Source organism: Kogia breviceps, chromosome 13, assembly GCF_026419965.1.
Source record: "Kogia breviceps isolate mKogBre1 chromosome 13, mKogBre1 haplotype 1, whole genome shotgun sequence".
NCBI classification, from domain to species: Eukaryota; Metazoa; Chordata; class Mammalia; order Artiodactyla; family Physeteridae; genus Kogia; species Kogia breviceps.
Window position 1 is genome coordinate 18,851,248 of NC_081322.1, and position 144,179 is coordinate 18,995,426.

The following is a 144,179-nucleotide window of genomic DNA, read 5'->3' on the forward strand; positions in this document are numbered from 1 at the left end:
TAAACCTAAACTGTACCCGAATGATAATACTTTCCCTAACTTGTTACAGTCACTGTAACCTGTAGCTATATGCTAATCTTTATGCTACTCCTAACGCATTTCCTAACCCTAACACTAACACTAACCCTTAAACCTAACCCTAACCTGTACCCTAATCTTAACCAGTACCCTAATCTTTACCCTAATCCTAACCCATGCTCCAACACTTATCGTAACCATAAATTTAACCCTTAACCCTAACCCTAAACCGTACCCTTTCTAACCAATACCCTAATGATAACATTTTCCCTAGCCAGTACAAAACAGTAATCCGTAGCCATACCCTAAGCTTTACCCCAATCCTAACCCATACCCTAAACATAAGCCTAACCCGTAGCATAACCCTAAACTGTAACCTAACGATAACCCATATCCTAAAATATAAACTAAACCTAACATGTAGGCATACCGCAATCTTTACCCTAATCCTAACCCGTGCCTTAACCCTAACCCTAACGCTAACCCTAACCCATACACTAAGCCTAAACCGTACCCTAATGATAAACCGTACCCTAATGAGTACACTAACCCTAACACGTACCTGTACCATAATATTTACACTACTCCTAACCCGTTCCCTAAATCATACACTAACTGTCACCAGAAGCCATACCCTAATCTTTTCCCTAATACTAACCAGTGACCTAAACCTAACCCTAACAGGAACCCTTCAACCTAACCCTAAACCGTACGCTAATATTAACCCGTATCCTAACAATAACCCTTTCTCTAACCCGTACTCTAACCGCAACCCATAGCAATACTCTAATCTTTACCCTAATCCTAAACTCTGCCCTAACCCTAACCTTAACCCAAACACATAGCCATACCCTAATCTTTAACCTAATCCTAACACGTGTGCCAACCATAACCCTAACCCCTAACACGTAAACCTAACCCGAACCCTAATTCTAAACCATACACTAACGATAAAACATACCCAAACACGTACACTAACCCTAACCTGTAGCCATACCCTAATCCTAACCAGTGCCTTAACCCTAAACCTAACCCGAACCCATACCCTATTCATAACCAGTACGCTAATGATAACAGATACAGTAATCCAAACACATAGCCATACACTCATCTTTACCCTAAATTTAACAAGTGCCCTAAACCTAACCCTAACTTTAAACCTTAAACCTAACCCTAAAACTAACCCTAATCATAATCCGTACCCTAACGATAAACCTTTCCCTACCCCGTACACTAACTGTAACTGGTAAAAGTACTGTACTCTTTAATCTAATTCTAACCAGTGCCCTAAACCTAACCCTAACCCTAACACGAACCCTAACCCTAACAATAACAATAACCCTTATACCTATCCCTAAATGGTACCCTAATCCTAAAACGTAACCTAACGATAACCTGTTACGTAACCCGTACACTAACCGTTACCCATACCCATGCACGAATCTTTACCTTACTCCTAACGCATTCCCTGACCTTAATCCTTACATTAGCCCTTAAGCCTAACTCTAACATGTGCCCTAATTCAAACCCCTAACCTCACAATAATGCTTTCTCTAACCAGTACAGTAATTGTAACTCATAACCATATCCTAATATTTAGTGTAATCCTAAACCATGCCCTAACCCTAACCCTAACCCATACCATAAGGATAACACATAGCCTAACCGATACTCTAAACCTAACATGTAACCATATCCCAATCTTTACTCTAAACCTAACCCGTACCCTAAACCTAACTCCAACACTTAACCCTTATCTGTCCCATTATCTGAACCAGTACCCTAATGGAAATCCCAAACGTAACCCATACGCTAACGCGTAGCCATTCCCTAATCTATACCCGCATTGTAACCCATTCGCTTACCCTAACTCTAACCGTAACCTTTAAACTTAACTCTAAACCATACCCAACTCCTAATTGGTACACTAACGATAACCCGTTCCCTAACCCGTACACTAACCATAAGCCATAGCCCTACCCCATTCTTTAAACTAATCCTAACCCATGCCCTAAAACAACACTAAACATTAAACCTAACCTTAACCGTAAACGAATCATAACCCATACCCTAACGATAACCCATACCCCAACCTGTATACTAAATGTAAAATGTAGCCATACCCAAATGTTTAACCTAATCCTAACCTGTGCCTTAACACTAAACCTATCCCTAAACCTAACCCTAACCATTAACCTAACAGTAACCCGTTACCTAATCCTAACCCGTGCACCAATGAAAACCCATACCCTAACACGTACACTGACCCTAACACATGGCCGTACCCCAATCTCTACCCTACTCCTAACCGGTGCCCTACCCCTATCCCTAAACCTTAAACCTAACCCTAAACCGTACCCTAATCCTAACCCATACCCTAACGATAACCCTTTCCAAACCCGTACACTAAGCTTAAGCCGTAGGTATTCCCTAATCTTTACCCTAATCCTAAACCATGCCCAAACCCATACCTTTTACCCTTTTTCTAACCTGTACCTTAATACTAATCTGTACCATAATGATAACGTTTTCCCTAACCCGTAACTCGGAGCCGTACCCTAAACTTTACCGTAAACCTAACACCTGTGAGAACCATAAACCTAACCCTTAACACTTAAACCTAACCCGAACCCTAATCCTAACCCATACGCTAATGATAAAACATTCCCAAACAAGTACAATATCCCTAACACATAGCCATACCCTAATCTCTACCCTAATCCTAACCAATGCCCTAACACTAACCCAAAACCCTAACCGTACTAATTAACACTAACCCTAACCCATAGCCTAATCGTAAACTGTACCCAAATGATAACACATAAACTAACCCAAAAACGTAGCCATACACTCATCTTTAACCTAAACTTAACCGGTGCCATAACCCTAACCCTAACTTTAACACTTAAACCTAACCCTAAACCTAATCTGAACCCTAATGATAACCATTTGCCTAACCCATGCACAAACTGTAAATGGTAGGAATACCTTAATTTTTACCCTAATAATAACTAGTGCCCTAACCCTAACCCTAACTGTAACCATAACCGTAACCCTAACCCTAACCTAACACTGACCCTAAACCTTAAACGTAACGCTAACCCATACCATAATTCTAACCTGTACAATAACGATAACCGTACCCTAACGCATACAATAACGCTAACACACAGCCACACCCCGATGTTTACCATAATCCTAATCCATGACCTAATCCTAACCCTATCCTGACCCTAACCCTTAATCCTAACTCTATACCATACCCTATACCTAATCCGTACTTTAATGATAACCTGTTCCCTAACCCGTACACTGAACGTAACCCGTAACCATACTGTAATCTTTACCCTAATCCTAACACGTGCCCTAACCCTAACCCTAACCTTAACACTGGACCTTGACCGAAACCCTAATCCGTATACTAATCCTAACCCATACCCTGAAAATAACACGTACCCTAACATGTACACGAACTCTAACATGTCGCCATACGTCAATATTTACCCTAATCCTATCCTATGCCCTACCCTTAACCTTAAGCTTTATACCCAAACCTAACCGGTACCCTAATCATAACCCTAACCCGAACGATAACCTGTACGTTAACACGGGAACTAACCCTAACAAGTAACCATACACCATTCATTAGCCTACTCCTAATGCATGCCATAACACTACCCTAACCCTAACCCTAAGCGTAACAATGAACACTAACACTAACCCATAGCCTAATCTGAAACCGTACCCTAACGATAACACGTATACTAACCCAAACACGTAGCCATACACTAATCCTTACCTTAAACTTAACTGGTACCCTAGCCATAACCCTAAATTTAACACTTAAACCTAACCCTAAACCATACCCTAATCCTAATCCGTACCTTAATGATAACCCTTTCACTAAATTGTACACTAACTGTAACCCGTAGGAATGCTCTAATCTTTACCCTAATACTAAGCAGTGCCCTAACCCTAACCCTAACCCTAACCCTTAAAGCTAACCCTAACACGTACCATAAACCTAAACTGTACCCGAATGATAATACTTTCCCTAACTTGTTACAGTCACTGTGACCTGTAGCTATATGCTAATCTTTATGCTACTCCTAACGCATTTCCTAACCCTAACACTAACACTAACCCTTAAACCTAACCCTAACCTGTACCCTAATCTTAACCAGTACCCTAACCCATACACTAACCCTGACACATAACCATACCCCAATGTTTACCATAATCCTAAGCCGTGCCCTAAGCCTAACCCTAGACCTGACCATAATCCTTAAACATAACCCTAATTCGTACGCTTATGCTAACCCATACTTTAACGACAAACTTTTCCCTAACCCGTACACTGACCGTAACCATACCCTAATCTTTACCCTAATCCTAACCCATGCTCCAACACTTATCGTAACCATAAATTTAACCCTTAACCCTAACCCTAAACCGTGCCCTTTCTAACCAATACCCTAATGATAACATTTTCCCTGGCCAGTACAAAACAGTAATCCGTAGCCATACCCAAAGCTTTACCCTACTCCTAACCCATACCCTAAACATAAGCCTAACCCGTAGCATAACCCTAACCTGTAACCTAACGATAACCCATATCCTAAAATATAAACTAAACCTACCATGTAGGCATACCGCAATCTTTACCCTAATCCTAACCCGTGCCTTAACCCTAACCCTAACGCTAACCCTAACCCATACACTAAGCCTAAACCGTACCCTAATGATAAACCGTACCCTAATGAGTACACTAACCCTAACACGTACCTGTACCATAATATTTACACTACTCCTAACCCGTTCCCTAAATCGTACACTAACTGTCACCAGAAGCCATACCCTAATCTTTTCCCTAATACTAACCAGTGACCTAAACCTAACCCTAACAGGAACCCTTCAACCTAACCCTAAACCGTACGCTAATATTAACCCGTATCCTAACAATAACCCTTTCTCTAACCCGTACTCTAACCGCAACCCATAGCAATACTCTAATCTTTACCCTAATCCTAAACTCTGCCCTAACCCTAACCTTAACCCAAACACATAGCCATACCCTAATCTTTAACCTAATCCTAACACGTGTGCCAACCATAACCCTAACCCCTAACACCTAAACCTAACCCGAACCCTAATTCTAAACCATACACTAACGATAAAACATACCCAAACACGTACACTAAACCTAACCTGTAGCCATACCCTAATCCTAACCAGTGCCTTAACCCTAAACCTAACCCGAACCCATACCCTATTCGTAACCAGTACGCTAATGATAACAGATACAGTAATCCAAACACATAGCCATACACTCATCTTTACCCTAAATTTAACAAGTGCCCTAAACCTAACCCTAACTTTAAACCTTAAACCTAACCCTAAAACTAACCCTAATCATAATCCGTACCCTAACGATAAACCTTTCCCTACCCCGTACACTAACTGTAACTGGTAAAAGTACTGTACTCTTTAATCTAATTCTAACCAGTGCCCTAAACCTAACCCTAACCCTAACACGAACCCTAACCCTAACCCTAACAATAACCCTTATACCTATCCCTAAATCGTACCCTAATCCTAAAACGTAACCTAACGATAACCTGTTACGTAACCCGTACACTAACCGTTACCCATACCCATGCACGAATCTTTACCTTACTCCTAACGCATTCCCTGACCTTAATCCTTACATTAGCCCTTAAGCCTAACTCTAACATGTGCCCTAATTCAAACCCCTAACCTCACAATAACGCTTTCTCTAACCAGTACAGTAATTGTAACTCATAACCATATCCTAATATTTAGTGTAATCCTAAACCATGCCCTAACCCTAACCCTAACCCATACCATAAGGATAACACATAGCCTAACCGATACTCTAAACCTAACATGTAACCATATCCCAATCTTTACTCTAAACCTAACCCGTACCCTAAACCTAACTCCAACACTTAACCCTTATCTGTCCCATTATCTGAACCAGTACCCTAATGGAAATCCCTAACGTAACCCATACGCTAACGCGTAGCCATTCCCTAATCTATACCCGCATTGTAACCCATTCGCTTACCCTAACTCTAACCGTAACCTTTAAACTTAACTCTAAACCATACCCAACTCCTAATTGGTACACTAACGATAACCCGTTCCCTAACCCGTACACTAACCATAAGCCATAGCCCTACCCCATTCTTTAAACTAATCCTAACCCATGCCCTAAAACAACACTAAACATTAAACCTAACCTTAACCGTAAACGAATCATAACCCATACCCTAACGATAACCCATACCCCAACCTGTATACGAAATGTAAAATGTAGCCATACCCCAATGTTTAACCTAATACTAACCTGTGCCTTAACACTAAACCTATCCCTAAACCTAACCCTAACCATTAACCTAACAGTAACCCGTTACCTAATCCTAACCCGTGCACCAATGAAAACCCATACCCTAACAGGTACACGGACCCTAACACATGGCCGTACCCCAATCTCTACCCTACTCCTAACCAGTGCCCTACCCCTATCCCTAAACCTTAAACCTAACACTAAACCGTACCCTAATCCTAACCCATACCCTAACGATAACCCTTTCCAAACCCGTACACTAAGCTTAAGCCGTAGGTATTCCCTAATCTTTACCCTAATCCTAAACCATGCCCTAACCCATACCTTTTACCCTTTTTCTAACCCGTATCTTAATACTAATCTGTACCATAACTATAACGTTTTCCTTAACCCGTAACTCAGAGCCGTACCCTAAACTTTACCCTAAACCTAACACGTGTGCCAACCAACCTAACCCTTAACACTTAAACCTATCCCGAACCCTAATCCTAACCCATACGCTAATGATAAAACAGACCCAAACACGTACAATATCCCTAACACATAGCCATACCCTAATCTCTACCCTAATCCTAACCAGTGCCCTAACACTAACCCTAAACCTTACCGTAATAATTAACACTAACCCTAACCCATAGCCTAATCGTATACTGTACCCTAATGATAACACGTAAAGTAACCCAAACACGTAGCCATACACTCAGCTTTACCCTAAACTTAACCGGTGCTGTAACCCTAACCCTAACTTTAACACTTAAACCTAACCCTAAACCTAATCTGAACCCTAATGATAACCATTTCCCTAACCCATGCACAAACTGTAAATGGTAGGAATACCTTAATTTCTACCCTAATAATAATTAGTGCCCTAACCCTAACCCTAACTGTAACCATAACCGTAACCCTAACCCTAACCTAACACTGACCCTAAACCTTAAACGTAACGCTAACCCATACCATAATTCTAACCTGTACAATAACGATAACCGTACCCTAACGCATACACTAACGCTAACACACAGCCACACCCCGATGTTTACCATAATCCTAATCCATGACCTAATCCTAACCCTATCCTGACCCTAACCCTTAATCCTAACTCTATACCGTACCCTATACCTAATCCGTACTTTAATGATAACCTGTTCCCTAACCCGTACACTGAACGTAACCCGTAACCATACTGTAATCTTTACCCTAATCCTAACACGTGCCCTAACCCTAACCCTAACACTGGACCTTGACCGCAACCCTAATCCGTATACTAATCCTAACCCATAACCTGAAAATAACACGTACCCTAACATGTACACTAACTCTAACATGTCGCCATACGCCAATATTTACCCTAATCCTATCCTATGCCCTAACCTTAACCTTAAGCTTTATACCCAAACCTAACCGGTACCCTAATCGTAACCCTAACCCTAACGATAACCTGTACGTTAACACGGGAACTAACCCTAACAAGTAACCATACACCATTCATTAGCCTACTCCTAATGCATGCCATAACACTACCCTAACTCTAACCCTAAGCGTAACAATGAACACTAACACTAACCCATAGCCAAATTGTAAACCATACCCTAACGATAACATGTACACTAACCCAAACACGTAGCCATACACTAATCTATACCTTAAACTTAACCGGTACCCTAACCATAACACTAATTTTAACACTTAAACCTAACCCTAAACCATACCTTAATCCTAATCCGTACCTTAATGATAACCCTTTCACTAACCTGTACACTAACTGTAACCCGTAGGAATGCCCTAATCTTTACCCTAATACTAAGCAGTGCCCTAACCCTAACCCTTAAAGCTAACCCTAACACGTACCATAAACCTAAAGTGTACCCGAACGATAATACTTTCCCTAACTTGTACAGTCACTGTAACCTGTAGCTATATGCTAATGTTTATGCTACTCCTAATGCGTTTCCTAACCCTAACACTAACACTAACCCTTAAACCTAACTCTAACCCGTACCCTTATCCTAACCTGTACCCTAACCCATACACTAACCCTGGCACGTAACCATACCCCAATGTTTAACATAATCCTAACCCATGCCCTAACCCTAACCCTAGACCTGACCATAATCCTTAAACATAACCCTAATTCGTACACTAATGCTAACCCGTACTTTAATGACAACCTTTTCCCTAACCCGTACACTGACCGTAACCATACCCTAATCTTTACCCTAATCCTAACCCATGCTCTAACCCTACTCGTAACCATAACGTTAACCCTTAACCCTAATCCTAAACCGTGCCCTTTGTAACCAATACCCTAATGATAACATTTTCCCTAGCCAGTACAAAACAGTAATCCGTAGCCATACCCTAAGCTTTACCCTACTCCTAACCCATACCCTAAACATAAGCCTAACCCGCAGCATAACCCTAACCTGTAACCTAACGATAACCCATATCCTAAAATATAAACTAAACCTAACATGTAGGCATACCGCAATCTTTACCCTAATCCTAACCCGTGCCTTAACCCTAACCCTAACCCTAACCCTAACCCGTACACTAAGCCTAAACCGTACCCTAATGATAAACCGTACCCTAATGCGTACACTAACCCTAACACGTACCTGTACCATAATATTTACACTACTCCTAACCCGTTCCCTAAATCGTACACTAACTGTCACCAGAAGCCATACCCTAATCTTTTCCCTAATACTAACCAGTGACCTAAACCTAACCCTAACAGGAACCCTTCAACCTAACCCTAAACCGTACGCTAATATTAACCCGTATCCTAACAATGACCCTTTCTCTAACCCGTACTCTAACCGCAACCCATAGCAATACTCTAATCTTTACCCTAATCCTAAACTCTGCCCTAACCCTAACCTTAACCCAAACACATAGCCATACCCTAATCTTTAACCTAATCCTAACACGTGTGCCAACCATAACCCTAACCCCTAACACGTAAAACTAACCCGAACCCTAATTCTAAACCATATACTAACGATAAAACATACCCAAACACGTACACTAACCCTAACCTGTAGCCATAACCTAATCCTAACCAGTGCCATAACCCTCACCCTAAGCCTTAAATATAACCCGAACCCATACCCTAATCCTAAACAGTATGCTAATGATAACAGATACAGTAATCCAAACACATAGCCATACAGTCATCTTTACCCTAAATTTAACCAGTGCCCTAAACCTAACCCTAACTTTAAAACCTTAAACCTAACCCTAAACCTAACCCTAATCATAATCCGTACCCTAACAATAAACATTTCCCTACCCCGTACAGTAACTGTAACTGGTAAAATACCATAGTCTTTAATTTAATTCTAACCAGTGCCCTAACCCTAAACCTAACCCTAACCCTAACCCTAACAATAACGCTTATACCTATCCCTAAACCGTACCCTAAACCTAAAACGGAAACTAACGCTAACCTGTTACGTACACTAACCGCTACCCATACCCATGCACGAATCTTTACCCTACTCCTAACGTGTTCCCTGACCTTAATCCTTACATTAGCCCTTAAGCCTAACTCTAACATGTGCCCTAATTCAAACCCCTAACCTCACAATAACGCTTTCTCTAACCAGTACAGTAATTGTAACTCATAGCCATATCCTAATATTTACCCTAATCCTAAACCATGCCCTAACCCTAACCCTAACCCATACCATAATGATAACACATACCCTAACCCATACTCTAAACCTAACATGTAACCATATCCCAATCTTTACTCTAACCCTAACCCGTACCCTAAACCTAACCCCAACACTTAACCCTTATCTGTCCCATAATCTGAACCAGTACCCTAATGGAAATCCCTAACGTAACCCATATGCTAATGCGTAGCCATACCCTAATATTTACCAGCATTGTAACCCATTCGCTTACCCTAACTCTAACCCTAACCTTTAAACTTAACTCTAAACAATACCCGAATCCTAATTGGTACACTAACGATAGCCCGTTCCCTAACCCGTACACTAACCATAAGCCGTAGCCCTTCCCAATTCTTTAACCTAATCCTAACCCGTGCCCGAAACCAACACTAACCATTAAACCTAACCTTAACCGTAAACGAATCATAACCCATACCCTAACGATAACCCATACCCCAACCTGTATACTAAACGTAAAATATAGCCATACCCAAATGTTTAAACTAATCCTAACCTGTGCCTTAACACTAAACCTATCCCTAAACCTAACCCTAACCATTAACCTAACAGTAACCCGTTACCTAATCCTAACCCGAGCACCAATGAAAACCCATACCCTAACACGTACACTGACCCTAACACATGGCCGTACCCCAATCTCTACCCTACTCCTCACCGGTGCCCTACCCCTATCCCTAAACCTTAAACCTAACCCTAAACCGTACCCTAATCCTAACCCATACCCTAACGATAACCCTTTCCAAACGGGTACACTAACCTTAAGCCATAGGTATTCCCTAATCTTTACCCTAATCCTAAACCATGCCCTAACCCTTACCTTTTACCCTTTCTCTAACCCGTATCGTAATACGAATCTCTACCATAATGATAACGTTTTCCCTAACCTGTACACTAACCATAACCCGTAGCCGTACACTAAACTTTACCCTAAACCTAACACGTGTGCCAACCATAAACCTAACCCTTAACACTTAAACCTAACCCAAACCCTAATCCTAACCCATACGCTAATGATAAAACATACCCAAACACGTACACTATCCGTAACACATAGCCATTCCCTAATATCTACCCTAATCCTAAGCAGTGCCCTAACCCTAAACCTAATGCTAACTGTAACAGTTAATGCTAACCCTAACCCATAGCCTAATCGTAAACTGTACCCTAATGATAACACGTAAAGTAACCCAAACACGTAGACATACACTCATCTTTACTCTAAACTTAACTGGTGCCATAACCCGAACCCTAACTTTAACACTTAAACCTAACCCTAATCCTAATCCGTACCCTAACGATAACCATTTCCCTAACCCATGCACAAACTGTAAATGGTAGGAATACCTTAATTGTTACCCTAATAATAACTAGTGCCCTAACCCTAACCCTAACTGTAACCATAACGTAACCCTAACGCTAACCCTTAAACGTGACGCTAACCCGTACCCTAATTCTAAACTGTACACTAACGATAACCCGTATGCTAATGCATACACTAACGCTAACACATAGCCACACCGCGATGTTTACCATAATCCTAATCCATGACCTAATCCTAACCCTATTCTGACCCTAACCCTTAATCCTAACTCTATACCACACCCTATAACAAATCCGTACTTTAATGATAACCTGTTCCCGAACCCGTACACTGAACGTAAACCGTAGCCATACTGTAATCTTTACCCTAATCCTAACATGTGCCCTAACCCCAACCCTAACACTGGACCTTGACCGTAACCCTAATCCGTATCCTAATCCTAACCCATAACCTGAAAATAACACGTACCCTAACATGTGCACTAACTCTAACATGTAGCCATACGCCAATATTTACCCTAATCCTATCCTTTGCCCAAACCTTAACCCTAACTTTTATCCCCAAACCTAACCTGTACCCTAATCGTAACCCTAACCCTAAAGATAACCTGGACGTTAACACGGGAACTAACCCTAACAAGTAACCATACACCATTCATTAGCCTACTCCTAATGCATGCCATAACACTACCCTAACCCTAACCCAAAGCGTAACAATGAACACTAACACTAACCCATAGCCTAATCTGAAACCGTACGCTAACGATAACACGTATACTAACCCAAACACGTAGCCATACACTAATCCTTACCTTAAACTTAACTGGTACCCTAGCCATAACCCTAAATTTAACACTTAAACCTAACCCTAAACCATACCCTAATCCTAATCCATACCTTAATGATAACGCTTTCACTAAATTGTACACTAACTGTAACCCGTAGGAATGCTCTAATCTTTACCCTAATACTAAGCAGTGCCCTAACCCTAACCCTAACCCTAACCCTTAAAGCTAACCCTAACAGGTACCATAAACCTAAACTGTACCCGAATGATAATACTTTCCCTAACTTGTTACAGTCACTGTAACCTGTAGCTATATGCTAATCTTTATGCTACTCCTAACGCATTTCCTAACCCTAACACTAACACTAACCCTTAAACCTAACCCTAACCTGTACCCTAATCTTAACCAGTACCCTAATCTTTACCCTAATCCTAACCCATGCTCCAACACTTATCGTAACCATAAATTTAACCCTTAACCCTAACCCTAAACCGTACCCTTTCTAACCAATACCCTAATGATAACATTTTCCCTAGCCAGTACAAAACAGTAATCCGTAGCCATACCCTAAGCTTTACCCCAATCCTAACCCATACCCTAAACATAAGCCTAACCCGTAGCATAACCCTAACCTGTAACCTAACGATAACCCATATCCTAAAATATAAACTAAACCTAACATGTAGGCATACCGCAATCTTTACTGTAATCCTAACCCGTGCCTTAACCCTAACCCTAACCCTAACCCTAACCCCTACACTAAGCTTAAACCGTACCCTAATTATAAACTGTACCCTACTGCGTATACTAAACCTAACACCTACCTATACAATAATATTTACACTACTCCTAACGCGTTCCCTAAATCGTACACTAACTGTCACCCGAAGCCATACCCTAATCTTTCCCCTAATACTAACCAGTGACCTAAACCTAACAGTAACTGGAACCCTTCAACCGAACCCTACACCGTACACTAATATTAACCCATATCCTAACGATAACCCTTTCTCTAACCCGTACACTAACCGCAACCCATAGCAATACTCTAATCTTTACCCTAATCCTAAACTCTGCCCTAACCCTAACCTTAACCCAAACACATAGCCATACCCTAATCTTTACCCTAATCCTAACACGTGTGCCAAGCATAACCCTAACCCCTAACACGTAAACCTAACCTGAACCCTAATTCTAAACCATACACTAACGATAAAACATACCCAAACACGTACACTAACCCGAACCTGTAGCCATACCCTAATCCTAAACAGTGCCTTAACCCTAACCCTAACCCTTAAATCTAACCCGAAACCATACCCTAATCCTAACCAGTACGCTAATCATAGAATACATTAATCCAAACACGTAGCCATACACTCATCTTTACCCTAAATTTAACCAGTGCCCTAAACCTAACCCTAACTTTCAACCTTAAACCTAATCCTAATCCGTAACCTAACGATAAACATTTCCCTACCCCGTACACTAACTGTAACTGGTAAAAGTACCATAGTCTTTAATCTAATTCTAACCAGTGCCCTAAACCTATCCCTAACCCTAACCCTAACCCTAACCCTAACCCTAACAATAACCCTTATACCTATCCCTAAACCGTACCCTAAACCTAAAACGTAACCTAACGATAACCTGTTACGTAACCTGTACACTAACCGTTACCCATACCCATGCACGAATCTTTACCCTACTCCTAACTCGTTCCCTGACCTTAATCCTTACATTAGCCCTTAAGCCTAACTCTAACATGTGCCCTAATTCAAACCCCTAACCTCACAATAACGCTTTCTCTAACCAGTACAGTAATTGTAACTCATAGCCATATCCTAATATTTACCCTAATCCTAAACCATGCCCTAACCCTAACCCTAACCCATACCATAATGATAACACATACCCTAACCCATACTCTAAACCTAACATGTAACCATATCCCAATCTTTACTCTAACCCTAACCCGTACCCTAAACCTAACCCCAACACTTAACCCTTATCTGTCCCATAATCTGAACCAGTACCCTAATGGAAATCCCTAACGTAACCCATATGCTAATGCGTAGCCATACCCTAATATTTACCAGCATTGTAACCCATTCGCTTACCCTAACTCTAACCCTAACCTTTAAACTTAACTCTAAACAATACCCGAATCCTAATTGGTACACTAACGATAGCCCGTTCCCTAACCCGTACACTAACCATAAGCCGTAGCCCTTCCCAATTCTTTAACCTAATCCTAACCCGTGCCCGAAACCAACACTAACCATTAAACCTAACCTTAACCGTAAACGAATCATAACCCATACCCTAACGATAACCCATACCCCAACCTGTATACTAAACGTAAAATATAGCCATACCCAAATGTTTAAACTAATCCTAACCTGTGCCTTAACACTAAACCTATCCCTAAACCTAACCCTAACCATTAACCTAACAGTAACCCGTTACCTAATCCTAACCCGAGCACCAATGAAAACCCATACCCTAACACGTACACTGACCCTAACACATGGCCGTACCCCAATCTCTACCCTACTCCTCACCGGTGCCCTACCCCTATCCCTAAACCTTAAACCTAACCCTAAACCGTACCCTAATCCTAACCCATACCCTAACGATAACCCTTTCCAAACGGGTACACTAACCTTAAGCCATAGGTATTCCCTAATCTTTACCCTAATCCTAAACCATGCCCTAACCCTTACCTTTTACCCTTTCTCTAACCCGTATCGTAATACGAATCTCTACCATAATGATAACGTTTTCCCTAACCTGTACACTAACCATAACCCGTAGCCGTACACTAAACTTTACCCTAAACCTAACACGTGTGCCAACCATAAACCTAACCCTTAACACTTAAACCTAACCCAAACCCTAATCCTAACCCATACGCTAATGATAAAACATACCCAAACACGTACACTATCCGTAACACATAGCCATTCCCTAATATCTACCCTAATCCTAAGCAGTGCCCTAACCCTAAACCTAATGCTAACTGTAACAGTTAATGCTAACCCTAACCCATAGCCTAATCGTAAACTGTACCCTAATGATAACACGTAAAGTAACCCAAACACGTAGACATACACTCATCTTTACTCTAAACTTAACTGGTGCCATAACCCGAACCCTAACTTTAACACTTAAACCTAACCCTAATCCTAATCCGTACCCTAACGATAACCATTTCCCTAACCCATGCACAAACTGTAAATGGTAGGAATACCTTAATTGTTACCCTAATAATAACTAGTGCCCTAACCCTAACCCTAACTGTAACCATAACGTAACCCTAACGCTAACCCTTAAACGTGACGCTAACCCGTACCCTAATTCTAAACTGTACACTAACGATAACCCGTATGCTAATGCATACACTAACGCTAACACATAGCCACACCGCGATGTTTACCATAATCCTAATCCATGACCTAATCCTAACCCTATTCTGACCCTAACCCTTAATCCTAACTCTATACCACACCCTATAACAAATCCGTACTTTAATGATAACCTGTTCCCGAACCCGTACACTGAACGTAAACCGTAGCCATACTGTAATCTTTACCCTAATCCTAACATGTGCCCTAACCCCAACCCTAACACTGGACCTTGACCGTAACCCTAATCCGTATCCTAATCCTAACCCATAACCTGAAAATAACACGTACCCTAACATGTGCACTAACTCTAACATGTAGCCATACGCCAATATTTACCCTAATCCTATCCTTTGCCCAAACCTTAACCCTAACTTTTATCCCCAAACCTAACCTGTACCCTAATCGTAACCCTAACCCTAAAGATAACCTGGACGTTAACACGGGAACTAACCCTAACAAGTAACCATACACCATTCATTAGCCTACTCCTAATGCATGCCATAACACTACCCTAACCCTAACCCAAAGCGTAACAATGAACACTAACACTAACCCATAGCCTAATCTGAAACCGTACCCTAACGATAACACGTATACTAACCCAAACACGTAGCCATACACTAATCCTTACCTTAAACTTAACTGGTACCCTAGCCATAACCCTAAATTTAACACTTAAACCTAACCCTAAACCATACCCTAATCCTAATCCGTACCTTAATGATAACCCTTTCACTAAATTGTACACTAACTGTAACCCGTAGGAATGCTCTAATCTTTACCCTAATACTAAGCAGTGCCCTAACCCTAACCCTAACCCTAACCCTTAAAGCTAACCCTAACACGTACCATAAACCTAAACTGTACCCGAATGATAATACTTTCCCTAACTTGTTACAGTCACTGTAACCTGTAGCTATATGCTAATCTTTATGCTACTCCTAACGCATTTCCTAACCCTAACACTAACACTAACCCTTAAACCTAACCCTAACCTGTACCCTAATCTTAACCAGTACCCTAATCTTTACCCTAATCCTAACCCATGCTCCAACACTTATCGTAACCATAAATTTAACCCTTAACCCTAACCCTAAACCGTACCCTTTCTAACCAATACCCTAATGATAACATTTTCCCTAGCCAGTACAAAACAGTAATCCGTAGCCATACCCTAAGCTTTACCCCAATCCTAACCCATACCCTAAACATAAGCCTAACCCGTAGCATAACCCTAACCTGTAACCTAACGATAACCCATATCCTAAAATATAAACTAAACCTAACATGTAGGCATACCGCAATCTTTACTGTAATCCTAACCCGTGCCTTAACCCTAACCCTAACCCTAACCCTAACCCCTACACTAAGCTTAAACCGTACCCTAATTATAAACTGTACCCTACTGCGTATACTAAACCTAACACCTACCTATACAATAATATTTACACTACTCCTAACGCGTTCCCTAAATCGTACACTAACTGTCACCCGAAGCCATACCCTAATCTTTCCCCTAATACTAACCAGTGACCTAAACCTAACAGTAACTGGAACCCTTCAACCGAACCCTACACCGTACACTAATATTAACCCATATCCTAACGATAACCCTTTCTCTAACCCGTACACTAACCGCAACCCATAGCAATACTCTAATCTTTACCCTAATCCTAAACTCTGCCCTAACCCTAACCTTAACCCAAACACATAGCCATACCCTAATCTTTACCCTAATCCTAACACGTGTGCCAAGCATAACCCTAACCCCTAACACGTAAACCTAACCTGAACCCTAATTCTAAACCATACACTAACGATAAAACATACCCAAACACGTACACTAACCCGAACCTGTAGCCATACCCTAATCCTAAACAGTGCCTTAACCCTAACCCTAACCCTTAAATCTAACCCGAAACCATACCCTAATCCTAACCAGTACGCTAATCATAGAATACATTAATCCAAACACGTAGCCATACACTCATCTTTACCCTAAATTTAACCAGTGCCCTAAACCTAACCCTAACTTTCAACCTTAAACCTAATCCTAATCCGTAACCTAACGATAAACATTTCCCTACCCCGTACACTAACTGTAACTGGTAAAAGTACCATAGTCTTTAATCTAATTCTAACCAGTGCCCTAAACCTATCCCTAACCCTAACCCTAACCCTAACCCTAACCCTAACAATAACCCTTATACCTATCCCTAAACCGTACCCTAAACCTAAAACGTAACCTAACGATAACCTGTTACGTAACCTGTACACTAACCGTTACCCATACCCATGCACGAATCTTTACCCTACTCCTAACTCGTTCCCTGACCTTAATCCTTACATTAGCCCTTAAGCCTAACTCTAACATGTGCCCTAATTCAAACCCCTAACCTCACAATAACGCTTTCTCTAACCAGTACAGTAATTGTAACTCATAGCCATATCCTAATATTTACCCTAATCCTAAACCATGCCCTAACCCTAACCCTAACCCATACCATAATGATAACACATACCCTAACCCATACTCTAAACCTAACATGTAACCATATCCCAATCTTTACTCTAACCCTAACCCGTACCCTAAACCTAACCCCAACACTTAACCCTTATCTGTCCCATAATCTGAACCAGTACCCTAATGGAAATCCCTAACGTAACCCATATGCTAATGCGTAGCCATACCCTAATATTTACCAGCATTGTAACCCATTCGCTTACCCTAACTCTAACCCTAACCTTTAAACTTAACTCTAAACAATACCCGAATCCTAATTGGTACACTAACGATAGCCCGTTCCCTAACCCGTACACTAACCATAAGCCGTAGCCCTTCCCAATTCTTTAACCTAATCCTAACCCGTGCCCGAAACCAACACTAACCATTAAACCTAACCTTAACCGTAAACGAATCATAACCCATACCCTAACGATAACCCATACCCCAACCTGTATACTAAACGTAAAATATAGCCATACCCAAATGTTTAAACTAATCCTAACCTGTGCCTTAACACTAAACCTATCCCTAAACCTAACCCTAACCATTAACCTAACAGTAACCCGTTACCTAATCCTAACCCGAGCACCAATGAAAACCCATACCCTAACACGTACACTGACCCTAACACATGGCCGTACCCCAATCTCTACCCTACTCCTCACCGGTGCCCTACCCCTATCCCTAAACCTTAAACCTAACCCTAAACCGTACCCTAATCCTAACCCATACCCTAACGATAACCCTTTCCAAACGGGTACACTAACCTTAAGCCATAGGTATTCCCTAATCTTTACCCTAATCCTAAACCATGCCCTAACCCTTACCTTTTACCCTTTCTCTAACCCGTATCGTAATACGAATCTCTACCATAATGATAACGTTTTCCCTAACCTGTACACTAACCATAACCCGTAGCTGTACACTAAACTTTACCCTAAACCTAACACGTGTGCCAACCATAAACCTAACCCTTAACACTTAAACCTAACCCAAACCCTAATCCTAACCCATACGCTAATGATAAAACATACCCAAACACGTACACTATCCGTAACACATAGCCATTCCCTAATATCTACCCTAATCCTAAGCAGTGCCCTAACCCTAAACCTAATGCTAACTGTAACAGTTAATGCTAACCCTAACCCATAGCCTAATCGTAAACTGTACCCTAATGATAACACGTAAAGTAACCCAAACACGTAGACATACACTCATCTTTACTCTAAACTTAACTGGTGCCATAACCCGAACCCTAACTTTAACACTTAAACCTAACCCTAATCCTAATCCGTACCCTAACGATAACCATTTCCCTAACCCATGCACAAACTGTAAATGGTAGGAATACCTTAATTGTTACCCTAATAATAACTAGTGCCCTAACCCTAACCCTAACTGTAACCATAACGTAACCCTAACGCTAACCCTTAAACGTGACGCTAACCCGTACCCTAATTCTAAACTGTACACTAACGATAACCCGTATGCTAATGCATACACTAACGCTAACACATAGCCACACCGCGATGTTTACCATAATCCTAATCCATGACCTAATCCTAACCCTATTCTGACCCTAACCCTTAATCCTAACTCTATACCACACCCTATAACAAATCCGTACTTTAATGATAACCTGTTCCCGAACCCGTACACTGAACGTAAACCGTAGCCATACTGTAATCTTTACCCTAATCCTAACATGTGCCCTAACCCCAACCCTAACACTGGACCTTGACCGTAACCCTAATCCGTATCCTAATCCTAACCCATAACCTGAAAATAACACGTACCCTAACATGTGCACTAACTCTAACATGTAGCCATACGCCAATATTTACCCTAATCCTATCCTTTGCCCAAACCTTAACCCTAACTTTTATCCCCAAACCTAACCTGTACCCTAATCGTAACCCTAACCCTAAAGATAACCTGGACGTTAACACGGGAACTAACCCTAACAAGTAACCATACACCATTCATTAGCCTACTCCTAATGCATGCCATAACACTACCCTAACCCTAACCCAAAGCGTAACAATGAACACTAACACTAACCCATAGCCTAATCTGAAACCGTACGCTAACGATAACACGTATACTAACCCAAACACGTAGCCATACACTAATCCTTACCTTAAACTTAACTGGTACCCTAGCCATAACCCTAAATTTAACACTTAAACCTAACCCTAAACCATACCCTAATCCTAATCCATACCTTAATGATAACGCTTTCACTAAATTGTACACTAACTGTAACCCGTAGGAATGCTCTAATCTTTACCCTAATACTAAGCAGTGCCCTAACCCTAACCCTAACCCTAACCCTTAAAGCTAACCCTAACAGGTACCATAAACCTAAACTGTACCCGAATGATAATACTTTCCCTAACTTGTTACAGTCACTGTAACCTGTAGCTATATGCTAATCTTTATGCTACTCCTAACGCATTTCCTAACCCTAACACTAACACTAACCCTTAAACCTAACCCTAACCTGTACCCTAATCTTAACCAGTACCCTAATCTTTACCCTAATCCTAACCCATGCTCCAACACTTATCGTAACCATAAATTTAACCCTTAACCCTAACCCTAAACCGTACCCTTTCTAACCAATACCCTAATGATAACATTTTCCCTAGCCAGTACAAAACAGTAATCCGTAGCCATACCCTAAGCTTTACCCCAATCCTAACCCATACCCTAAACATAAGCCTAACCCGTAGCATAACCCTAACCTGTAACCTAACGATAACCCATATCCTAAAATATAAACTAAACCTAACATGTAGGCATACCGCAATCTTTACTGTAATCCTAACCCGTGCCTTAACCCTAACCCTAACCCTAACCCTAACCCCTACACTAAGCTTAAACCGTACCCTAATTATAAACTGTACCCTACTGCGTATACTAAACCTAACACCTACCTATACAATAATATTTACACTACTCCTAACGCGTTCCCTAAATCGTACACTAACTGTCACCCGAAGCCATACCCTAATCTTTCCCCTAATACTAACCAGTGACCTAAACCTAACAGTAACTGGAACCCTTCAACCGAACCCTACACCGTACACTAATATTAACCCATATCCTAACGATAACCCTTTCTCTAACCCGTACACTAACCGCAACCCATAGCAATACTCTAATCTTTACCCTAATCCTAAACTCTGCCCTAACCCTAACCTTAACCCAAACACATAGCCATACCCTAATCTTTACCCTAATCCTAACACGTGTGCCAAGCATAACCCTAACCCCTAACACGTAAACCTAACCTGAACCCTAATTCTAAACCATACACTAACGATAAAACATACCCAAACACGTACACTAACCCGAACCTGTAGCCATACCCTAATCCTAAACAGTGCCTTAACCCTAACCCTAACCCTTAAATCTAACCCGAAACCATACCCTAATCCTAACCAGTACGCTAATCATAGAATACATTAATCCAAACACGTAGCCATACACTCATCTTTACCCTAAATTTAACCAGTGCCCTAAACCTAACCCTAACTTTCAACCTTAAACCTAATCCTAATCCGTAACCTAACGATAAACATTTCCCTACCCCGTACACTAACTGTAACTGGTAAAAGTACCATAGTCTTTAATCTAATTCTAACCAGTGCCCTAAACCTATCCCTAACCCTAACCCTAACCCTAACCCTAACCCTAACAATAACCCTTATACCTATCCCTAAACCGTACCCTAAACCTAAAACGTAACCTAACGATAACCTGTTACGTAACCTGTACACTAACCGTTACCCATACCCATGCACGAATCTTTACCCTACTCCTAACTCGTTCCCTGACCTTAATCCTTACATTAGCCCTTAAGCCTAACTCTAACATGTGCCCTAATTCAAACCCCTAACCTCACAATAACGCTTTCTCTAACCAGTACAGTAATTGTAACTCATAGCCATATCCTAATATTTACCCTAATCCTAAACCATGCCCTAACCCTAACCCTAACCCATACCATAATGATAACACATACCCTAACCCATACTCTAAACCTAACATGTAACCATATCCCAATCTTTACTCTAACCCTAACCCGTACCCTAAACCTAACCCCAACACTTAACCCTTATCTGTCCCATAATCTGAACCAGTACCCTAATGGAAATCCCTAACGTAACCCATATGCTAATGCGTAGCCATACCCTAATATTTACCAGCATTGTAACCCATTCGCTTACCCTAACTCTAACCCTAACCTTTAAACTTAACTCTAAACAATACCCGAATCCTAATTGGTACACTAACGATAGCCCGTTCCCTAACCCGTACACTAACCATAAGCCGTAGCCCTTCCCAATTCTTTAACCTAATCCTAACCCGTGCCCGAAACCAACACTAACCATTAAACCTAACCTTAACCGTAAACGAATCATAACCCATACCCTAACGATAACCCATACCCCAACCTGTATACTAAACGTAAAATATAGCCATACCCAAATGTTTAAACTAATCCTAACCTGTGCCTTAACACTAAACCTATCCCTAAACCTAACCCTAACCATTAACCTAACAGTAACCCGTTACCTAATCCTAACCCGAGCACCAATGAAAACCCATACCCTAACACGTACACTGACCCTAACACATGGCCGTACCCCAATCTCTACCCTACTCCTCACCGGTGCCCTACCCCTATCCCTAAACCTTAAACCTAACCCTAAACCGTACCCTAATCCTAACCCATACCCTAACGATAACCCTTTCCAAACGGGTACACTAACCTTAAGCCATAGGTATTCCCTAATCTTTACCCTAATCCTAAACCATGCCCTAACCCTTACCTTTTACCCTTTCTCTAACCCGTATCGTAATACGAATCTCTACCATAATGATAACGTTTTCCCTAACCTGTACACTAACCATAACCCGTAGCCGTACACTAAACTTTACCCTAAACCTAACACGTGTGCCAACCATAAACCTAACCCTTAACACTTAAACCTAACCCAAACCCTAATCCTAACCCATACGCTAATGATAAAACATACCCAAACACGTACACTATCCGTAACACATAGCCATTCCCTAATATCTACCCTAATCCTAAGCAGTGCCCTAACCCTAAACCTAATGCTAACTGTAACAGTTAATGCTAACCCTAACCCATAGCCTAATCGTAAACTGTACCCTAATGATAACACGTAAAGTAACCCAAACACGTAGACATACACTCATCTTTACTCTAAACTTAACTGGTGCCATAACCCGAACCCTAACTTTAACACTTAAACCTAACCCTAATCCTAATCCGTACCCTAACGATAACCATTTCCCTAACCCATGCACAAACTGTAAATGGTAGGAATACCTTAATTGTTACCCTAATAATAACTAGTGCCCTAACCCTAACCCTAACTGTAACCATAACGTAACCCTAACGCTAACCCTTAAACGTGACGCTAACCCGTACCCTAATTCTAAACTGTACACTAACGATAACCCGTATGCTAATGCATACACTAACGCTAACACATAGCCACACCGCGATGTTTACCATAATCCTAATCCATGACCTAATCCTAACCCTATTCTGACCCTAACCCTTAATCCTAACTCTATACCATACCCTATAACAAATCCGTACTTTAATGATAACCTGTTCCCGAACCCGTACACTGAACGTAAACCGTAGCCATACTGTAATCTTTACCCTAATCCTAACATGTGCCCTAACCCCAACCCTAACACTGGACCTTGACCGTAACCCTAATCCGTATCCTAATCCTAACCCATAACCTGAAAATAACACGTACCCTAACATGTGCACTAACTCTAACATGTAGCCATACGCCAATATTTACCCTAATCCTATCCTTTGCCCAAACCTTAACCCTAACTTTTATCCCCAAACCTAACCTGTACCCTAATCGTAACCCTAACCCTAAAGATAACCTGGACGTTAACACGGGAACTAACCCTAACAAGTAACCATACACCATTCATTAGCCTACTCCTAATGCATGCCATAACACTACCCTAACCCTAACCCAAAGCGTAACAATGAACACTAACACTAACCCATAGCCTAATCTGAAACCGTACGCTAACGATAACACGTATACTAACCCAAACACGTAGCCATACACTAATCCTTACCTTAAACTTAACTGGTACCCTAGCCATAACCCTAAATTTAACACTTAAACCTAACCCTAAACCATACCCTAATCCTAATCCGTACCTTAATGATAACGCTTTCACTAAATTGTACACTAACTGTAACCCGTAGGAATGTTCTAATCTTTACCCTAATACTAAGCAGTGCCCTAACCCTAACCCTAACCCTAACCCTTAAAGCTAACCCTAACAGGTACCATAAACCTAAACTGTACCCGAATGATAATACTTTCCCTAACTTGTTACAGTCACTGTAACCTGTAGCTATATGCTAATCTTTATGCTACTCCTAACGCATTTCCTAACCCTAACACTAACACTAACCCTTAAACCTAACCCTAACCTGTACCCTAATCTTAACCAGTACCCTAATCTTTACCCTAATCCTAACCCATGCTCCAACACTTATCGTAACCATAAATTTAACCCTTAACCCTAACCCTAAACCGTACCCTTTCTAACCAATACCCTAATGATAACATTTTCCCTAGCCAGTACAAAACAGTAATCCGTAGCCATACCCTAAGCTTTACCCCAATCCTAACCCATACCCTAAACATAAGCCTAACCCGTAGCATAACCCTAAACTGTAACCTAACGATAACCCATATCCTAAAATATAAACTAAACCTAACATGTAGGCATACCGCAATCTTTACCCTAATCCTAACCCGTGCCTTAACCCTAACCCTAACGCTAACCCTAACCCATACACTAAGCCTAAACCGTACCCTAATGATAAACCGTACCCTAATGAGTACACTAACCCTAACACGTACCTGTACCATAATATTTACACTACTCCTAACCCGTTCCCTAAATCATACACTAACTGTCACCAGAAGCCATACCCTAATCTTTTCCCTAATACTAACCAGTGACCTAAACCTAACCCTAACAGGAACCCTTCAACCTAACCCTAAACCGTACGCTAATATTAACCCGTATCCTAACAATAACCCTTTCTCTAACCCGTACTCTAACCGCAACCCATAGCAATACTCTAATCTTTACCCTAATCCTAAACTCTGCCCTAACCCTAACCTTAACCCAAACACATAGCCATACCCTAATCTTTAACCTAATCCTAACACGTGTGCCAACCATAACCCTAACCCCTAACACGTAAACCTAACCCGAACCCTAATTCTAAACCATACACTAACGATAAAACATACCCAAACACGTACACTAACCCTAACCTGTAGCCATACCCTAATCCTAACCAGTGCCTTAACCCTAAACCTAACCCGAACCCATACCCTATTCATAACCAGTACGCTAATGATAACAGATACAGTAATCCAAACACATAGCCATACACTCATCTTTACCCTAAATTTAACAAGTGCCCTAAACCTAACCCTAACTTTAAACCTTAAACCTAACCCTAAAACTAACCCTAATCATAATCCGTACCCTAACGATAAACCTTTCCCTACCCCGTACACTAACTGTAACTGGTAAAAGTACTGTACTCTTTAATCTAATTCTAACCAGTGCCCTAAACCTAACCCTAACCCTAACACGAACCCTAACCCTAACAATAACAATAACCCTTATACCTATCCCTAAATGGTACCCTAATCCTAAAACGTAACCTAACGATAACCTGTTACGTAACCCGTACACTAACCGTTACCCATACCCATGCACGAATCTTTACCTTACTCCTAACGCATTCCCTGACCTTAATCCTTACATTAGCCCTTAAGCCTAACTCTAACATGTGCCCTAATTCAAACCCCTAACCTCACAATAATGCTTTCTCTAACCAGTACAGTAATTGTAACTCATAACCATATCCTAATATTTAGTGTAATCCTAAACCATGCCCTAACCCTAACCCTAACCCATACCATAAGGATAACACATAGCCTAACCGATACTCTAAACCTAACATGTAACCATATCCCAATCTTTACTCTAAACCTAACCCGTACCCTAAACCTAACTCCAACACTTAACCCTTATCTGTCCCATTATCTGAACCAGTACCCTAATGGAAATCCCAAACGTAACCCATACGCTAACGCGTAGCCATTCCCTAATCTATACCCGCATTGTAACCCATTCGCTTACCCTAACTCTAACCGTAACCTTTAAACTTAACTCTAAACCATACCCAACTCCTAATTGGTACACTAACGATAACCCGTTCCCTAACCCGTACACTAACCATAAGCCATAGCCCTACCCCATTCTTTAAACTAATCCTAACCCATGCCCTAAAACAACACTAAACATTAAACCTAACCTTAACCGTAAACGAATCATAACCCATACCCTAACGATAACCCATACCCCAACCTGTATACTAAATGTAAAATGTAGCCATACCCAAATGTTTAACCTAATCCTAACCTGTGCCTTAACACTAAACCTATCCCTAAACCTAACCCTAACCATTAACCTAACAGTAACCCGTTACCTAATCCTAACCCGTGCACCAATGAAAACCCATACCCTAACACGTACACTGACCCTAACACATGGCCGTACCCCAATCTCTACCCTACTCCTAACCGGTGCCCTACCCCTATCCCTAAACCTTAAACCTAACCCTAAGCCGTACCCTAATCCTAACCCATACCCTAACGATAACCCTTTCCAAACCCGTACACTAAGCTTAAGCCGTAGGTATTCCCTAATCTTTACCCTAATCCTAAACCATGCCCAAACCCATACCTTTTACCCTTTTTCTAACCTGTACCTTAATACTAATCTGTACCATAATGATAACGTTTTCCCTAACCCGTAACTCGGAGCCGTACCCTAAACTTTACCGTAAACCTAACACCTGTGAGAACCATAAACCTAACCCTTAACACTTAAACCTAACCCGAACCCTAATCCTAACCCATACGCTAATGATAAAACATTCCCAAACAAGTACAATATCCCTAACACATAGCCATACCCTAATCTCTACCCTAATCCTAACCAATGCCCTAACACTAACCCAAAACCCTAACCGTACTAATTAACACTAACCCTAACCCATAGCCTAATCGTAAACTGTACCCAAATGATAACACATAAACTAACCCAAAAACGTAGCCATACACTCATCTTTAACCTAAACTTAACCGGTGCCATAACCCTAACCCTAACTTTAACACTTAAACCTAACCCTAAACCTAATCTGAACCCTAATGATAACCATTTGCCTAACCCATGCACAAACTGTAAATGGTAGGAATACCTTAATTTTTACCCTAATAATAACTAGTGCCCTAACCCTAACCCTAACTGTAACCATAACCGTAACCCTAACCCTAACCTAACACTGACCCTAAACCTTAAACGTAACGCTAACCCATACCATAATTCTAACCTGTACAATAACGATAACCGTACCCTAACGCATACAATAACGCTAACACACAGCCACACCCCGATGTTTACCATAATCCTAATCCATGACCTAATCCTAACCCTATCCTGACCCTAACCCTTAATCCTAACTCTATACCATACCCTATACCTAATCCGTACTTTAATGATAACCTGTTCCCTAACCCGTACACTGAACGTAACCCGTAACCATACTGTAATCTTTACCCTAATCCTAACACGTGCCCTAACCCTAACCCTAACCTTAACACTGGACCTTGACCGAAACCCTAATCCGTATACTAATCCTAACCCATACCCTGAAAATAACACGTACCCTAACATGTACACGAACTCTAACATGTCGCCATACGTCAATATTTACCCTAATCCTATCCTATGCCCTACCCTTAACCTTAAGCTTTATACCCAAACCTAACCGGTACCCTAATCATAACCCTAACCCGAACGATAACCTGTACGTTAACACGGGAACTAACCCTAACAAGTAACCATACACCATTCATTAGCCTACTCCTAATGCATGCCATAACACTACCCTAACCCTAACCCTAAGCGTAACAATGAACACTAACACTAACCCATAGCCTAATCTGAAACCGTACCCTAACGATAACACGTATACTAACCCAAACACGTAGCCATACACTAATCCTTACCTTAAACTTAACTGGTACCCTAGCCATAACCCTAAATTTAACACTTAAACCTAACCCTAAACCATACCCTAATCCTAATCCGTACCTTAATGATAACCCTTTCACTAAATTGTACACTAACTGTAACCCGTAGGAATGCTCTAATCTTTACCCTAATACTAAGCAGTGCCCTAACCCTAACCCTAACCCTAACCCTTAAAGCTAACCCTAACACGTACCATAAACCTAAACTGTACCCGAATGATAATACTTTCCCTAACTTGTTACAGTCACTGTGACCTGTAGCTATATGCTAATCTTTATGCTACTCCTAACGCATTTCCTAACCCTAACACTAACACTAACCCTTAAACCTAACCCTAACCTGTACCCTAATCTTAACCAGTACCCTAACCCATACACTAACCCTGACACATAACCATACCCCAATGTTTACCATAATCCTAAGCCGTGCCCTAAGCCTAACCCTAGACCTGACCATAATCCTTAAACATAACCCTAATTCGTACGCTTATGCTAACCCATACTTTAACGACAAACTTTTCCCTAACCCGTACACTGACCGTAACCATACCCTAATCTTTACCCTAATCCTAACCCATGCTCCAACACTTATCGTAACCATAAATTTAACCCTTAACCCTAACCCTAAACCGTGCCCTTTCTAACCAATACCCTAATGATAACATTTTCCCTGGCCAGTACAAAACAGTAATCCGTAGCCATACCCAAAGCTTTACCCTACTCCTAACCCATACCCTAAACATAAGCCTAACCCGTAGCATAACCCTAACCTGTAACCTAACGATAACCCATATCCTAAAATATAAACTAAACCTACCATGTAGGCATACCGCAATCTTTACCCTAATCCTAACCCGTGCCTTAACCCTAACCCTAACGCTAACCCTAACCCATACACTAAGCCTAAACCGTACCCTAATGATAAACCGTACCCTAATGAGTACACTAACCCTAACACGTACCTGTACCATAATATTTACACTACTCCTAACCCGTTCCCTAAATCGTACACTAACTGTCACCAGAAGCCATACCCTAATCTTTTCCCTAATACTAACCAGTGACCTAAACCTAACCCTAACAGGAACCCTTCAACCTAACCCTAAACCGTACGCTAATATTAACCCGTATCCTAACAATAACCCTTTCTCTAACCCGTACTCTAACCGCAACCCATAGCAATACTCTAATCTTTACCCTAATCCTAAACTCTGCCCTAACCCTAACCTTAACCCAAACACATAGCCATACCCTAATCTTTAACCTAATCCTAACACGTGTGCCAACCATAACCCTAACCCCTAACACCTAAACCTAACCCGAACCCTAATTCTAAACCATACACTAACGATAAAACATACCCAAACACGTACACTAAACCTAACCTGTAGCCATACCCTAATCCTAACCAGTGCCTTAACCCTAAACCTAACCCGAACCCATACCCTATTCGTAACCAGTACGCTAATGATAACAGATACAGTAATCCAAACACATAGCCATACACTCATCTTTACCCTAAATTTAACAAGTGCCCTAAACCTAACCCTAACTTTAAACCTTAAACCTAACCCTAAAACTAACCCTAATCATAATCCGTACCCTAACGATAAACCTTTCCCTACCCTGTACACTAACTGTAACTGGTAAAAGTACTGTACTCTTTAATCTAATTCTAACCAGTGCCCTAAACCTAACCCTAACCCTAACACGAACCCTAACCCTAACCCTAACAATAACCCTTATACCTATCCCTAAATCGTACCCTAATCCTAAAACGTAACCTAACGATAACCTGTTACGTAACCCGTACACTAACCGTTACCCATACCCATGCACGAATCTTTACCTTACTCCTAACGCATTCCCTGACCTTAATCCTTACATTAGCCCTTAAGCCTAACTCTAACATGTGCCCTAATTCAAACCCCTAACCTCACAATAACGCTTTCTCTAACCAGTACAGTAATTGTAACTCATAACCATATCCTAATATTTAGTGTAATCCTAAACCATGCCCTAACCCTAACCCTAACCCATACCATAAGGATAACACATAGCCTAACCGATACTCTAAACCTAACATGTAACCATATCCCAATCTTTACTCTAAACCTAACCCGTACCCTAAACCTAACTCCAACACTTAACCCTTATCTGTCCCATTATCTGAACCAGTACCCTAATGGAAATCCCTAACGTAACCCATACGCTAACGCGTAGCCATTCCCTAATCTATACCCGCATTGTAACCCATTCGCTTACCCTAACTCTAACCGTAACCTTTAAACTTAACTCTAAACCATACCCAACTCCTAATTGGTACACTAACGATAACCCGTTCCCTAACCCGTACACTAACCATAAGCCATAGCCCTACCCCATTCTTTAAACTAATCCTAACCCATGCCCTAAAACAACACTAAACATTAAACCTAACCTTAACCGTAAACGAATCATAACCCATACCCTAACGATAACCCATACCCCAACCTGTATACGAAATGTAAAATGTAGCCATACCCCAATGTTTAACCTAATACTAACCTGTGCCTTAACACTAAACCTATCCCTAAACCTAACCCTAACCATTAACCTAACAGTAACCCGTTACCTAATCCTAACCCGTGCACCAATGAAAACCCATACCCTAACAGGTACACGGACCCTAACACATGGCCGTACCCCAATCTCTACCCTACTCCTAACCAGTGCCCTACCCCTATCCCTAAACCTTAAACCTAACACTAAACCGTACCCTAATCCTAACCCATACCCTAACGATAACCCTTTCCAAACCCGTACACTAAGCTTAAGCCGTAGGTATTCCCTAATCTTTACCCTAATCCTAAACCATGCCCTAACCCATACCTTTTACCCTTTTTCTAACCCGTATCTTAATACTAATCTGTACCATAACTATAACGTTTTCCTTAACCCGTAACTCAGAGCCGTACCCTAAACTTTACCCTAAACCTAACACGTGTGCCAACCAACCTAACCCTTAACACTTAAACCTATCCCGAACCCTAATCCTAACCCATACGCTAATGATAAAACAGACCCAAACACGTACAATATCCCTAACACATAGCCATACCCTAATCTCTACCCTAATCCTAACCAGTGCCCTAACACTAACCCTAAACCTTACCGTAATAATTAACACTAACCCTAACCCATAGCCTAATCGTATACTGTACCCTAATGATAACACGTAAAGTAACCCAAACACGTAGCCATACACTCAGCTTTACCCTAAACTTAACCGGTGCTGTAACCCTAACCCTAACTTTAACACTTAAACCTAACCCTAAACCTAATCTGAACCCTAATGATAACCATTTCCCTAACCCATGCACAAACTGTAAATGGTAGGAATACCTTAATTTCTACCCTAATAATAATTAGTGCCCTAACCCTAACCCTAACTGTAACCATAACCGTAACCCTAACCCTAACCTAACACTGACCCTAAACCTTAAACGTAACGCTAACCCATACCATAATTCTAACCTGTACAATAACGATAACCGTACCCTAACGCATACACTAACGCTAACACACAGCCACACCCCGATGTTTACCATAATCCTAATCCATGACCTAATCCTAACCCTATCCTGACCCTAACCCTTAATCCTAACTCTATACCGTACCCTATACCTAATCCGTACTTTAATGATAACCTGTTCCCTAACCCGTACACTGAACGTAACCCGTAACCATACTGTAATCTTTACCCTAATCCTAACACGTGCCCTAACCCTAACCCTAACACTGGACCTTGACCGCAACCCTAATCCGTATACTAATCCTAACCCATAACCTGAAAATAACACGTACCCTAACATGTACACTAACTCTAACATGTCGCCATACGCCAATATTTACCCTAATCCTATCCTATGCCCTAACCTTAACCTTAAGCTTTATACCCAAACCTAACCGGTACCCTAATCGTAACCCTAACCCTAACGATAACCTGTACGTTAACACGGGAACTAACCCTAACAAGTAACCATACACCATTCATTAGCCTACTCCTAATGCATGCCATAACACTACCCTAACTCTAACCCTAAGCGTAACAATGAACACTAACACTAACCCATAGCCAAATTGTAAACCATACCCTAACGATAACATGTACACTAACCCAAACACGTAGCCATACACTAATCTATACCTTAAACTTAACCGGTACCCTAACCATAACACTAATTTTAACACTTAAACCTAACCCTAAACCATACCTTAATCCTAATCCGTACCTTAATGATAACCCTTTCACTAACCTGTACACTAACTGTAACCCGTAGGAATGCCCTAATCTTTACCCTAATACTAAGCAGTGCCCTAACCCTAACCCTTAAAGCTAACCCTAACACGTACCATAAACCTAAAGTGTACCCGAACGATAATACTTTCCCTAACTTGTACAGTCACTGTAACCTGTAGCTATATGCTAATGTTTATGCTACTCCTAATGCGTTTCCTAACCCTAACACTAACACTAACCCTTAAACCTAACTCTAACCCGTACCCTTATCCTAACCTGTACCCTAACCCATACACTAACCCTGGCACGTAACCATACCCCAATGTTTAACATAATCCTAACCCATGCCCTAACCCTAACCCTAGACCTGACCATAATCCTTAAACATAACCCTAATTCGTACACTAATGCTAACCCGTACTTTAATGACAACCTTTTCCCTAACCCGTACACTGACCGTAACCATACCCTAATCTTTACCCTAATCCTAACCCATGCTCTAACCCTACTCGTAACCATAACGTTAACCCTTAACCCTAATCCTAAACCGTGCCCTTTGTAACCAATACCCTAATGATAACATTTTCCCTAGCCAGTACAAAACAGTAATCCGTAGCCATACCCTAAGCTTTACCCTACTCCTAACCCATACCCTAAACATAAGCCTAACCCGCAGCATAACCCTAACCTGTAACCTAACGATAACCCATATCCTAAAATATAAACTAAACCTAACATGTAGGCATACCGCAATCTTTACCCTAATCCTAACCCGTGCCTTAACCCTAACCCTAACCCTAACCCTAACCCGTACACTAAGCCTAAACCGTACCCTAATGATAAACCGTACCCTAATGCGTACACTAACCCTAACACGTACCTGTACCATAATATTTACACTACTCCTAACCCGTTCCCTAAATCGTACACTAACTGTCACCAGAAGCCATACCCTAATCTTTTCCCTAATACTAACCAGTGACCTAAACCTAACCCTAACAGGAACCCTTCAACCTAACCCTAAACCGTACGCTAATATTAACCCGTATCCTAACAATGACCCTTTCTCTAACCCGTACTCTAACCGCAACCCATAGCAATACTCTAATCTTTACCCTAATCCTAAACTCTGCCCTAACCCTAACCTTAACCCAAACACATAGCCATACCCTAATCTTTAACCTAATCCTAACACGTGTGCCAACCATAACCCTAACCCCTAACACGTAAAACTAACCCGAACCCTAATTCTAAACCATATACTAACGATAAAACATACCCAAACACGTACACTAACCCTAACCTGTAGCCATAACCTAATCCTAACCAGTGCCATAACCCTCACCCTAAGCCTTAAATATAACCCGAACCCATACCCTAATCCTAAACAGTATGCTAATGATAACAGATACAGTAATCCAAACACATAGCCATACAGTCATCTTTACCCTAAATTTAACCAGTGCCCTAAACCTAACCCTAACTTTAAAACCTTAAACCTAACCCTAAACCTAACCCTAATCATAATCCGTACCCTAACAATAAACATTTCCCTACCCCGTACAGTAACTGTAACTGGTAAAATACCATAGTCTTTAATTTAATTCTAACCAGTGCCCTAACCCTAAACCTAACCCTAACCCTAACCCTAACAATAACGCTTATACCTATCCCTAAACCGTACCCTAAACCTAAAACGGAAACTAACGCTAACCTGTTACGTACACTAACCGCTACCCATACCCATGCACGAATCTTTACCCTACTCCTAACGTGTTCCCTGACCTTAATCCTTACATTAGCCCTTAAGCCTAACTCTAACATGTGCCCTAATTCAAACCCCTAACCTCACAATAACGCTTTCTCTAACCAGTACAGTAATTGTAACTCATAGCCATATCCTAATATTTACCCTAATCCTAAACCATGCCCTAACCCTAACCCTAACCCATACCATAATGATAACACATACCCTAACCCATACTCTAAACCTAACATGTAACCATATCCCAATCTTTACTCTAACCCTAACCCGTACCCTAAACCTAACCCCAACACTTAACCCTTATCTGTCCCATAATCTGAACCAGTACCCTAATGGAAATCCCTAACGTAACCCATATGCTAATGCGTAGCCATACCCTAATATTTACCAGCATTGTAACCCATTCGCTTACCCTAACTCTAACCCTAACCTTTAAACTTAACTCTAAACAATACCCGAATCCTAATTGGTACACTAACGATAGCCCGTTCCCTAACCCGTACACTAACCATAAGCCGTAGCCCTTCCCAATTCTTTAACCTAATCCTAACCCGTGCCCGAAACCAACACTAACCATTAAACCTAACCTTAACCGTAAACGAATCATAACCCATACCCTAACGATAACCCATACCCCAACCTGTATACTAAACGTAAAATATAGCCATACCCAAATGTTTAAACTAATCCTAACCTGTGCCTTAACACTAAACCTATCCCTAAACCTAACCCTAACCATTAACCTAACAGTAACCCGTTACCTAATCCTAACCCGAGCACCAATGAAAACCCATACCCTAACACGTACACTGACCCTAACACATGGCCGTACCCCAATCTCTACCCTACTCCTCACCGGTGCCCTACCCCTATCCCTAAACCTTAAACCTAACCCTAAACCGTACCCTAATCCTAACCCATACCCTAACGATAACCCTTTCCAAACGGGTACACTAACCTTAAGCCATAGGTATTCCCTAATCTTTACCCTAATCCTAAACCATGCCCTAACCCTTACCTTTTACCCTTTCTCTAACCCGTATCGTAATACGAATCTCTACCATAATGATAACGTTTTCCCTAACCTGTACACTAACCATAACCCGTAGCCGTACACTAAACTTTACCCTAAACCTAACACGTGTGCCAACCATAAACCTAACCCTTAACACTTAAACCTAACCCAAACCCTAATCCTAACCCATACGCTAATGATAAAACATACCCAAACACGTACACTATCCGTAACACATAGCCATTCCCTAATATCTACCCTAATCCTAAGCAGTGCCCTAACCCTAAACCTAATGCTAACTGTAACAGTTAATGCTAACCCTAACCCATAGCCTAATCGTAAACTGTACCCTAATGATAACACGTAAAGTAACCCAAACACGTAGACATACACTCATCTTTACTCTAAACTTAACTGGTGCCATAACCCGAACCCTAACTTTAACACTTAAACCTAACCCTAATCCTAATCCGTACCCTAACGATAACCATTTCCCTAACCCATGCACAAACTGTAAATGGTAGGAATACCTTAATTGTTACCCTAATAATAACTAGTGCCCTAACCCTAACCCTAACTGTAACCATAACGTAACCCTAACGCTAACCCTTAAACGTGACGCTAACCCGTACCCTAATTCTAAACTGTACACTAACGATAACCCGTATGCTAATGCATACACTAACGCTAACACATAGCCACACCGCGATGTTTACCATAATCCTAATCCATGACCTAATCCTAACCCTATTCTGACCCTAACCCTTAATCCTAACTCTATACCACACCCTATAACAAATCCGTACTTTAATGATAACCTGTTCCCGAACCCGTACACTGAACGTAAACCGTAGCCATACTGTAATCTTTACCCTAATCCTAACATGTGCCCTAACCCCAACCCTAACACTGGACCTTGACCGTAACCCTAATCCGTATCCTAATCCTAACCCATAACCTGAAAATAACACGTACCCTAACATGTGCACTAACTCTAACATGTAGCCATACGCCAATATTTACCCTAATCCTATCCTTTGCCCAAACCTTAACCCTAACTTTTATCCCCAAACCTAACCTGTACCCTAATCGTAACCCTAACCCTAAAGATAACCTGGACGTTAACACGGGAACTAACCCTAACAAGTAACCATACACCATTCATTAGCCTACTCCTAATGCATGCCATAACACTACCCTAACCCTAACCCAAAGCGTAACAATGAACACTAACACTAACCCATAGCCTAATCTGAAACCGTACGCTAACGATAACACGTATACTAACCCAAACACGTAGCCATACACTAATCCTTACCTTAAACTTAACTGGTACCCTAGCCATAACCCTAAATTTAACACTTAAACCTAACCCTAAACCATACCCTAATCCTAATCCGTACCTTAATGATAACGCTTTCACTAAATTGTACACTAACTGTAACCCGTAGGAATGCTCTAATCTTTACCCTAATACTAAGCAGTGCCCTAACCCTAACCCTAACCCTAACCCTTAAAGCTAACCCTAACAGGTACCATAAACCTAAACTGTACCCGAATGATAATACTTTCCCTAACTTGTTACAGTCACTGTAACCTGTAGCTATATGCTAATCTTTATGCTACTCCTAACGCATTTCCTAACCCTAACACTAACACTAACCCTTAAACCTAACCCTAACCTGTACCCTAATCTTAACCAGTACCCTAATCTTTACCCTAATCCTAACCCATGCTCCAACACTTATCGTAACCATAAATTTAACCCTTAACCCTAACCCTAAACCGTACCCTTTCTAACCAATACCCTAATGATAACATTTTCCCTAGCCAGTACAAAACAGTAATCCGTAGCCATACCCTAAGCTTTACCCCAATCCTAACCCATACCCTAAACATAAGCCTAACCCGTAGCATAACCCTAACCTGTAACCTAACGATAACCCATATCCTAAAATATAAACTAAACCTAACATGTAGGCATACCGCAATCTTTACTGTAATCCTAACCCGTGCCTTAACCCTAACCCTAACCCTAACCCTAACCCCTACACTAAGCTTAAACCGTACCCTAATTATAAACTGTACCCTACTGCGTATACTAAACCTAACACCTACCTATACAATAATATTTACACTACTCCTAACGCGTTCCCTAAATCGTACACTAACTGTCACCCGAAGCCATACCCTAATCTTTCCCCTAATACTAACCAGTGACCTAAACCTAACAGTAACTGGAACCCTTCAACCGAACCCTACACCGTACACTAATATTAACCCATATCCTAACGATAACCCTTTCTCTAACCCGTACACTAACCGCAACCCATAGCAATACTCTAATCTTTACCCTAATCCTAAACTCTGCCCTAACCCTAACCTTAACCCAAACACATAGCCATACCCTAATCTTTACCCTAATCCTAACACGTGTGCCAAGCATAACCCTAACCCCTAACACGTAAACCTAACCTGAACCCTAATTCTAAACCATACACTAACGATAAAACATACCCAAACACGTACACTAACCCGAACCTGTAGCCATACCCTAATCCTAAACAGTGCCTTAACCCTAACCCTAACCCTTAAATCTAACCCGAAACCATACCCTAATCCTAACCAGTACGCTAATCATAGAATACATTAATCCAAACACGTAGCCATACACTCATCTTTACCCTAAATTTAACCAGTGCCCTAAACCTAACCCTAACTTTCAACCTTAAACCTAATCCTAATCCGTAACCTAACGATAAACATTTCCCTACCCCGTACACTAACTGTAACTGGTAAAAGTACCATAGTCTTTAATCTAATTCTAACCAGTGCCCTAAACCTATCCCTAACCCTAACCCTAACCCTAACCCTAACCCTAACAATAACCCTTATACCTATCCCTAAACCGTACCCTAAACCTAAAACGTAACCTAACGATAACCTGTTACGTAACCTGTACACTAACCGTTACCCATACCCATGCACGAATCTTTACCCTACTCCTAACTCGTTCCCTGACCTTAATCCTTACATTAGCCCTTAAGCCTAACTCTAACATGTGCCCTAATTCAAACCCCTAACCTCACAATAACGCTTTCTCTAACCAGTACAGTAATTGTAACTCATAGCCATATCCTAATATTTACCCTAATCCTAAACCATGCCCTAACCCTAACCCTAACCCATACCATAATGATAACACATACCCTAACCCATACTCTAAACCTAACATGTAACCATATCCCAATCTTTACTCTAACCCTAACCCGTACCCTAAACCTAACCCCAACACTTAACCCTTATCTGTCCCATAATCTGAACCAGTACCCTAATGGAAATCCCTAACGTAACCCATATGCTAATGCGTAGCCATACCCTAATATTTACCAGCATTGTAACCCATTCGCTTACCCTAACTCTAACCCTAACCTTTAAACTTAACTCTAAACAATACCCGAATCCTAATTGGTACACTAACGATAGCCCGTTCCCTAACCCGTACACTAACCATAAGCCGTAGCCCTTCCCAATTCTTTAACCTAATCCTAACCCGTGCCCGAAACCAACACTAACCATTAAACCTAACCTTAACCGTAAACGAATCATAACCCATACCCTAACGATAACCCATACCCCAACCTGTATACTAAACGTAAAATATAGCCATACCCAAATGTTTAAACTAATCCTAACCTGTGCCTTAACACTAAACCTATCCCTAAACCTAACCCTAACCATTAACCTAACAGTAACCCGTTACCTAATCCTAACCCGAGCACCAATGAAAACCCATACCCTAACACGTACACTGACCCTAACACATGGCCGTACCCCAATCTCTACCCTACTCCTCACCGGTGCCCTACCCCTATCCCTAAACCTTAAACCTAACCCTAAACCGTACCCTAATCCTAACCCATACCCTAACGATAACCCTTTCCAAACGGGTACACTAACCTTAAGCCATAGGTATTCCCTAATCTTTACCCTAATCCTAAACCATGCCCTAACCCTTACCTTTTACCCTTTCTCTAACCCGTATCGTAATACGAATCTCTACCATAATGATAACGTTTTCCCTAACCTGTACACTAACCATAACCCGTAGCCGTACACTAAACTTTACCCTAAACCTAACACGTGTGCCAACCATAAACCTAACCCTTAACACTTAAACCTAACCCAAACCCTAATCCTAACCCATACGCTAATGATAAAACATACCCAAACACGTACACTATCCGTAACACATAGCCATTCCCTAATATCTACCCTAATCCTAAGCAGTGCCCTAACCCTAAACCTAATGCTAACTGTAACAGTTAATGCTAACCCTAACCCATAGCCTAATCGTAAACTGTACCCTAATGATAACACGTAAAGTAACCCAAACACGTAGACATACACTCATCTTTACTCTAAACTTAACTGGTGCCATAACCCGAACCCTAACTTTAACACTTAAACCTAACCCTAATCCTAATCCGTACCCTAACGATAACCATTTCCCTAACCCATGCACAAACTGTAAATGGTAGGAATACCTTAATTGTTACCCTAATAATAACTAGTGCCCTAACCCTAACCCTAACTGTAACCATAACGTAACCCTAACGCTAACCCTTAAACGTGACGCTAACCCGTACCCTAATTCTAAACTGTACACTAACGATAACCCGTATGCTAATGCATACACTAACGCTAACACATAGCCACACCGCGATGTTTACCATAATCCTAATCCATGACCTAATCCTAACCCTATTCTGACCCTAACCCTTAATCCTAACTCTATACCACACCCTATAACAAATCCGTACTTTAATGATAACCTGTTCCCGAACCCGTACACTGAACGTAAACCGTAGCCATACTGTAATCTTTACCCTAATCCTAACATGTGCCCTAACCCCAACCCTAACACTGGACCTTGACCGTAACCCTAATCCGTATCCTAATCCTAACCCATAACCTGAAAATAACACGTACCCTAACATGTGCACTAACTCTAACATGTAGCCATACGCCAATATTTACCCTAATCCTATCCTTTGCCCAAACCTTAACCCTAACTTTTATCCCCAAACCTAACCTGTACCCTAATCGTAACCCTAACCCTAAAGATAACCTGGACGTTAACACGGGAACTAACCCTAACAAGTAACCATACACCATTCATTAGCCTACTCCTAATGCATGCCATAACACTACCCTAACCCTAACCCAAAGCGTAACAATGAACACTAACACTAACCCATAGCCTAATCTGAAACCGTACGCTAACGATAACACGTATACTAACCCAAACACGTAGCCATACACTAATCCTTACCTTAAACTTAACTGGTACCCTAGCCATAACCCTAAATTTAACACTTAAACCTAACCCTAAACCATACCCTAATCCTAATCCGTACCTTAATGATAACGCTTTCACTAAATTGTACACTAACTGTAACCCGTAGGAATGCTCTAATCTTTACCCTAATACTAAGCAGTGCCCTAACCCTAACCCTAACCCTAACCCTTAAAGCTAACCCTAACAGGTACCATAAACCTAAACTGTACCCGAATGATAATACTTTCCCTAACTTGTTACAGTCACTGTAACCTGTAGCTATATGCTAATCTTTATGCTACTCCTAACGCATTTCCTAACCCTAACACTAACACTAACCCTTAAACCTAACCCTAACCTGTACCCTAATCTTAACCAGTACCCTAATCTTTACCCTAATCCTAACCCATGCTCCAACACTTATCGTAACCATAAATTTAACCCTTAACCCTAACCCTAAACCGTACCCTTTCTAACCAATACCCTAATGATAACATTTTCCCTAGCCAGTACAAAACAGTAATCCGTAGCCATACCCTAAGCTTTACCCCAATCCTAACCCATACCCTAAACATAAGCCTAACCCGTAGCATAACCCTAACCTGTAACCTAACGATAACCCATATCCTAAAATATAAACTAAACCTAACATGTAGGCATACCGCAATCTTTACTGTAATCCTAACCCGTGCCTTAACCCTAACCCTAACCCTAACCCTAACCCCTACACTAAGCTTAAACCGTACCCTAATTATAAACTGTACCCTACTGCGTATACTAAACCTAACACCTACCTATACAATAATATTTACACTACTCCTAACGCGTTCCCTAAATCGTACACTAACTGTCACCCGAAGCCATACCCTAATCTTTCCCCTAATACTAACCAGTGACCTAAACCTAACAGTAACTGGAACCCTTCAACCGAACCCTACACCGTACACTAATATTAACCCATATCCTAACGATAACCCTTTCTCTAACCCGTACACTAACCGCAACCCATAGCAATACTCTAATCTTTACCCTAATCCTAAACTCTGCCCTAACCCTAACCTTAACCCAAACACATAGCCATACCCTAATCTTTACCCTAATCCTAACACGTGTGCCAAGCATAACCCTAACCCCTAACACGTAAACCTAACCTGAACCCTAATTCTAAACCATACACTAACGATAAAACATACCCAAACACGTACACTAACCCGAACCTGTAGCCATACCCTAATCCTAAACAGTGCCTTAACCCTAACCCTAACCCTTAAATCTAACCCGAAACCATACCCTAATCCTAACCAGTACGCTAATCATAGAATACATTAATCCAAACACGTAGCCATACACTCATCTTTACCCTAAATTTAACCAGTGCCCTAAACCTAACCCTAACTTTCAACCTTAAACCTAATCCTAATCCGTAACCTAACGATAAACATTTCCCTACCCCGTACACTAACTGTAACTGGTAAAAGTACCATAGTCTTTAATCTAATTCTAACCAGTGCCCTAAACCTATCCCTAACCCTAACCCTAACCCTAACCCTAACCCTAACAATAACCCTTATACCTATCCCTAAACCGTACCCTAAACCTAAAACGTAACCTAACGATAACCTGTTACGTAACCTGTACACTAACCGTTACCCATACCCATGCACGAATCTTTACCCTACTCCTAACTCGTTCCCTGACCTTAATCCTTACATTAGCCCTTAAGCCTAACTCTAACATGTGCCCTAATTCAAACCCCTAACCTCACAATAACGCTTTCTCTAACCAGTACAGTAATTGTAACTCATAGCCATATCCTAATATTTACCCTAATCCTAAACCATGCCCTAACCCTAACCCTAACCCATACCATAATGATAACACATACCCTAACCCATACTCTAAACCTAACATGTAACCATATCCCAATCTTTACTCTAACCCTAACCCGTACCCTAAACCTAACCCCAACACTTAACCCTTATCTGTCCCATAATCTGAACCAGTACCCTAATGGAAATCCCTAACGTAACCCATATGCTAATGCGTAGCCATACCCTAATATTTACCAGCATTGTAACCCATTCGCTTACCCTAACTCTAACCCTAACCTTTAAACTTAACTCTAAACAATACCCGAATCCTAATTGGTACACTAACGATAGCCCGTTCCCTAACCCGTACACTAACCATAAGCCGTAGCCCTTCCCAATTCTTTAACCTAATCCTAACCCGTGCCCGAAACCAACACTAACCATTAAACCTAACCTTAACCGTAAACGAATCATAACCCATACCCTAACGATAACCCATACCCCAACCTGTATACTAAACGTAAAATATAGCCATACCCAAATGTTTAAACTAATCCTAACCTGTGCCTTAACACTAAACCTATCCCTAAACCTAACCCTAACCATTAACCTAACAGTAACCCGTTACCTAATCCTAACCCGAGCACCAATGAAAACCCATACCCTAACACGTACACTGACCCTAACACATGGCCGTACCCCAATCTCTACCCTACTCCTCACCGGTGCCCTACCCCTATCCCTAAACCTTAAACCTAACCCTAAACCGTACCCTAATCCTAACCCATACCCTAACGATAACCCTTTCCAAACGGGTACACTAACCTTAAGCCATAGGTATTCCCTAATCTTTACCCTAATCCTAAACCATGCCCTAACCCTTACCTTTTACCCTTTCTCTAACCCGTATCGTAATACGAATCTCTACCATAATGATAACGTTTTCCCTAACCTGTACACTAACCATAACCCGTAGCCGTACACTAAACTTTACCCTAAACCTAACACGTGTGCCAACCATAAACCTAACCCTTAACACTTAAACCTAACCCAAACCCTAATCCTAACCCATACGCTAATGATAAAACATACCCAAACACGTACACTATCCGTAACACATAGCCATTCCCTAATATCTACCCTAATCCTAAGCAGTGCCCTAACCCTAAACCTAATGCTAACTGTAACAGTTAATGCTAACCCTAACCCATAGCCTAATCGTAAACTGTACCCTAATGATAACACGTAAAGTAACCCAAACACGTAGACATACACTCATCTTTACTCTAAACTTAACTGGTGCCATAACCCGAACCCTAACTTTAACACTTAAACCTAACCCTAATCCTAATCCGTACCCTAACGATAACCATTTCCCTAACCCATGCACAAACTGTAAATGGTAGGAATACCTTAATTGTTACCCTAATAATAACTAGTGCCCTAACCCTAACCCTAACTGTAACCATAACGTAACCCTAACGCTAACCCTTAAACGTGACGCTAACCCGTACCCTAATTCTAAACTGTACACTAACGATAACCCGTATGCTAATGCATACACTAACGCTAACACATAGCCACACCGCGATGTTTACCATAATCCTAATCCATGACCTAATCCTAACCCTATTCTGACCCTAACCCTTAATCCTAACTCTATACCATACCCTATAACAAATCCGTACTTTAATGATAACCTGTTCCCGAACCCGTACACTGAACGTAAACCGTAGCCATACTGTAATCTTTACCCTAATCCTAACATGTGCCCTAACCCCAACCCTAACACTGGACCTTGACCGTAACCCTAATCCGTATCCTAATCCTAACCCATAACCTGAAAATAACACGTACCCTAACATGTGCACTAACTCTAACATGTAGCCATACGCCAATATTTACCCTAATCCTATCCTTTGCCCAAACCTTAACCCTAACTTTTATCCCCAAACCTAACCTGTACCCTAATCGTAACCCTAACCCTAAAGATAACCTGGACGTTAACATGGGAACTAACCCTAACAAGTAACCATACACCATTCATTAGCCTACTCCTAATGCATGCCATAACACTACCCTAACCCTAACCCAAAGCGTAACAATGAACACTAACACTAACCCATAGCCTAATCTGAAACCGTACGCTAACGATAACACGTATACTAACCCAAACACGTAGCCATACACTAATCCTTACCTTAAACTTAACTGGTACCCTAGCCATAACCCTAAATTTAACACTTAAACCTAACCCTAAACCATACCCTAATCCTAATCCGTACCTTAATGATAACGCTTTCACTAAATTGTACACTAACTGTAACCCGTAGGAATGTTCTAATCTTTACCCTAATACTAAGCAGTGCCCTAACCCTAACCCTAACCCTAACCCTTAAAGCTAACCCTAACAGGTACCATAAACCTAAACTGTACCCGAATGATAATACTTTCCCTTACTTGTTACAGTCACTGTAACCTGTAGCTATATGCTAATCTTTATGCTACTCCTAACGCATTTCCTAACCCTAACACTAACACTAACCCTTAAACCTAACCCTAACCTGTACCCTAATCTTAACCAGTACCCTAATCTTTACCCTAATCCTAACCCATGCTCCAACACTTATCGTAACCATAAATTTAACCCTTAACCCTAACCCTAAACCGTACCCTTTCTAACCAATACCCTAATGATAACATTTTCCCTAGCCAGTACAAAACAGTAATCCGTAGCCATACCCTAAGCTTTACCCCAATCCTAACCCATACCCTAAACATAAGCCTAACCCGTAGCATAACCCTAAACTGTAACCTAACGATAACCCATATCCTAAAATATAAACTAAACCTAACATGTAGGCATACCGCAATCTTTACCCTAATCCTAACCCGTGCCTTAACCCTAACCCTAACGCTAACCCTAACCCATACACTAAGCCTAAACCGTACCCTAATGATAAACCGTACCCTAATGAGTACACTAACCCTAACACGTACCTGTACCATAATATTTACACTACTCCTAACCCGTTCCCTAAATCATACACTAACTGTCACCAGAAGCCATACCCTAATCTTTTCCCTAATACTAACCAGTGACCTAAACCTAACCCTAACAGGAACCCTTCAACCTAACCCTAAACCGTACGCTAATATTAACCCGTATCCTAACAATAACCCTTTCTCTAACCCGTACTCTAACCGCAACCCATAGCAATACTCTAATCTTTACCCTAATCCTAAACTCTGCCCTAACCCTAACCTTAACCCAAACACATAGCCATACCCTAATCTTTAACCTAATCCTAACACGTGTGCCAACCATAACCCTAACCCCTAACACGTAAACCTAACCCGAACCCTAATTCTAAACCATACACTAACGATAAAACATACCCAAACACGTACACTAACCCTAACCTGTAGCCATACCCTAATCCTAACCAGTGCCTTAACCCTAAACCTAACCCGAACCCATACCCTATTCATAACCAGTACGCTAATGATAACAGATACAGTAATCCAAACACATAGCCATACACTCATCTTTACCCTAAATTTAACAAGTGCCCTAAACCTAACCCTAACTTTAAACCTTAAACCTAACCCTAAAACTAACCCTAATCATAATCCGTACCCTAACGATAAACCTTTCCCTACCCCGTACACTAACTGTAACTGGTAAAAGTACTGTACTCTTTAATCTAATTCTAACCAGTGCCCTAAACCTAACCCTAACCCTAACACGAACCCTAACCCTAACAATAACAATAACCCTTATACCTATCCCTAAATGGTACCCTAATCCTAAAACGTAACCTAACGATAACCTGTTACGTAACCCGTACACTAACCGTTACCCATACCCATGCACGAATCTTTACCTTACTCCTAACGCATTCCCTGACCTTAATCCTTACATTAGCCCTTAAGCCTAACTCTAACATGTGCCCTAATTCAAACCCCTAACCTCACAATAATGCTTTCTCTAACCAGTACAGTAATTGTAACTCATAACCATATCCTAATATTTAGTGTAATCCTAAACCATGCCCTAACCCTAACCCTAACCCATACCATAAGGATAACACATAGCCTAACCGATACTCTAAACCTAACATGTAACCATATCCCAATCTTTACTCTAAACCTAACCCGTACCCTAAACCTAACTCCAACACTTAACCCTTATCTGTCCCATTATCTGAACCAGTACCCTAATGGAAATCCCAAACGTAACCCATACGCTAACGCGTAGCCATTCCCTAATCTATACCCGCATTGTAACCCATTCGCTTACCCTAACTCTAACCGTAACCTTTAAACTTAACTCTAAACCATACCCAACTCCTAATTGGTACACTAACGATAACCCGTTCCCTAACCCGTACACTAACCATAAGCCATAGCCCTACCCCATTCTTTAAACTAATCCTAACCCATGCCCTAAAACAACACTAAACATTAAACCTAACCTTAACCGTAAACGAATCATAACCCATACCCTAACGATAACCCATACCCCAACCTGTATACTAAATGTAAAATGTAGCCATACCCAAATGTTTAACCTAATCCTAACCTGTGCCTTAACACTAAACCTATCCCTAAACCTAACCCTAACCATTAACCTAACAGTAACCCGTTACCTAATCCTAACCCGTGCACCAATGAAAACCCATACCCTAACACGTACACTGACCCTAACACATGGCCGTACCCCAATCTCTACCCTACTCCTAACCGGTGCCCTACCCCTATCCCTAAACCTTAAACCTAACCCTAAACCGTACCCTAATCCTAACCCATACCCTAACGATAACCCTTTCCAAACCCGTACACTAAGCTTAAGCCGTAGGTATTCCCTAATCTTTACCCTAATCCTAAACCATGCCCAAACCCATACCTTTTACCCTTTTTCTAACCTGTACCTTAATACTAATCTGTACCATAATGATAACGTTTTCCCTAACCCGTAACTCGGAGCCGTACCCTAAACTTTACCGTAAACCTAACACCTGTGAGAACCATAAACCTAACCCTTAACACTTAAACCTAACCCGAACCCTAATCCTAACCCATACGCTAATGATAAAACATTCCCAAACAAGTACAATATCCCTAACACATAGCCATACCCTAATCTCTACCCTAATCCTAACCAATGCCCTAACACTAACCCAAAACCCTAACCGTACTAATTAACACTAACCCTAACCCATAGCCTAATCGTAAACTGTACCCAAATGATAACACATAAACTAACCCAAAAACGTAGCCATACACTCATCTTTAACCTAAACTTAACCGGTGCCATAACCCTAACCCTAACTTTAACACTTAAACCTAACCCTAAACCTAATCTGAACCCTAATGATAACCATTTGCCTAACCCATGCACAAACTGTAAATGGTAGGAATACCTTAATTTTTACCCTAATAATAACTAGTGCCCTAACCCTAACCCTAACTGTAACCATAACCGTAACCCTAACCCTAACCTAACACTGACCCTAAACCTTAAACGTAACGCTAACCCATACCATAATTCTAACCTGTACAATAACGATAACCGTACCCTAACGCATACAATAACGCTAACACACAGCCACACCCCGATGTTTACCATAATCCTAATCCATGACCTAATCCTAACCCTATCCTGACCCTAACCCTTAATCCTAACTCTATACCATACCCTATACCTAATCCGTACTTTAATGATAACCTGTTCCCTAACCCGTACACTGAACGTAACCCGTAACCATACTGTAATCTTTACCCTAATCCTAACACGTGCCCTAACCCTAACCCTAACCTTAACACTGGACCTTGACCGAAACCCTAATCCGTATACTAATCCTAACCCATACCCTGAAAATAACACGTACCCTAACATGTACACGAACTCTAACATGTCGCCATACGTCAATATTTACCCTAATCCTATCCTATGCCCTACCCTTAACCTTAAGCTTTATACCCAAACCTAACCGGTACCCTAATCATAACCCTAACCCGAACGATAACCTGTACGTTAACACGGGAACTAACCCTAACAAGTAACCATACACCATTCATTAGCCTACTCCTAATGCATGCCATAACACTACCCTAACCCTAACCCTAAGCGTAACAATGAACACTAACACTAACCCATAGCCTAATCTGAAACCGTACCCTAACGATAACACGTATACTAACCCAAACACGTAGCCATACACTAATCCTTACCTTAAACTTAACTGGTACCCTAGCCATAACCCTAAATTTAACACTTAAACCTAACCCTAAACCATACCCTAATCCTAATCCGTACCTTAATGATAACCCTTTCACTAAATTGTACACTAACTGTAACCCGTAGGAATGCTCTAATCTTTACCCTAATACTAAGCAGTGCCCTAACCCTAACCCTAACCCTAACCCTTAAAGCTAACCCTAACACGTACCATAAACCTAAACTGTACCCGAATGATAATACTTTCCCTAACTTGTTACAGTCACTGTGACCTGTAGCTATATGCTAATCTTTATGCTACTCCTAACGCATTTCCTAACCCTAACACTAACACTAACCCTTAAACCTAACCCTAACCTGTACCCTAATCTTAACCAGTACCCTAACCCATACACTAACCCTGACACATAACCATACCCCAATGTTTACCATAATCCTAAGCCGTGCCCTAAGCCTAACCCTAGACCTGACCATAATCCTTAAACATAACCCTAATTCGTACGCTTATGCTAACCCATACTTTAACGACAAACTTTTCCCTAACCCGTACACTGACCGTAACCATACCCTAATCTTTACCCTAATCCTAACCCATGCTCCAACACTTATCGTAACCATAAATTTAACCCTTAACCCTAACCCTAAACCGTGCCCTTTCTAACCAATACCCTAATGATAACATTTTCCCTGGCCAGTACAAAACAGTAATCCGTAGCCATACCCAAAGCTTTACCCTACTCCTAACCCATACCCTAAACATAAGCCTAACCCGTAGCATAACCCTAACCTGTAACCTAACGATAACCCATATCCTAAAATATAAACTAAACCTACCATGTAGGCATACCGCAATCTTTACCCTAATCCTAACCCGTGCCTTAACCCTAACCCTAACGCTAACCCTAACCCATACACTAAGCCTAAACCGTACCCTAATGATAAACCGTACCCTAATGAGTACACTAACCCTAACACGTACCTGTACCATAATATTTACACTACTCCTAACCCGTTCCCTAAATCGTACACTAACTGTCACCAGAAGCCATACCCTAATCTTTTCCCTAATACTAACCAGTGACCTAAACCTAACCCTAACAGGAACCCTTCAACCTAACCCTAAACCGTACGCTAATATTAACCCGTATCCTAACAATAACCCTTTCTCTAACCCGTACTCTAACCGCAACCCATAGCAATACTCTAATCTTTACCCTAATCCTAAACTCTGCCCTAACCCTAACCTTAACCCAAACACATAGCCATACCCTAATCTTTAACCTAATCCTAACACGTGTGCCAACCATAACCCTAACCCCTAACACCTAAACCTAACCCGAACCCTAATTCTAAACCATACACTAACGATAAAACATACCCAAACACGTACACTAAACCTAACCTGTAGCCATACCCTAATCCTAACCAGTGCCTTAACCCTAAACCTAACCCGAACCCATACCCTATTCGTAACCAGTACGCTAATGATAACAGATACAGTAATCCAAACACATAGCCATACACTCATCTTTACCCTAAATTTAACAAGTGCCCTAAACCTAACCCTAACTTTAAACCTTAAACCTAACCCTAAAACTAACCCTAATCATAATCCGTACCCTAACGATAAACCTTTCCCTACCCTGTACACTAACTGTAACTGGTAAAAGTACTGTACTCTTTAATCTAATTCTAACCAGTGCCCTAAACCTAACCCTAACCCTAACACGAACCCTAACCCTAACCCTAACAATAACCCTTATACCTATCCCTAAATCGTACCCTAATCCTAAAACGTAACCTAACGATAACCTGTTACGTAACCCGTACACTAACCGTTACCCATACCCATGCACGAATCTTTACCTTACTCCTAACGCATTCCCTGACCTTAATCCTTACATTAGCCCTTAAGCCTAACTCTAACATGTGCCCTAATTCAAACCCCTAACCTCACAATAACGCTTTCTCTAACCAGTACAGTAATTGTAACTCATAACCATATCCTAATATTTAGTGTAATCCTAAACCATGCCCTAACCCTAACCCTAACCCATACCATAAGGATAACACATAGCCTAACCGATACTCTAAACCTAACATGTAACCATATCCCAATCTTTACTCTAAACCTAACCCGTACCCTAAACCTAACTCCAACACTTAACCCTTATCTGTCCCATTATCTGAACCAGTACCCTAATGGAAATCCCTAACGTAACCCATACGCTAACGCGTAGCCATTCCCTAATCTATACCCGCATTGTAACCCATTCGCTTACCCTAACTCTAACCGTAACCTTTAAACTTAACTCTAAACCATACCCAACTCCTAATTGGTACACTAACGATAACCCGTTCCCTAACCCGTACACTAACCATAAGCCATAGCCCTACCCCATTCTTTAAACTAATCCTAACCCATGCCCTAAAACAACACTAAACATTAAACCTAACCTTAACCGTAAACGAATCATAACCCATACCCTAACGATAACCCATACCCCAACCTGTATACGAAATGTAAAATGTAGCCATACCCCAATGTTTAACCTAATACTAACCTGTGCCTTAACACTAAACCTATCCCTAAACCTAACCCTAACCATTAACCTAACAGTAACCCGTTACCTAATCCTAACCCGTGCACCAATGAAAACCCATACCCTAACAGGTACACGGACCCTAACACATGGCCGTACCCCAATCTCTACCCTACTCCTAACCAGTGCCCTACCCCTATCCCTAAACCTTAAACCTAACACTAAACCGTACCCTAATCCTAACCCATACCCTAACGATAACCCTTTCCAAACCCGTACACTAAGCTTAAGCCGTAGGTATTCCCTAATCTTTACCCTAATCCTAAACCATGCCCTAACCCATACCTTTTACCCTTTTTCTAACCCGTATCTTAATACTAATCTGTACCATAACTATAACGTTTTCCTTAACCCGTAACTCAGAGCCGTACCCTAAACTTTACCCTAAACCTAACACGTGTGCCAACCAACCTAACCCTTAACACTTAAACCTATCCCGAACCCTAATCCTAACCCATACGCTAATGATAAAACAGACCCAAACACGTACAATATCCCTAACACATAGCCATACCCTAATCTCTACCCTAATCCTAACCAGTGCCCTAACACTAACCCTAAACCTTACCGTAATAATTAACACTAACCCTAACCCATAGCCTAATCGTATACTGTACCCTAATGATAACACGTAAAGTAACCCAAACACGTAGCCATACACTCAGCTTTACCCTAAACTTAACCGGTGCTGTAACCCTAACCCTAACTTTAACACTTAAACCTAACCCTAAACCTAATCTGAACCCTAATGATAACCATTTCCCTAACCCATGCACAAACTGTAAATGGTAGGAATACCTTAATTTCTACCCTAATAATAATTAGTGCCCTAACCCTAACCCTAACTGTAACCATAACCGTAACCCTAACCCTAACCTAACACTGACCCTAAACCTTAAACGTAACGCTAACCCATACCATAATTCTAACCTGTACAATAACGATAACCGTACCCTAACGCATACACTAACGCTAACACACAGCCACACCCCGATGTTTACCATAATCCTAATCCATGACCTAATCCTAACCCTATCCTGACCCTAACCCTTAATCCTAACTCTATACCGTACCCTATACCTAATCCGTACTTTAATGATAACCTGTTCCCTAACCCGTACACTGAACGTAACCCGTAACCATACTGTAATCTTTACCCTAATCCTAACACGTGCCCTAACCCTAACCCTAACACTGGACCTTGACCGCAACCCTAATCCGTATACTAATCCTAACCCATAACCTGAAAATAACACGTACCCTAACATGTACACTAACTCTAACATGTCGCCATACGCCAATATTTACCCTAATCCTATCCTATGCCCTAACCTTAACCTTAAGCTTTATACCCAAACCTAACCGGTACCCTAATCGTAACCCTAACCCTAACGATAACCTGTACGTTAACACGGGAACTAACCCTAACAAGTAACCATACACCATTCATTAGCCTACTCCTAATGCATGCCATAACACTACCCTAACTCTAACCCTAAGCGTAACAATGAACACTAACACTAACCCATAGCCAAATTGTAAACCATACCCTAACGATAACATGTACACTAACCCAAACACGTAGCCATACACTAATCTATACCTTAAACTTAACCGGTACCCTAACCATAACACTAATTTTAACACTTAAACCTAACCCTAAACCATACCTTAATCCTAATCCGTACCTTAATGATAACCCTTTCACTAACCTGTACACTAACTGTAACCCGTAGGAATGCCCTAATCTTTACCCTAATACTAAGCAGTGCCCTAACCCTAACCCTTAAAGCTAACCCTAACACGTACCATAAACCTAAAGTGTACCCGAACGATAATACTTTCCCTAACTTGTACAGTCACTGTAACCTGTAGCTATATGCTAATGTTTATGCTACTCCTAATGCGTTTCCTAACCCTAACACTAACACTAACCCTTAAACCTAACTCTAACCCGTACCCTTATCCTAACCTGTACCCTAACCCATACACTAACCCTGGCACGTAACCATACCCCAATGTTTAACATAATCCTAACCCATGCCCTAACCCTAACCCTAGACCTGACCATAATCCTTAAACATAACCCTAATTCGTACACTAATGCTAACCCGTACTTTAATGACAACCTTTTCCCTAACCCGTACACTGACCGTAACCATACCCTAATCTTTACCCTAATCCTAACCCATGCTCTAACCCTACTCGTAACCATAACGTTAACCCTTAACCCTAATCCTAAACCGTGCCCTTTGTAACCAATACCCTAATGATAACATTTTCCCTAGCCAGTACAAAACAGTAATCCGTAGCCATACCCTAAGCTTTACCCTACTCCTAACCCATACCCTAAACATAAGCCTAACCCGCAGCATAACCCTAACCTGTAACCTAACGATAACCCATATCCTAAAATATAAACTAAACCTAACATGTAGGCATACCGCAATCTTTACCCTAATCCTAACCCGTGCCTTAACCCTAACCCTAACCCTAACCCTAACCCGTACACTAAGCCTAAACCGTACCCTAATGATAAACCGTACCCTAATGCGTACACTAACCCTAACACGTACCTGTACCATAATATTTACACTACTCCTAACCCGTTCCCTAAATCGTACACTAACTGTCACCAGAAGCCATACCCTAATCTTTTCCCTAATACTAACCAGTGACCTAAACCTAACCCTAACAGGAACCCTTCAACCTAACCCTAAACCGTACGCTAATATTAACCCGTATCCTAACAATGACCCTTTCTCTAACCCGTACTCTAACCGCAACCCATAGCAATACTCTAATCTTTACCCTAATCCTAAACTCTGCCCTAACCCTAACCTTAACCCAAACACATAGCCATACCCTAATCTTTAACCTAATCCTAACACGTGTGCCAACCATAACCCTAACCCCTAACACGTAAAACTAACCCGAACCCTAATTCTAAACCATATACTAACGATAAAACATACCCAAACACGTACACTAACCCTAACCTGTAGCCATAACCTAATCCTAACCAGTGCCATAACCCTCACCCTAAGCCTTAAATATAACCCGAACCCATACCCTAATCCTAAACAGTATGCTAATGATAACAGATACAGTAATCCAAACACATAGCCATACAGTCATCTTTACCCTAAATTTAACCAGTGCCCTAAACCTAACCCTAACTTTAAAACCTTAAACCTAACCCTAAACCTAACCCTAATCATAATCCGTACCCTAACAATAAACATTTCCCTACCCCGTACAGTAACTGTAACTGGTAAAATACCATAGTCTTTAATTTAATTCTAACCAGTGCCCTAACCCTAAACCTAACCCTAACCCTAACCCTAACAATAACGCTTATACCTATCCCTAAACCGTACCCTAAACCTAAAACGGAAACTAACGCTAACCTGTTACGTACACTAACCGCTACCCATACCCATGCACGAATCTTTACCCTACTCCTAACGTGTTCCCTGACCTTAATCCTTACATTAGCCCTTAAGCCTAACTCTAACATGTGCCCTAATTCAAACCCCTAACCTCACAATAACGCTTTCTCTAACCAGTACAGTAATTGTAACTCATAACCATATCCTAATATTTACCCTAATCCTAAACCATGCCCTAACTCTATCCCTAACCCATACCATAAGGATAACACATACCCTAACCGATACTCTAAACCTAACATGTAACCATATCCCAATCGTTACTCTAACCCTAACCCGTACCCTAAACCTAACCCCAACAGTTAACCCTTATCTGTCCCATTATCTGAACCAGTACCCTAATGGAAATGCCTAACGTAACCCATACGCTAACGCGTAGCCATACCCTAATCTTTACCCACATTGTAACCCATTCCTTACCCTAACTCTAACCCTAACCTTTAAACTTAACTCTAAACCATACCCGAATCCTAATCCATACACTAACGATAACCCGTTCCCTAACAGGTACACTAACCATAAGCCGTAGCCCTACCCCATTCTTTAACCTAATCCTAACCCGTGCCCTAAACAAACACTAACCATTAAACCTAACCTTAACCGTAAACGAATCCTAACCCATACCCTAACGATAACCCATACCCCAACCCGTATACTAAACGTAAAATGTAGCCATACCCAAATGTTTAAACTAATCCTAACCTGTGCCTTAACACTAAACCTATCCCTAAACCTAACCCTAACCATTAACCTAACAGTAAACCATTACCTAATCCTAACCCATGCACCAATGAAAACCCATACCCTAACACTTACACTGACCCTAACACATGGCCGTACCCCAATCTCTACCCTACTCCTAACCGGTGCCCTACCCCTATCCCTAAAACTTAAACCTAACCCTAAACCGTACCCTAATCCTAACCCATACCCTAACGATAACCCTTTCCAAACCCGTACACTAAGCTTAAGCCGTAGGTATTCCCTAATCTTTACCCTAATCCTAAACCATGCCCTAACCCATACCTTTTACCGTTTTTCTAACCTGTACCTTAATACTAATCTGTACCATAATGATAACGTTTTCCTGACCCGTAACTCGGAGCAGTACTCTAAAGTTTACCCTAAACCTAACACGTGTGCCAGCCATAAACCGAACCCTTAACACTTAAACGTAACCCGAACCCTAATCCTAACCCATACGCTAATGATAAAACATACCCAAACACGTACAATATCCCTAACACATAGCCATACACTAATCTCTACCCTAATCCTAACCAGTGCCCTAACACTAACCCTAAACCTAACCGTAATAATTAACACTAACCCTAACCCATAGCCTAATCATAAACTGTACCCAAATGATAACACGTAAACTAACCCAAACACGTAGCCATACACTCATCTTTACCCTAAACTTAACCGGTGCCGTAACCCTAACCCTAACTTTAACACTTAAACCTAACCCTAATCCTAATCTGAACCCTAACGATAACCATTTCCCTAACCCATGCACAAACTGTAAATGGTAGCAATACCTTAATTGTTACCCTAATAATAACTAGTGCCCTAACCCTAACTGTAACCATAACCGTAACCCTAACCCTAACCTAAAACTGACCCTAAACCTTAAATGTAACGCTAACCCATACCATAATTCTAACCTGTACAATAACGATAACCATACCCTAACGCATACACTAACGCTAACACATAGCCACACCCCGATGTTTACCATAATCCTAATCCATGACCTAATCGTAACCCTATCCTGACCCTAACCCTTAATCCTAACTCTATACCGTACCCTATTCCTAATCCGTACTTTACTGATAACCTGTTCCCTATCCCGTACACTGAACGTAACGCGTAACCAAACTGTAATCTTTACCCTAATCCTAACACGTGCCCTAACCCTAACCCTAACACTGGACCTTGACCGCAACCCTAATCCGTATACTAATGCTAACCCATAACCTGAAAATAACACGTACCCTAACATGTACACTAACTCTAACATGTCGCCATACGCCAATATTTACCCTAATCCTATCCTATGCCCTAACCTTAACCTTAAGCTTTATACCCAAACCTAACTGGTACCCTAATCGTAACCCTAACCCTAACGATAACCTGTACGTTAACACGGGAACTAACCCTAACAAGTAACCATACACCATTCATTAGCCTACTACTAATGCATGCCATAACACTACCCTAACCCTAACCCTAAGCGTAACAATGAATACTAACACTAACCCATAGCCTAATCCTAAACCGTACCCTAACGATAACACGTACACTAACCGAAACACGTAGCCATACACTAATCTTTACCTTAAACTTAACCGGTACCCTAACCATAACACTAATTTTAACACTTAAACCTAACCCTAAACCATACCCTAATCCTAATCCGTACCTTAATGATAACCCTTTCACTAACCTGTACACTAACTGTAACCCGTAAGAATGCCCTAATCTTTACCCTAATACTAAGCAGTGCCCTAAACCTAACCCTAACCGTAACCCTTAAAGCTAACCCTAACACGTACCAAAAACCTAAACTGTACCCGAACGATAATAGTTTCCCTAACTTGTACAGTCACTGTAACCTGTAGCTATATGCTAATCTTTATGCTACTCCTAATGCGTTTCCTAACCCTAACACTAACACTAATACTTAAACCTAACCCTCACCCGTACCCTAAACCTAACCTGTAACCTAACCCATACACTAACCCTGGCACGTAACCATACCCCAATGTTTAACATAATCCTAACCCATGCCCTAACCCTAACTCTAGACCTGACCATAATCCTTAAACATAACCCTAATTCGTACGCTAATGCTAACCCGTACTTTAACGACAACCTTTTCCCTAACCCGTACACTGACCGTAACCATACCCTAATCTTTACCCTAATCCTAACCCATGCTCTAACACTTATCGTAACCATAACTTTAACCCTTAACCCTAACCCTAAAACGTGCCCTTTGTAACCAATACCCTAATGATAACATTTTCCCTAGCCAGTACAAAACAGTAATCTGTAGCCATACCCTAAGCTTTACCCTACTCCTAACCCATACCCTAAACATAAGCCTAACCCGTAGCATAACCCTAACCTGTAACCTAACGATAACCCATATCCTAAAATATAAACTAAACCTAACATGTAGGCATACCGCAATCTTTACTGTAATCCTAACCCGTGCCTTAACCCTAACCCTAACCCTAACCCTAACCCCTACACTAAGCTTAAACCGTACCCTAATTATAAACTGTACCCTACTGCGTATACTAAACCTAACACCTACCTATACAATAATATTTACACTACTCCTAACGTGTTCCCTAAATCGTACACTAACTGTCACCCGAAGCCATACCCTAATCTTTCCCCTAATACTAACCAGTGACCTAAACCTAACAGTAACTGGAACCCTTCAACCGAACCCTACACCGTACGCTAATATTAACCCATATCCTAACGATAACCCTTTCTCTAACCCGTACACTAACCGCAACCCATAGCAATACTCTAATCTTTACCCTAATCCTAAACTCTGCCCTAACCCTAACCTTAACCCAAACACATAGCCATACCCTAATCTTTACCCTAATCCTAACACGTGTGCCAAGCATAACCCTAACCCCTAACACGTAAACCTAACCTGAACCCTAATTCTAAACCATACACTAACGATAAAACATACCCAAACACGTACACTAACCCGAACCTGTAGCCATACCCTAATCCTAAACAGTGCCTTAACCCTAACCCTAACCCTTAAATCTAACCCGAAACCATACCCTAATCCTAACCAGTACGCTAATCATAGCATACATTAATCCAAACACGTAGCCATACACTCATCTTTACCCTAAATTTAACCAGTGCCCTAAACCTAACCCTAACTTTCAACCTTAAACCTAATCCTAATCCGTAACCTAACGATAAACATTTCCCTACCCCGTACACTAACTGTAACTGGTAAAAGTACCATAGTCTTTAATCTAATTCTAACCAGTGCCCTAAACCTATCCCTAACCCTAACCCTAACCCTAACCCTAACCCTAACAATAACCCTTATACCTATCCCTAAACCGTACCCTAAACCTAAAACGTAACCTAACGATAACCTGTTATGTAACCTGTACACTAACCGTTACCCATACCCATGCACGAATCTTTACCCTACTCCTAACTCATTCCCTGACCTTAATCCTTACATTAGCCCTTAAGCCTAACTCTAACATGTGCCCTAATTCAAACCCCTAACCTCACAATAACGCTTTCTCTAACCAGTACAGTAATTGTAACTCATAGCCATATCCTAATATTTACCCTAATCCTAAACCATGCCCTAACCCTAACCCTAACCCATACCATAATGATAACACATACCCTAACCCATACTCTAAACCTAACATGTAACCATATCCCAATCTTTACTCTAACCCTAACCCGTACCCTAAACCTAACCCCAACACTTAACCCTTATCTGTCCCATAATCTGAACCAGTACCCTAATGGAAATCCCTAACGTAACCCATATGCTAATGCGTAGCCATACCCTAATATTTACCAGCATTGTAACCCATTCGCTTACCCTAACTCTAACCCTAACCTTTAAACTTAACTCTAAACAATACCCGAATCCTAATCCGTACACTAACGATAACCCGTTCCCTAACCCGTACACTAACCATAAGCCGTAGCCCTTCCCAATTCTTTAACCTAATCCTAACCCGTGCCCGAAACCAACACTAACCATTAAACCTAACCTTAACCGTAAACGAATCATAACCCATACCCTAACGATAACCCATACCCCAACCTGTATACTAAACGTAAAATATAGCCATACCCAAATGTTTAAACTAATCCTAACCTGTGCCTTAACACTAAACCTATCCCTAAACCTAACCCTAACCATTAACCTAACAGTAACCCGTTACCTAATCCTAACCCGAGCACCAATGAAAACCCATACCCTAACACGTACACTGACCCTAACACATGGCCGTACCCCAATCTCTACCCTACTCCTCACCGGTGCCCTACCCCTATCCCTAAACCTTAAACCTAACCCTAAACCGTACCCTAATCCTAACCCATACCCTAACGATAACCCTTTCCTTACCGTACACTAAGCTTAAGCCGTAGGTATTCGCTAATCTTTACCCTAATCCTAAACCATGCCCTAACCCTTACCTTTTACCCTTTCTCTAACCCGTATCGTAATACGAATCTCTACCATAATGATAACGTTTTCCCTAACCTGTACACTAACCATAACCCGTAGCCGTACACTAAACTTTACCCTAAACCTAACATGTGTGCCAACCATAAACCTAACCCTTAACACTTAAACCTAACGCAAACCCTAAACCTAACCCATACGCTAATGATAAAACATACCCAAATACGTACACTATCCGTAACACATAGCCATTCCCTAATATCTACCCTAATCCTAAGCAGTGCCCTAACCCTAAACCTAATGCTAACTGTAACAGTTAATGCTAACCCTAACCCATAGCCTAATCGTAAACTGTACCCTAATGATAAAACGTAACATAACCCAAACACGTAGACATACACTCATCTTTACTCTAAACTTAACTGGTGCCGTAACCCTAACCCTAACTTTAACACTTAAACCTAACCCTAATCCTAATCCATACCCTAACGATAACCATTTCCCTAACCCATGCACAAACTGTAAATGGTAGGAATACCTTAATTGTTACCCTAATAATAACTAGTGCCCTAACCCTAACCCTAACTGTAACCATAACCGTAACCCTAACGCTAACCCTTAAACGTGACGCTAACCCGTACCGTAATTCTAAACTGTACACTAACGATAACCCGTACACTAAGGCATACACTAACGCTAACACATAGCCACACCGCGATGTTTACCATAATCCTAATCCATGACCTAATCCTAACCCTATTCTGACCCTAACCCTTAATCCTAACTCTATACCATACCCTATAACAAATCCGTACTTTAATGATATCCTGTTCCCGAACCCGTACACTGAACGTAAACCGTAACCATACTGTAATCTTTACCCTAATCCTAACACGTGCCCTAACCCTAACCCTAACACTGGACCTTGACCGCAACCCTAATCCGTATACTAATCCTAACCCATAACCTGAAAATAACACGTACCCTAACATGTACACTAACTCTAACATGTCGCCATACGCCAATATTTACCCTAATCCTATCCTATGCCCTAACCTTAACCTTAAGCTTTATACCCAAACCTAACCGGTACCCTAATCGTAACCCTAACCCTAACGATAACCTGTACGTTAACACGGGAACTAACCCTAACAAGTAACCATACACCATTCATTAGCCTACTCTGAATGCATGCCATAACACTACCCTAACCCTAACCCTAAGCGTAACAATGAACACTAACACTAACCCATAGCCAAATCGTAAACCATACCCTAACGATAACATGTACACTAACCCAAACACGTAGCCATACACTAATCTATACCTTAAACTTAACCGGTACCCTAACCATAACACTAATTTTAACACTTAAACCTAACCTTAACCATACCTTAATCCTAATCCGTACCTTAATGATAACCCTTTCACTAACCTGTACACTAACTGTAACCCATAGGAATGCCCTAATCTTTACCCTAATACTAAGCAGTGCCCTAACCCTAACCCTTAAAGCTAACCCTAACACGTACCATAAACCTAAAGTGTACCCGAACGATAATACTTTCCCTAACTTGTACAGTCACTGTAACCTGTAGCTATATGCTAATGTTTATGCTACTCCTAATGCGTTTCCTAACCCTAACACTAACACTAACACTTAAACCTAACTCTAACCCGTACCCTAATCCTAACCTGTACCCTAACCCATACACTAACCCTGGCACGTAACCATACCCCAATGTTTAACATAATCCTAACCCATGCCCTAACCCTAACCCTAGACCTGACCATAATCCTTAAACATAACCCTAATTCGTACACTAATGCTAACCCGTACTTTAATGACAACCTTTTCCCTAACCCGTACACTGACCGTAACCATACCCTAATCTTTACCCTAATCCTAACCCATGCTCTAACCCTACTCGTAACCATAACGTTAACCCTTAACCCTAATCCTAAACCGTGCCCTTTGTAACCAATACCCTAATGATAACATTTTCCCTAGCCAGTACAAAACAGTAATCCGTAGCCATACCCTAAGCTTTACCCTACTCCTAACCCATACCCTAAACATAAGCCTAACCCGTAGCATAACGCTAACCTGTAACCTAACGATAACCCATATCCTAAAATATAAACTAAACCTAACATGTAGGCATACTGCAATCTTTACTGTAATCCTAAACCGTGCCTTAACCCTAACCCTAACCCGTACACTAAGCCTAAACCGTACCCTAATGATAAACCGTACCCTAATGCGTACACTAACCCTAACACGTACCTGTACCATAATATTTACACTACTCCTAACCCGTTCCCTAAATCGTACACTAACTGTCACCCAAAGCCATATCCTAATCTTTCCCCTTATACTAACCAGTGACCTAAACCTAACCCTAACTGGAACCCTTCAACCTAACCCTACACCGTACGCTAATATTAACCCATATCCTAACGATAACCTTTCTCTAACCCATACACTAACCGCAACCCATAGCAATATTCTAATCTTTACCCTAAACCTAAACTCTGCCCTAACCCTAACCTTAACCCAAACACATAGCCATAACCTAATCTTTATCCTAATCCTAACACATGTGCCAACCATAACCCTAACCCCTAACACGTAAACCTAACCCGAACCCTAATTCTAAACCATATACTAATGATAAAACATACCCAAACACGTACACTAACCCTAACCTGTAGCCATAACCTAATCCTAACCAGTGCCATAACCCTCACCCTAAGCCTTAAATATAACCCGAACCCATACCCTAATCCTAAACAGTATGCTAATGATAACAGATACAGTAATCCAAACACATAGCCATACACTCATCTTTACCCTAAATTTAACCAGTGCCCCAAACCTAACCCTAACTTTAAAACCTTAAACCTAACCCTAAACCTAACCCTAATCATAATCCGTACCCTAACAATAAACATTTCCCTACCCCGTACAGTAACTGTAACTGGTAAAATACCATAGTCTTTAATCTAATTCTAACCAGTGCCCTAACCCTAAACCTAACCCTAACCCTAACCCTAACAATAACGCTTATACCTATCCCTAAACCGTACTCTAAACCTAAAACGTAAACTAACGCTAACCTGTTACGTAACCCGTACACTAACCACTACCCATACCCATGCACGAATCTTTACCCTACTCCTAACGTGTTCCCTGACCTTAATCCTTACATTAGCCCTTAAGCCTAACTCTAACATGTGCCCTAATTCAAACCCCTAACCTCACAATAACGCTTTCTCTAACCAGTACAGTAATTGTAACTCATAGCCATATCCTAATATTTACCCTAATCCTAAACCATGCCCTAACTCTATCCCTAACCCATACCATAAGGATAACACATACCCTAACCCATACTCTAAACCTAACATGTAACCATATCCCAATCGTTACTCTAACCCTAACCCGTACCCTAAACCTAACCCCAACAGTTAACCCTTATCTGTCCCATTATCTGAACCAGTACCCTAATGGAAATCCCTAACGTAACCCATACGCTAACGCTTAGCCATACCCTAATCTTTACCCACATTGTAACCCATTCCTTACCCTAACTCTAACCCTAACCTTTAAACTTAACTCTAAACCATACCCGAATCCTAATCCATACACTAACGATAACCCGTTCCCTAACAGGTACACTAACCATAAGCCGTAGCCCTACCCCATTCTTTAACCTAATCCTAACCCGTGCCCTAAACAAACACTAACCATTAAACCTAACCTTAACCGTAAACGAATCCTAACCCATACCCTAACGATAACCCATACCCCAACCCGTATACTAAACGTAAAATGTAGCCATACCCAAATGTTTAACCTAATCCTAACCTGTGCCTTAACACTAAACCTATCCCTAAACCTAACCCTAACCATTAACCTAACAGTAAACCATTACCTAATCCTAACCCATGCACCAATGAAAACCCATACCCTAACACTTACACTGACCCTAACACATGGCCGTACCCCAATCTCTACCCTACTCCTAACCGGTGCCCTACCCCTATCCCTGAAACTTAAACCTAACCCTAAACCGTACCCTAATCCTAACCCATACCCTAACGATAACCCTTTCCAAACCCGTACACTAAGCTTAAGCCGTAGGTATTCCCTAATCTTTACCCTAATCCTAAACCATGCCCTAACCCATACCTTTTACCGTTTTTCTAACCTGTACCTTAATACTAATCTGTACCATAATGATAACGTTTTCCTGACCCGTAACTCGGAGCAGTACTCTAAACTTTACCCTAAACCTAACACGTGTGCCAGCCATAAACCGAACCCTTAACACTTAAACGTAACCCGAACCCTAATCCTAACCCATACGCTAATGATAAAACATACCCAAACACGTACAATATCCCTAACACATAGCCATACACTAATCTCTACCCTAATCCTAACCAGTGCCCTAACACTAACCGTAAACCTAACCATAATAATTAACACTAACCCTAACCCATAGCCTAATCATAAACTGTACCCAAATGATAACACGTAAACTAACCCAAACACGTAGCCATACACTCATCTTTACCCTAAACTTAACCGGTGCCGTAACCCTAACCCTAACTTTAACACTTAAACCTAACCCTAATCCTAATCTGAACCCTAACGATAACCATTTCCCTAACCCATGCACAAACTGTAAATGGTAGCAATACCTTAATTGTTACCCTAATAATAACTAGTGCCCTAACCCTAACTGTAACCATAACCGTAACCCTAACCCTAACCTAACACTGACCCTAAACCTTAAACGTAACGCTAACCCATACCATAATTCTAACCTGTACAATAACGATAACCGTACCCTAACGCATACACTAACGCTAACACATAGCCACACCCCGATGTTTACCATAATCCTAATCCATGACCTAATCCTTACCCTATCCTGACCCTAACCCTTAATCCTAACTCTATACCGTACCCTATTCCTAATCCGTACTTTAATGATAACCTGTTCCCTAACCCGTACACTGAACGTAACCCGTAACCATACTGTAATCTTTACCCTAATCCTAACACGTGCCCTAACCCTAACCCTAACACTGGACCTTGACCGCAACCCTAATCCGTATACTAATCCTAACCCATAACCTGAAAATAACACGTACCCTAACATGTACACTAACTCTAACATGTCGCCATACGCCAATATTTACCCTAATCCTATCCTATGCCCTAACCTTACCCTTAGGCTTTATACCCAAACCTAACCGGTACCCTAATCGTAAACCTACCCCTAACGATAACCTGTACGTTAACACGGGAACTAACCCTAACAAGTAACCATACACCATTCATTAGCCTACTACTAATGCATGCCATAACACTACCCTAACCCTAACCCTAAGCGTAACAATGAATACTAACACTAACCCATAGCCTAATCCTAAACCGTACCCTAACGATAACACGTACACTAACCCAAACACATAGCCATACACTAATCTTTACCTTAAACTTAACCGGTACCCTAACCATAACACTAATTTTAACACTTAAACCTAACCCTAAACCATACCCTAATCCTAATCCGTACCTTAATGATAACCCTTTCACTAACCTGTACACTAACTGTAACCCGTAAGAATGCCCTAATCTTTACCCTAATACTAAGCAGTGCCCTAAACCTAACCCTAACCCTAACCCTTAAAGCTAACCCTAACACGTACCAAAACCCTAAACTCTACCCGAACGATAATAGTTTCCCTAACTTGTACAGTCACTGTAACCTGTAGCTATATGCTAATCTTTATGCTACTCCTAATGCGTTTCCTAACCCTAACACTAACACTAATCCTCAAACCTAACCCTCACCCGTACCCTAAACCTAACCTGTAACCTAATCCATACACTAACCCTGGCACGTAACCATACCCCAATGTTTAACATAATCCTAACCCATGCCCTAACCCTAACTCTAGACCTGACCATAATCCTTAAACATAAACCTAATTCGTACGCTAATGCTAACCCGTACTTTAACGACAAACTTTTCCCTAACCCGTACACTGACCGTAACCATACCCTAATCTTTACCCTAATCCTAACCCATGCTCTAACACTTATCGTAACCATAACTTTAACCCTTAACCCTAACCCTAAAACGTGCCCTTTGTAACCAATACCCTAATGATAACATTTTCCCTAGCCAGTACAAAACAGTAATCTGTAGCCATACCCTAAGCTTTACCCTACTCCTAACCCATACCCTAAACATAAGCCTAACCCGTAGCATAACCCTAACCTGTAACCTAACGATAACCCATATCCTAAAATATAAACTAAACCTAACATGTAGGCATACCGCAATCTTTACTGTAATCCTAACCCGTGCCTTAACCCTAACCCTAACCCTAACCCTAACCCCTACACTAAGCTTAAACCGTATCCTAATTATAAACTGTACCCTACTGCGTATACTAAACCTAACACCTACCTATACAATAATATTTACACTACTCCTAACGCGTTCCCTAAATCGTACACTAACTGTCACCCGAAGCCATACCCTAATCTTTCCCCTAATACTAACCAGTGACCTAAACCTAACAGTAACTGGAACCCTTCAACCGAACCCTACACCGTACACTAATATTAACCCATATCCTAACGATAACCCTTTCTCTAACCCGTACACTAACCGCAATGCATAGCAATACTCTAATCTTTACCCTAATCCTAAACTCTGCCCTAACCCTAACCTTAACCCAAACACATAGCCATACCCTAATCTTTACCCTAATCCTAACACGTGTGCCAAGCATAACCCTAACCCCTAACACGTAAACCTAACCTGAACCCTAATTCTAAACCATACACTAACGATAAAACATACCCAAACACGTACACTAACCCGAACCTGTAGCCATACCCTAATCCTAAACAGTGCCTTAACCCTAACCCTAACCCTTAAATCTAACCCGAAACCATACCCTAATCCTAACCAGTACGCTAATCATAGCATACATTAATCCAAACACGTAGCCATACACTCATCTTTACCCTAAATTTAACCAGTGCCCTAAACCTAACCCTAACTTTCAACCTTAAACCTAATCCTAATCCGTAACCTAACGATAAACATTTCCCTACCCCGTACACTAACTGTAACTGGTAAAAGTACCATAGTCTTTAATCTAATTCTAACCAATGCCCTAAACCTATCCCTAACCCTAACCCTAACCCTAACCCTAACCCTAACAATAACCCTTATACCTATCCCTAAACCGTACCCTAAACCTAAAACGTAACCTAACGATAACCTGTTACGTAACCTGTACACTAACTGTTACACATACCCATTCACGAATCTTTACCCTACTCCTAAATCGTTCCCTGACCTTAATCCTTACATTAGCCCTTAAGCCTAACTCTAACATGTGCCCTAATTCAAACCCCTAACCTCACAATAACGCTTTCTCTAACCAGTACAGTAATTGTAACTCATAGCCATATCCTAATATTTACCCTAATCCTAAACCATGCCCTAACCCTAACCCTAACCCATACCATAATGATAACTCATACCCTAACCGATACTCTAAACCTAACATGTAACCATATCCCAATCTTTACTCTAACCCTAACCCATACCCTAAACCTAACCCCAACACTTAACCCTTATCTGTCCCATAATCTGAACCAGTACCCTAATGGAAATCCCTAACGTAACCCATATGCTAATGCGTAGCCATACCCTAATATTTACCAGCATTGTAACCCATTCGCTTACCCTAACTCTAACCCTAACCTTTAAACTTAACTCTAAACAATACCCGAATCCTAATCCGTACACTAACGATAACCCGTTCCCTAACCCGTACACTAACCATAAGCCGTAGCCCTTCCCAATTCTTTAACCTAATCCTAACCCGTGCCCGAAACCAACACTAACCATTAAACCTAACCTTAACCGTAAACGAATCATAACCCATACCCTAACGATAACCCATACCCCAACCTGTATACTAAACGTAAAATATAGCCATACCCAAATGTTTAAACTAATCCTAACCTGTGCCTTAACACTAAACCTATCCCTAAACCTAACCCTAACCATTAACCTAACAGTAACCCGTTACCTAATCCTAACCCGTGCACCAATGAAAACCCATACCCTAACACGTACACTGACCCTAACACATGGCCGTACCCCAATCTCTACCCTACTCCTCACCGGTGCCCTACCCCTATCCCTAAACCTTAAACCTAACCCTAAACCGTACCCTAATCCTAACCCATACCCTAACGATAACCCTTTCCTTACCGTACACTAAGCTTAAGCCGTAGGTATTCGCTAATCTTTACCCTAATCCTAAACCATGCCCTAACCCTTACCTTTTACCCTTTCTCTAACCCGTATCGTAATACGAATCTCTACCATAATGATAACGTTTTCCCTAACCTGTACACTAACCATAACCCGTAGCCTTACACTAAACTTTACCCTAAACCTAACACGTGTGCCAACCATAAACCTAACCCTTAACACTTAAACCTAACGCAAACCCTAAACCTAACCCATACGCTAATGATAAAACATACCCAAACACGTACACTATCCGTAACACATAGCCATTCCCTAATATCTACCCTAATCCTAAGCAGTGCCCTAACCCTAAACCTAATGCTAACTGTAACAGTTAATGCTAACCCTAACCCATAGCCTAATCGTAAACTGTACCCTAATGATAACACGTAACATAACCCAAACACGTAGACATACACTCATCTTTACTCTAAACTTAACTGGTGCCGTAACCCTAACCCTAACTTTAACACTTAAACCTAACCCTAATCCTAATCCATACCCTAACGATAACCATTTCCCTAACCCATGCACAAACTGTAAATGGTAGGAATACCTTAATTTCTACCCTAATAATAACTAGTGCCCTAACCCTAACCCTAACTGTAACCATAACCGTAACCCTAACACTAACCCTTAAACGTGACGCTAACCCGTACCCTAATTTTAAACTGTACACTAACGATAACCCGTACACTAATGCATACACTAACGCTAACACATAGCCACACCGCGATGTTTACCATAATCCTAATCCATGACCTAATCCTAACCCTATTCTGACCCTAACGCTTAATCCTAACTCTATACCATACCCTATAACAAATCCGTACTTTAATGATAACCTGTTCCCGAACCCGTACACTGAACGTAAACCGTAGCCATACTGTAATCTTTACCCTAATCCTAACATGTGCCCTAACCCTAACCCTAACACTGGTCCTTGACCGTAACCCTAATCCGTATCCTAATCCTAACCCATAACCTGAAAATAACACGTACCCTAACATGTGCACTAACTCTAACATGTAGCCATACGCCAATATTTACCCTAATCCTATCCTTTGCCCAAACCTTAACCCTAACTTTTATCCCCAAACCTAACCTGTACCCTAATCGTAACCCTAACCCTAAAGATAACCTGGACGTTAACACGAGAACTAAACCTAAAAAGTAACCATACACCATTCATTAGCCTACTCCTAATGCATGCCATAACACTACCCTAACCCTAACCCTAAGCGTAACAATGAACACTAACACTAACCCATAGCCTAATCTGAAACCGTACCCTAACGATAACACGTATACTAACCCAAACACGTAGCCATACACTAATCCTTACCTTAAACTTAACTGGTACCCTAGCCATAACCCTAAATTTAACACTTAAACCTAACCCTAAACCATACCCTAATCCTAATCCGTACCTTAATGATAACGCTTTCACTAAATTGTACACTAACTGTAACCCGTAGGAATGCTCTAATCTTTACCCTAATACTAAGCAGTGCCCTAACCCTAACCCTAACCCTAACCCTTAAAGCTAACCCTAACACGTACCATAAACCTAAACTGTACCCAAATGATAATACTTTCCCTAACTTGTTACAGTCACTGTAACCTGTAGCTATATGCTAATCTTTATGCTACTCCTAATGCGTTTCCTAACCCTAACACTAACACTAACCCTTAAACCTAACCCTAACCCGTACCCTAAACCTAACCTGTACCCTAACCCATACACTAACCCTAACACGTAACCATACCCCAATGTTTACCATAATCCTAACTCATGCCCTAAACCTAACCCTAGACCTGAACATAATCCTTAAACATAACCCTAATTCGTACGCTAATGCTAACCCGTACTTTAACGATAACCTTTTCCCTAACCCGTACACTGACTGTAACCATACCCTAAACTTTACCCTAATCCTAACCCATGCTCTAACCCTACTCGTAACCATAACTTTAACCCTTAAGCCTAAGCCTAAACCGTGCCCTAATTGTAACCAATACCCTAATGATAACACTTTCCCTAGCCAGTACAAAACAGTAATCCGTAGCCATACCCTAAGCTTTACCCCAATCCTAACCCATACCCTAAACATAAGCCTAACCCGTAGCATAACCCTAAACTGTAACCTAACGATAACCCATATCCTAAAATATAAACTAAACCTAACATGTAGGCATACCGCAATCTTTACACTAATCCTAACCCGGGCCTTAAACCTAACCCTAAACCTTACCCTAACCCTAACCCGTACACTAAGCCTAAACCGTACCCTAATGATAAACCGTACCCTAATGCGTACACTAACCCTAACACGTACCTATACCATAATATTTACACTACTCCTAACCCGTTCCCTAAATCGTACACTAACTGTAACCCGAAGCCATACCCTAATCTTTCCCCTAATACTAACCAGTGCCCTAACCCTAACCCTAACTGGAACCCTTAAACCTAACCCTAAACCGTACCCTAACCCTAATCCGTACCCTAATGATAAATATTTCCCTACCCTGTACACTAACTGTAACTGGTAAGAGTACCATAGTCTTTAATCAAATTCTAACCAGTGCACTAAGCCTAACCCTAACCCTAACCCCAACAATAACCCTTATACCTATCCCTAAACCGTACCCTAATCCTAAACCGTAACCTAACGATAACCTGTTACGTAACCCGTACACTAACCATTACCCATATCCATGCACTAATCTTTACCCTAATCCTAACGCCTGCCCTGACCTTAATCCTTACAGGAGACCTTCAGCCTAACTCTAACATGTGCCCTAATTCAAACCCCTACCCTCACAATAACGCTTTCTCTAACCAGTACAGTAATTTTAACTCATAACCATATTCTAATATTTGCCCTAATCCTAAACCGTGCCCTAACCCTAACCCTAACCCATACCATAACGATAACACATTCCCTAACCCATACTCTAAACCTAACATGCAACCATATTCCAATCTTTACTCTAACCCTAACCCATACCCAAACATAACCCTAACACTTAACCCTTATCCATCCCATAATCTGAACCAGTACCCTAATGGAAATCCCTAACGTAACCCATACACTAACGCTAACACGTAGCCATACACTAATCTTTACCCCCATTGTAACCCATTTGCTTAACCTAACTCTAACCCTAACCCTTAAACTTAACTCTAAACCATACACTAATCCTAATCTGTACACTAACGATAACCCATTCCCTAACCCGTACACTAACCATAAGACGTAGCCCTACCCCATTCCTTAACCTAATCCTAACCCATGCCCTAAACCAACACTAACCATTAAACCTAATCTTAACCGTAAACGAATCATAACCCATACCCTAACGATAACCCATAACTTAACCCGTACACTAAACGTAAAATGTAGCCATACCCAAATGTTTAACCTAATCCTAACCTGTACCTTAACACTAAATCTATCCCTAAACCTAACGCTAACCGTTAACCTAACAGTAACCCGTTTCCTAATCCTAACCCGTGCACCAATGGAAACCCATACCCTAACACATACACTGACCCAAACACATGGCTTACCCCAATCTCTACCCTACTCCTAAACGGTTCCCTACCCCTATCCCTAAACCTTAAACCTAACCCTAAACCGTACCCTAATCCTAACCCATACCCTAAAGATAACCCTTTCCAAACCCGTACACAAACCTGAAGCCATAGGTATTCCCTAATCTTTACCCTAATCCTAAACCATGCCCTAACCCTTGCCTTTTACCCTTTCTGTAACCCCTATCTTAATACTAATCTGTACCGTAACGAGAACGTTTTCCCTAACCCGTACACTAACCGTAACCCGTAGCCGTACCCAAAATTTACCCTAAACCTAACACGTGTGCTAACCATAAACCTAACCCTTAACACTTAAAACTAACACGAACCCTAATCCTAACCCATACCCTTATGATAAAATATACCCAAACATGTACACTATCCCTAACACATAGCCATACCCTAAACCTAACCAGTGCGCTAACCCTAACCCTAACCCTAACCATAACAATGAACGCTAACCCTAACCCATAGCCTAATCGTAAACTGTACCCAAATGATAACATGTAAACTAACCCAAACACGTAGCCATACACTCATCTTTACCCTAAACTTAACCAGTGCCGTAACCCTAACCCTAACTTTAACACTTAAACCTAACCCTAGTCCTAATCCGTAACCTAAGGATAACCATTTCCCTAACCCAGGCACAAACTGTAAATGGTAGGAATACCTTAATTGTTACCCTAATAATAACTAGTGCCCTAACCCTAACTGTAACTGTAACCATAACCGTAACCCTAACCCTAACCTAACACTGACCCTAAACCTTAAACGTAACGCTAACCCATACCCTAATTCTAACCTGTACACTAATGATAACCCGTACCCTAACGCATACACTAACACTAACACATAGCCACACCCCGATGTTTACCATAATCCTAACCCTTGACCTAATCCTAACCCTATCCTGACCCTAACCATTAATCCTAACTCTATACCGTACCCTATTCCTAATCCGTACTTTAATGATAACCTGTTCCCTAACCTGTACACTGAACCTAACCTGTAGCCATACTATAATCTTTACCCTAATCCTAACACGTGCCCTAACCCTAACCCTAACACTGGACCTTGACCGCAACCCTAATCCGTATCCTAATCCTAACCCATACCCTGAAAATAACACCTACCCTAACATGTACACTAACTCTAACATGTCGCCATACGAAAATATTTACCCTAATCCTATCCTATGCCCAAACCTTAACCCTAACCTTTATCCCCAAAGCTAACCTGTACTCAAATCGTAATCATAACCCTAACGTAACCTGTACGTTAACACGGGAAGTAACACTAACAAGTAACCATACACCATTCATTAGCCTACTCCGAATGCATGCAATAACACTACCCTAACCCTAACCCTAAGCGTAACAATGAACACTAACACTAAACCATAGCCTAATCGTAAACTGTACCCTAACGATAACACGTACACTAACCCAAACACGTAGCCATACACTAATCTTTACCTTAAACTTAACCGGTACCCTAACCATAACCCTAATTTTAACACTTAAACCTAACCCTAAACCATATCCTAATCCTAATCCATACCTTAATGATAACCCTTTCACTAACCTGTACACTAACTGTAACCCGTAGGAATGCCCTAATCTTTACCCTAATAATAATCAGTGCCCTAACCCTAACACTAACGGTAACCCTTAAAGCTAACCCTAACAAGTACCATAAACCTAAACTGTACCCGAACGATAATACTTTCCCTAACTTGTGCAGTCACTGTGACCTGTAGCTATATGCTAAACTTTATGCTACTCCAAACGCGTTTCCTAACCCTAACACTAACACTAACCCTTAAACCTAACCCTAACCCGTACTCTAATCCTAACCTGTACCCTAAAGGTAACCTGTACCCTAACCCATACACTAACCATAACACGTAACCATACCCTAATGTTTACCATAATACTAACCCATGCCCTAACCGTAACCCTAGACCTGACCATAATCTTTAAACATAACCCTAAATCGTACGCTAATGATAACCCGTACTTTAACGATAACCTTTTCCCTATGCCATACACTGACCGTAACCATGCCCTAATCTTTACCCTAATCCTAAACCATGCTCTAACCCTAAGCGTAACCATATCTTTAACCCTTAACCCTAAGCCTAAACCGGGACCTAATTGTAACCAATAGCCTAATGATAACACTTTCCCTAGCCAGTACAAAACAGTAATCCGTATACATACCCTAAGCTTTACCCTACTCCTAACCCATACCCTAAACATAAGCCTAACCCGTAGCATAACCCTAACCTGTAACCTAACGATAACCCATATCCTAAAATATAAACTAAACCTAACATGTAGGCATACCGCAATCTTTACCTAATCCTAACCCGAGCCTTAACCCTAACCCTAAACCTAACCCTAACCCATACACTAACACTAAACCGTCCCCCAATGGTAAACCGTTCCCTAATGCGTACATTAACCCTAACACGTACCTATACCATAATATTTACACTACTCCTAACACGTTCCCTAAATCATAAACTAACTGTAACCTGAAGCCATACCCTAATCTTTCCCCTGATACTAACCAGTGCCCTAACCCTAACCCTAACTGGAACCCTTAAACCTAACCCTAAACCACACGCTAATATTAACCCGTATTCTAACGATAACCCTTTCTCTAACCCGTACACTAACTGCAACCCATAGCAATACTCTAATCTTTACCCTAATCCTAAACTCTGCCCTAACTCTAACCTTAACCCAAACACATAGCCATACCCTAATCTTTAACCTAATCCTAACACGTGTGCCAACCATAACCCTTAACCCTAACACATAAACCTAACCCGAACCCTAATTCTAAACCATACACTAACGATAAAACATACCCTAACACGTACACTAACCCTAACTTGTAGCCATACCCTAATGCTAACCAGTGTCTTAACGCTAAACCTTACCCTTAAATCTAACCTGAACCCATACCCTAATCCTAACGAGTATGCTAATGATAACACGTACATTAATCCAAACACGTAGCCATACGCTCATCTTTACCCTAAATTTAACCAGTCCCCTAAACCTAAACCCTAACTTTAAACCTTAAACCTAACCCTAAACCTAACCCTAATCCTAATCCGTACCCTAATGATAAACATTTCCCTAATCCGTACACTAACTGAAACTGGTAAAAGTACCATAGTCTTTAATCTAATTCTAACCAGTGCCCTAAACCTAACCCTAACGCCAACCCTAACCCTAACCCTAACAATAACCCTTATACCTATCCTTAAACCGTACCCTAATCCTAAAACGTAACCTAACTATAACCTGTTACGTAACCCGTACACTAACCGTTACCCATACCCATGCAGGAATCTTTACCCTACTCCTAACGTGTTCCCTGACCTTAATCCTTACATTAGCCCTTAAGCCTAACTCTAACATGTGCCCTAATTCAAACCCCTAACCTCACAATAACGCTTTCTCTATCCAGTACAGTAATTGTAACTCATAACCATATCCTAATATTTACCCTAATCCTAAATCATGCCCTAACTCTATCCCTAACCCATACCATAAGGATAACAAATACCCTAACCCATACTCTAAACCTAACATGCAACCATATCCCAATCATTACTCTAACCCTAACCCGTACCCTAAACCTAACCCCAACACTTAACCCTTATCTGTCCCATAATCTGAACCAGTACCCTAATGGAAATCCCTAACGTAACCCATACTCTAACGCGTAGCCATACCCTAGTCTTTACCCCCACTGTAACCCATTCGCTTACCCTAACTCTAACCCTAACCTTTAAACTTACCTCTAAACCATACCCGAATCCTAATCCGTACACTAACAATAACCCATTCCCTAACCCATACACTAACCATAAGCCGTAGCCCTACCCCATTCTTTAACCTAATCCTAACCCGTGCCCTAAACAAACACTAAACATTAAACCTAACCTTAACCGTAAACGAATCCTAACCCATACCCTAACGATAACCCATACCCCAACCCGTATACTAAACGTAAAATGTAGCCATACCCAAATGTTTAACCTAGTCCTAACCTGTGCCTTAACACTAAACCTATCCCTAAACCTAACCCTAACCATTAACCTAACAGTAACCCGTTACCTAATCCTAACCCGTGCACCAATGAAAACCCATACCCTAACACGTACACAGATCCTAACACATGGCCGTACCCCAATCTCTACCCTACTCCTAACCGGTGCCCTACCCCTATCCCTAAAACTTAAACCTAACCCTAAACCGTACCCTAATCCTAACCCATAGCCTAACGATAACCCTTTCCATACCCGTACACTAAGCTTAAGCCGTAGGTATTCGCTAATCTTTACCCTAATCCAAAACCATGCCCTAACCCATACCTTTTAACCTTTTTCTAACCTGTACCTTAATACTAATCTGTACCAAAAGATAACGTTTTCCCTAACCCGTAACTCGGAGCCGTACCCTAAACTTCACCCTAAACCTAACACGTGTGCCAACCATAAACCTAACCCTTAACACTTAAACCTAACCCGAACCCTAATCCTAACCCATACGCTAATGATAAAACATACCCAAACACGTACAATATCCCTAACACATAGCCATACCCTAATCTCTACCCTAATCCTATCCGGTGCCCTAACACTAACCCTAAACCTAACCGTAATAATTAACACTAACCCTAACCCATAGCCTAATCCTACACTGTACACTAACCCAAACACGTAGCCATACACTCATCTTTACCCTAAACTTAAACAGTGCCGTAACCCTAACGCTAACCTTAACACTTAAACCTAACCCTAATCCTAACCTGAACCCTAACGATAACCATTTGCCTAACCCATGCACAAACTGTAAATGGTAGCAATACCTTAATTTTTACCCTAATAATAACTAGTGTCCTAACCCTAACCCTAACTGTAACCATAACCGTAACCCTAACCCTAACCTAACACTGACCCTAAACCTTAAACGTAACGCTAACCCATACCATAATTCTAACCTGTACAATAACGATAACCGTACCCTAACGCATAAACTAACGCTAACACATAGCCACACCCCGATGTTTACCATAATCCTAATCCATGACCTAATCCTAACCCTATCCTGACCCTAACCCTTAATCCTAACTCTATACCGTACCCTATACCTAATCCGTACTTTAATGATAACCTGTTCCCTATCCCGTACACTGAACGTAACCCGTAACCATACTGTAATCTTTACCCTAATCCTAACACGTGCCCTAACCCTAACCCTAACACTGGACCTTGACCGCAACCCTAATCCGTATACTAATCCTAACCCATAACCTGAAAATAACACGTACCCTAACATGTACACTAACTCTAACATGTCGCCATACGCCAATATTTACCCTAATCCTATCCTATGCCCTAACCTTAACCTTAAGCTTTATACCCAAACCTAACCGGTACCCTAATCGTAACCCTAACCCTAACGATAACCTGTACGTTAACACGGGAACTAACCCTAACAAGTAACCATACACCATTCATTAGCCTACTCCTAATGCATGCCATAACACTACCCTAACCCTAACCCTAAGCGTAACAATGAACACTAACACTAACCCATAGCCAAATCGTAAACCATACCCTAACGATAACATGTACACTAACCCAAACACGTAGCCATACACTAATCTATACCTTAAACTTAACCGGTACCCTAACCATAACACTAATTTTAACACTTAAACCTAACCCTAAACCATACCTTAATCCTAATCCGTACCTTAATGATAACCCTTTCACTAACCTCTACACTAACTGTAACCCGTAGGAATGCCCTAATCTTTACCCTAATACTAAGCAGTGCCCTAACCCTAATCCTTAAAGCTAACCCTAACACGTACCATAAACCTAAAGTGTACCCGAACGATAATATTTTCCCTAACTTGTACAGTCACTGTAACCTGTAGCTATATGCTAATGTTTATGCTACTCCTAATGCGTTTCCTAACCCTAACACTAACACTAAACCTTAAACCTAACTCTAACCCGTACCCTAATCCTAACCTGTACCCTAACCCATACACTAACCCTGGCACGTAACCATACCCCAATGTTTAACATAATCCTAACCCATGCCCTAACCCTAACCCTAGACCTGACCATAATCCTTAAACATAACTCTAATTTGTACACTAATGCTAACCCGTACTTTAATGACAACCTTTTCCCTAACCCGTACACTGACCGTAACCATACCCTAATCTTTACCCTAATCCTAACCCATGCTCTAACGCTACTCGTAACCATAACGTTAACCCTTAACCCTAATCCTAAACCGTGCCCTTTGTAACCAATACCCTAATGATAACATTTTCCCTAGCCAGTACAAAACAGTAATCCGTAGCCATACCCTAAGCTTTACCCTACTCCTAACCCATACCCTAAACATAAGCCTAACCCGTAGCATAACCCTAACCTGTAACCTAACGATAACCCATATCCTAAAATATAAACTAAACCTAACATGTAGGCATACCGCAATCTTTACTGTAATCCTAAACCGTGCCTTAACCCTAACCCTAACCCTAACCCTAACCCGTACACTAAGCCTAAACCGTACCCTAATGATAAACCGTACCCTAATGCGTACACTAACCCTAACACGTACCTGTACCATAATATTTACACTACTCCTAACCCGTTCCCTAAATCGTACACTAACTGTCACCCAAAGCCATATCCTAATCTTTCCCCTTATACTAACCAGTGACCTAAACCTAACCCTAACTGGAACCCTTCAACCTATCCCTACACAGTACGCTAATATTAACCCATATCCTAACGATAACCTTTCTCTAACCCATACACTAACCGCAACCCATAGCAATATTCTAATCTTTACCCTAAACCTGAACTCTGCCCTAACCCTAACCTTAACCCAAACACATAGCCATAACCTAATCTTTATCCTAATCCTAACACATGTGCCAACCATAACCCTAACCCCTAACACGTAAACCTAACCCAAACCCTAATTCTAAACCATATACTAACGATAAAACATACCCAAACACGTACACTAACCCTAACCTGTAGCCATAACCTAATCCTAACCAGTGCCATAACCCTCACCCTAAGCCTTAAATCTAACCCGAACCCATACCCTAATCCTAAACAGTATGCTAATGATAACAGATACAGTAATCCAAACACATAGCCATACACTCATCTTTACCCTAAATTTAACCAGTGCCCTAAACCTAACACTAACTTTAAACCTTAAACCTAACCCTAAACGGTACCCTAATCCTAATCCGTACCCTAACGATAAACATTTCCCTATCCCGTACACTAACTGTAACTGGTAAGAGTACCATAGTCTTTTATCTAATTCTAATCAGTGCCCTAAACCTAACCCTAACCCTAACCGTAACCCTAACCCTAACCCTAACCCTAACACTAACACTTATACATACCCCTAAACCGTACCCTAATCCTAAACCGTAACTTAACGATAACCTGTTACATAACCCATACACTAACCATTACCCATATCCATGCACTAATCTTTACCCTAATTCTAACGCGTGCCCTGACCTTAATCCTTACAGTTGTCCTTATCCCGAACTCTAACATGTGCCCTAATTCAAAACCCTACCCTCACAATAACGCTTTCTCTATCCAGTACCGTAATCGTAACTCATAACCATATCCTAATATTTACACTAATCCTAAACCATGCCCTAACCCTAACCCGAACCCATACCATAACGATAACACATACCCTAACCCATACTCTAAACCTAACATGTAACCATATCCCAATCTTTACTCTAACCGTAACCCGTACCCTAAACCTAACCCCAACACTTAACGCTTATGCATCCCATAATCTGTACCAGTACCCTAATGGAAATCCCTAACGTGACCCATACACTAACGCTAATGCGTAGCCATACCCTAATATTTACCCCCATTGTAACCCATTCGCTTACCCTATCTTTAACCCTAACCCTTAAACTTAACTCTAAACCATACCCTAATCCTACTCCGTACACTAACGATAACCCGTTCCCTAACCCGTACACTAACCATAAGCCTTAGCCCTACCCCATTCTTTAACCTACTCCTAACCCGTGCCCTAAACCAACACTAACCATTAAACTTAACCTTAACCGTAAATGAATCCTAACCCATACCCTAACGATAACCCATACCCTCAGCCGTACACTAAATGTAAAATGTAGCCATACCCAAATGTTTAACCGAATGCTAACCTGTGCTTTAACACTAAACCTGTCCCTAAACCTAACCCTAACCATTAACCTAACAGTAACCCGTTACCTAATCCTAACCTGTGTACCAATGAAAATCATACCCTAACACGTACACTGAGTCTAACACATGGCTGTACCCCAATCTCTACCCTACTCCTAACCGGTGCTCTACCCCTATCCCTAACCCTTAAACCTAACCCTAAACCGTACCCTAATCCTAACCCATACACTAACGATAACACTTTCCTAACCCGTACACTAACCTTAAGACGTAGGTATTCCCTAATCTTTACTCTAATCCTAAACCATGCCCTAACCCTTACCTTTTACCCTTTCCCTAACCCGTATCTTAATACCAATCTGTACCATAACGATAACGTTTTCCCTAACCCGTACACTAACCATAACCTGTAGCCGTACGCTAAACTTTACTCTAAAACTAACATGTGTGCCAACCATAAACCTCACACTTAAACCTAACCCGAAACCTAATCCTAACTCATACGCTAATGATAAAACATACCCAAACACGTACAATATCCTTAACACATAGCCATACCCTAATCTCTACCCTAATCCTAACCAGTGCCTTAACCCTAAACCTAACCCTAACCCTAACCGTAACAATTAACGCTAACCCTAACCCGTAGCCTAATCGTAAACTCTACCCTAATGATAACACATAAACTAACCCAAACATGTAGCCATACACTCATCTTTACCCTAAACTTAACCCGTGCCGTGACCCTAACCCTAACTTTAACACTTAAACCTAACCCTAATCCTAATCCGTACCCTAACGATAAACATTTCCCTAACCCATGCACAAACTGTAAATGGTAGGAATACCTTAATTTTTACCCTAATAATAACTAGGGCCCTAACCCTAACCCTAACTGTAACCATAACCGTAACCCTAACCCTAAACTAACACTGACCCTAACCCTTAAACATAACGCTAAGCGATACCCAAATTCTCACCTGTACACTAACGATAACCCGTACCCTAACGCATACACTAACACTACCACATAGCCACACCCCGATGTTTACCATAATCCTAACTCATGACCTAATCCTAACCCTATCCTGACCCTAACCCTTAATCCTAACTCTATACCGTACCCTATTCCTAATCCGTACTTTAATGATAACCTGTTGCCTAATCCGTACACTGAACGTAATATGTAGCCATACTCTAATCTTTACCCTAATCCTAACACGTGCCCTAACCATAACCCTAACACTGGACCTTGACCGTAACCCTAATCCGTATCGTAATCCTAACCCATACCCCGAAAATAACACGTACCCTAACATGTACACTAACTCTAACATGTAGCCATACGCCAATATTTACCCTAATCCTATCCTATGCCCTAACCTTAACCCTAACCCGTATCGCCAAACCTAACCTGTACCCTAATCGTAACCCTAACCCTAACGATAACCTGTACGTTAACATGGGAACTAACCCTAACAAGTAATCATACACCATTCATTAGCCTACTACTCCCAACCCATGCCATAACACTACCCTAACCCTGACCCTAAGCGTAACAATGAACACTAACACTAACCCATAGCCTAATCGTAAACCGTACCCTAACGATAACACGTACACTAACCCAAACACGTAGCCATACACTAATCTTTACCTTAAACTTTACCGGTACCCTAACCATAACCCTAATTTTAACACTTAAACCCAACCCTAAACCATACCCTACTCCTAATCCGTACCTTAAGGATAACCCTTTCACTAACCTGTACACTAACTGTAACCCGTAGGAATGCCCTAATCTTTACCCTAATACTAAGCAGTGCCCTTACCCTAACCATAATCGTAACCATTAAAGCTAACCCTAACACGTACCATAAACCTAAACTGTACCGGAATGATAATACTTTCCCTAAATGTACAGTCACTGTAACCTGTAGCTATATGCTAATCTTTATGCTACTCCTAACACGTTTCCTAACCCTAACACTAACACTAACCCTTAAACCTAACCCTAACCTGTACCCTAATCCTAACCTGTACCCTAACCCATACACTAACCCTAACACGTAACCATACCCCAATGTTTACCAAAATCCTAACCCATGCCCTAACCCTAACCCTACACCTGACCATAATCCTTAAACATAACCCTAAATCGTACGCTAATGCTAACCCGTACTTTAACAATAACCTTTTCCCTAACCCGTACATTGACCGTAACCATACCCTAATCCTAACCCATGCTCTAACACTTATCATAACCATAACTTTAACCCCTAACCCTAACCCTAAACCGTGCCCTAATTGTAACCAATACCCAAATGATAACACTTTCTCTAGCCAGTACAAAACAGTAATCCGTAGCCATACCCTAAGTTTTATCCTAATCGTAAACCATACCCTAAACATAAGCCTAACCCGTAGCATAACCCTAACCTGTAACCTAACGATAACCCATATCCTAAAATATAAACTAAACCTAACATGTAGGCATACCGCTATCTTTACCCTAATCCCAACCGTGCCCTAACCCTAACCCTAAACCTAACCCTAACCCGTACACTAATCCTAAACCATACCCTAATGATAAACCATACCCTAATGCGTACACTAACCCTAACAAGTACCTATACCATACTATTTACACTACTCCTAACCCGTTCCCTAAATCGTACACTAACTGTAACTCGAAGCCATACCCTAATCTTTCCCCTAATACTAACCAGTGCCCTAACCCAACCCTAACCGGAACCCTTAAACCTAACCCGAAACCGTACGCTAATATTAACCCGTATCCTAACGATAACCCTTTCTCTAACCCATACACTAACCGCAACCCATAGCAATACTCTAATCTTTACCCTAATCCTAAACTCTGCCCTAACCCTAACCTTAACCCAAACACATAGCCATACCCTACTCTTTACCCTAATCCTAACACGTGTGCCAACCATAACCCTAACCCCTAACACGTAAACCTAACGCGAACCCTAATTCTAAACCATACACTAATGACAAAACATACCCTAACACGTACACTATCCCTAACCTGTGGCCATACCGTAATCCTGACCAGTGTCTTAACCCTAACCCTAACCCTTAAATATAACCTGAACCCATACCCAAATCCTAACCAGTACGCTAATGATAACACGTATATTAATCCAAACACGTAGCCATACACTCATCTTTACCCTAAATTTAACCAGTGCCCTAAAGCTAACCCTAAACCGTACCCTAATCCTAATCTGTACCCTAATGATAAACATTTCCCTACCCCGTACACTAACTGTAACTGGTAAGAGTACCATAGTCTTTAATCTATTTCTAAGCAGTGCCCTAAACTAAACACTAACCATAACCGTAACCCTAAACGTAACCCTAACCCTAACACTAACCCTTATACCTATCCCTAAACCGTACCCTAATCCTAAACCGTCACCTAACAATAACCTGTTACATAACCCGTACACTAACCGTTACCCATACCCATGCACTAATCTTTACCCTAATCCTAACGCGTGCCCTGACCTTAATCCTTACAGGAGACCTTCAGCCTAACTCTAATATGTGCCCTAACTCAAAACCTTACCCTCACAATAACACTTTCTCTAACCAGTACAGTAATTGTAACTCGTAACCATATCCTAATATTTACCCTAATCCTAACCCAAGGCCTAACCCTAACCCTAACCCATACGAAAATGATAACACATACCCTAACCCATACTCTAAACCTAACATGTAACCATATCCCAAACTTTACTCTAACCATAACCCATACCCTAAACCTAATCCCAACACTTAACCCCTATCCGTCCCATAATCTGAACCAGTACCCTAATGGAAATCCCTAACGTAACCCATACACTAACGCTAACGCGTAGCCATACACTAATCTTTACCCCCATTGTAACCCATTCGCTTACCCTAACTCTAACCCTAACCCTTAAACTAAACTCTAAACCATACCCTAACCCTAATCTGTACACTAACAATAACACGTTCCCTAACCCGTACACTAACCATAAGCCGTAGTCCTACCCTATTCTTTAACCTAATCCTAACCCGTGCCCTAAATCAACACTAACCATTAAACCTAACCTTAACCGTAAATGAATCCTAACCCATACCCTAACGGTAACCCATACCCTAACCCGTACACTAAACGTAAAATGTAGCCATACCCAAATGTTTAACCGAATCCTAACCTGTGCCTTAACACTAAACCTATCCCTAAACCTAACCCTAACCATTAACCTATCAGTAATCCGCTACCTAATCCTAACCCATGCACCAATGAAAACCCATACCCTAACATGTACTCTGACCCTAACACATGGCCATACCCCAATCTCTACCCTACTCCTAACCGGTGCCCTACCCCTATCCCTAAACCTTAAACCTAACCCTAAACCGTACCCTAATCCTAACCCATACCCTAATGATAAACCTTTCCAAACCCGTACACTAACCTTAAGCCTTAGGTATTCCCTAATCTTTACCCTAATCCTAAACCATGCCCTAACCCTAACCCTAACCCATACCATAACGATAACACATACCCTAACCCATACTCTAAACCTAACATGTAACCATACCCCAGTCTTTACTCTAATCCTAATCCGTACCCTAAACCAAACCCTAACACTTAACCCTTATCCGTCCCATAATCCTCACCTGTACCCTAATGGAAATCCCTAGTATAACCCATACACTAACCCTGACACGTAGCCATACCCTAATATTTACCCCCATCGTAACCCATTCCCTTACCCTAACTCTTACCCTAACCCTAGATCTTAACTCTAAACCGTACACTAACGATAACCCATTCCCTAACCCGTACACTAACTGTAAGCCGTAGCCATACCCCATTCTTTAACCTAACCCTAACCCATTCCCTAACCCAACACTAACGATTAAACCTAAACCTAACCGTAAACTAATCCTGAACCATACCCTAACGATAACCCATACCCTAACCCGTACACTAAACCTAAAACGTAGCCATACACAAATGATTAACATAATCCTAACCCGTGCCCAAACACTAACCCTATCCATAAACCTAACCCTAACCATTAAACTAACAGTAATCCGTACCCTACTCCTAACACATGCACCAACCATAAGCCATACCCTAACACGTAAAATGACCCTAACACATATCCATAACCCAATCTTTACTCTAATCTTAACCAGTGCCCTACCCCTATCCCTAACCCTTAAACCTAACCGTAAACTGCACGCTCATCCTAAACCATACCCTAACAATAACCCTTTCCGATCCCGTACTCTAACCATAACCCATAGGTATACAATAATCTTTAACCTATTTCTAAACCGTGCCATAACTCTAACCTTTTCCCCTAACTCATGCACAAACTGTAAATGGTAGGAATACCTTAATTTTTACCCTAATAATAACTAGTGCCCTAACCCAAACCCTAACTGTAACCATAACCCTAAACCTAACCCGAACCTAATACTGACCCTAACCCTTAAACGTAACGTTAAGCCATACCATAATTATAACATGTACACTAACGATAACCCATACGCTAATGCATACACTAACACTAACACATAGCCACACCCCGATGTTTACCATAGTCCTAACCCATGACCTAATCCTAACCGTATCCTGACCCTAACCCTTATTCCTAACTCTATACCGTACCCTATTGCTAATCCGTACTTTAATGATAACCTGTTCCCTAACCTGTACACTGAACATAACCCGTAGCCATACTGTAATCTTTACCCTAATCCTAACACGTGCCCTTACCCTAACCCTAACACTGGACCTTGACTGTAACACTAATCCGTATCCTAATCCTAAACCATACCCTGAAAATAACACGTACCCTAACATGTACACTAAATCTAACATTTCACCATATGCCAATATTTAACCTAATCCTATCCTATGCCCTAACCTTACCCCTAACCTTTATCCCCAAACTGAACCTGTACCCTAATCGTAACCCTAACCATAACCATAACCTGTACGTTAACATGGGAAGTAACCCTAACAAGTAACCATACAACATTCATTAGCCTATACTTAATGCATGCCATAACACTACCCTAACCCTAAACCTAACCCTAAGCATAACAATGAACACTAACACTAACCCATAGCCTAATCGTAAACCGTACCCTAACGATAACACGTACACTAACCCAAACACGTAGCCATACACTAATCTTTACCTTAAACTTAACCGGTACCCTAACCATAACACTAATTTTAACACTTAAACCTAACCCTAAACCATACCCTAATCCTAATCCGTACCTTAAGGATAACCCTTTCACTAACCTGTACACTAACTGTAACCCGTAGGAATGCCCTAATCTTTAGCCTAATACTAAGCAGTGCCCTAACCCTAACCCTAACCTAACCCTAACCCTTAAAGCTAACCCTAACACGTACCATAAACCTAAACTGTACCCGAACGATAATACTTTCCCTAACTTGTAGAGTCACTGTGACGTGTAGCTATATGCTAATCTTTATGCTACTCCTAACGCATTTCCTAACCCTAACACTAACATTAACCCTTAAACCTAACCCTAACCCGTACCCTAATCCTAACCTGTACCCTAAAGGTAACCTGTACCCTAACCCATACACTAACCGTAACACGTAACCATACCCCAATGTTTACCATAATCCTAACCCATGCCCTAACCCTAACCCTAGACCTGACCATAATCCTTAAACATAACCCTAAATCGTACGCTAATGCTAACCCGTACTTTAACGATAACATTTTCCCTAACCCGTACACTGACCGTAACCATACCCTAATCTTTACCCTAATCCTAACCCATGCTCTAAACCTAAGCGTAACCATAACTTTAACCCTTAACCCTAACCATAAACCGGGCCCTAATTGTAACCAATAGCCTAATGATAACACTTTCCCTAGCCAGTACAAAACAGTAATCCGTAGCCATACCCTAAGCTTTATCCTAATCCTAACCCATACCCTAAACATAAGCCTAACCCGTAGCATAACCCTAACCTGTAACCTAACGATAACCCATATCCTAAAATATAAACGAAACCTAACATGTAGGCATACCGCAATCTTTACCCTAATCCTAACCCGGGCCTTAACCCTAACCCTAAACCTAACCCTAACCCGTACACTAACACTATACAGTCCCACAATGGTAAACCGTACCCTAATGCGTACACTAAACCTAACATGTACCTATACCATAATATTTACACTACTCCTAACACGTTCCCTAAATTGTAAACTAACTGTAACCCGAAGCCATACCCTAATCTTTCCCCTGATACTAACCAGTGCCCTAACCCTAACCCTAACTGGAACCCTTCAACCTAACCCTAAACCGTACGCTAATATTAACCCGTATACTAATGATAACCCTTTCTCTAACCCGTACACTAACTGCAACCCATAGCAATACTCTAATCTTTACCCTAATCCTAAACTCTGCCCTAACTCTAACCTTAACCCAAACACATAGCCATACCCTAATCTTTAACCTAATCCTAACACGTGTGCTAACCATAACCATAACCCCTAACACATAAACCTAACCCGAACCCTAATACTAAACCATACACTAACGATGAAACATACCCTAAAACATACACTAACCCTAACCTGTAGCCATACCCTAAACTTAACCAGTGCCTTAACCCTAACCCTAACCCTTAAATCTAACCCGAACCCATACCCTAATCCTAACAAGTATGCTAATGATAACACGTACATTATTCCAAACACGTTGCCATACACTCATCTTTATCCTAAATTTAACCAGTGCCCTAAACCTACCCTAACTTTAAACCTTAAACCTAACCCTATACCGTACCCTAATCCTAATCCGTACACCTACGATAAACATTTCCCTACCCCGTACACTAACTGTAACTGGAAGAGTACCATAGCCTTTAATCTCATACTCACCAGTGCCCTAAACCTAACCGTAACCCTAAATGTAAACCTAACCCTAAACCTAACACTAACACTTATACCTATCCCTAAACCGTACCCTAATCCTAACCTGTACCCTAACCCATACACTAACCCTAACACGTAACCATACCCCAATGTTTACCATAATCCTAACCCATGCCCTAAGCCTTACCCTAGACCTGACCATAATCCTTAAACATAACCCTAATTCGTACGCTAATGCTAACCCATACTTTAACGATAACCTTTTCCCTAACCCGTACACTGACTGTAACCATACCCTAAACTTTACCCTAATCCTAACCCGTGCTCTAACCCTAATCGTAACCATAACTTTAACCCTTAACCCTAACCCTAAACCGTGCCCTAATTGTAACCAATACCCTAATGATAACACTTTCCCTAGCCAGTACAAAACGGTAATCCATAGCCATACCCTAAGCTTTACCCTAATCCTAACCCATACCCTAAACATAAGCCTAACCCGTAGCATAACCCTAACCTGTAACCTAACGATAACCCATATCCTAAAATATAAACTAAACCTAACATGTAGGCATACCGCAATCTTTACCCTAATCCTAACCCGGGCCTTAACCCTAACCCTAAACCTAACCCTAGCCCTAACCCGTTCACTAAGCCTGAACCGTACCCTAATGATAAACCGTACCCTAATGCGTACACTAACCCTAACACTTACCTATACCATAATATTTACACTACTCCTAACCAGTTCCCTAAATCGTACACTAACTGTAACCCGAAGCCATACCCTAATCTTTCCCCTAATACTAACCAGTGGCCTAACCCTAACCCTAACTGGAACCCTTCAACCTAACCGTAAACCGTACCCTAATCCTAATCTGTACCCTAACGATAAACATTTCCCTACCCTGTACACTAACTGTAACTGGTAAGAGTACCATAGTCTTCAATCTAACTCTAACCAGTGCACTAAACCTAACCCTAACCCTAACCCTAACCCTAACCCTAACAATAACCCTTATACCTATCCCTAAACCGTACCCTAATCCTAAACCGTAACCTAACGATAACCTGTTACGTAACCCGTACACTACCCATTACCCATACCCATGCACTAATCTTTACCCTAATCCTAATGCGTGCCCTGACCTTAATCCTTACATTAGCCCTTAAGCCTAACTCTAACATGTGCCTTAATTCAAACCCCTACCCTCACAATAACGCTTTCTCTAACCAGTACAGTAATTGTAACTCATAACCATATCCTAATATTTACCCTAATCCTAAACCATGCCCTAACCCTAACACTAACCCATACCATAACGATAACACATTCCCTAACCCATACTCTAAACCTAACATGTAACCATATCCCAATCTTTACTCTAACCCTAACCCGTACCCAAACATAACCCTAACACTTAACCCTTATCCATCCCATAATCTGAACCAGTACCCTAATATAAATCCCTAACGTAACCCATACACTAACGCTAACACGTAGCCATACACTAATCTTTACCCCCATTGTAACCCATTCGCTTACCCTAACTCTAACCCTAACCCTTAAACTTAACTCTAAAGCATGCCCTAACCCTAATCCGTACACTAACGATAACCCGTTCCCTAACCCGTACACCTACCATAAGCCGTAGCCCTACCTCATTCTTTAACCTAATCCTAACCCGTACCCTAAACCAACACTAACTATTAAACCTAACCTTAACCGTAAACGAATCATAACCCATACCCTAACGATAACCCATACCTTAACCCGTACACTAAACATAAAATGTAGGCATACCCAAATGTTTAACCTAATCCTAACCTGTGCCTTAACACTAAACCTATCCCTAAACCTAACGCTAACCATTAACCTAACAGTAACCCATTACCTAATCCTAACCCGAGCACCAATGGAAACCCATACCCTAACACATACACTGACCCAAACACATGGCCGTACCCCAATCTCAACCCTACTCCTAACCGGTGCCCTACCCCTATCCCTAAACCTTAAACCTAACCCTAAACCGTAACCTAATCCTAACCCATACCCTAACGATAACCCTTTCCAAACCCGTACACTAAGCTTAAGCCGTAGGTATTCCCTAATCTTTACCCTAATCTTAAACCATGCCCTAACCCATACCTTTTACCCTTTTTCTAACCTGTACCTTAATACTAATCTGTACCATAATAATAACGTTTTCCCTAACCCGTACACTAACCGTAACTCGGAGCCGTACCCTAAACTTTACCCTATACCTAACACGTGTGCCAACCATAAACCTAACCCTTAACACTTAAACCTAAACCGAACCCTAATCCTAACCCATACGCTAATGATAAAACATACCCAAACACGTAAAATATCCCTAACACATAGCCATACCCTAATCTCTACCCTAATCCTAACCAGTGCCCTAACACTAACCCTAAACCTAACCGTAATAATTAACACTAACCCTAACCCATAGCCTAATCATAAACTGTACCCAAATGATAACACGTAAACTAACCCAAACACGTAGCCATACACTCATCTTTACCCTAAACTTAACCGGTGCCATAACCGTAACCCTAACTTTAACACTTAAACCTAACCCTAATCCTAATCTGAACCCTAACGATAACCATTTCCCTAACCCATGCACAAACTGTAAATCGTAGGAATACCTTAATTTTTACCCTAAGAATAACTAGTGCCCTAACCCTAACCCTAACTGTAACCATAACCGTAACCCTAACCCTAACCTAACACTGACCCTAAACCTTAAACGTAACGCTAACCCATACCATAATTCTAACCTGTACAATAACGATAACCGTACCCTAACGCATACACTAACGCTAACACATAGCCACACCCCGATGTTTACCATAATCCTAATCCATGACCTAATCCTAACCGTATCCTGACCCTAACCATTAATCCTAACTCTATACCGTACCCTATTCCTAATCCATACTTTAATGATAACGTGTTCCCTAATCCGAACACAGAACGTAACCTGTAACCATACTGTAATCTTTACCCTAATCCTAACATGAGCCCTAACCCTATCCCTAACACTGGACCTTGACCGTAACCCTAATCCGTATCCTAATCCTAACCCATACCCTGAAAATAACACGTACCCTAACATGTACACTAACTCTAACATGTCGCCATACGCCAATATTTACCCTAATCCTATCCTATGCCCTAACCTTAACCTTAAGCTTTATACCCAAACCTAACCGGTACCCTAATCGTAACCCTAACCCTAACGATAACCTGTACGTTAACACGGGAACAAACCCTAACAAGTAACCATACACCATTCATTAGCCTACTCCTAATGCATGCCATAACACTACCCTAACCCTAACCCTAAGCATAACAATGAACACTAACACTAACCCATAGCCTAATCGTAAACCGTACCCTAACGATAACACGTACCCTAACCCAAACACATAGCCATACACTAATCTTTACCTTAAACTTAACCGGTACCCTAACCATAACACTAATTTTAACACTTCAACCTAACCCTAAACCATACCCTAATCCTAATCCGTACCTTAATGATAACCCTTTCACTAACCTGTACACTAACTGTAACCCGTAGGAATGTCCTAATCTTTACCCTAACACCAAGCAGTGCCCTAACCCTAACCCTATCCGTAACCCTTAAAGCTAACCCAAACACGTACCAAAAACCTAAACTGTACCTGAACGATAATACTTTCCCTAACATGTACAGTCACTGTAACCTGTAGCTATATGCTAATCTTTATGCTACTCCTAATGCGTTTCCTAACCCTAACACTAACACTAACCCTTAAACCTAACCCTAACCCGTACCCTAATCCTAACCTGTACCCTAACCCATACACTAACCCTAACATGTAACCATACCCCAATGTTTACCATAATCCTAACCCATGCCCTAAGCCTAACCCTAGACCTGACCACAATCCTTAAACATAACCCTAATTCGTACGCTAATGCTAACCCATAATTTAACGATAACCTTTGCCCTAACCTGTACACTGACTGTAACCATACCCTAAACTTTACCCTAATCCTAACCCATGCTCTAACCCTAATCGTAACCATAACTTTAACCCTTAACCCTAACCCTAAACCGTGCCCTAATTGTAGCCAATACCCTAATGATAACACTTTCCCTAGCCAGTACAAAACGGTAATCCGTAGCCATACACTAAGCTTTACCCTAATCCTAACCCATACCCTAAACATAAGCCTAACCCGTAGCATAACCCTAACCTGTAACCTAACGATAACCCATATCCTAAAATATAAACTAAACCTAACATGTAGGCATACCGCAATCTTTACCCTAATCCTAACCCGGGCCTTAACCATAACCGTAAACCTAACCCTAACCCTAACCCGTACACTAAGCCTAAACCGTACCCAATGATAAACCGTACCCGAATGCGTACACTAACCCTAACACTTACCTATACCATAATATTTACACTACTCCTAACCCGTTCCCTAAATCGTACACTAACTGTAACCCGAAGCCATACCCTAATCTTTCCCCTAATACTAACCAGTGCCCTAACCCTAACCCTAACTGGAACCCTTCAACCTAACCGTAAACCATACCCTAATCCTAATCTGTACCCTAACGATAAACATTTCCCTACCCTGTACACTAACTGTAACTGGTAAGAGTACCATAGTCTTCACTCTAATTCTAACCAGTGCACTAAACCTAACCCTAACCCTAACCCTAACCCTAACCCTAACAATAACCCTTATACCTATCCCTAAACCGTACCCTAATCCTAAACCGTAACCTAACGATAACCTGTTACGTAACCCGTACACTACCCATTACCCATACCCATGCACTAATCTTTACCCTAATCCTAACGCATGCCCTGACCTTAATCCTTACATTAGCCCTTAAGCCTAACTCTAACATGTGCCCTAATTCAAACCCCTACCCTCACAATAACGCTTTCTCTAACCAGTACAGTAATTGTAACTCATAACCATATCCTAATATTTACCCTAATCCTAAACCATGCCCTAACCCTAACACTAACCCATACCATAATGATAACACATTCCCTAACCCATACTCTAAACCTAACATGTAACCATATCCCAATCTTTACTCTAAACCTAACCCGTACCCAAACATAACCCTAACACTTAACCCTTATCCGTCCCATAATCTGAACCAGTACCCTAATAGAAATCCCTAACGTAACCCATACACTAACGCTAAAACGTAGCCATACACTAATCTTTACCCCCATTGTAACCCATTCGCTTACCCTAACTCTAACCCTAACCCTTAAACTTAACTCTAAACCATACCCTAATCCTAATCCGTACACTAACGATAACCCGTTCCCTAACCCGTACACCTACCATACTCCGTAGCCCTACCTCTTTCTTTAACCTAATCCTAACCCGTACCTAAACCAACACTAACTATTAAACCTAACCTTAACCGTAAATGAATCATAACCCATACCCTAACGATAACCCATACCTTAACCCGTACACTAAATGTAAAATGTAGCCATACCCAAATGTTTAACCTAATCCTAACCTGTGCCTTAACACTAAACCTATCCCTAAACCTAACGCTAACCATTAACCTAAGAGTAACCCGTTACCTAATCCTAAACCATGGACCAATGGAAACCCATACCCTAACACATACACTGACCCAAACACATGGCCGTACCCCAATCTCTACCCTACTCCTAACCGGTGCCCTACCCCTATCCCTAAACCTGAAACCTAACCCTAAACCGTACCCTAATCCTAACCCATACCCTAACGATAACCCTTTCCAAACCCGTACACTAACCTTAAGCCGTAGGTATTCCCTAATCTTTACCCTAATCCTAAAGCATGCCCTAACCCTTGCCTTTTACCCTTTCTCTAACCCGTATCTTAATACTAATCTGTACCATAACGATAACGTTATCCCTAACCCGTACACTAACCGTAACCCGTAGCCGTACCCAAAATTTTACCCTAAACCTAACACGTGTGCCAACCATAAACGTAAACCTTAACCCTTAAACCTAACTCGAACCCTAATCCTAACCCATAGGCTAATGATAAAACATACCCAAACACGTACAATATCCCTAACACATAGCCATACCCTAAACCTAACCAGTGCCCTAACTGTAACCCTAACCCTAACTGTAACAATGAACGCTAACCCTAACCCATAGCCTAATCGTAAACTGTACGCTAATGATAACATGTAAACTAACCCAAACACGTAGCCATACACTCATCTTTACCCTAACCTTAACCGGTGCCGTAACCCTAACCCTAACTTTAACACTTAAACCTAACCCTAATCCTAATCTGAACCCTAACGATAACCATTTCCCTAACCCATGCACAAACTGTAAATGGTAGGAATACCTTAATTGTTACCCTAATAATAACTAGTGCCCTAAGCCTAAGCCTAACTGTAACCGTAACCCTAACGCTAACCCTTAAACGTGACGCTAACCCGTACCCTAATTCTAAGCTGTACATTAACGATAACCGATACCCTAATGCATACACTAACGCTAACACATAGCCACACCCCGATGTTTACCATAATCCTAATCCATGACCTAATCCTAACCCTATCCTGACACTAACCCTCTATCCTAACTCTATACCATACCCTATTCCTAATCCGTACTTTAATGATAACCTGTTCCCTAAACCGTACAGTGAACGTAAACCGTAGCCATACTGTAATCCTTTACCCTACCCGTAACACGTGCCCTAACCCTAACCCTAACAGTGGACCTTGACCGTAACCCTAATCCGTATCCTAATCCTATCCCATAACCTGAAAATAACACGTACCCTAACATGTACACTAACTCAAACATGAAGCCATACGCCAATATTTACCCTAATCCTATCCTATGCCCAAACGTTAACACTAACTTTTAACCCCAAACCTAACCTCTACCCTAATCTTAACTCTAACCCGAATGATAACCTGTACGTTAACACGTTAACTAATCCTAACAAGTAACCATACACTATTCATTAGCCTACTCCTAACGCCTGCCATAACACTACCCTAACCCTAACCCTAAGCGTAACAATGAACACTAACACTAACCCATAGCCTAATCTGAAACCGTACCCTAACGATAACACATATACTAACCCAAACACGTAGCCATACACTAATCCTTACCTTAAACTTAACTGGTACCCTAGCCATAACCCTAAATTTAACACTTAAACCTAACCCTAAACCATACCCTAATCCTAATCCGTACCTTAATGATAACCCTTTCACTAAATTGTACACTAACTGTAACCCGCAGGAATGCTCTAATCTTTACCCTAATACTAAGCAGTGCCCTAACCCTAACCCTAATCCTAACCCTTAAAGCTAACCCTAACATGTACCATAAACCTAAACTGTACCCGAATGATAATACTTTCCCTAACTTGTTACAGTCACTGTAACCTGTAGTTATATGCTAATCTTTATGCTACTCCTAACGCATTTCCTAACCCTAACACTAACACTAACCCTTAAACCTAATCCTAACCTGTACCCTAATCTTAACCAGTACCCTATCCCATACACTAACCGTAACACGTAACCATACCCCAATGTTTACCATAATCCTAAGCCGTGCCCTAAGCCTAACCCTAGACCTGACCATAATCCTTAAACATAACCCTAATTCGTATGCTTATGCTAACCCATACTTTAACGACAAACTTTTCCCTAACCCGTACACTGACCGTAACCATACCCTAATCTTTACCCTAATCCTAACCCATGCTCCAACACTTATCGTAACCATAACTTTAACCCTTAACCCTAACCCTAAACCGTGCCCTTTCTAACCAATACCCTAATGATAACATTTTCCCTAGCCAATACAAAACAGTAATCCGTAGCCATACCCAAAGCTTTACCCTACTCCTAACCCATACCCTAAACATAAGCCTAACCCGTAGCATAAACCTAACCTGTAACCTAACGATAACACATATCCTAAAATATAAACTAAACCTAACATGTAGGCATACCGCAATCTTTACCGTAATCCTAACCCGTGCCTTAACCCTAACCCTAACGCTAACCCTAACCCGTACACTAAGCCTAAACCGTACCCTAATGATAAACTGTACCCTAATGCGTACACTAACCCTAACACGTACCTGTACCATAATATTTACACAACTCCTAACACGTTCCCTAAATCGTACACTAACTGTCACCAGAAGCCATACCCTAATCTTTCCCCTAATACTAACCAGTGACCTAAACCTAACCCTAACTGGAACCCTTCAACCTAACCCTAAACCGTACGCTAATATTAACCCGTATCCTAACGATAACCCTTTCTCTAACCCATACTCTAACCGCAACCCATAGCAATACTCTAATCTTTACCCTAAACCTAAACTCTGCCCTAACCCTAACCTTAACCCAAACACATAGCCATACCCTAATCTTTAACCTAATCCTAACACGTGTGCCAATCATAACCCTAACCCCTAACATGTAAACCTATCCCGTACCCTAATTCTAAACCATACACTAACGATAAAACATACCCAAACACGTACACTAACCCTAACCTGTAGCCATACCCTAATCCTAACCAGTGCCTTAACCCTAAACCTAACCCGAACCCATACCCTATTCCTAACGAGTACGCTAATGATAACAGATACATTAATCCAAACACATAGCCATACACTCATCTTTACCCTAAATTTAACCATTGCCGTAAACCTAACCTAACTTTAAACCTTAAACCTAATCCTAAAACTAACCCTAATCATAATCCGTACCCTAACGATAAACATTTCCCTACCCCGTACACTAACTGTAACTGGTAAAAGTACTGTAGTCTTTAATCTAATTCTAACCAGTGCCCTAAACCTAACCCTAACCCTAACCCTAACAATAACCCTTATACGTATCCCTAAACCGTACCCTAATCCTAAAACATAACCTAACTATAACCTGTTACGTAACCCGTACACTAACCGTTACCCATACCCATGCACGAATCTTTACCCTACTCCTAACGCGTTCCCTGACCTTAATCCTTACATTAGCCCTTAAGCCTAACTCTAACATGTGCCCTAATTCAAACCCCTACCCTCACAATAACGCTTTCTCTAACCAGTACAGTAATTGTAACTCATAACCATATCCAAATATTTAGCGTAATCCTAAACCATTCCCTAACCCTAACCCTAACCCATACCATAACGATAACACATACCCTAACCCATACTCTAAACCTAACATGTAACCATATCCCAATCTTTACTCTAACCCTAACCCGTACCCTAAACCTAACCCCAACACTTAACGCTTATGCATCCCATAATCTGTACCAGTACCCTAATGGAAATCCCTAACGTAACCCATACGCTAATGCGTAGCCATTCCTAATCTTTACCCGCATAGTAACCTATTCGCTTACCCTAACTCTAACCCTAACCTTTAAACTTAACTCTAAACCATACCCAAATCCTAATCGGTACACTAACGATAACCCGTTCTCTAACCCGTACACTAACCATAAGCCGTAGCCCTACCCCATTCCTTAACCTAATCCTAACCCATGCCCCAAACCAACACTAACCATTAAACCGAACCTTAACCGTAAACGAATCATAACCCATACCCTAACGATAACCCATACCCCAACTCGTATACTAAATGTAAAATGTAGCCATACCCAAATGTTTAACCTAATCCTAACCTGTGCCTTAACACTAAACCTATCCCTAAACCTAACCCTAACCATTAACCTAACAGTAACCCGTTACCTAATCCTAACCCGTGCACCAATGAAAACCCATACCCTAACACGTACACTGACCCTAACACATGGCCGTACCCCAATCTCTACCCTACTCATAACCGGTGCCCTACCCCTATCCCTAAACCTTAAACCTAACCCTAAACCGTAACCTAATCCTAACCCATACCCTAACGATAACCCTTTCCAAACCCGTACACTAACCTTAAGCCGTAGGTATTCCCTAATATATACCCTAATCCTAAACCATGCCCAAACCCATACCTTTTACCCTTTTTCTAACCTGTACCTTAATACTAATCTGTACCATAATGATAACGTTTTCCCTAACCCGTAACTCGGAGCCGTACCCTAAACTTTACCCTAAACCTAACACGTGTGCCAACCATAAACCTAACCCTTAACACTTAAACCTAACCCGAACCCTAATCCTAACCCATACGCTAATGATAAAACATTCCCAAACAAGTACAATATCCCTAACACATAGCCATACCCTAATCTCTACCCTAATCCTAACCAGTGCCCTAACACTAACCCTAAACCTAACCGTACTAATTAACACTAACCCTAACCCATAGCCTAATCGTAAACTGTACCCAAATGATAACACATAAACTAACCCAAACACGTAGCCATACACTCATCTTTACCCTAAACTTAACCGGTGCCATAACCCTAACCCTAACTTTAACACTTAAACCTAAGCCTAATCGTAATCTGAACCCTAATGATAACCATTTGCCTAACCCATGCACAAACTGTAAATGGTAGGAATACCTTAATTTTTACCCTAATAATAACTACTGCCCTAACCCTAACCCTAACTGTAACCATAACCCTAACCCTAACCTAACACTGACCCTAAACCTTAAACGTAAAGCTAACCCATACCATAAATCTAACCTGTACAATAACGATAACCGTACCCTAACGCATACACTAACGCTAACACATAGCCACACCCCGATGTTTACCATAATCCTAATCCATGACCTAATCCTAACCCTATCCTGACCCTAACCCTTAATCCTAACTCTATACCGTACCCTATACCTAATCCGTAATTTAATGATAACCTGTTCCCTAACCTGTACACTGAACGTAACCCGTAACCATACTGTAATCTTTACCTTAATCCTAACACGTGCCCTAACCCTAACCCTAACACTGGACTTTGAGCGAAACCCTAATCCGTATACTAATCCTAACCCATACCCTGAAAATAACACATACCCTAACATGTACACTAACTCTAACATGTCGCCATACGCCAATATTTACCCTAATCCTATCCTATGCCCTAACCTTAACCTTAAGCTTTATACCCAAACCTAACCGGTACCCTAATCGTAACCCTAACCCTAACGATAACCTGTACGTTAACACGGGAACAAACCCTAACAAGTAGCCATAAGCCATTCATTAGCCTACTCCTAATGCATGCCATAACACTACCCTAACCCTAACCCTAAGCATAACAATGAACACTAACACTAACCCATAGCCTAATCGTAAACCGTACCCTAACGATAACACGTACCCTAACCCAAACACATAGCCATACACTAATCTTTACCTTAAACTTAACCGGTACCCTAACCATAACACTAATTTTAACACTTAAACCTAACCCTAAACCATACCCTAATCCTAATCCGTACCTTAATGATAACCCTTTCACTAACCTGTACACTAACTGTAACCCGTAGGAATGCCCTAATCTTTACCCTAATACTAAGCAGTGCCCTAACCCTAACCCTAACTGTAACCCTTAAAGCTAACCCTAACACGTACCATAAACCTAAACTGTACCCGAACGATAATACTTTCCCTAACTTGTACAGTCACTGTAACCTGTAGCTATATGCTAATCTTTATGCTACTCCTAACGCGTTTCCTGACCCTAACACTAACACTAACCCTTAAACCTAACCCTAAACCGTACCCTAATCCTAACCTGTACCCTAACCCATACACTAACCCTAACACGTAACCATACCCCAATGTTTACCATAATCCTAACCCATGCCCTAACCCTAACCCTAGACCTGACCATAATCCTTAAACATAACCCTAATTCGTATGCTAATGCTAACCCGTACTTTAACGATAACCTTTTCCTTAACCCATACACTGACTGTAACCATACCCTAATCTTTACCCTAATCCTAACCCATGCTCTAACCCTACTCGTAACCATAACTTTAACCCTTAACCCTAACCCTAAACCGTGCCCTTTGTAACCAATACCCTAATGATAACACTTTCACTAGCCAGTACAAAACAGTAATCCGTAGCCATACCCTAAACTTTACCCTAATCCTAACCCATACCCTAATCATAAGCCTAACCCGTAGCATAACCCTAACCTGTACCCTAACGATAACCCATTTCCTAAAATATAAACTAAACCTAACATGTAGGCTACCACAATCTTTACCCTAATCCTAACCCGGGCCTTAACCCTAACCCTAAACCTAACCCTAACCCTAACCCGTACACTAAGCCTAAACCGTACCCTAATGATAAACCGTACACTAATGCGTACACTAACCCTAACACGTACCTATACCATAATATTTACACTACTCCTAACCCGTTCCCTAAATCGTACACTAACTGTAACCCGAAGCCATACCCTAATCTTTCCCCTAATACTAACCAGTGGCCTAACCCTAACCCTAACTGGAACCCTTAAACCTAACCCTAAACCGTACCCTAACCCTAATCCGTACCCTAATGATAAATATTTCCCTACCCTGTACACCAACTGTAACTGGAAAGAGTACCATAGTCTTTAATCTAATTCTAATCAGTGCACTAAACCTAACCCTAACCCTAACCCCAACAATAACCCTTATACCTATCCCTAAACCGTACCCTAATCCTAAACCGTAACCTAACGATAAACTGTTATGTAACCCGTACACTAACCATTACCCATATCCATGCACTAATCTTTACCCTAATCCTAACGCGTGCCCTGACCTTAATCCATACAGTAGCCCTTAAGCCTAACTCTAACATGTGCCCTAATTCAAACCCCTACCCTCACAATAACGCTTTCTCTAACCAGTACAGTAATTGTAACTCATAACCATATCCTAATATTTACCCTAATCCTAAACCGTGCCCTAACCATAACTGTAACCCGTACCATAACGATAACACATTCCCTAACCCATACTCTAAACCTAACATGTAACCATATTCCAATCTTTACTCTAACCCTAACCCATACCCAAACATAACCCTAACACTTAACCCTTATCCGTCCCATAATCTGAACCAGTACCCTAATGGAAATCCCTAACGTAACCCATACCCTAAAGATAACCCTTTCCAAACCCGTACACAAACCTGAAGCCATAGGTATTCCCTAATCTTTACCCTAATCCTAAACCATGCCCTAACCCTTGCCTTTTACTCTTTCTCTAACCCGTATCTTAATACTAATCTGTACTGTAACGATAACGTTTTCCCTAACCTGTAAACTAACCGTAACCCGTAGCCATACCCTAAAATTTACCCTAAACCTAACACGTGTGCTAACCATAAACCTAACCCTTAACACTTAAACCTAACCCGAACCCTAATCCTAACCCATACTCTAATGATAAAACATACCCAAACATGTACACTATCCCTAACACATAGCGATACCCTAAACCTAACCAGTGCGCTAATGCTAACCCTAACCCTAACAGTAACAATGAATGCTAACCCTAACCCATAGCCTAATCGTAAACTGTACCCAAATGATAACATGTAAACTAACCCAAACACGTAGCCATACACTCATCTTTACCCTAAACTTAACCGGTGCCATAACCCTAACCCTAACTTTAACACTTAAACCTAACCCTAATCCTAATCCGTACACTAACGATAACCATTTCCCTAACCCAGGCACAAACTGTAAATGGTAGGAATACCATAATTTTTACCCTAATAATAACTAGTGCCCTAACCCTAACCGTAACTGTAACCATAACCATAACCCTAACCCTAACCTAACAGTGACCCTAACCCTTAAACGTAACGCTAAGTCATACCCTAATTCTAACCTGTAAACTAACGATAACCCGTACCCTAACGCATACACTAACACTAACAAATAGCCCCACCCCAATGTTTACCATAATCCTAACCCTTGACCTAATCCTAACCCTATCCTGACCCTAACCCTTAATCCTAACTCTATACCGTACCCTATTCCTAATCCGTACTTTAATGATAACCTGTTCCCTAACCCATAGACTGAACGTAACCTGTAGCCATACTGTAATCTTTACCCTAATCCTAACACGTGCACTAACCCTAACACTAACACTGGACCTTGACCGTAACCCTAAACCATATCCTAATCCTAAACCATACCCCGAAAATAACACGTACCCTAACATGCACACTAAGTCTAACATGTCGCCATACGAAAATATTTACCCTAATCCTATCCTATGCCCAAACCTTAACCCTAACCTTTATCCCCAAAGCTAACCTGTACCCTAATCGTAACCCTAACCCGAACGATAACCTGTACGTTAACACAGGAACTAACCCTAACAAGTAACCATACACCATTCATTAGCCTACTCCTAACGCATGCCATAACACTACCCTAACCCTAACCCTAAGCGTAACAATGAACACTAACACTAAACCATAGCCTAATTGTAAACTGTACCCTAATGATAACACATACACTAACCCAAAAACGTAGCCATACACTAATCTTTACCTTGAACTTAACCAGTACCCTAACCATAACCCTAATTTTAACACTTAAACCTAACCCTAAACCATACCCTAATCCTAATCCGTACCTTAAGGATAACCCTTTCACTAACCTGTACACTAACTGTAACCCGTAGGAATGCCCTAATCTTTACCCTAATAATAATCAGTGCCCTAACCCTAACAGTAACGGTAACCCTTAAAGCTAACCCTAACAAGTACCATAAACCTAAGCTGTACACGAACGATAATACTTTCCCTAACTTGTGCAGTCACTGTGACCTGTAGCTATATGCTAATCTTTATGCTACTCCTAACTCGTTTCCTAACCCTAACACTAACACTAACCCTTAAACCTAACCCTAACCCGTACCCTAATCCTAACCTGTACCCTAAAGGTAACCTGTACCCTAACCCATACACTAACCATAACACGTAACCATACCCTAATGTTTACCATAATCCTAACCCATGCCCTAACCCTAACCCTAAACCTGACCATAATCTTTAAACATAACCCTAAATCGTACGCTAATGCTAACCTGTCCTTTAACGATAAACTTTTCCCTATCCCGTACACTGACCATAGCCATACCCTAATCTTTAACCTAATCCTAACACGTGTGCCAACCATAACCCTAAACCCTAACACGTAAACCTAACCCGAACCCTAATTCTAAACCATACACTAACGATAAAACATACCCTAACACCTACACTAACCCTAACTTGTAGCCATACCCTAATCCTAACCAGTATCTTAACCCTAACCCTAACCCTTAAATCTAACCTGAAACCATACCCTAAACCTAACCAGTATGCTAATGATAACACATACATTAATCCAAACACATAGCCATACGCTCATCTTTACCCTAAATTTAACCAGTGCCCTAAACCTAACCCTAACTGTAAACCTTAAACCTAACCCTAAAACTAACACTAATCATAATCCGTACCCTAACGATAAACATTTCCCTACCCCGTACACTAACTGTAACTGGTAAAGGTACAGTAGTCTTTAATCTAATTCTAACCAGTGCCCTAAACCTAAACCTAACCCCAACCCTAACCCTAACCCTAACCCTAACAATAACCCTTATAAATATCCCTAAACCGTACCCTAATCCTAAAACGTAACCTAACGATAACCTGTTACGTAACCCGTACACAAACCGTTACCCATACCCTTGCACGAATCTTTCCCCTACTCCTAACGTGTTCCCTGACCTTAATCCTTCCAGTAGCCCTTAAGCCTAACTCTAACATGTGCCCTAATTCAAACCCCTAACCTCACAATAACGCTTTCTCTAACCAGTACAGTAATTGTAACTCATAACCATATCCTAATATTTACCCTAATCCTAAATCATGCCCTAACTCTGTCGCCAACCCATACCATAAGGATAACACATACCCTAACCCATACTCTAAACCTAACATGCAACCATATCCCAATCTTTACACTAACCCTAACCCGTACCCTAAACCTAACCCAAACACTTAACCCTTATCTGTCCCATAATCTGAACCAGTACCCTAATGGAAATCTCTAACGTAACCCATACTCTAACACGTAGCCATACCCTAATCTTTACCCCCATTGTAACCCATTCGCTTACCCTAACTCTAACCCTAACCTTTAAACTTAACTCTAAACCATACCCGAATCCTAATCCGTACACTAACGATAACCCGTTCCCTAACCCATACACTAACCATAAGCCGTAGCCCTACCCCATTCTTTAACCTAATCCTAACCCGTGCCCTAAACCAACACTAACTATTAAACCTAACCTTAACCGTAAACGAATCCTAACCCATACCCTAACGATAACCCATATCCCAACCCGTATACTAAACGTAAAATGTAGCCATACCCAAATGTTTAACCTAATCCTAACCTGTGCCTTAACACTAAACCTATCCCTAAACCTAACCCTAACCATTAACCTAACAGTAACCCGTTACCTAATCCTAACCCGTGCACCAATGAAAACCCATACCCTAACACGTACACGGACCTTAACATATGGCCGTACCCCAATCTCTACCCTACTCCTAACCGGTGCCCTACCCGTATCCCTAAACCTTAAACCTAATCCTAAACCGTACCCTAATCCTAACCCATGCCCTAACGATAACCCTTTCCAAACCCGTACACTAACCTTAAGCCGTAGGTATACCCTAATCTTTACCCTAATCCTAAACCATGCCCGAACCATTACCTTTTACCCTTTCTCAAACCTGTATCTTAATACGAATCTGTACCATAACGATAACGTTTTCCCTAACGCGTACACTATCCGTAACCCGTAGCCATACCCTAAACTTTACCCTAAACCTAACACGTGTGACAACCATAAACCTAACCTTTAACACTTAAACCTAACCCGAACTCTAATCCTAACCCATACGCTAATGATAAAACATACCCAAACATGTACACTATCCCTAACACATAGCCATACCCTAATCTCTACCCTAATGCTAACCAGTGCCCTAACCCGAACCGTAACAATTAATGCTAACCCTAAACCGTAGCCTAATCGTAAACTGTACCCTAATGATATCACGTAAACTAACTCAAACACGTAGCCATACACTCATCTTTACCCTAAAGTTAACTGGTGCCGTAACCCTAACCCTAAATTTAACACTTAAACCTAACCCTAATCCTAATCCGTACCGTAACGATAACCATTTCCCTAACCCATGCACAAACTGTGTATGGTAGGAATACATTAATTTTTAGCCTAATAATAACTAGTGCCCTAACCTTAACCCTAGCTGTAACCATAAACATAACCCTAACCCTATCCTGACACTGACCCTAACCCTTAAACGTAACGCTAAGCCATAACCTAATTCTAACCTGTACACTAACTATAACCCATACCCTAACGCATACACTAACACTAACACATAGTCACACCCCGATGTTTACCATAATCCTAACCCATGACCTAATCCTAACCCTATCCTGACCTTAAACCTAAATCCTAACTCTTTAACATACCCTATTCCTAATCCGTACTTTAATGATAACCTGTTCCATAACCCATACACTCAATGTAACCCGTAGCCGTACTGTAATCTTTACCCTAATCCTACCAAGTGCCATAACCCTAAAACTAACACAGGACCTTGACCGTAACCCTAATCCGTATCCTAATCCTAACCCATACCCTGAAAATAACACATACCCTAACATGTACACTAACTCTAACATGTAGCCATACGCCAATATTTACCCTAATCCTATCCTATGCCCTAACCCTAACCCTAACCTTTATCCCCAAACCTAACCTGTACCCTAATCGTAACCCTAACCCTAACGATAACCTGTACGTTAACACGGGAACTAACCCTAACAAGTAACCATACACCATTCATTAGCCTATTACTCCTAATCCCTGCCATAACACTACACTAACCCTAACCCTAAGTGTAACAATGAACCCTAACACTAACCCATAGCATAATCGTGAACCGTACCCTAACGATAACACGTACCCTAACCCAAACACATAGCCATACACTAATCTTTACCTTAAAATTAACCGGTACCCTAACCATAACCCTAAATTTAACACTTAAACCTAACCCTAAACCATACACTAATCCTAATCCATACGTTAATAATAACCCTTTCACTAACCTGTACACTTACTGTAACCGGTAGGAATGCCCTAATCTTTACCCTAATACTAATCAGTGCCCTAACCCTAACCCTAACCGTAACCCTTAAAGCTAACCCTAACACGTACCATAAACCTAAACTGTACCCGAAAGATAATACTTTCCCTAACTTGTACAGTCACTGTAACCTGTAGCTATATGCTAAATTTTATGCTACTCCTAACGCGTTTCCGAACCATAACACTAACAATAACCCTTAAACCTAACCATAACCTGTACCCTAATCCTAACCCGTATCCTAACGATAACCTGTACCCTAACCCATACACTAACCCTAACACGTAACCATACCCCAATGTTTACCAAAATCCTAACCCATGCCCTAACCCTAACCCTACACCTAACCATAATCCTTAAACATAACCCTAATTCATACGATAATGCTAACCCGTACTTTAACAATAATATTTTCCCTAATCCGTACACTGACCGTAACCATACCCTAATTTTACCCTAATCCTAACCCATGCTCTAACACTAATCATAACTATAACTTTAACCCTTAACCCTAACCCTAAACCATGCCCTAATTGTAACCAATACCCGAATGATAACACTTTCCCTAGCCAGTACAAAACAGTAATCCATAGCCATACCCTAAACATAAGCCTAACCTGTAGTATAACCCTAACCTGGAACCTAACGATAACCCATATCCTAAAATATAAACTAAACCTAACATGTAGGCATACCGCAATCTTTACCCTAATCCTAACCTGTGCCTTAACCCTAACCCTAAACCTAAACCTAACATAACCCATACACCAATCCTAAACCGTACCCTAATGATAAACCGTACCCGAATGCACACACTAACCCTAACACGTACCTGTACCATAATATTTACACTACTCCTAACCCGTTCCCTGAATCGTACACTAACTGTAACCCTAAGCCATACCCTAATCTTTCCCCTAATATCAACCAGTGCCCTAACCCTAACCCTAACTGGAACCCTTAAACCTAACCCTAAACCGTTCGCTAATATTAACCCGTATCCTAACGATAACCCTTTCTCTAACCCATACACTAACCGCAACCCATAACAATTCTCTAATCTTTACCCTAATCCTAAACTCTGCCCTAACCCTAACCTTAACCCAAACACATAGCCATACCCTAATCTTAACCCTAATCCTAACATGTGTTCCAAACATAAACCTAACTCTTAACACTTAAACCTAACCCGAACCCTAATCCTAACCCATACGCTAATGATAAAACATACCCAAACATGTACACTATCCCTAAGACATAGCCATACCCTAATCGCTACCATAATCCTAACCAGTGACCTAACACTAACCCTACCCCTAACCGTAACAATTAACGCTAACCCTAACCCGTAGCTTAATCGTAAACTGTACCCTAATGATAACATGTAAACTAACCCAAACACGTACCCATACACTCATCTTTACCCTAAACTTAACCCGTGCCGTAACCCTAACCCTAACTTTAACACTTAAACCTAACCCTAATCCTAATTCGTACCCTAACGATAACCATTTCCCTAACCCATGCATAAACTGTAAATGGTAGGAATACCTTAATTGTTATGCTAAAAATAACTAGTGCCCTAACCTGAACCCTAACTGTAACCATAAACGTAACCCTAGCCCTAACCTAACACTGACCCTAACCCTTAAACGTAACGCTAACCCGTACCCTAATTCTAACCTGTACACTAACGATAACCCATACCCTAACGCATACACTAAAACTAACACATAGCCACACCCCAAGGTTTACCATAATCCTAACCCATGACCTAATCCTAACCCTATCCTGACCCTAACCCATAATTCTAACCCTATACCATTCCCTATTCCTAATCCGTACTTTAATGATAACCTGTTCCCTAACCCGTACACTGAACGTAAACCATAGCCATACTGTAATCTTTACCCTAATCCTAACACGTGCCCTAACCCTAACCCTAACACTGGACCTTGACCGTAACCCTAATCCGTATCCTAATCCTAACCCATACCCTGAAAATAACACGTACCCTAACATGTACACTAACTCTAACATATAGCCATACGCCAATATTTACCCTAATCCCATCCTATGGCCTAACCTTAACCCTAACCTTTATCCCCAAATCTAACCTTTACCCTAATCGTAACCCTCACCCTACTGATAACCTGTAGGTTAACACGGGAACTAACCCTAACAAGTAACCATACACCATTCATTAGCCTATTACTCCTAATCCTTGCCATAACACTACACTAACCCTAACGCTAAGCGTAACAATGAACACTAACACTAACCCATAGCCTAATCGTAAACCGTACCGTAACGATAACACGTATACTAACACAAACACGTAGCCATACACGAATCTTTTCCTTAAACTTAACCAGTACCCTAACCATAACCCTAATTTTAACACTTAAACCTAACCCTAAACCATACCCTAATCCTAATCCGTACCTTAATAATAACTCTTTTAGTAACCTGTACACTAACTGTAACCCGTAGGAATGACCTAATCTTTACCCTAATACTAATCAGTGCCCTAACCCTAACCATAACCGTAACCCTTAAAGCTACTCCTAACACGTACCATAAACCTAAACTGTACCCGAACGATAATACGTTCCCTAACTTGTACAGTCACTGTGACCTGTAGCTATATGCTAATCTGTATGCTACTCCTAACGCGTTTCCTACCCCTAACACTAACACTAACGCTTAAACCTAACCCTAACCCGTACCCTAATGATAACCTGTACCCTAACCCATACACTAACCGTAACACGTTACCATACCCCAATGTTTACCATAATCCTAACCCATGCTCTAAACCTAACACTACACCTGACCATAATCCTTACACATAACCCTAATTCGTACGCTAATGCTAACCCGTACTTTAACGATAACCTTTTCTCTAACCCGTACACTGACTGTAACCATACCCTAATCTTTACCCTAATCCTAACCCATGCTCTAACCCTACTCGTAACCATAACTTTAACCCTTAACCCTAACCCTAAACCGTGCCCTAATTGTAACCAATACCCTAATGATAACACTTTCTCTAGCCAGTACAAAACAGTAATCCGTAGCCATGCCCTAAGCTTTACCCTATTCCTAACCCATAACCTAAACATAAGCCTAACCCGTAGCATAACCCTAACCTGTAACCTAACGATAACCCATATCCTAAAATATAAACTAAACCAAACATTTAGGCATACCGCAATCTTTGCCCTAATCCTAACCCGTGCCTTAAACCTAACCCTAAACCTAACCCTAACCCTAACCCGTACACTAATCCTAAACCGTCCCCCAATGGTAAACCGTTCCCTAATGCGTACACTAACCCTAACATGTACCTATACCATAATATTTACACTACTCCTAACCCGTTCCCTAAATCATACACTAACTGTAACCCGAAGCCATACCCTAATATTTCCCCTAATACTAAGCAGTGCCCTAAACCTAACGCTAACTGGAACCCTTCAACCTAACCCTAAAACGTATGCTAATATTAACCCGTATCCTAACGATAACCCTTTCTCTAACCCATATACTAACCGCAACTCATAGCAATACTCTAATCTTTACCCTAATCCTAAACTCTGCCCCAACCCTAATCTTAACCCAAACACATAGCCATACCCTAATCTTTACCCTAATCCTAACACGTGTGCCAACCATACCCCTAACCCCTAACATGTAAACCTAACCCGAACCCTAATTCTATACCATATACTAATGATAAAACATACCCTAACACGTACACTAACCCTAACCTGTAACCATACCCTAATCCTAACCAGTGCCTTAACCCTAACCCTAACCCTTAAATCTAACCCAAACCCATACCCTAATCCTAACCAGCACGCTAATGATAACACGTACATTAATCCAAACACGTAGGCATACACTCATCTTTACCCTAAATTTAACCAGTGCCCTAAACCTAGCCCTAACTTTAAACCTTAAACCTAACCCTAAACGGTACCCTAATCCTAATCCGTACCCTAACGATAAACATTTCCCTATCCCGTACACTAACTGTAACTGGTAAGAGTACCATAGTCTTTTATCTAATTCTAACCAGTGCCCTAAACCTAACCCTAACCCTAACCGTAACCCTAACCCTAACCCTAACCCTAACCCTAACACTAACACTTATACCTACCCCTAAACTGTACCCTAATCCTAAACCGTAACTTAACGATAACCTGTTACATAACCCGTACACTAACCGTTACCCATAACCATGGACTAATCTTTACCCTAATTCTAACGCGTGCCCTGACCTTAATCCTTACAGTTGTCCTTATGCCTAACTCTAACGTGCCCTAATTCAAAACCCTACCCTCACAATAACGCTTTCTCTAACCAGTACCGTAATCATAACTCATAACCATATCCTAATATTTACCCTAATCCTAAAGCATTCCCTAACCCTAACCCTAACCCATACCATAACGATAACACATACCCTAACCCATACTCTAAACCTAACATGTAACCATATCCCAATCTTTACTCTAACCGTAACCCGTACCCTAAACCTAACCCCAACACTTAACGCTTATGCATCCCATAATCTGTACCAGTACCCTAATGGAAATCCCTAACGTAACCCATACACTAACGCTAATGCGTAGCCATACCCTAATCTTTACCCCCATTGTAACCCATTCGCTTACCCTATCTCTAACCCTAACCCTTAAACTTAACTCTAAACCATACCCTAATCCTACTCCGTACACTAACGATAACCCGTTCCCTAACCCGTACACTAACCATAAGCCTTAGCCCTACCCCATTCTTTAACCTAATCCTAACCCGTGCCCTAAACCAACACTAACCATTAAACTTAACCTTAACCGTAAATGAATCCTAACCCATACCCTAACGATAACCCATACCCTCAGCCGTACACTAAATGTAAAATGTAGCCATACCCAAATGTTTAACCGAATGCTAACCTGTGCCTTAACACTAAACCTATCCCTAAACCTAACCCTAACCATTAACCTAACAGTAACCCGTTACCTAATCCTAACCTGTGTACCAATGAAAATCATACCCTAACACGTACACTGACTCTAACACATGGCCGTACCCCAATCTCTACCCTACTCCTAACCGGTGTGCTACCCCTATCCCTAACCCTTAAACCTAACCCTAAACCGTACCCTAATCCTAACCCATACACTAACGATAACCCTTTCCTAACCCGTACACTAACCTTAAGACGTAGGTATTCCCTAATCTTTACTCTAATCCTAAACCATGCCCTAACCCTTACCTTTTACCCTTTCCCTAACCCGTATCTTAATACCAATCTGTACCATAACGATAACGTTTTCCCTAACCCGTTCACTAACCGTAACCTGTAGCCGTACGCTAAACTTTACCCTAAAACTAACACGTGCGCCAACCATAAACCTAACACTTAAACCTAACCCGAAACCTAATCCTAACCCATACGCTAATGATAAAACATACCCAAACACGTACAATATCCTTAACACATAGCCATACCCTAATCTCTACCCTAATCCTAACCAGTGCCTTAACCCTAAACCTAACCCTAACCCTAACCGTAACAATTAACGCTAACCCTAACCCGTAGCCTAATCGTAAACTCTACCCTAATGATAACACATAAACTAACCCAAACATGTAGCCATACACTCATCTTTACCCTAAACTTAACCCGTGCCGTGACCCTAACCCTAACTTTAACACTTAAACCTAACCCTAATCCTAATCCGTACCCTAACGATAAACATTTCCCTAACCCATGCACAAACTGTAAATGGTAGGAATACCTTAATTTTTACCCTAATAATAACTAAGGCCCTAACCCTAACCCTAACTGTAACCATAACCGTAACCCTAACCCTAAACTAACACTGACCCTAACCCTTAAACATAACGCTAAGCGATACCCTAATTCTCACCTGTACACTAACGATAACCCGTACCAAAACGCATACACTAAAACTAACACATAGCCACATCCCGATGTTTACCATAATCCTAACACATGACCTAATCCTAACCCTATCCTGACCCTAACACTTAATCCTAACTCTATACTGTAACCAATTCCTAATCCGTACTTTAATGATAACCTGTTGCCTAATCCGTACACTGAACGTAACATGTAGCCATACTCTAATCTTTACCCTAATCCTAACACGTGCCCTAACCATAACCCTAACACTGGACCTTGACCGTAACCCTAATCCGTATCGTAATCCTAACCCATACCCCGAAAATAACACGTACCCTAACATGTACACTAACTCTAACATGTAGCCATACGCCAATATTTACCCTAATCCTATCCTATGCCCTAACCTTAACCCTAACCCGTATCGCCAAACCTAACCTGTACCCTAATCGTAACCCTAACCCTAACGATAACCTGTACGTTAACATGGGAACTAACCCTAACAAGTAATCATACACCTTTCATTAGCCTACTACTCCTAACCCATGCCATAACACTACCCTAACCCTGACCCTAAGCGTAACAATGAACACTAACACTAACCCATAGCCTCATCGTAAACCGTACCCAAATGATAACACGTACACTAACCCAAACACGTAGCCATACGCTAATCTTTACCTTAAACTTAACCGGTACCCTAACCATAACCCTAATTTTAACACTTAAACCCATCCCTAAACCATACCCTACTCCTAATCCGTACCTTAAGGATAACCCTTTCACTAACCTGTACACTAACTGTAACCCGTAGGAATGCCCTAATCTTTACCCTAATACTAAGCAGTGCCCTTACCCTAACCATAATCGTAACCATTAAATCTAACCCTAACACGTACCATAAACCTAAACTGTACCGGAATGATAATACTTTCCCTAAATGTACAGTCACTGTAACCTGTAGCTATATGCTAATCTTTATGCTACTCCTAACACGTTTCCTAACCCTAACACTAACACTAACCCTTAAACCTAACCCTAACCTGTACCCTAATCCTAATCTGTACCCTAACCCATACACTAACCCTAACACGTAACCATACCCCAATGTTTACCAAAATCCTAACCCATGCCCTAACCCTAACCCTAACCCTAACCCTAAACCTAACCCTAACCCTAACCTAACATGTAGGCATACCGCTATCTTTACCTTAATCCCAACCGTGCCCTAACCCTAACCCTAAACCTAACCCTAACCCGTACACTAATCCTAAACCATACCCTAATGATAAACCATACCCTAATGCGTACACTAACCCTAACAAGTCCCTATACCATACTATTTACACTACTCCTAACCCGTTCCCTAAATTGTACACTAACTGTAACTCGAAGCCATACCCTAATCTTTCCCCTAATACTAACCAGTGCCCTAACCCAACCCTAACCGGAACCCTTAAACCTAACCCTAAACCGTACGCTAATATTAACCCGTATCCTAACGATAACCCTTTCTCTAACCCGTACACTAACCGCAACCCATAGCAATACTCTAATCTTTACCCTAATCCTAAACTCTGCCCTAACCCCAACCTTAACCCAAACACATAGCCATACCCTACTCTTTACCCTAATCCTAACATGTGTGCCAACCATAACCCTAACCCCTAACACGTAAACCTAACCCGAACCCTAATTCTAAACCATACACTAATGATAAAACATACACTAACACGTACACTATCCCTAACCTGTGGCCATACTGTAATCCTAACCAGTGTCTTAACCCTAACCCTAACCCTTAAATATAACCTGAACCCATACCCAAATCCTAACCAGTACGCTAATGATAACACCTATATTAATCCAAACACGTAGCCATACACTCATCTTTACCCTAAATTTAACCAGTGCCCTAAAGCTAACCCTAAACCGTACCCTAATCCTAATCTGTACCCTAATGATAAACATTTCCCTACCCCGTACACTAACTGTAACTGGTAAGAGTACCATAGTCTTTAATCTATTTCTAAGCAGTGCCCTAAACTTAACACTAACCATAACCGTAACCCTAACCGTAACCCTAACACTAACACTAACCCTTATACCTATCCCTAAACCGTACCCTAATCCTAAACCGTCACCTAACAATAACCTGTTACATAACCCGTACACTAACCATTACCCATACCCATGCACTAATCTTTACCCTAATCCTAACGCGTGCCCTGACCTTAATCCTTACAGGAGACCTTCAGCCTAACTCTAATATGTGCCCTAACTCAAAACCTTACCCTCACAATAACGCTTTCTCTAACCAGTACAGTAATTGTAACTCGTAACCATATCCTAATATTTACCCTAATCCTAACCCAAGGCCTAACCCTAACCCTAACCCATACGAAAATGATAACACATACCCTAACCCATACTCTAAACCTAACATGTAACCATATCCCAAACTTTACTCTAACCATAACCCATACCCTAAACCTAATCCCAACACTTAACCCCTATCCATCCCATAATCTGGACCAGTACCCTAATGGAAATCCCTAACGTAACCCATACACTAACGCTAACGCGTAGCCATACACTAATCTTTACCCCCATTGTAACCCATTCGCTTACCCTAACTCTAACCCTAACCCTTAAACTTAACTCTAAACCATACCCTAATCCTAATCTGTACACTAACAATAACACGTTCCCTAACCCGTACACTAACCATAAGCCGTAGTCCTACCCTATTCTTTAACCTAATCCTAACCCGTGCCCTAAATCAACACTAACCATTAAACCTAACCTTAACCGTAAATGAATCCTAACCCATACCCTAACGGTAACCCATACCCTAACCCGTACACTAAACGTAAAATGTAGCCATACCCAAATGTTTAACCGAATCCTAACCTGTGCCTTAACACTAAACCTATCCCTAAACCTAACCCTAACCATTAACCTATCAGTAATCCGCTACCTAATCCTAACCCATGCACCAATGAAAACCCATACCCTAACATGTACTCTGACCCTAACACATGGCCATACCCCAATCTCTACCCTACTCCTAACCGGTGCCCTACCCCTATCCCTAAACCTTAAACCTAACCCTAAACCGTACCCTAATCCTAACCCATACCCTAATGATAAACCTTTCCAAACCCGTACACTAACCTTAAGCCTTAGGTATTCCCTAATCTTTACCCTAATCCTAAACCATGCCCTAACCCTAACCCTAACCCATACCATAACGATAACACATACCCTAACCCATACTCTAAACCTAACATGTAACCATACCCCAGTCTTTACTCTAATCCTAATCCGTACCCTAAACCAAACCCTAACACTTAACCCTTATCCGTCCCATAATCCTCACCTGTACCCTAATGGAAATCCCTAGTATAACCCATACACTAACCCTGACACGTAGCCATACCCTAATATTTACCCCCATCGTAACCCATTCCCTTACCCTAACTCTTACCCTAACCCTAGATCTTAACTCTAAACCGTACACTAACGATAACCCATTCCCTAACCCGTACACTAACTGTAAGCCGTAGCCATACCCCATTCTTTAACCTAACCCTAACCCATTCCCTAACCCAACACTAACGATTAAACCTAAACCTAACCGTAAACTAATCCTGACCCATACCCTAACGATAACCCATACCCTAACCCATACACTAAACCTAAAACGTAGCCATACACAAATGATTAACATAATCCTAACCCGTGCCCAAACACTAACCCTATCCATAAACCTAACCCTAACCATTAAACTAACAGTAATCCGTACCCTACTCCTAACACATGCACCAACCATAAGCCATACCCTAACACGTAAAATGACCCTAACACATATCCATACCCCAATCTTTACTCTAATCTTAACCAGTGCCCTACCCCTATCCCTAACCCTTAAACCTAACCGTAAACTGCACGCTCATCCTAAACCATACCCTAACAATAACCCTTTCCGATCCCGTACTCTAACCATAACCCATAGGTATACCCTAATCTTTAACCTATTTCTAAACCGTGCCATAACTCTAACCTTTTCCCCTATCCCTAACCCGTAACCTTATACTAATCTGTACCCTAACGATAACGTTTTCCCTAACCCGTACACTAAACATAACTGGTACCATACCCTAATCTTTTGTCTAATAGTAATACGTGCGCCAACCATAACCTTAACTCTTAACACTTAACCCTAATCCGAACACTAATCCTAACCCATACACTAACGATAAAACATACCCTAACACGTACACTAACCCTAACATGTAACCATACACTTATATCTACCCTAATCCTAACCAGTGCCCTAACGATAACACATACACTAACCCAAACACATAGCCATACACTCTTATTTACCCTAAACTTAACTGGTGCCTTAACCCTAACCCTAACTTTAACACTTAAACCTAACCCTAAACCATACCCTAATCCTAATCCATACCCTAACGATAAACTTTTCCCTAACCCGTACACTCACTGTAACCGGTAGGAATACCGTAATCCTTACCCTAATACTATCCAGTGCCCTAACCCTAATCCTAACCCTAACCGTAACCATAACCCTAACCCTAAACCTAACCCTAACCCTAAACCTAACCCATATCTTAATCCTAACCTGTACCATAATGATAACCCCTAGCCTAACCTGTACACTAACCCTATCACATAGCCACACCCCGATGTTTACCATAATCCTAACACATGGCCTAATCCTAAACCTATCCCTGACCCTACACTTCATCCTAACCCTAAACCATACCCTAATCCTAACCCGTACTTTAATGATAACCCATTTCCTAACCCGTGCACTCAACATAACCTGTAGCCATAACACAATCGTTACCCTAATCCTAACACGTGCCCTAACCCTAACCCTAACACTGGGCTTGACCCTAACCATAATCCGTATCCTAATCCTAACCCATACCCTGAAGATAACACGTACCCTAAAACGTACACTAACCCTAACATGTAGCCATACCCCAATATTTACCCTAATCCTATCCTGTGCCCTAACCTTAACTCTAACCATTAACCCCAACCCTAACCTGTACCCTAATCCTAACCCTAGCGATAACCCGTACCTTAACATGGGCACTAAACGTAACCTGTTACCATAACCCATTCATTACCCTAATCCCAATCCATGCACTAACACTAACCCTAACCATAACCTAACCGTAACAATTAACACTAACCCTACCCCATAGCCTAATCGTAAACCGTGCCCTAACAATAACACATACACTAACTCAAACACATAGCCATACACTAATCTTTACCCTAAACTTAACCGGTGCTCTAACCCTAACACTAATTTTAAAACTTAAAACTAACACTAAAATGTACCCTAATCCTAATGCGTACCTTAACGATAACCCTTTCTCTAAAGTGTACACTAACTGTAACCCATAAGAATACCCTAATCTTTACCCTAATACTAACCAGTGCCCTAACCATAACCATAACCATTAACCCTAACCCTAAACCGTACGCTAATATTAACCCGTATCATAACGATAACCCTTTCTCTAACCAGTACACTATCCGTAACCCATAGGAATACTGTAATCTTTACCCTAATCCTAAAATGTGCCCTAACGCTAACGCTAACCTTTTACCCTAACCCTAACCTGTATCCTAATGCTAAACTGTAACATAATGCTACCCCTTTCCAGAATACATACACTAACTGTAACCTGTAGCCATAACCTAATCTTTAACCTAATCCTAAACGATGCCCAAACCCTAACCCTAACCCTTTAACCTATCCCTAAACGGTACCCTAATCCTAAACCATAAACTAACGATAACCTGTTACGTAACCCTTACACTAACCGTTACCCATACCCATGCACTAATCTTTACCTTAATCCTAACGAGTGCCCTAACCCTAATCCTAACACTGGCCCTTAAGCCTAAACCTAACACGTGCACTAAATCAAACCTGTACCCTAACGATAACTCATTCCCTAACCAATACAATAATCATAACTCATAACCATATCCTTATCTTTACCCTAATCCTAACCCATGTCCTAAACCTAACCCTAACCCGTACCATAACGATAACCCATACCCTAACCCATATATTAAACCTAACATGTAGCCGTATCCCAATCTTTACTCTAATCCTGACCCGTACCCTAAACCTAACCCTAACACTTAACCCTTATCCGTCCCATAATCCTCACCTGTACCGTAATGGAAATCCCTAATGTAACCCGTACACTGACCCTAATTCGTAGCCATACACTTATCTTTACCCCCATCGTAACCCATTCCCTCAACCTAAGTCTAACCCTAACCCTTAAACTTAACTCTAAACCATACCCTAATCCTAAAGCATACACTAAAGTTAACCCATTCCCTAACCCGTACACTAACCGTGAGCCATACCCATACCCCATTCTTTAACTAATCCTAACCTGTGCCCTAAACCAACACTAACCATTAAACATAACCCTAACCATAAACTAATCCTGACCCATACCCTAACAATAACCCATACCCTAACCCGTACACTAAAGCTAAAACGTAGACATACCCCCAATGTTTAACCTAATCCTAACCCATGCCCAAACACTAACCCTATCCCTAGATTTAACCGTAACCATTAACCTAATGGTAACCCATAACCTAATCCTAAGCCATGCACCAACGATAAACCATACCCTAACACCTACACTGACCCTAACACATAGCCATACCCCAATATTTACCCTAATCCTAACCGGTGCACTACCCCTATCGCGAAACCTTTAACCTAACCCTAAACTGTACTCTAATCCGAACCCAGACCCTAACGATAACCCTTTCCAAACCCGTACACTAACCATAACCCGTAGATATACACTAATCTTTACCCTAATCCTAAACCGTGCCCTAACCCTAACCTTTTACCCTTTCTCTAACCCGTATCCCAATAATAATCTGTACCCTAATGATAACTTTCTCCCTAACCTGTACACTAACCATAACACATAGCCATACCATAATCTTTATCCAAAACCTAACACGTATGCCAACCATAATCCTAAGACTTTACACTTAACCCTAACCCGAACCCTAATCCTAACCCATACGCTAACGATAAAACATACCCTAACACGTACACTAACTCTAACACGTAGCATACCCTAATCTCTATCCTAATCCTAACCAGTGCCCTAACCCTAAACCTTAAACCTAACCCGAAACCATACCAAATCCTAACCCGTACCCTAATGATAACACATACACTAACCCCAACACATAGCCGTACACTTATCTTTACCCTAAACTTAACCGGTGCCGTAACCCTAACCCTAACTTTAACACTTAAACCTATTCCTAAACCAAACCCTAATCCTAATCCATACACTAACGATAACCATTTCCCTAACCTGTACACTAACTGTAACCAGTATGAATACCTTAATCTTTATCCTAATACTAACCAGTGACCTAACCCTAACCCTAACCGTAACACTAACCCTAACCCTAAACCTAACCCTATCCGTAACCATAACCAGTATCCTAAACCTAACTGTGCCCTAAAGATAACCCTATCCGTAACCCGTACCGTAACCCATACATTAACCCTAAAACATAGCCAAACCCCGAAGTTTACCATAATCCTAACCCATGCCCTAACCCTAACCCTATCCCTGACACTAACCCTTAAACCTAACCCTAAACCGTACCCTAATCCTAACCCGTACTTTAATGATAACCCGTTCCCTAACCCATACACTGAACATAACCTATACTCATACCATATTCTTAACGCTAATCCTAACACGTGCCCTATCCTTAACCCTAACACTGACCCTTGACCCTAACCCTAATCCTTATGCTAATCCTAACCCATACCCTGAAGATAACACATAACCTAACACATACACTAACCCTAACATGTAGGTATGCTCCAATATTTACCCTAATCCTATCCTGTGCCCTAAACTTAACCCTAACCATTAACCCCAACCTTAACCTGTACCCTAATCCTAACCCTAAACCTAATGATAACCCTTACCTTAACACGGGCACTAATCCTAACATGTAACCATACCCCATTCATTACCCTAATCCTAATCCATGCCCTAACAGTAACCCTAACCCTAACTCTAACAGTAACAATTAACACTAACCCTAACCCATAACCTAATTGTAACCCGTACACTAATAATAACACATACACTAACCCAAACACATAGCCATACACTAATCTTTATCTTAAACTTAACCGGTGCCTGAACCCTAAGCCTTATTTTAACACTTAAACCTAACCCTAAACCGTACCCTAATCCTAATCGTATCTTAACAATAACCCTTTCCCTAACCTGTGCACTAACTGTAATCTGTAGGTATACCCTAATCTTTACCCTAATAGTAACCAGTGCCCTAACACTTACCATAACCATTAAACTTAACCCTAACCATAAACTAATCCTAACGCATACCCTAACGATAACATGTACCCTAACCCGTGCACTAAACCTAAAACATTTCCATACCCTGATGTTTAACCTAATCCTAACCCGTGCCCTAACACTAAACCTATCCCTAAACCTAACCCTAACCATTAACCAAACAGTAACCCGTCCCCTAATCCTAACACATGCAACAACGATAACCCATACCCTAACACATACACTGACCGTAACACATAAATATACCCCAATCTTTACCGTAATCCTAACTGGTGCCCTACCCCTCTACCTAACCCATAAATCTAAACCTTAACCATACCCTAATCCTACACCATACCCTAATGATAACGCTTTCCGAACCCGTACACTAACCATAACCCACAGTTATACCCTAATCTTTACCATAATCGTAAACCGTGACCTAACCCTAACCCTTTACCCTTTCCCTAACCAGTATCCTCATACTAATTTGTACCCTAATGGTAACGTTTTCCCTAACACGTACAGTAACCATAACCAGTAACCATAACCTAATTCTTACCCTAATCCTAACACGTGCGCCAACCCTAAACCTAACCATTAACACTTAACCCAAACCCCTACCCTAATCCTAACCCATACGTTAATGATAAAACATACCGTAACACGTACACTAACCCTAACATATAGCCATATCCCAATCTATACCCTAATACTAACCAGTGCCCTAACCCTAACCCTAACCCTTAAACCTAACCCTAAACCAAACCCTAATCCTAATCCGTACCCTAACAATAACCATTTCCCTAACTTGTACACTAACTGTATCTGGTAAGAATACCTTAATCTTTACTCTAATACTAACTAGTGCCCTAACCGTAACTTTAACCCTAACCGTAACCATAACCCTAACCCTAACTGTAACCCTAACACTAACCCTTAAACCTAACCCTAACCCGTATCTTAATCCTAAACTATACCCTAACAATAACCCGTACCCTAACCTGTACACTAACCCTAACACATAGCCACAACCCGATGCTTACCATAATCCTAACCCTAATCCTATCCCTCACATTAACCCTTAAACCTAACCCTAAACCGTACCCTAATGCTAACCCGTACTTTAATGATAACCCATTCCCTAACCCGTACACTGAACGTAACCCGTAGCCATACCGTAATCTTTACCCTAATCCTAACACGTGCCCTAACCCTAACCCTAACACTGGGCCTTGAACCTAACCCTAATCCGTATCCTAATCCTACCCCATACACTGAAGACAACATGTACCCTAACACGTACACTAACCCTAACATGTAGCCATACCCCAATATTTACCATAATCCTGTCTTGTGCCCTAACTTTAACCCTAACCATTAAACCCAACCCTTACCTGTACCCTAATCCTAGCATTAATCCTAACGATAACTGGTACCTTAACATGGGCACTAATCCTAACATGTAACCATACCCCATTCATTACCCTAATCCTAATCCATGCCCTAACGATAACCCTTTCCTAACTCGTACACTAAACATAAATCGTAGGTATACCCTAATCTTTAGCCTAATCCTAAACCATGCCCTATCCTTAACCTTTAACTTTTTCCCTAACCCGTATCATAATCCAAACCTGTACCCTAATGATAACCTTTTCCCTAACACGTACACTATCCATAAACCGTAGCCATACACTAAACTTTACCCTAATCCTAACACATGTGCCAACCATTACCCTCAACCTTAACACTTATCCGTAACCTGTACCCTAATGCTAACCCATATGCTAATGATAAAACTTACCCTAATATATACACTAACCCTAACACGTAGCCATACCCTAATCTCCACCATACTACTAACCAGTGCCCAAACCCTAAGCCTAACCATAACCATAACCCTTAAACTTAACCCTAACACGTACCATAATCCTAACCCGTACCCTAATGATAACATGTACACTATCCCTAACACGTAGCCATACACTAGTCTTTACACTAAACTTAACCTGTGCCCTAACCCTAACCCCAACTTTAACACTTAAACCTTTACCTAGGGCTTCCCTGGTGGCGCAGTGGTTGAGAGTCCACCTGCCAATGCAGGGAACACGGGTTCGTGTCCCGGTCTGGGAGGATCCCACATGCAGTGGAGCAGCTGGACCTGTGAGCCATGGCCGCTGAGCCTGCGCATCCGGAGCCTGTGTTCCGCAACAAGAGAGGCCACAACAGTGAGAGGCCAGCGTACCGCAAAAATAAACAACCTTTACCGAAACCGTACTCTAATCCTAATTTGTACCCTAACAATAACCATTTCCCTAACCCCTATACTAACTGTAACCTATAGGAATACCTTAAACTTTACCTTAATACTAACTAGTGCCCTAAACCTAACCCTAATGCTAACCGTAACCATAACCCTAACCCTAACCGTAACCCTTAAACCTAACCCAAACATGTAACATAATCCTAACCTGTACCCTAATGATAACCCATACCCTAACCCGTACACTAACCCTAACACATAGCCACAACCCAATGTTTACCATAATCCTAACCCATGCCCTAACCCTAACCCTATCCCTGACCATAACCCTTCAACCTATCCCTAAGTTGTATCTTAATCCTAACCCATTCGTTAACAATAACCCTTTCCCTAACCTTTTCACTGACCGTAACCCGTAGCCATACCCTAATATTTACCCTAATCCTAACCCATGCTCTAACCCTAACTGTAACCATAACCTTAACCCTAAACTTAAACCGTGCCCTAATTCTAACCCATAACCTAATGATAACACTTTCCCTAACCTGTACAAAACAGTAAACCATAGCCATAACAAACACTTAGCCATACCGTAATCTTTACCCTAATCCTAACACATGCCCTATTCCTAACCATAACACTGGCCCTTAAACCTAACACTAATCCATATCCTAATCGTAACCCGCACCCTAAAGATAACACTTACCCTAACACGTACGCTAACCCTAACACGTAGCCATACCCCAATATTTATCCTAAACCTATCCTGTGCCCTAAACTTAACCCTAAACATTAACCCTAAACAAAACCCGTACCCTAATCTTAAAGCATACCCTAATGATAACCCGTACCCTACCACATAACATAACCCTAATCCGTAGCCATACCCTACCCTTTGTCCTAATCCTAACCTGTGCCCTAACCCTAACACTAGCCCTAAACCTTAAACCTAACCCTAACCCATATCTTAATCCTATTCCATACCCTAATGATAACCCGTAACCTAACTCGTACACTAAACCTAACACATAGCTATACCACAATCTTCACACTATTCCTAACCCATGCCCTTACCGTAACTCTAACATTATCCTAAACATTAACCCTAACACTAAACCGAACCCTAATCCTAATCTGTATCCTAAAGATAAAACGTACCCTAACACGTACACTAACACTAACATGTAGCCATACCATAATCCTTACCCTAATCCTATCTTGTGCCCTATCCCTAACCCTAACCCTAACCCTTAAACCTACCCCTAAACCGTACACTAATCTTAACACATACCCTCATGATAACCCATTCCCTAATCAATACACTAACCATAATGCGTAGCAATACCCTAATATTTACCCTAACCCTAAATCTATCCATAACGCTTAACCCTAAACCTAACCCGTATCCTAATCGTAACCCGTACCCTAACGATAAACCGTACCCAAAACCGTACACTAACACTAACACGTAGCCATTCCCCAATCTTTACCTTAATCCTAACCCATGCCGTTACCGTAAACCTAACCCTCACCCTAACCCAAACCCTTAACCTTAACGCCTATCCTAATCCTAACCCATACCTAATGTTAACACATACACTAACCCTAAAACATAGCCATACACTAATCTTTACCCTGAACTTAACAGGTGCCCTAGCCCTAACCTTAACTTTAACACTTAAACCTAACACTAAACCATGCCCTAATCCTAATCCGCACCCTAATGATAACCCGTTCCCTAACCCATACACTAATTGAAACCCATAGGAATACCCTAATCTTTACCCTAATACTAACCAGTACCCTAACTCACCCTAACCCTAACCCTAATCTTTAAACATAACCCTAAAGGGTACCCTAATCCTAACCCATGCCCTCCCAATAACCCATTCCCTAACCCATACACTAACCGTAACCCATAGCCATATGCTAATATTTACCCTAACCCTAACCCTATGCCTAACCCTTAACCCGTACACTAACCTGTATCCTAATCCTAACCCATACCCTAACAATTACCTATACCAGAACCCGTACACTAACACTAACACGTAGCCATTCCCAATCTTTACCCTAATCCTAAACCGTGCCGTTACCCTAAACCTAACCCTCACCCTAACCAAAACCCTTAAACGTAATGCCTTTCCAAATCCTAACTCATACCCTAACGATAACACGTACACTAACTCTCACACGTAGCCATACACTAGTCTTTACCCTAAACTTAACTGGTGGCCTAACCCTAACTTTAACACCTAAACCTAACCCTAAACTGTACACTAATCCTAATCCATACCCTAATGATAACCCTTTCCCTAACCCGTACACTAACTGTAACAAGTAGGAATACCCTAATCTGTACCCTACAACTAACCAGTGCCCTAAACCTAACCATAATGCTTAAACCTAACCCTAACACGTATCATAATCCTAATCCTTACCTGAACGATAACGCTTTCTCTAACTTGTACAGTAACTGTAACCTGTAGCTATAACTTAATCTTTACGCTACTCCTAACGCGTGTCCTAACCCTAACCCTAACACTAACCCTTAAACCTAACTCTAACCCATACCCCAATCCTAACCTGTACCCCAATGATAACCCATACCCTAACCCGTACACTAACTCTAACACGTAGCCATACCCCAATGTTTACCATAATCCTAACCCTAAATCTATCCCTGACCCTATCCCTTAAACCAAACCCTAAACCTTACCCTAATCCTAACATGTAATTTAACAATAAACCTTTCCCTAACCTGTATACTAACCGTAACCCGTAGCCATACCCTTATCTTTGCCCTAATCCTAACTCGTGCTCTAACCCTAACCATGACCATAACCCTATCCCTTAAACCTAACCCTAACCCATGCCCTAATGATAACACTTTCCCTAACCAGTACAAAACAGTAACCCATAGCCATACCGCAATCTTTACCCTAATCCTAACCTGTGCCCTAATCCTAAACCAAAACCTAACACTAATCCGTACCCTTATCCTAAACTGTACCCTAATGATAAACCATAACCTAATGCATACACTAACCCTAACACATTGCTATACAATAATCTTTACACGAATCTTAACCCATTCCCTAACCCGTACACTAACTCTAACCTGAAACCATACCCTAATCTTTATCCTAATACTAACCAGTGCCCTAACCCTAACCCTAACCATAACTCATAACCCTAACCCTAAACCGTACACTAATCTTAATCCATACCCTAATGATAACACTTTCCCTAACCGTACACTAACCATAACTCATAGCTATACCCTAATCTTTACACTAATCCTATACCATGCCCTAACCCTAACGCTAAACTTTTATCCTAACACTAACCCATATCCTAATCCTAAACTGTAACCTAACGATAAAACTTTCCTTAACACGTACACTAACCATAACCTGTAGCCATATCCTAATCTTTACCCTAATCCTAACCCATGCCCTAAACCTAACCCTAACACTTAAACCTAACCCTAACTCATACCCTGAGCCTAACCTGTACCCTAACGATAATATGTACCCTAACACGTACACTAACCCTAAGACGTAGCCATACCCTAATCCTAACCACTGCCCTAACCCTAACCCTTAACCATAACTCTTAACCCTAACCCTAACCTGTAACATAACGATAACATGTACCCTAACTCATACATTAACACTGACGCATAGCCATATCCATATCTTTACCCTAATTCTAAACTCATACCATAACCGTAACTGTAAAACTTAACCCTAACCCTAACCCATACTGTAATCCTTAAACATAACCCTAACTCGTAACCTAAACCTAACTTGTACCCGAATGATAATCCGTATGCTAACACGTACACTAATTCTTACTCATAGCCATACACTAATATTTACCCTAATCCTAAACTGTGCCCTAACCATAAACTTAAACCTAACCCTAACCCTTAAAACTAACTCTTAGAGACATCAGAAATACATCTACACATGGAACTTCTCCTATAAAACACCCACTGAATGCTTGAAGAAGACCTCAGAATTCCCAAAAGGCAAGAAACTTCCCACATACCTGGGTAGGGCAAAAGAAAAAAGAATAAACACAGACAAAGAATAGGGACTGGCCCTAGACCAGTGGGAGGGAGCCGTGAAGGAGGAAAGACTCCCACACACTAGAAGCCCCTTCACGGGCAGAGACTGTGGGTGGCTGAGGGGGAAGCTCTGGAGCTGTGGAGGCAAGCGCAGTCACAGGGTGTGGAGGACAAAGCGGAGAGATTCCCTCAGAGGATCGGTGCTGACTGGCACTCACCAGCCCGAGAAGCTTGTCTGCTCACTGACCGGGGAAGGCGGGGGCTGGGAGCTGAGGCTCAGGCTTCAGTCGGATACCAGGGAAAGGTCTGGAGTTGGCAGAGTGAAAACAGCCTGAAGGTGTAGTGCGCCACGGCTGGCCGGGAGGGAGTCCTGTTGAAGTCTGGAGCTGCCGAAGAGGCAAGAGACCTTTTCTTCCCTGTTTGCTTCCTGGGCGCGAGGAGAGGGGATTAAGTGCGCCACTTACAGGAGCCCCAGAAACAGGCGTGCAGCTGCCGAAGAGACAAGAGACTTTTTCTTGCCTCTTTGCTTCCTCGGGTGCGAGGAGAGGGGATTAAGAGCACCGCGTAAAGGAGTTCCAGAAATGGGCAAGAGCTGTGGCTGTCGGCACGGACAGTAGGGACGGGTGTGGGACGCTAAGGTTGCTGCTGCCGCCACCAAGAGGCCTGTGTGTGAGCACAGGTCACTCTCCACACTGGCCTTCCCGGGAGCCTGTGCAGCCTGCCACTGCCAGGTCCTGGGATTCAGGGACAGCTTCCCCAGGAGAACGCGCGGTGCGCCATGGGCCTGTGCAGGGTCACGTCGGCCTCTGCCGCCACAAACTCACCCTGCACCCGTGCCACTCCCTCCCCGCAGTCTGAGTGAGCCAGAGCCGCTGAATCAACTGCTCCTTTAACCCCGTCCTGTCTGAGTGAAGGGCAGATGCCCTCGAACGTCCTACACGCAGAGGCGGAGCCAAGTCCAAACCTGAACCGCAGGAGCTGTGGGAACAAAGAGGAGAGGGGGAGGTCTCTCCCAGCAGCCTCAGAAGTGGGGGATTAAAGCTCCACAATCAACTTGAAGTGCCCTGCATCTGTGGAAAACCTGAATAGACAACAAATCATCCCAAGTTGAGGAGGTGGACTTTGGGAGCAAGATATACTATTATTTTCCCCTTTTTTCTTTTTGTGAGTGTGTATGTGTGTGCTGCTGTGTGAGATTTTGTCTGTATAGCTTTGCTTTCACCATTTGTCCTAGGGTTAGACCGACCCGTTTTTCTGTTTTTTTTTTTCATAGAAATTTTTCTTCTTAAGAATTATTTTTATTTTAATAACTATAGTTTATCCTACTTTATTTTGTCTTCTCCCTTTCTTTCTTCCTTCCTTTCTTCCCTCCTTCCCTACTGTTTTCCTTCCTTCCTCCCTTCTTTCCTCCCTTCATTCCTCCCTTCCTTTCTTGCTTCCTCCCTTTCTTCCTCTCCACCTTCCTTCCTTGCTTTCTTCCTTCCTTCATTTATTCCTTCCTTTCTTCCTTCCTTCCTTTTCATTGCTTTCTATTTTTTCTCCTTTTATTTTGAGCCGTGTGGATTAAAGGCTCTTGGCGCACCAGCCAGGCACCAGGGCTGTGTCTCTGAGGTGGGAGAACCAACCTCAAGACACTAGTCCACAAGAGACCTCCCAGCTCCATGCAATATCAAATGGCGAATATCTCCCAGAGATCTCCATCTCAACACCAAGCCCCAGCTTCACTCAAGGACCAGCAACGAACACTGCTGGACATCCTATCCCCAACAAAGAGCGAGAAAGGTCTACATCACCATCCATTAGCAGAGAGGCTGCCTAAAATCATAACAAGGCTACCAACATCCCCAAACACACCACCAGACGTGGACCTGCCCACCAGAAAGACAATATCTACCCTCATCCACCAGAACAGAGGCACTAGTCCCCCCAACCAGGTAACCTACCCAACCCACTGAACCAACCTTAGCCACTGGGGACAGCCATCAAAAACAAGGGGAACTATGAACCTGCAGTGTGCAAAAAGGAGACCCCAAACACAGTAAGATAAGTGAAATGAGAAGACAGAAAAACACACAGCACGTGAAGGAGCAAGATAAAAACACACCAGACATAACAAATGAAGAGGAAATAGGAAGTCTACCTGAAAAAGAATTCAGAATAATGATAGTAAAGATGATTCAAAATCTTGGAAATAGAATAGACAAATTGCAAGAAACAGTTAACCAGGACCAAGAAGAAATAAAGAGGAAGCAAGCAACGATGAGCAACACAATAAATGAAATGAAAAATACTCTAGATGGGATCAATAGCAGAATTACTGAGGCAGAAGGACGGATAAGTGACCTGGAAGATAAAATAGTGGAAATAACTACTGCAGAGCAGAAGAAAGAAAAAAGAATGAAAAGACCTGAGGACAGTCTCAGAGACCTCTGGGACAACATTAAATGCACCAACATTTGAATTATAGGGGTCCCAGAAGAAGAAGAGAAAAAGAAAGGGACAGAGAAAATATTTGAAGAGATTATAGTGGAAAATTCCCTAATATAGGAAAGAAAATAGTCAATCAAGTCCAGAAAACACAGAGAGTCCCATACAGGATAAACCCAAGGATAAAAACGCCAAGACACATAATTATCAAACTCAAAAATTAAATACAAAGAAAACATATTAAAAGCAGCAAGGGATAAAAAACAATTAACACACAAGGGAATCCCCATAAGGTTAACATCTGATCTTTCAGCAGAAACTCTACAAGCCAGAAGGGAGTGGCAAGACATATTTAAAGTGAAGAAGGAAAAAAACCTACAACCAAGATTATTCTACCCAGCAAGGATCTCATTCAGATTTGATGGAGAAATTAAAAACTTTACAGAGAAGCAAAAGCTGAGAGAGTTTAGCACCACCAAACCAGCTCTACAACAAACGCTAAAGGAACTTCTCTAGGCAAGAAACACAAGAGAAGGAAAAGACCTACAAGAACAACCTGAAACAATTAAGTAAATGATAATAGGAACATACATATCGATAATTACCTTAAATGTAAATGGATTAAATGCTCCCACAAAAAGACACAGACTGGCTGAATGGATACAAAAACAAGACCCATATATATGCTGGCTACAAGAGACCCACTTCAAACCTAGGGATATATACAGACTGAAAGTAAGGGGATGGAAAAAGATATTCCATGCAAATGGAAATCAGAAGAAAGCTCGAGTAGCAATTCTCATATCAAACAAAATAGACTTTAAAATAAAAACTATTACAAGAGACAAAGAAGGACACTACATAATGATCAAGGGATCAATCCATGAAGAAGATATAACAATTGTAAATATTTATGCACCCAACGTAGGAGCACCTCAATACATAAGGCAAATACTAACAGCCATAAAAGGGGAAATTGACAGTAACACAATTATAGTAGGGGACATTAACACCCCACTTTCAACAATGGACAGATCATCCAAAATGAAAATAAATAAGGAAACACAAGCTTTAAATGATACATTACACAAGATGGACTTAATTGATATTTATAGGACATTCCATCCAAAAACAACAGAATACACATTTTTCTCAAGTGCTCATGGAACATTCTCCAGGATCGATCATATATTGGGTCACAAATCTAGCCTTGGCAAATTTAAGAAAATTGAAATCGTATCAAGTATCTTTTCTGACCACAACGCTATGAGACTAGATATCAAGTACAGGAAAAGATCTGTAAAAACTACACACACATGGAGGCTAAACAATACACTACTTAATAACGAAGTGATCACTGAAGAAATCAAAGAGGAAATAAAGAAATACTTGGAAATAAATGACAAAGGAGACAAGAGGACCCAAAACCTATGGGTACAGAAAAGCAGTTCTAAGAGGGAAGTTTATAGCAATACAATCATACCTTAAGAAAAAGGAAACATCTTGAATAAACAACCTAACTTTTCACTTAAAGCAATTAGAGAAAGAAGAACAAAAAAACCCCAAATTTAGCAGAAGGAAAGAAATCATAAAGATCAGATCAGAAATAAATGAAAAAGAAATGAAGAAAACAATAGCAAAGATCAATAAAACTAAAAGCTGGTTCTTTGAGAAGATAAATAAAATTGATAAACCATTAGCCAGACTCATCAAGAATAAAAGGGTGAAGACTCAAATCAATAGAATTAGAAATGAAAAAGGAGATGTAACAATTGACACTGCAGAAATACAAAAGATTATTAGAGATTACTACAAGCAACTCGATGCCAATAAAATGGACAACCTGGAAGAAATGGACAAATTCTTAAAAATGCACAACCTGCCGAGACTGAACCAGGAAGAAATAGAAAATATGAACAGACCAATCACAAGCACTGAAATTGAAACTGTGCTTTAAAATCTTCCAACAAACAAAAGCCCAGGACCAGATGGCTTCACAGGCGAATTCTATCAAACATTTAGAGAAGAGCTAACACCTATCCTTCTCAAACTCTTCCAAAAGATAGCCGACGGAGGAACACTCCCAAACTCATTCTATGAGGCCACCATAACCCTGATACCAAAACCAGACAAAGACCTCACAAAGAAAGAAAACTACAGGCCAATATCACTGATGAACATATATGCAAAAATCCTCAACAAAATATTAGCAAACAGAATCCAACAGCACATTAAAAGGATCATACACCATGATCAAGTGGGGTTTATTCCAGGAATGCAAGGATTCTTCAATATACGCAAATCAATCAACGTGATACACCATATCAACAAACTGAAGGAGAAAAACCATATGATCATCTCAATAGATGCAGAGAAAGCATTTGACAAAATTCAACACTCATTTATGATAAAAACCCTGCAGAAAGTAGGCATACAGGGAACTTTCCTCAACATATTAAAGGCCATATATGACAAACCCACAGCCAGCATCGTTCTCAATGATGAAAAAGTGAAACCATTTCCAGTAAGATCAGGAACAAGACAAGGTTGCCCACTCTCACCACTCTTATTCAACATAGTTTTGGAAGTTCTAGCCACAGCAATCAGAGAAGAAAAAGAAATCCAAATAGGAAACGAAGAAGTAAAGCTGTCACTGTTTGCAGATGACATGATACTATACATAGAGAATCCTAAGGATGCTACCAGAAAACTACTAGAGCTAATCAATGAATTTGGTAAAGTTGCAGGATACAAAATTAATGCACAGAAATCTCTGGCACTCTTATACACTAATGATGAAAAATCTGAGAGTGAAATTAAGAAAACACTCCCATTTGGCATTGCAACAAAAAAAATAAAATATCTAGGAATAAACCTACCTAAGGAGACAAAAGACTTGTATGCAGAAAACTATAAGACACTGATGAAAGAAATTAAAGATCATACAAATAGGTGGGGAAATATACTATGTTCTTGGATTGGAAGAATCAACATTGTGAAAATGACTCTACTACCCAAAGCAATCTACAGATTCAATGCAATCCCTATCAAATTACCACTGGCATTTTTTTACAGAACTAGAACAAATAATTTCACAGTTTGTATGGAAACACAAAAGACCGCTAATAGCCAAAGCAATCTTGAGAATGAAAAATGGAGCTGGAGGAATCAGGCTCCCTGATTTCAGACTAAACTACAAGGTGACAGTAATCAAGACAGTATGGTACTGGCACAAAAACAGAAATATAGATCAATGGAACAGGATAGAAAGCCCAGAGATAAACCCACACACATATGGTCACCTTATCTTTGATAAAGGAGGGAAGGATATACAGTGGAGAAAAGACAGCCTCTTCAATAAGTGGTGCTGGGAAAACTGGAGACCTACATGTAAAAGTATGAAATTAGAACATTCCCTAACACCACATACAAAAATAAACTCAAAATGGGTTAAAGACCTAAATGTAAGGCCAGACACTATCAAACTCTTAGAGGGAAATATAGGCAGAACACTCTATGACATAAATCACAGCAAGATCCTTTTTGACCCATCTCCTAGAGAAATGGAAATAAAAACAAAAATAAACAAATGGGACCTAATGAAACTTAAAAGCTTTTGCACAGCAAAGGATACCATAAACAAGACCAAAAGACAACCCTCAGAATGGGAGAAAATATTTGCAAATGAAGCAACTGACAAAGGATTAATCGCCAAAATTTATAAGCAACTCATGCAGGTCAATAACGAAAAAACAAACAACCCAATCCAAAAATGGGCAGAAGAACTAAATAGACATTTATCCAACGAAGATATACATATTGCTAACAAACACATGAAAGGATGCTCAACATCATTAATCATTAGAGAAATGCAAATCAAAAGTACAATGAGATATCATCTCACACCGGTCCGATTGGCCATCATCAAAAACTCTAGAAACAATAAATGCTGGAGAGGGTGTGGAGAAAAGGGAACCCTCTTGCACTGCTGGTGGGAATGCAAATTGATACAGCCACTATGGAGAACAGTATGGAGGTTCCTTAAAAAACTACAAATAGAACTACCATACGACCCAGCAATCCCACTACTGGGCATATACCCTGAGAAAACCATAATTCAAAAAGAGTCATGTACCAAAATATTCATTGCAGCTCTATTTATGATAGCCAGGACATGGAAGCAACCTAAGTGTCCATCAACAGATGAATGGATAAAGAAGATGTGGCACATATATACAATGGAATATTACTCAGCCATAAAAAGAAATGATACTGAGTTATTTGTAATGAGGTGGATAAATCTGGAGTCTGTCACACAGAGTGAAGTTAAGTCAGAAGGAGAAAAACAAATACTGTATGCTAACACATATATATGGAATCTAAGAAAAAAAATCTCATGAAGAGATTAGTGTTAGGACCGGAATAAAACACAGACTTACCAGATCATGGACTTGAGCATATGGGGAGGGGGAAGGGTAAGCTGTGATGAAGTGAGAGAGTGGCAGGGACACATATACACTATCAATGTAAATTAGATAGCTAGTGGGAAGCTGCTGCATAGCACAGGGAGATCACCTCTGTGCTTTGTGACCACCTAGAGGGGTGGGATAGGGAGGGTAGGAGAGAGGGTGATGCAAGAGGGAAGAGATATGGGAACCTATGTATATGTATAACTGATTCACTTTGTTGTAAAGGAAAAACTAACACACTATTGTAAAACAGTTATACTCCAATAAAGATGTTTTAAAAACAAACAAACAAATAAAACTAACTGTTAACCCTAACCCTAATATTGACTCTAATCTTAACTGGTGCCCTAAGCCTAACCCTAAAACTAACCATAACCCTTAACCCTAACCCTAACCCTAACCCATACCCTAATCCTAACCCATAACCTAATGATAACCATTTGCCTAACCCATACAATAACCGTGACCCATAGTCGTACCTTAATCTTTACACTAATCCTAAACCGTGCCCTTACCTTAACCCTAAACGTACCCGATACTTTAACCCTAACCCTAAACCGTACCCTAATCCTAACCTGTACCCTAATCATAACCCATACCCTAACATGTACATTAACACTATCACGTAGCCATACACTAATCTTTACCCTAATACTAACCTCTGTACCCTCAATATAACAAGTTCCCTGACCCGTACACTAACCATAATCCATAGTCACACCCTAAACTATACCTTAATCCTAAAACGTTGCCGTAACCCTAACTCTAAACCTAATCCTTAAACCTAAACCATACCCTAATCTTAAACCGTACACTAATGATGACATGTTTCTAACCCATACACTAACCGTAAGCCATAGACATACCCCAATCTTTACCCTAATCCTAACCCGTGCCCTAACCCTACACTAACCCTTAAACCTAACCCTAACCTTAAACTAATCCTAATGCATACCCTAACGATAACCCATACCCTAACCCGTACACTAACCCTACAACATAGCCATACCCCAATGTTTACCTTAATCCTAACCCGTGCCCTAACCCTAACCCTATCCCTATCCCTAACCCTAACCATTAACCTAACAGTAACCCATACACTAATCCTAACCCGTACCCTAGCGATAACCCGTACCCAAACACGTACACTGACCCTAACTCATAGCCATACTCTAATCTTTACCCTAAAGCTAATCTGTGTCCTACCCCTAATCCTAACCCTAACCGTTAAACCTAACCCTAAACCGTACTCTAATCCTAACTCGTACACTAATGATAACCCTTTCCATAACCCGTACATTAACCGTAACCCATAGCCATATGCTAATCTTTACTCTAACTCTAACCCATACCATACTCCTAAGCTTAACCCTTAACCGTATTCCTACCCCATATCCTATTCCTAACCCGTACCCTAATGACAAGTCAGACTAAACTTACACTAAGCCTAACATGTAGCCATACCCCAATCTTTACCCTAAACTTAACCCGTGCCCTAACGGTAAACCTAACACTAGCCCTAACACTTAACCCTAACCCATATCCTAATCCAAAACCATACTCTAACGATAACACTTTCCCTAACACGTACACTAACCTTAACCTGTAGCCATATGCTAATCTTTAACCTAATCGTAGCCTGTGCCCTAACCATAACCCTAACCCTAGACTGAACCCTGAACCCTAACCCTAACACTTATCCTAATCCTATCCCATACCCTAAAGGTAACCCATACCCTTACCAGTACACTAACACTAACACCTAACCATGATCCAACTTTTACCATAATCCTAAACCCTGACCTAACCTTGACCATAAAACTAACCATTAACCCAAACCCTAACCCATAGGCTAATCCTAACTCATACCCTAATGATAACCCATACCCTGACATGTCCACTAACCCTAATACGTAGCCATATCCTAATCTTTACCCATATACTAACTGGTGCCCTAAACCTAACCCTAACACTAACACTTAAACCGAACCCTAAACCGAACCCTAATCCTAACCCGTACTTTAACGATAACCCATTCCCTAACGTGTACATTCACCGTAACCTGTAGCCATACTGTAATCTTTACCGTAATCCTATCCCGTGCACTAACCTTAACCCTACCCATAGCCATTAACCCTAACCCTAAACCGTATCCTAATCCTAACATGTAGGATACGTAGCCATAACGTACCTAACACGTAGCCATACCCCAGTCTTTACCCTAATCCTAAACCATGCCGTAACTCTAAGCCTAACCCTCACCTTAACCTGAACACTGAACCCTAACACTTATCCTAATCCTAACCCGTACCATAACGATAACCCATACCCTAAATCATACGCTAAACATAACACATAGCCATGCCCAAATCTTCACCCTAATACTAAACTGTGCCCTATCACTAACCCTAAAATTAACCCTTAAACCTAACCCTAAACCGTACCCTAATCCTAACCAATACCCTAACGATAACTCTTTCCTGAACGTGTACACAAACCATAAACCGTAGCTATACCCTAATCTTTACCCTAAGCCTAAATCATGCCCTAACCCTAACACTAAACTTTTACCCTAACCCTAACTCGTATCCTATTCCTAATCTGTACCCTACCGATAACACTTTCCCTAATCAGTACACTAACCACAATCCGGAGCCACACCTAAAACTTTACTGTAATCCTAAACCTTGCTGAAACCCTAACCCTAATGTAGCTCTAAGCCTTAATCCTAACACTAAACTGTACCCTAATCTTAACCCATACCCTAATGATAACCCTTTCCCTAACCGTACACTAAATGTAACCCGTAGCCATACCAGAAACATTACCCTAATCCCAACCCATGCCCTAACCCTATACCTAACAGTAACCTTTAAACCTAACGATAAACCGTACCCTAATCCTAACCCGTACCCTCACGATAACACAGTCCCTATCTCGTACACTAACCATAACCTGTAGCCATACCCTAATAATTACCCGAATCCTAACCTGTGCCCTAACACTAACCTTAAACCTAATCTTAACACATTCCCTAATCCAAAGCTGTACCCTAACGATAACCCTTTCCCTAACCAGTACACTAACAGTAACCTGTAGCCATACCCTAATCTTTACCCTAATCCCCACCCATGCCCTAACCCTAACCCAAGCCCTCACACTTAATCTTAACCATAGCTCATATCCTAATCCTAACCCGTACCCTAATGATAACCCATACCTTAACACGGGCACTAAACCTAACGTGTAGCCATACCCCAATCTTTACCCTAATCCTAATACATGCCCTAAAAATAACCCTAAACCTAACCCTAACATTTAACCCTAACCCTAACCCATACCCTAATTCTAACCCGTGCCCTAACCCCAACCCTAACCATTAACCCAAACCCTAACCCATTGCATAATCCTAACCCATACCCTAACGATAAACCATACCCTGACATGTACACTAACCCTAATATGCAGCCATACCCTAATCTTTACCCAAATACTAAAGGGTGCCCTAAACCTAACCCTAACACTAACCCTTAAACCTAACCCTAAACCGAACCCTAATCCTAACCCGTACTTTAACGATAACCCATTCCCTAACCCGTACACTGTCCGTAACCCATAGCCATACTGTAATCTTTACCGTAATCCTAACCCATGCACTAACCCTAACCCTAACCATAGCCATTAACCCTAACCCATATCCTAATTCTAATATGTACACTAAAGATAACATGTACCCTAACACGTACGCTAACCCTAACACGTAGCCATACCCCAAAATTTACCCCAATCCTAACCCATGCCGTAACCCTAAATCTAAACCTCACCCTAACCCTAAGACATAACCCTAACCCTAACCCCTATCCTAATCCTAACCCTTAACATAACGATAAACCTTAGCCTAACCCGTATACTAAACATAACACGTAAACATACGCCAATCTTCACCCTAATCCTAAACTGTGCCCAAACTCTAACACTAACCCTTAAACCTAACCCTAAACCCTACCCGAATTCTAACCTGTACCCTAACAATAACTCTTTCCATAACCAGTACACTAAGCATAACCCGTAGCTCTACCCTAATCTTTACTCTAATCCTAAACCGTGCCCTAACCCTAACACTAACATTTTACCCTAACCCTAACCCGTATCCTAAACTTAACCTGTACCCTAATGATAACATTTTTCCTAACCAGTACACTAATTGTAGGCCATAGACATAGCCTAATCTCTACCCTAATCCTAACCGCTGCCCTAACCCTAACCCTAACGCTTAACCATAACCCTTAACCCTAACCCTAACCCATACCATAATGATAAACTGTACTCTAACTCATACATTAACCCTGATGCATAGCCATATCCGAACCTTTACCCTAATTCTAAACCCGTGCCCTAACCCTAACTCTAAAACTTACCCCTAACCTTAACCCGTACCATAACCCTTAAACATAACCCTAACCCGTAAGCTAAACCTAACTAGTACCCAAACGATAACCCTGATGCTAACACGTACACTAATCCTGACTCATAGCCAGACACTAATATTTACCCTAATCCTAAACCGTACCCTAACCATAAACCTAAACCTAACCCTAACCCTTAAACCTAACTCTTAACCCTAACCCTAATATTTACCCTAATGCTAACCGGTGCCCTAAGCCTAACCCTAACACTAACCATAACCCCTAAACCTAAACCTAACCCATACACTAATCCTAACCCATACCCTAATAATAACCCTTTCCGTAACCCGTACAATAACCGTAACCCATAGCAGTACCCTAATCTTTACACTAAACCTAACCTGTGCCCTAACCATAACACTAACCCTACCCTAAACTTTAACCCTAACCCTAAACCGTATCCTAATCCTAACCCGTACTCTAACGATAACCCGTACCTAACACATACAGTAAAGCTAACATGTAGCCATACCCTAATCTTTGCCCTAATCCTAACCCGTGCGCTAACCCTAACCCTAAATGTAGCCATTAACCCTAACCTGTATCCTAATCCTAATATGTACCCTAAAGATAACATGTACACTAACACATACCCTAACCCTAACACATAGCCATAACCCAAAATTTACCCGAATCCTAACCCGTGCTGTAACCCTAAACCTAACCCTCACCCTAACCCTAAGCTTTAACCATAACCCTAACCCCTATCCTAATCCTAACCGGTAACATAACGATAACCCTTAGCCTAACCCATATACTAAACATAACACGTAGACATGCCCCAATGTTCACCCTAATCCTAAACTGTGCCCAAACTCTAACACTAACCCTTAAACCTAACCCTAAACTGTACCCGAATTCTAACCTGTACCCTAACAATAACCCTTTCCATAACCGGTACACTAACCATAACCCGTAGCTCTACCCTAATCTTTACCCTAATCCTCAACCATGCCCTAACCCTAATGCTAACCTTTTACCCTAACCCTAACCCGTATCCTAAACTTAACCTGTACCCTAACGATAACCATTTTCCTAATCCGTACACTAATCATAGGCCGTAGCCATAGCCTAATTTCTACCCTAATCCTAAACACTGCCCTAACCCTAACCCTAACCCTGGCCTAAACCTTCCCCTATCTCTAACCCTTAAACCTAACCCTAAACTGTACCCTAATCCTAACCCATACCCTAACGATAACCCTTTCCGAACCCATACACTAACCATAACCCATAGGTGTACCCTAATCTTTACCCTAAACTTAAACCATGCACTAACCTTAACCTTTTACACTTTCCCTAACCTGTATCCTAATCCTAACCTGTACCCTGATGATAACCTTTCCCTAACTAAACACTAACCGTAACCTGTAGTCATACCCTAATCTTTACCCTAATCCTAACACGTTTGCCAACCATAACCCTAACCCTTAACACTGATCCCTAACCCGTACCCTAATCCTAACCTGTACGTTAATGATAAAACCTACCCTAACACGTACACTAACCTTAACATGTAGCCATACCCTACTCTCTACCCAAATGCTAACAAGTGCCCTAACCCTAACCCTTAAACCTAACGCAAACCCGTACCCTAATGATAACACGTACACTAACTCAAACACGTAGCCATACATTAATCTTTACACTAAACTTAACCGGTGCCCTAAACCTAACCCTACCTTTAACACTTAAACCTAACCCTAAACCTTATCCGAATCCTAATCAGAACATTAATGATAACACTTTCCATTACCTGCACACTTACTGTAACCCGTAGGAATACCCAAATCTTTACCATAATACTAATGAGTGCCCTAATCCTAATCGTAACCATAACACTTAAACCTAACCCTAGCATGTTCCATAATCCTAAACCATACCTGAATGATTAACACTTTCCCTAACTTGTACAGTAACTGTAACCTGTAGCTATACCCTAATCTTTATGCTGCTCCTGATGTGTGTCCTAAATCTAACCCTAACACTAACCCTTAAACCTAACCCTAACCCGTACCGTAATCCTAACCTGTACACTAACGATAATCCATACCCTAAACCGTGCAGTAACCCTAACACATAGCCACACCCCAATGTTTACCATAATCCTAACCCATGCCCTAACCCTAACCCTATACCTGACCATAACCCTTAAACCTAACCCTAAACCGTATGCTAATCCTAACCTGTACTTTAACAATAACATTTCCCTAACCCGTACACTGAATGTAACCCGTACCCATACCATAATCTTTACCCTAATCATAACACGTGCCCTAACCCTAACTCTAACACTGGGCCTTGAACCTAACCCTAATCCGTTTCCGAATCCTAACCATACACTGAAGATAACACATACCCTAATACGTACACTAACCCTAACATGGAGCTGTACCCCAATATTTAGCCTAATCCTATTCTGTGCCCTAACCTTATCCCTAAACATTAACCCCAACCCTAACCTGTACCCTAATCCTAACCCTAACCCTAATGATAACCTGTACCTTAAAGGGGCACTAACACTAACATTTAGCCATACCCCAATCATTACCCTAATCCTAATCCATGCCCTAACACTAACCCTAACCCTAACCCCAACCGTAACAATTAACACTAACCCTAAACCACAGTCTAATCGTAACCTGTACCCTAATGATAACACGTACACTAACCCAAACACGGAGCCATACACAAATCTTTACCCTAAACTTAACCGGTGACCTAAACCTAACCCTAATTTTAACACTTAAAACTAACCCTAAACCATACCCTAATCCTAATCCGTACCTTAATGATAAACCTTTCCCTAACCCATACACTAACTTTAACACATAGGAATACCCTAATCTTTACCCTAATACTAACCAGTACCCTAACCCTGCCCCTAACCATAACCCTTAAACCTAACCCTAACATGTACCGTAATCCTAACCTGCTGGAAGCAGTCCAGCATTGCCAACTGTTGCCTGAGCAAAGTTTGGCGAGAAGTTATGGCATGAGGAAGCAAAGCTCCTCTCCTGGTGGGTGGCGGAAAACATCTCTTCTGATTCTAGGAAAATTCTTGCTAAAAATTGAGGGGGTTTCTGGAGGGTTTAGGGCTAGAAGATGGAAGTATTACAAACAAATCCCCCTCGGTATGAGACCACAACAACCCCTGTAACCACAACAGTAGCTATACCCACTGTAAATAATTTACTTTGGAAAAAAGTCCCTTGGTCAGGCAACAAAGGAATGTTTCAATTAATGAGTAGAAGTTTAAAGGAAGAATTAGATGAGCTATGGCCCAAAGAAGGAATAAGTGATAAAGAAGGGAAGCAAATAGTGGGGTATTATGTACAGGATGCCCCCAAATGGTGGATTATGTGGTATGCCCCCTCTCCTGTATATTGGAGGGAAAAGAGAGAAGTGGAAGGAATTTACTGTAAATATTTTATGAATGAATTATATGTAACTATGAAAGTTAAAATTGATTGCCTTATGTAGAAAGTAAAATTGTATTTTTGCACAATGTGTTTTGAACAAGGTACTGAACAAGAATACTGGGACACAGGCCAATATATGTTGTTAGCTGAAGTAGAAAAGAATAATTAGCTTTCTAGACCTAAACATCCTGTTTGCACGAAAAGATCTTAAGATGGAACAATGCTTGCTAATGTTTCTGTGTATAGGTGTAGAAATGAGGTAATGAGCCAAAAATAGGAGTTATGTAGAAAATGCTGATGCTATTATTTAGAAAATCCTATATAAGAAATGATATGTCAAAAATAAAGCTGTCAGAAGCTTAACAGAAGCTCCTGCACCTACCCCCTTGCCCCGTCTATTTATTTTTCTCACCGACGCCGTTGCCTCCATCTCAGGGACCCCTGGATCTGCTGTGGCTGGACCCCGGTACTAACCCATATGAGAATGATAACACCTTCCCTAACTTGTATGGTAATCGTAACCTGTAGCTATACCCTATTCTTTATGGTGCTACTAACGCACGTCCTACCTCTAACCCTTAAACCTATCCTTAACCTGTACCCTAATCCTAAACTGTACCCGAATGATAACCCGTACCATTACCCATGCACTAACCCTAACACGTAGCCATAGATCAATGTTTACCATAATCCTAACCCATGGCCTAAACCTAATTGTATCCCTGACCATAACCCTTAAACCTAACCCTAAACCGTACCCTAATCCTAATCCGTACCTTAATGATAACCCTTTCCCTAACCCGTACACTGACTGTAACCCGGAGCCATACCCTAATCTTTACCCTAAACCTAACCCGTGTTCTAACCCTAGCCATGACCATAACATTAACCCTTAAACCGAACCTTAACCCATGCCCTAATTCTAACCCATACCCTAATGATAAAACTTTCCCTAACCAGTACAAAACAGTAACCCATAGCCATACCTTCATCTTTGCCCTTATCCTAACCCATACCCTAAACCTAAGCCTAATCCCTACCATAAACCTAACGCGTAACCTAACAATAACCCATACATTAATGTATACACTAACCCTAACACATAGCCATACTGCAGTCTTTAACCTAATTGTAACCCGTGCCCTAACCCTAACAATAAACCTAACCCTAACCCGTACCCTAATCCTAAACTGTACCCTAATGATAAAGCGTACCCTAACGACTACACTAACCCTAACACATAGCTATACCATAATCTTTACACTAATCCTAACCCGTTTGCTAACTTGTACACTAACTGTAACCCGAAGCCGTACCCTAAGCTTTACTCTAATACTAACCAGGGCTGTAACCCTAATTGTAACCCTTAAACCTAACGATAAACCGTACACTAGTCTTAACCCGTATCCTAAGGATAACTTTTTCCCTAACCTGTACACTAACCATAACCCATAGCTATACCCTAAACTATAACCTAATCCTAAACTGTGCCCTAACCCTAACGCTAATCTTTTACCTAACCCTAACCCGTATCCTAATCCTAAACTGTAACCTAACGATAACACTTTCCTTAACACGTACACTAACTGTAACCTGTAGCCATACCCTAATCTTTACCCTAATCCTAACCAATGCCCTAACCCTAACCCTAACACTTAAACCTATCCCTAAACCGTACCCTAATCCTAAACCGAAACCTAACGATAACCTGTTATGTAACCCCTACCATAACCATTACCTGTACCCATGCACTGATCTTTACCCTAATCCTAACCAGTGCCCTAACCCTAATCCTAACACTAGCCCTTAAGCCTAGCCCTAACACGTGCCCTAATTCAAACCCGTACCCTAACGATAACATGTACAATAACCCAAACACGTAGCCATACACTGATCTTTACCCTAAAAATAATCGGTGCCTTAACCCTAACTGTACCTTTAACACTTAAACCTAACCATAAACTGTACCCTAATCCTAATCCATACCCTAATGATAACCCTTTCCCTAACCCGTACACTAACTGTAACCCATAGGAATATGCTAAACTTTACCCTAATACTAACCAGTGCCCTAACCCTAACCCTAAGCATAACCATAACCCTTAAACCTAATCTTAACACATACCATAATCCTAACCCTTAAAAAAAAA